General features: G+C 47.7%; 3 protein-coding genes across 5 annotated transcripts; 1 reads left to right on the top strand and 2 right to left on the bottom strand.

Moving 5' to 3' along the window:
- The first annotated feature begins 54,073 nt into the window (after positions 1–54,073).
- On the top strand, positions 54,074–75,902 carry LOC541971 (DNA methyl transferase 106). Its single transcript, NM_001111624.1, is given in 11 exon segments — positions 54,074–54,255; positions 54,392–54,429; positions 54,522–54,635; positions 55,511–55,607; positions 55,735–55,781; positions 56,380–56,496; positions 56,584–56,677; positions 59,975–60,072; positions 73,934–74,033; positions 74,116–74,192; positions 74,670–75,902. Coding segments are annotated over 10 exon segments (1,980 nt in total). The 5' UTR covers positions 54,074–54,255; positions 54,392–54,426.
- A 17,325-nt stretch (positions 75,903–93,227) lies between these two features.
- On the bottom strand, positions 93,228–97,447 carry LOC100217208 (uncharacterized). 3 transcript variants are annotated; one of them, XR_004851748.1, is made up of 6 exons: positions 96,720–97,447; positions 94,622–95,455; positions 94,323–94,525; positions 93,971–94,234; positions 93,677–93,906; positions 93,228–93,576 (listed from the first exon to the last, which is right to left on the bottom strand). XR_004851748.1 is itself a non-coding variant. In NM_001360086.1 (6 exons), the coding sequence occupies exons 1-6, from the start codon at positions 97,339–97,341 to the stop codon at positions 93,478–93,480; spliced, it is 2,178 nt and encodes a 725-aa protein (NP_001347015.1). In that variant the 5' UTR covers positions 97,342–97,427; the 3' UTR covers positions 93,236–93,477. The 3 variants fall into 3 exon arrangements, 1 of the variants encoding a protein (NP_001347015.1); XR_004851747.1 differs by having other exon boundaries at positions 93,677–93,879; NM_001360086.1 differs by having other exon boundaries at positions 93,236–93,576; positions 93,677–93,832; positions 96,720–97,427.
- A 6,198-nt stretch (positions 97,448–103,645) lies between these two features.
- On the bottom strand, positions 103,646–104,188 carry LOC103635915 (uncharacterized). The gene is made up of 2 exons (XM_020543359.1): positions 104,078–104,188; positions 103,646–103,979 (listed from the first exon to the last, which is right to left on the bottom strand). Exons 1-2 carry the CDS (start codon positions 104,145–104,147, stop codon positions 103,669–103,671), a joined length of 381 nt encoding a protein of 126 aa, XP_020398948.1. The 5' UTR covers positions 104,148–104,188; the 3' UTR covers positions 103,646–103,668.
- Positions 104,189–144,179: the final 39,991 nt, after the last annotated feature.

The following is a 144,179-nucleotide window of genomic DNA, read 5'->3' as shown; positions in this document are numbered from 1 at the left end:
ATTTCCAGAGGCACTCACGCTATAATTCAGCGGACTGTCCGGTGCTCCCACGAAGACGCTGCTCCGGAACTCGCCAGCCTCGGGATTTCACGAAGGCTGCTCCGCTATAATTCACCGGACATGTCCGGTGTGCACCGGACTGTCCGGTGTGCACCGGACTGTCCGGTGCATCCTCGGAGCAACGACTACTTCGCGCCAACGGCTACCTGCAACGCATTAAATGCGCGTGCAGCGCGCGCAGAAGGCAGGCGCGCCCATACCAGCGCACCGGACACTGAACAGTTCATGTCCGGTGCGCCACCGGACATCGAGGCGGGCCCAGAAGTCAGAACTCCAACGGTCAGATTCCAACGGCACTGATGACGTGGCTGGGGCACCGGACATGTCCGGTGTGCACCGGACTGTCCGGTGCGCCATACGACAGACAGCCCACCAACGGTCAAGTTTGGTGGTTGGGGCTATAAATACCCCAACCACCCCACCATTCATTGCATCCAAGTTTTCCACTTCTCAACTACTTACAAGAGCTCTAGCATTCAATTCTAGACACACCAAAGAGATCAAATCCTCTCCAAACTCCACACAACGCCCTAGTGATTAGAGAGAGAGATTTGCTTGTGTTCTTTCGAGCTCTTGCGCTTGGATTGCTTTCTTCTTTCTTGATTCTTTCATTGCGATCAAACTCACTTGTAATTGAGACAAGAGACACCAATCTTGTGGTGGTCCTTGTGGGAACTTTGTGTTCCAAGTGATTGAGAAGAGAAAGCTCACTCGATCCGCGGGATCGTTTGAGAGAGGGTAAGGGTTGAAAGAGACCAGGCCTTTGTGGCCTCCTTAACGGGGAGTAGGTTTGAGAGAACCGAACCTCGGAAAAACAAATCCGCGTGTCTCACTTCATTATTCGCTTGCGATTTGTTTTGCACCCTCTCTCGCGGACTCTATTATATTTCTAACGCTAACCCGGCTTCTAGTTGTGATTATTTTTGAGAATTTCAGTTTCGCCCTATTCACCCCCCCCCCTCTAGGCGACTTTCAGTGCTCGCCTCTAGCTTGCCCGGCGGCACGCGGCCTGGAGCTCAGCCAGCGCGCGCGGCTCACGGCAGCCCCGCCTTGGTCCCTGGCACGCGGCCGTGGTGCACCGCGGTGTGCCCACCCTAGCTCGACCCCCTCCCCTCCCCGAGCCCCCTGCGCAGCCCCCCTCGGCGCGTGGCCATGGCCCCGCCGCGGCGTGCGCGCAACTCGGCACCCCGGCGGCCTGCTCTGCTCGCCACGGCCCCGGCGTGCTCGCTCGCGGTTGTGGCTCCCGTGGCGCGACCCACGGCCAGGCGCGTGGCCTGGCGCACGGCCCCCTGCCCCTGCACGCGCGCCTTTGCGCAGCACGGCCCCAGCACGGCGCGGCTTCGGTTCGCGCGGCCGCGGTGCCCCTACGTGGCGCGGCCCCTGCCCGCGGCTTGTTCGCAACGCGTTATGCGGCCTTGCGCGCGCTAGTGCTCTCGTGGTGCGCGCGGCGTCTTGGCGCGGTTCGCCGTGCCCCGGCGCGACGTGTAGCGCTCCGCCACGCTTGTGACGTGCCTGTCTACCCCTAGACGAGCCCGTCTACCCCCCTAGACCACCTCGTCTACCCCCTAGACCACCCCGTCTACCCCCCCCCCCCCCCCCGTGTATTTTATGCGCGTCGATCATGTTGTTTACTTTATGTAGTCAAACTCCACTTAAAAATTGATCACGTTAATCATCTCACTTAGTTAATCAACGACTCGGTTTAATGTCGACCAATTGGAAATAGTTGTAACTTTATTAGTGCATGTGATTAATACCTGTTAGTATGGCTAGGTAGAGTTAGACGATGTAATAATTAATTACACCCCTACATGCAATACGTTTCGACTATAGTTTTAGCCACTGCGAGACCTTTCTTTTTCCCTTTCTAGCAACTACGAATGCAAATCGTATGTCGTATCTTATGCGTATTCAATTGATCTGCTCTCTTGTATGGTATACTGTTCATTTCCTAATTCAAAGAGATGGATGTATGTTTGCACTCGCATAGATAACGGTCTGGTCATGAAGTCCAAAGAACTCGCAGGAGAAGACCCTGAGCAGCAGCTGGTTGGTGGAGGCAAGTGTCCCTTGACCCACTTATGTCCTATACATTCCTTAATTCACTTTCCGCATTTACACAGTTTATACGTAAGGATTGACTAGCTTTTGTTATCCATGTCCTTGCTTACCTATTTGGGTTGGATTATTCTGGTTTAGCTTCATGCTAGTGCTTCACATTAATCAATGAGATATACTTGTGGCATTTAAGGGGACTCGAGCGGTATCTCGAGTGCCTCTCCGTAAGGACCTGTTCGTTGGATGACCGCCTGGGAAAACAGTGCAACCATGAGGGTGGAATGGGACGCACTTAGCTTAATAATTAGAGGAACCAGGGTGTAGTTCGCTTCGTCGTCGTGCTGTTAATGGGGCTCGGTGTAAGCGGCTCGCTCTGCCAAGGTTGGTTCGCCCCTTAGGGAGGAGTGCGGTGCATTTAGGAAACCTAACGGGCGGCTATAGCCCCGGGGAATCTTTGTAAAGGCTACGTAGTGATACCCTGCTGGGTCACCTTGGTAGTGACCAATGGAGAGTCATGATCTCCAGGCAGAAAGGGAATCACGACTTGTGGGTAAAGTGCACAACCTCTGCAGAGTGTTATGAAAACTGATATATCAGCCGTGCTCGCAGTTATGAGCGGCCAAGGGAGCTCCATTGATTAGAGATACTTGATCAGAGATGTTTGGATTATAGGTGGTGATGAGAATGATGGTTTTGGTATTGACTATGGTAATGGTAAGTGGTATTCTTTCCGTTTGGAAAGGGTACATTTGGGTTAATAATTGGGGTTAATGCTAAAACCTGGCTCTCTACTAGTAATAATAATCTGACGAACTAAAAGCAACTGCTTGACTTACCCCCACATAAAGCTAGTCCACTACAGCCAAACAGGACATTTGTTGAGTATGTTGATGTGTACTTACCCTTGCTCTACACACCAAACCGCCCCTTCCCCAGGTTGTCCACGTTGCAACCACTGCTCAGGAGAAGGTGAAGCCGTGGAGGAAGACTTCCAGGAGTTCCAAGATTACGATGAGTTTTAGGCGTGGGTTAGCGGCAACCCCTAGTCGGCTGCCTGTGAAGGCCGCATGTATCTACGTTTCGTTCTCACACTTTGATTATTGTTAAAGACTATGTGGATGTCTCAGACATATGATGTAATCGACTAATATTACCCTTTTATGTTATTATTTGAGCACTGTGATGATGTCCAGTTATGTAACTGTTGTGTACGTGAATTGCTGATCCTGGCACGTACATGGTTCGCATTTGGTTTGCCTTCTCAAACCGGGTGTGACATAGGTGGTATCAAAGCCGTCCTGACTGTAGGATCACTAACCTAGAGTAGATTGGTCGTTCTAAGGATTTTAGACCCCTATTCTCACCTTGACTTTGGTACCCCTTCAAAAGTTGGTCATATTGACCAAGTCTATGTTCTACTATATATATACTATACCTTGCTGAAAAATCTGGTTTTATTCTAATCCCTTATTTATTTATGGTTTACTTGTTGGTCATATTAGTTATGTTCTCATTCTTATGCTTACGGTGTCTTTTGTAGATGGCTCGTCTTAGACATACTGCACGGAAGTCTGCCATCCCCTTCTTGCCCTCTCGTCTCGCTGAGCGCCCGCTTCGTCGTCCAGTCACTGGTCAGTCTAGCCACTTGGAGAGGCTGCACCACCGCCTGCACGAGGAGCAGGAGCGTCGACTACAGGAGTTGGAGCAGTAGGGCTCTTCTTTCTCGCTTCAGTAGGAGATAGAGTTTGTGAGGAGCTGCTCCCCTGTGCTCTCGCTGGAAGCGCCCCCTGCACCACCACTGAGCGCCCCAGCCGCTGGAGTAGCTACTGGAGGAGACCCTGACGACAGAGGCAGCGACCGCAGCTCGAGCTTCAGCACCGATCTTTCAGCCGACCAGGAGCCGGAAGGATGGGTTGCTCGACCCATCACTCGCGACGCTGCTCGCGGGTGTCACTTCCACGACGCGCTCGACACCCTGCTGCGCCAGGCACTCGACCGGTGTACTTGGTTCATCGAGTATCGCTGTGTGGTCTTTCAGCACAGTCACAAGGTTTACCTAGACCACTAGGAGGCGACTTGTTTGGTGCGCCGTCCGGAGAACAGTCTCCGAGGTGCGGAGGTCTGCTCAGAGCACTATTCTATCTCTGAGCGGGACTCAGCTGAGGTGGTCATGCAAGATGTCGCACGGCGTGCGCTTTCGCACTACTGCTCAGTGTTTGGTGGGGTAGCTGATGGTCTTAACCTGAAGTATAACCCCCGCTGTCCATCTGGCAGCACAGGAGGTGTGGTTGTCTCACCTGTTGGTGAGGACAATCCTAGGTTGAGCAGCACAGTCAACCTAGCCACCGTGCTAAACACAGAACTGGACCATGCATTAGATGAGCTGAGTAGGGCTCGTGCTGAGATCGCCCAGTTGCGGGTTGAGCGCGTGGAGCGTCGTCACCTGGAGGATGGCTCCCCCGCTCCCGTCGGGACTTAGCACCCGTACCGCTCACCTCGGCGTGGACACCAGGCTTATGGCAACCCCGACTGCAGGACCAAGATAAATTTAGAACCATAGATCGTTAGTGTTGGGTCCTGTAATGAAAGTTTAAAATAGAAGTCTTAGTCCTAGTCTTGGTCTTACTTTTAGTTAGTCTTAGTTAGACAGGGTAGTTTGCTTATCCTGTGCTTTTATGTTTGTCATGATGAACTATGTTGGATTTGGATCTTTGTAATGACTGTCACCAGAGTGTGGGCATCCCCTGCACTTTGGTTTACCTGTTAAATGTTAATGAAATTAGTTATCTAGTTGGGAAGCCTTTTTATTTCACTTTCCTCTTTATCTGAGAAGTTGTATTTGCCTGTGTTGGAAATCGGTGAAGATGTTCATCTGTTTAGTGCTGTGGAAGAATTCTATACTCTTTTCTTATGATGCAAGTTGTAAGATCAGTTCTGATGTGTGATTGCATTCTGCAGATGTCAGAAAACAAGCGTAGGGGAGGAAGGCATGCTCCGCAGGAGCAGGCAGCCCCGCAGGATGAGGCACCCCAATAGCAGCTGCCACCACCACCCCCTATGACCATCGAGCAGATGTTCCTAATGCAGACTCAGGCAGTTTAAGCCATTGGTCAGACTCTGGTCGCCATTTAGCAGCAGCAGCAGCATCAGCCCCCACCTCAGCCTCATATGCCTCAGATGCCCAAGGACAAGCGTGCTGAATTCATGAGAGGACATCCCCTAGTGTTCGCTCACTCTTCTGACCCCATGGATGCTGAAGATTGGCTGCATACCGTGGAGCGGGAGTTGCACACTGCTCAGTGCAACGACAGGAAGAAAGTTCTGTATGGTCCCCGTCTGTTGAGAGGAGCAGCCTAGTCTTGGTGGGAGTCCTATCTCGCCACCCATGCAAACCCCGACGCCATCACCTGGGAAGAATTCAGAGATAGCTTCCGTTAGTACCATGTTCCAGCAGGCCTGATGACAGTGAAGAAGGAGGAGTTCCTAGCACTCAAGCAAGGGCTTATGTCAGTCAGTGAGTACCGAGACAAGTTTCTGTAGCTGTCTCGCTATGCTCCTGAAGATGTCAACACCGACGCCAAGAGGCAGTATCATTTTCTGAGAGGCTTGGTCGACCCTCTGCATTATCAACTGATGAACCACACCTTCCCCACATTTCAGCACCTAATTGACAGGGCGATCATGATGGAGAGAAAGCGCAAAGAGATGGAGGATCGCAAGCGCAAGAACAGTGGGCCCCAGCCTAGGAGCAGCAATCGCCCTCGTTTCTCAGGCAATCCACCTCAGCAGTTCAGACAAAACCAGCACCCACCCTTAGCACCAGCAGCAGAATCGCCAGAACAATCAGTCAGGAGGAGGTCAGTTCCAGAGGCAAAATCAGCAGGCACCTCGTCTTCCTGCCCCCGCAACCCAACAGAACAGTCAAGCAGCACCAGTTCAAGGCAGAAGCAGAGCATGTTTCCACTATGGAGAGCAAGGCCATTGGGTGATGCAATGTCTGAAGAAGGCAGCCCAGCAGCAGTCAGGCTCTAGTGCCCCAGTAAAGCAGAATGTGTCTCAGCCTAGAGAAGGCAACCGCTCTCAGCCACGCTACAACCATGGGAGACTGAACCACTTGGAGGCTGAAGCAGTTCAGGAAACACTCGGCATGATAGTAGGTATGTTTCCAGTCGACTCCCATATTGCAGAAGTGTTATTTGATACTGGAGCAACGCATTCAATCATTACTGCATCATGGGTAGAAACACATAATCTTCCAATAACTACCATGTCAACACCCATTCAAATTGATTCAGCCGGTGGTAGAATTCGAGCTGATAGTGTTTGCCTGAATGTAAGTGTGAAAATAAGGGGGATAGCGTTTCCCGCTAACCTCACAGTAATGGGTTCTCAGGGAATAGATGTTATCCTAGGGATAAACTGGCTAAATAAGTATCGGGCAGTTATCAGTTGTGATAAGAGAACGATTAAGTTGATGTCCTCAATAGGAGAGGAAGTGGTGACCGAGTTAGTCCCACTCGAGCCAAGGAAAGGGAGTTGTTATCAGATGACTATCGATAGTAGTGAAGCAGATCCACTTGAGATTATCAAGGTTGTGTCCGAGTTCCCAGATGTGTTCCCAAAGGACTTACCAGGCATGCCCCCTGAGCGAAAAGTTGAGTTTGCCATAGAGCTTCTTCCTGGAACCGCCCCCATCTTTAAGAGAGCTTACAGGGTATCTGGACCAGAGTTGGTTGAACTTAAGAAACAGATTGATGAGCTGTCAGAGAAAGGTTACATCCGGCCAAGCACCTCGCCTTAGGCCGCCCCTGTCCTATTCGTGGAGAAGGATGGTACTAGAAGGATGTGTATCGACTATCAAGCTCTGAATGAGGTCACAATCAAGAACAAGTACCCCTTGCCCAGAATAGAAGATCTGTTCGACCAGTTGAGAGGAGCCAGCGTGTTTTCAAAGATAGATCTGAGGTCAGGTTATCACCAGCTTAGGATTCGACCTTCAGACATTTCGAAGACGACAACCAAGTACGGGTTGTACGAGTTCACTGTGATGTCTTTTGGCCTAATGAATGCACCAGCCTTCTTCATGAATCTGATGAACAGTGTATTCATGGATTATCTTGACAAGTTTGTGGTGGTATTTATTGATGACATTCTTATATATTCTCAAAGCGAAGAAGAGCACGTGGATCATTTGAGGATGGTATTGCAGAGATTGCGAGAGCGCCAGCTTTATGCAAAGTTGAGCAAGTGCGAGTTCTGGATTGACGAAGTCCTGTTCTTGGGCCACATAATCAACAAAGAAGGATTGGCTGTGGATCCGAAGAAAGTGGCAGATATTTTGAACTGGAAAGCGCCAACGGATGCTCGAGGAATCAAGAGCTTCATTGGAATGACTGGATATTATCGGTGATTCATTGAAGAGTTTTTGAAGATTGCGAAACCGATGACAGCTTTGCTAGGCAACAAAGTTGAGTTCAAGTGGACCCAGAAATGCCAAGAGGCCTTTAAAGCACTGAAAGAGAAGTTGACTACAGCACCTATCTTAGTCTTGCCTGATGTGCACAAGCCCTTCTCGGTGTATTGTGATGCTTGTTACACTGGTTTGGGATGTGTGTTGATGCAAGAGGGAAGAGTTGTGGCTTACTCGTCCCGATAGCTGAAGGTTCATGAGAAGAATTACCCAATACATGACTTAGAGTTGGCAGCAGTGGTTCACGCACTGAAGACATGGAGGCACTATCTGTATGGGCAGAAATGTGGTGTTTACACAGACCACAAGAGTCTGAAGTACATATTCACTCAGTCAGAGTTGAATATGAGGCAAAGAAGATGGCTAGAGTTGATCAAAGACTATGAATTGGAGATTCATTACCATCCAGGCAAAGCGAACGTGGTAGCAGATGCCTTGAGCAGGAAAAGTCAAGTCAATATGATGGTCGCTCATCCGATGCCTTATGAGTTGGCCAAAGAATTTGACAGGTTGAGCCTCGGATTTTTAAACAATATGCGAGGAGTGACAGTTGAGTTAGAGCCTACCCTAGAGCGGGAAATCAAAGAAGCACAGAAGAATGATGAGAAGATCAGGTGAAATCCGGCAACTGATTCTAGAAGGCAGAGGTAAAGACTTTCGGGAAGATGCAGGAGGTGTTATATGGTTCAAAGATCGTTTGTGTGTTCCCAATGTCCAGTCTATTCGGGAATTGATTCTCAAGGAAGCTCATGAGACAGCTTATTCTATACACCCTAGAAGTGAGAAAATGTATCAGGATCTGAAGAAGAAATTCTGGTGGTACGAAATGAAGAGGGAAATCGCAGAGCACGTGGCTATGTGTGATAGTTGTCGATGGATCAAGGCGAAATACCAGAGACCAGCTGGGTTGTTGCAACCGTTGCGAATTCCTCAGTGGAAATGGGATGAAATCGGGATGGATTTCATAGTTGGATTGCCTCACACTCGAGCTGGCTACGACTCCATTTGGGTAGTAGTGGACGGCTTAACCAAGTCAGCCCACTTCATACCTGTCAAGACCAACTACAGCAGTGCAATATTGGCAGAGTTGTACATGTCCCGGATCGTTTGTCTTCATGGTGTACCAAAGAAGATAGTGTCAGACAGAGGAACGCAGTTCACCTCTCATTTCTGTCAGCAGTTGCATGAAGCCTTGGGTACACATCTAAATTTTAGTTCAACCTATCATCCACAGACAGATGGTCAGACCGAAAGAACTAATCAAATCCTCAAAGACACGTTGAGAGCTTGTGCGTTGCAAGATCAGTCCGGATGGGACAAGAGGTTACCTTACGCGGAATTCTCCTATAACAACAGTTACCATGCCAGCTTGAAGATGTCACCATTTTAGGCGCTTTATGGAAGGAGTTGTAGAACTCCGTTGCAATGGGATCAGCCTGGAGAAAAGCAAGTGTTTGGGCAAGACATTTTGCTTGAAGCTGAAGAAACATCAAGATGGTTTGGGAGAATTTGAAGACAGCACAATCAAGGCAGCGAAGTTACGCATACACAAGAAGAAGAGAGTTGAGTTTTGAAGTTGAAGATTTTGTCTATTTGAAAGTTTTGCCTATCAGAGGAGTCAGAAGATTCGGAGTCAAAGGCAAGCTAGCACCCCGCTACATTTGTCCCTATCAGATTCTCGCAAGGCATGGAGAAGTGGCCTATCAGCTCAGCCTGCCAGAAAATTTGTCTGTCGTGCATGATGTCTTTCATGTGTCTCAGTTAAAGAAATGTATGCGTGTGCTAGAAGAGCAGTTGCCAATGGAGGGTCTCGAAGTCCAAGAAGACTTGACCTACATTGAGAAGCCAACGCAAATTATTGAGACTGCAGACAGAGTCACCCGAAGGAAGACTATCAGAATGTGCAAAGTCAGATGGGGTCATCACTCCGAAGAAGAGGCAACTTGGGAGCGTGAAGATGATCTGATGGCTAAATATCCTAAACTCTTTGCTAGCCAACCTTGAATCTCGAGGGTGAGATTCTTTTAAGGGGGATAGGTTTGTAACACCCCGAATTGGAGAGTTAAAATTTTCTTTCTCTATCACTCGCCAAATTCGGGCGCTACCTTGCCTATTTTCTTTTCTCCCCGCTATGCCCTATTCTCTTTCAAAGTCCTAGCGAGAATTAGCTCGACATCTCATGTAAGTAAAACCCTAGAGTTAAATCTTTTGGTTGTTGCACCATGCTGGTCCATGCATCTATTTTGTTCGTTGAGTGAATTTGTGAAAGCATGCATTTGAAAATAGATTAAAATCGGAAAGAAACTTTTTTCTTCTTTTCTCTTCATTTCCCCCCTCTCCTTGCGGCCCATTCCCCCCGCATGGCCCACCCCCGCCTTGGGCCGACCTTGCGCCGCGTCGACCAATCGCCCCAACGCCCCCCCCCCCCCCCCCCCCCCCCCGCGTCCTCCGCGCGCCGCGCGCGTGGGCGGAACCACCGTCGCCGCCACTGCCCGGTGGGCCCACACGCACCCACTCCCTCCGCTTAGCCCGGTGTCCCCGGCTTCCTTCTCCCTCCCACGTCGCCCAGCGCCCCTCCCTTTATCCCCAACGCCCGCAGCCGCCCGGAGCCGTCCCTGCCCCTCGGAACTGCCGCCGTCGCGCCCATCCACTCGGCCTCGTTCCGCGATGAGTCTCGCCCCTCCCTCCTCCCTCGCCCCCTTTTCTTGGTTCCCCTTGCGGCTCGGCGCACGGCCTAGAGCACGGTCCAGCGCCCATGGCGCGCGGCCGGAGCTCAGCCGGCGCTCGGCCCGCAGCCCGGCGCGCGGCGCAGCCCTCCCCTGCAACCCACCCTGGCTCAGTTTCCCCCACGCTCGCGTGGCCCCTGCCCCGGCATGCTCGCCTCCAGCTCGCCCGACGGCGCGCGGCCTGGAGCTCGGCCAGCGCGCGCGGCTCGCGGCGGCCCCGCCTTGGCCCCTAGCGCGCGGCCGTGGCGCACCACGGCGTGCCCACCCCACCCCAGCTCGGCTCCCTCCCCTCCCCAAGCCCCCTGCACAGCCCCCCCTCGGTGCGGCCATGGCCCCGCCGTGGCGTGCGCGCGGCTCAGCACCCCGGCACGGCCTGCTCTGCTCGCCGCGGCCCCGGCGTGCCCACTCGCGGATGTGGCTCCCCCCGTGTATTTTATGTGCGTCGATCATGTTGTTTACTTTATGTAGTCAAACTCCACTTAAACATTGATCACGTCAATCATCTCACGTAGTTAATCAACGACTCGGTTTAATATCGACCAATTGGAAATAGTTGTAACTCCATTAGTGCATGTGATTAATACCTGTTAGTATGCTAGGTAGAGTTAGACGATGTAATAATTAATTACACCACTACACGCAATACGTTTCGACTATAGCTTTAGCCACTGCGAGACCTTTCTTTTTCCCTTTCTAGCAACTGCGAATGCAAATCGTATGTCATATCTTATGCGTATTAAATTGATCTGCTCTCTTGTATGGTGTACTGTTCATTTTCTAATTCAAAGAGATGGATGTATGTTTGCACTCGCATAGATAACGGTCTGGTCACGGAGTCCGAAGAACTCGTAGGAGAAGACCCTGAGCAGCAGCTGGTTGGTGGAGGCAAGTGTCCCTTGACCCACTTATGTCCTATACATTCCTTAATTCACTTTCCGCATTTACACAGTTTATACCTAATTGAAAGGGAAATGTGCCTTTGGGCCATTTCTAAGTATTTTAGTGATTTAGTGTCCAACACAAGTGCCTAAGTGTAAAACGGTGGACAAAGTGCAAATCAAGGATAAAGGTATGTTTCTCAGACTTAGTACATTGTTTTATGGACTAATGTATTGTGTCTAAGTGCTGGAAACAGGAAAAATCCAATTGGAAATGTCTTGGCTCGAGCAGCCAAGACTCTACTGAGTCTGGGAGCACCGGACTGTCCGGTGGTGCACCGGACAGTGTCCGGTGCGCCAGGCTGTATCGAGCGAAGTGGCTGCTCTCGGGAATTCACCGACGACGTACGGCTATAATTCACCGGACTGTCCGGTGTGCACCGGACTGTCCGGTGAGCCTACGGTCGGCCGCGCAATCCGCGCGGGACACGTGGCCGAGCCAACGGCTAGAAGGGGGCACCGGACTGTCCGGTGTGCACCGAACTGTCCGGTGTGCACCGGACATGTCCGGTGCGCCAACGGCTCCCAAATCTGCAACGGTCGGCTTCGTCATTTAAGGAAGGAAATCGGGCACCGGACAGTGTCCGGTGTGCACCGGACTGTCCGGTGCGCCAGTCGACAGAAGGCAAGATCAGCCTTCCCAGATTGCTCTCAACGGCTCCTAGCTGCCTTGGGGCTATAAAAGGGACCCCTAGGCGCATGGAGGAGAACACCAAGCATTCCTACAACATTCCTAAGCACCAAGACATCGATTTCGCGCATTCGTTTCATTGTGATAGCATATAGAGCTCTAGTGGAGTTGTGAACTCATTGAGTTGTGTTGCGAGCTCTTGTTGCGACTTGTGTGCGTATTGACACTCTGATTTTTGTGTCTTGTGTGCGTTGCTAATCCCTCCCTTGCTCCGTGTTCTTTGTGAATTTCAAGTGTAAGGGCGAGAGGCTCCAAGTAGTGGAGATTCCTCGCAAACAGGATTGAGAAAAAGCAAGCAAAACACCGTGGTATTCAAGTGGGTCTTTGGACCGCTTGAGAGGGGTTGATTGCAACCCTCGTCCGTTGGGACGCCACAACGTGGAGTAGGCAAGCGTTGGTCTTGGCCGAACCACGGGATAACCACCGTGCCATCTCTGTGATTGATCCTTGTTGGTTATTGTGTTTTGTTGAGACTTCTCTCTAGCCACTTGGCATTTACTGTGCTAACGCTTAACCAAGTCTTTGTGGCTTAAGTTTTTCAAAGTTTTACAGGATCACCTATTCACCCCCCCCCCCCTCTAGGTGCTCTCAATTGGTATCGGAGCCGTTCTCTTCACAAAGGGACTAACCGCCCGAAGAGATGGATCCTAAGGGGAAGGGAATCGTGATCAACGACAAAGAGAAGGAATCCTTCGTCAACGAGCCGAAGGACGACAAGCCTACCGACTCCGGCTCGGGCCATAGACGGAAGGAAGGGAAGAAGAAGAAGACGAGGCGCATCAAGGAGATCGTCTACTACGACGACAGTGATGAGTCCACTTCTTCCCACAAGGACAACGACGACAATGACTACGACAAACGAAAGACGGTTAACTCAAACTTTTCTTTCGATTATTCACGTATTCCTCAAAGTTCAAATTCACATTTGCTCTCCATTCCTCTCGGCAAGCCTCCACACTTTGATGGGGAGGACTACGGATTTTGGAGCCACAAAATGCGTAGTCACCTATTCTCTCTCCATCCAAGCATATGGGAGATTGTTGAGAATGGAATGAAGTTTGATAGCTCGGATAGTCCTATTTTTATTAATGAACAGATTCATAGAAATGCACAAGCCACTACTGTGTTGTTAGCATCCTTGTGCAGGGACGAATACCATAAAGTGAGCGGCTTGGACAATGCCAAGCAGATCTGGGACACCCTCAAGATTTCTCATGAGGGGAACGACGTCACCTTGCTCACCAAGATGGAATTGGTGGAGGGAGAGCTTGGACGATTCGCGATGATAAGGGGCGAGGAGCCAACCCAAACATACAACCGGCTCAAGACCCTTATCAACAAAATAAGGAGCTACGGAAGCACGCGATGGACGGACCACGACGTCGTCCGATTGATTCTAAGGTCTTTTACCGTTCTTGATCCTCATTTGGTGAATAATATTCGTGAGAATCCCAGGTACACCAAAATGTCGCCCGAAGAAGTCCTTGGAAAATTCGTTAGCGGGCGAATGATGATCAAGGAGGCAAGATACGTGGACGACGCATTGAATGGTCCAATCAACGAGCCTCAACCCCTTGCTCTCAAGGCAACAAGAAGCAAGGAGGCGCTACCTAGCAAGGTGGCACAAATTGAGGTGGCTGGACTTAATGATGAAGAGATGGCCCTCATCATCAAAAGATTCAAGACTGCGCTAAAGGGTCGCAAGGGGCAGCCAAGCAAGACCAAGACAAAGGGGAAGCGCTCATGCTTCAAATGTGGTAAGCTTGGTCATTTTATTGCTAACTGTCCCGACAATGATAGTGATCAGGATCAAGGGAACAAGAGGGAGAAGAAGAAGAACTATAAGAAGGCAAAGGGCGAGGCACATCTTGGCAAGGAGTGGGATTCGGATTGCTCCTCCTCCGACTCTGACAATGAAGGACTCGCCGCCACTGCCTTCAACAGGACATCCCTCTTCCCCAACGAGCATCACACATGCCTCATGGCGAAGGAGAAGAAGGTATGTACTCGAGACAGTACTACTTATGATTCTTCAAGTGATGATGATTCTAGCGATGAGAAAATAGATTACTCTAGCTTGTTCAAGGGATTAGATAGAAATAAAATTGATAAAATCAATGAATTGATTGATGCCTTGAATGAAAAGGATAGGCTTTTAGAAAAGCAAGAGGATTTGTTGTATGATGAACATGATAAATTTGTAGAGGCACAAAAATCCTATGCTTTAGAAGTTAAAAGAAATGAAATGCTTTCTTATGAACTATCTACTTGTCATGAAACCATTTCTACTTTACAAGGTGTTAACAATGATTTAAATACTAAATTAGAAGTAGCAAATAAATCTAATTCTTGTGTAGAACATGTTATGATTTGCACTAGGTGTAAGGATTTTGATATTGATGCTTATAGTGAACACCTAGTTTCAATTTCTAGATTAAAAAATGAAGTAGCTAGTCTTAATGACCAACTTAAGACTAGCAAAAGAGATTTCGATAAACTAAAATTTGCAAGGGATGCCTACACGATTGGTAGACACCCCTCAATTAAGGATGGACTTGGCTTCAAGAGGGAAGCCAAGGACTTAACAAGCCATAAGGCTCCCATCTCCATCAAGGAGAAAGGGAAGGCCCCTATGGCTAGTAGTGCCAAAAAGAACCATGCGTTTATGTATCATGACAAGAGAAAATATAGAAATACTTATAGGAGTTATGATGCATATGATGCTTTTGATTCTCATGCCATGTTAGCTTCTAGTTCTTCCTATGTGCATGATAGAAATGTTGGTAGGAAAAATGTTGTTCATAATATGCCTAGGAGAAATGTTGCTAATATTCCTAGGAAAGTTAATGAACCATCTACAATATATCATGCTTGCAATGCTTCATTTGCCATTTGTAGAAAGGGTAAGAAGGTATTGGCTAGGAAGTTAGGGGCCAAATGCAAAGGTGACAAAACTTGCATTTGGGTCCCTAAGACAATTGTGACTAACCTTGTAGGACCCAACAAGAGTTGGGTACCTAAGACCCAAGCCTAAATTTGCCTTGCAGGTTTATGCATCCGGGGGTTCAAGCTGGATTATCGACAGCGGATGCACGAACCACATGACGGGGGAAAAGAGGATGTTCTCTTCCTACGTCAAAAACAAGGATTCCCAAGATTCAATCATATTCGGTGATGGGAACCAAGGCAAGGTGAAAGGTTTAGGCAAGATTGCAATATCTAATGAGCACTCTATCTCTAATGTATTTTTAGTTGAGTCTCTTGGTTATAACTTACTATCTGTTAGTCAATTATGTAATATGGGATATAATTGTCTATTTACAAATATAGATGTGTCTGTCTTTAGAAGAAGTGATGGTTCACTAGCTTTTAAGGGTGTACTAGACGGCAAACTTTACTTAGTTGATTTTGCAAAAGAAGAGGTCGGTCTAGATGCATGCTTAATGGCTAAGACTTGCATGGGCTGGTTGTGGCATCGCCGCTTAGCACATGTGGGGATGAAGAACCTCCACAAGCTTCTAAAGGGAGAACACGTGATAGGTTTGACTAACGTGCAATTCGAAAAAGATAGACCTTGTGCAGCTTGTCAAGCAGGGAAACAGGTGGGAGGCTCTCATCATACAAAAAATGTGATGACAACATCAAGACCCTTGGAGATGCTGCATATGGACCTCTTCGGACCCGTCGCCTATCTGAGCATAGGAGGAAGTAAGTATGGTCTAGTTATTGTTGATGACTTTTCCCGCTTCACTTGGGTGTTCTTTTTGCAGGATAAGTCTGAAACCCAAGGGACCCTCAAGCGCTTCCTAAGGAGAGCTCAAAATGAGTTTGAGCTCAAGGTGAAGAAAATAAGGAGCGACAACGGGTCCGAGTTCAAGAACCTTCAAGTGGAGGAGTTCCTTGAGGAGGAAGGGATCAAGCACGAGTTCTCCGCTCCCTACACACCACAACAAAATGGTGTGGTAGAGAGGAAGAACAGGACGCTCATCGATATGGCGAGGACAATGCTTGGAGAGTTCAAGACCCCCGAGTGCTTTTGGTCGGAAGCCGTGAACACGGCTTGCCACGCCATCAACAGGGTCTACCTTCATCGCCTCCTCAAGAAGACGTCGTATGAGCTGCTAACCGGTAACAAACCCAATGTATCGTACTTTCGTGTATTTGGGAGTAAATGCTACATTCTAGTGAAGAAGGGTAGGAATTCCAAATTTGCTCCCAAAGCCGTAGAAGGGTTTTTGTTAGGTTATGACTCAAATACAAAAGCGTATAGAGTCTTCAACAAATCATCGGGTTTGGTTGAAGTCTCTAGCGACGTTGTATTTGATGAGACTAATGGCTCTCCAAGAGAGCAAGGTGTTGATCTTGATGATGTAGATGAAGAAGATGTTCCAACGGCCGCAATACGCACCATGGCGATTGGAGAGGTGCGGCCACAGGAACAAAATGAGCAAGATCAACCTTCTTCCTCAACTATGGTGCATCCCCCAACTCAAGACGATGAACAGGTTCATCAACAGGAGGCGTGTGATCAAGGGGGAGCACAAGATGATCATGTAATGGAGGAAGAAGCGCAACCGGCACCTCTAACCCAAGTTTGTGCGATGATTCAAAGGGATCATCCCGTCGACCAAATTCTAGGTGATTTTAGCAAGGGAGTAACTACTCGATCTCGATTAGTTAATTTTTGTGAGCATTACTCCTTTGTCTCTTCTATTGAGCCTTTCAGGGTAGAAGAGGCCTTGCTAGATTCGGACTAGGTGTTGGCCATGCAAGAGGAGCTCAACAACTTCAAGAGGAATGAAGTTTGGACGCTGGTGCCTCGTCCTAAGCAAAATGTTGTGGGAACCAAATGGGTGTTCCGCAACAAACAAGACGAGCACGGGGTGGTGACAAGGAACAAGGCTCGACTTGTGGCAAAAGGTTATGCCCAAGTCGCAGGTTTGGACTTTGAGGAGACGTTTGCTCCTGTGGCTAGGCTAGAATCAATTCGTATTTTGCTAGCATATGCCGCTCACCATTCTTTCAGGTTGTACCAAATGGATGTGAAGAGCGCTTTCCTCAACGGGCCGATCAAGGAGGAGGTGTACGTGGAGCAACCCCCTGGCTTCGAGGATGAACGGTACCCCGACCACGTGTGTAAGCTCTCTAAGGCGCTCTATGGACTTAAGCAAGCCCCAAGAGCATGGTATGAATGCCTTAGGGATTTCTTAATTGCTAATGCTTTCAAGGTTGGGAAAGCCGATCCAACTCTTTTCACTAAGACTTGTGATGGTGATCTTTTTGTGTGCCAAATTTATGTCGATGACATAATATTTGGTTCTACTAACCAAAAGTCTTGTGAAGAGTTTAGCAGGGTGATGACGTAGAAATTCGAAATGTCGATGATAGGCGAGTTGAACTGCTTCCTTGGGTTCCAAGTGAAGCAACTCAAGGACGGCACCTTCATCTCCCAAACGAAGTATACGCAAGATTTGCTAAAGCGGTTTGGGATGAAGGACGCCAAGCCCGCAAAGACGCCAATGGGAACCGACGGACACACCGACCTCAACAAAGGTGGTAAGTCTGTTGATCAAAAAGCATACCGGTCCATGATAGGTTCTTTGCTTTATTTATGTGCTAGTAGACCGGATATTATGCTAAGCGTATGCATGTGTGCTAGATTTCAATCCGATCCTAAGGAGTGTCACTTAGTGGCTGTGAAGCGAATTCTTCGATATTTAGTCGCTACGCCTTGCTTCGGGATCTGGTATCCAAAGGGGTCTAACTTTGACTTGATTGGATATTCAGATTCCGACTATGCTGGATGTAAGGTCGATAGGAAGAGTACATCGGGGACGTGTCAATTCTTAGGAAGGTCCCTGGTGTCATGGAATTCTAAGAAACAAACTTCTGTTGCCCTATCCACCGTTGAGGCCGAGTATGTTGCCGCAGGACAGTGTTGCGCGCAACCATCTTTATACTCTTATTGCCTTAGTGTTCTTATTTGAAGATTTTGGTGAGGCAATGGGGTTAGAAGGCCAAGATTGATCCCGTTTTGGTGCTTGATGCCAAAGGGGGAGAAAATAAAGGCCAAAGCAATAGGTGGATCAGCTACCACTTGAGAAATTTTGAAAACAGTAGATTAGAGCTTTTGGTTTGTCAAAACTCTTTTATTGTCTCTTATGTCAAAAGTTGGTCTCTAGTGGGGAGAAGTGTTGATTATGGGAAAAAGGGGGATTTTTTGAAATCCTTGATTAAATTTCTTTGGAAAACCTCTCTTTATGTCTCTACAAGTGGATTTGACTTAGAAATAGGAATTTGAGTTTGATTTGCAAAAACAAACCAAGTGGTGGCATAGAGTGATCCATATATGTCAAATTTGATTCAAAACAACTTTGAGTTCTCATTTGAATTGATTTTGTACTTGTTCTACTTGCTTTATGTTGTGTTGGCATAAATCACCAAAAAGGGGGAGATTGAAAGGGAAATGTGCCTTTGGGCCATTTCTAAGTATTTTAGTGATTTAGTGTCCAACACAAGTGCCTAAGTGTAAAACGGTGGACAAAGTGCAAATCAAGGATAAAGGTATGTTTCTCAGACTTAGTACATTGTTTTATGGACTAATGTATTGTGTCTAAGTGCTGGAAACAGGAAAAATCCAATTGGAAATGTCTTGGCTTGAGTAGCCAAGACTCTGCTGAGTCTGGGAGCACCGGACTGTCCAGTGGTGCACCGGACAATGTCCGGTGCGCCAGGCTGTATCGAGCGAAGTGGCTGCTCTCGGGAATTCACCGACGACGTACGGCTATAATTCACCGGACTGTCCGGTGTGCACCGGACTGTCCGGTGAGCCTACGGTCGGCCGGGCCAACGGTCGGCCGCGCAATCCGCGCGGGACACGTGGCCGAGCCAACGGCTAGAAGGGGGCACCGGACTGTCCGGTGTGCACCGGACATGTCCGGTGCGCCAACGGCTCCCAAATCTGCAACGGTCGGCTTCGTCATTTAAGGAAGGAAATCGGGCACCGGACAGTGTCCGGTGTGCACCGGACTGTCCGGTGCGCCAGTCGACAGAAGGCAAGATCAGCCTTCCCAGATTGCTCTCAACGGCTCCTAGCTGCCTTGGGGCTATAAAAGGGACCCCTAGGCGCATGGAGGAGAACACCAAGCATTCCTACAACATTCCTAAGCACCAAGACATCGATTTCGCGCATTCGTTTCATTGTGATAGCATATAGAGCTCTAGTGGAGTTGTGAACTCATTGAGTTGTGTTGCGAGCTCTTGTTGCGACTTGTGTGCGTATTGACACTCTGATTTTTGTGTCTTGTGTGCGTTGCTAATCCCTCCCTTGCTCCGTGTTCTTTGTGAATTTCAAGTGTAAGGGCGAGAGGCTCCAAGTTGTGGAGATTCCTCGCAAACGGGATTGAGAAAAAGCAAGCAAAACACCGTGGTATTCAAGTGGGTCTTTGGACCGCTTGAGAGGGGTTGATTGCAACCCTCGTCCGTTGGGACGCCACAACCTGGAGTAGGCAAGCGTTGGTCTTGGCCGAACCACGGGATAACCACCGTGCCATCTCTGTGATTGATCCTTGTTGGTTATTGTGTTTTGTTGAGACTTCTCTCTAGCCACTTGGCATTTACTATGCTAATGCTTAACCAAGTCTTTGTGGCTTAAGTTTTTCAAAGTTTTACAGGATCACCTATTCACCCCCCCCCCTCTAGGTGCTCTCACTAATGATTGACTAGCTTTTGTTATCCATGTCCTTGCTTACCTATTTGGGTTGGATTATTCTGGTTTAGCTTCATGCTAGTGCTTCACATTAATCAATGAACATGATGAGATTTATCAATGATACGTTGTTTCCCTTCTTTATTATGATGATATACTTGTGACATTTAAGGGGACTCGAGCGGTTTCTCGAGTGCCTCTCCGTAAGGACCTGTTCGTTGGATGACCGCCTGAGAAAACAGTGCAAACATGAGGGTGGAATGGGATGCCCTTAGCTTAATAATTAGAGGAACCGGGGTGTAGTTCGCTTCACCGTCGTGTCGTTAATGGGGCTCGATGTATGTGGCTCACTCTGCCAAGGTTGGTTCACCCCTTAGGGAGGAGTGCGGTGCATTTAGGAAACCTAACGAGTGACTACAGCCCCGGGGAATCTTTGTAAAGGCTACGTAGTGATACCCTGCTGGGTCACCTTGGTAGTGACCAATGGAGAGTCGTGATCTCCGGGCAGAAAGGGAATCATGACTTGTGGGTAAAGTGCGCAACCTCTGCAGAGTGTTATGAAAACTGATATATCAGTCGTGCTCACGGTTATGAGCGGCCAAGGGAGCTCCATTGATTAGAGATACTTGATCAGAGATGTTTGGATTACATGTGGTGATGAGAATGATGGTTTTGGTATTGACTATGGTAATGGTAAGTGGTATTCTTTCCGTTTGAAAAGGGTACATTTGGGTTAATAATTGGGGTTAATGCTAAAACCTGGCTCTCTACTAGTAATAATAACCTGACCAACTAAAAGCAACTGCTTGACTTACCCCCACATAAAGCTAGTCCACTACAGCCAAACAGGATATTTGCTGAGTATGTTGATGTGTACCCACCCTTGGTCTACACACCAACCCCCTTCCCCAGGTTGTCCACGTTGCAACCACTGCTCAGGAGAAGGTGAAGCCGTGGAGGAAGACTTCTAGGAGTTCCAAGATTACGACGAGTTTTAGGCGTGGGTTAGCGGCAACCCCCAGTCGGCTGCCTGTGAAGGCCGCATGTATCTACGTTTCGTTCTCGCACTTTAATTATAATTAAAGACTATGTGGATGTCTCAGACATATGATGTAATCGACTATTATTACCCTTTTATGTTATTATTTGAGCACTGTGTGATGATGTCTAGTTATGTAACTGCTGTGTACGTGAATTGCTGATCCTGGCACGTACATGGTTCGCATTCGGTTTGCCTTCTAAAACCGGGTGTGACATGTGCCCTCATTAGTTTTGTCATCATTGGTGATCTAACCAAAACATGGTTGTGCTCCAGAATGTCCCTTGTAAAAAATGTGACCTCCATCTTTTGTGATCATTGCACACACCATTGCTTTGTAGTCTTTTTTATTTCTTGTCTTAGCATGGTCACGGTTTGCCGCTATACTATTAGTGACCTTACCAGCAATTGAGCATTCAAAGTGTTGTGCTCGACCATCGTTTCTTTTCCTATTTTTTCTCACGTTAAAATCTGCTATCATAGCGTATGTTTCATAGAAATCATAGGCTTCACCCATGAAGTCGAAGTGCATATCAAGAGTTGGCATAAACATTGTTGGAGATCATTGGATCCTGCAGTTTTGTAGTTCAGTATTCAAACGTTAGTAATTGTGCAACATAGAAGAAAAACCTTAGATATCCACACAAAAAACAATTTACTTTTGTGGATGTACATTTGTTCTACTTTTGGTGTTATTACTGGGTGTCACACCCGGTTTTAGAAGGCAAACCGAATGCGAACTATGTACGTGCCAGGATCAGAACTCACATACACAGCGATTACATAAATGAACATCATCACACAATGCTCGAATAATAACATAAAAGGGTACTTATTACATCATAGAGTCATAGACATCCACATAGTCATTGTCTTAACAGGTAAATCAAAGTGCTAAACGAAACGCAGTAAAGATAAAGCCTCCACAGGCAGCTGACTGGGGGTTGCCGCCAACCCACTCCTAGAATTCATCGTAGTCCTGAAACTCCTGGAAGTCTCCTTCCACGGCTTCGCCTTCTCCTGAGCAGTGGTTACAATGCGGACAACCTGGTGTTTTGTGGTAAAGCAAGGATGAGTACACATCAACGTACTCAGCAAATGTCCCGTTTGGCTGAGGTGGACTAGCTTTATGTGGGGTTAGGCTCCAGCAGTTGCTTTTAGTTGGTCAAGTATTTATCATTAGTAGAAGCCAGATTTTAGCATTAACCAATCCGTAAACCATTTCCTCATCGAGGGACATCATCATCATAGTCGAACCAAAACCATATCATAACCATTGTATCTCGAACCATCTGTATCCCTAATCAAAGAGGATCCCAAGGCTGCTCTTAACCGTGAGCACGGCTGATATACCAGTTTCACTACCCTCTGCAGAGGTCGCACACTTTACCCATGAGTCATGATTCCCTTTCTACCCGGGGAGAGCTAATCCCCATTGACCACTACCTAGGTGGTCCGGCAGGGCCTCACTACGTAGCTTTTACAAAGATTCCCCAGAGATCGTAGCTGCCCGTTAGGTTTCTCCAGTTTGATAAACACAGTACCCCTCCCCGCAGGAGAGTGACTAACAAAGAGCAAAACGAAAGAACCTCGGCACTCAGCCTCGGCAGAGCAAGCACTGTGCCTGGACCCCATTGACGGCACGACGGCTAAGCAGCTACACCCCTAGTTCATCTAATTAATCAGCTAAGGGCATCCCATTTCACCCTCATGGTTGCACTGTTATCCCGGGTGGTCTCTCAACGAACCAGTCCTTACGGAGAGGTACTCAGGAAACAGCCTGAGCCCCCTAGAGTATCACAAGATCATCAATATCAACAGGATAACAGTATCATAAATAGCCACATCATGTTCATTGATTATGTTAAAGCAATAGCAAAGTGCTAACCATAATAGCCCATAAGGTCATCAAGGATAAAGTAAAGTGCAAAGCTAGTCAATCCTTAGGTTTCAAGTAAGTAATGCGGGATAGTAAGTTATAAATGAATAGGACATAATGGGACAGAGGACACTTGCCTTCACCAAACTGCTGATCAGGGACTTCCTCTGCAACTGCCTCGGGAAACACAGACTGCTCGTTGTCTATGCAAAGCAATCATTCACACTATGCACTTGGGAAAATAACAAACAAAAACAATATACCAAACATATGCAGCAGAGAGGGGTCACAAGTTCATAACAGAAAAGGGATAGGCACTCTAAAGTTCCCTAGGTCTGGGGGTAGAGGACTACACAAAGTGATTCACTATCCACTAATCAGGTCTAAGTTAGTGGTGGGATTAAATAATTATCTGGTTTAAGTTCCTAAACTTAAGTGTTTAAGTCCATAAACTTAAGTAATCCAACTTTTATTAAAGTCTACTCATTTCCAATTATCTTAAAAAAGGTTTCAATAGTCTTAATCCTATCCTAGTGATTAGCTACTAATTAATACATGGAAACAACAGGGAAACATTGCATAAACAGATAGATAATAATATTATGAACATTTTGCAATTTGAAGCACCTAATTTGGAGTTCATATGACAAAGTTATGAATTTTACAAGTTTAGGGGTTAAAATTATACCCTAAGGACTTATTTTTAATTAAATAAAAGGGCCAGGGACTTAACTGCGAGAAACCAGGGACGGCGGGCGCAATTTCCCGAAAACAGGGGGGCTCTTTAAGAAAATGCGCGGGCAAAGGGGTATCGGGCGCCTACAGCCGTTGGATCTCAGATCGACGGCTAGGATTAGATCCCGCGGCGGGCGCGCGGGCGCGCGGCGGCGTGAGCGGCTGACAGGCGGGGCCGGGCGGACAGCGCGGGCGCGGGCGACTGGCAGGCGGGGCCGGGCGGACAGCGCGCGCGGGCGGACTGACAAGCGGGGCCGGGCGGACAGAGAGACGGGGTGAGGGGGTAGTGGGCCTGGGCCGCTGGATCGCTGGCGGACGGCCAGGATTAGGTCCGGGCGAGTTGAATCAGGACCGCCCGATCTGGGTTGAACGGCGGAGATCGGATGGGCGGCCTGGGTCTTCCCTACGGCTAGCTGGGGCGGCGGCGCTCGTCCCCGCGGCGGAGGGCTCGCCGGAGACGAGGGGCACGGGCGACTGGCGGGGCTCTGGGGCAATCCGAGTGGTCGGGGAGGTCGGGGAGGGCACGGGGACTCCATTGGTGGGGTCTGGGTCGGGGCAGAGGCACCGGAGGGGGGCGGTTCACGGTGGGGCGGCTCGGCGGCGGGGTTATTCTACTCCGGCGAGCAATCAAATGCAACAGAGAGCCAAACAAGGGGCGATAGGGGCGGGAGAGGTCCCTTACCTCAAGGCGGGCTCCGGGGACTCCTCGGCGGCGACAGAGACGCGACGGGGACCCGGGTCGACGGTGGCGGCTGCACGGCGGACGACGGGTGAGCGCGGGCAGAGAGAAATAGGGAGGGGGAGAGGGAATTGGGGCGCGTTCCGGGTTGCGGACGTCGGGGCGGAGCTCACCGGGGCTAAGGGCGCGGCGGAGCTCCAACGGCGACGAGAAACCGAGCTCGGGACGGCGGGGTTATGGCGGCGGCGCTCTGCGTGCGCGCAGCGAGGGGGAAAGAGGGTCTACTGGGCGCAAATGGGGGGAGAGGGTGAGGGCGAGTGGGGCTCGGGGCACAAGTGGCCGAGGGCGAGGTGGGGCGAGTCCCACGCGCGACGTGGGCGCGGGGAAGGCGGGCGCGAGCAGCTCGGCGGCGGTTACGTGGGGACGACGGGGCTGACAAGCCGGGCCCGCAACGCAGAGAGAGAGAGAAGAAAGCGGGTGCGGGCGCGAGAGAAGCGGGGCTGACGGGTTGGGCCCACGGGCAGAGAGAGAGCGAGGGAGCGGGCGCGCGGGGGAAAGCGGCAGCGCCGACAGGTGGGGCCGGGCGAGCAGTGAGAGAGGGAGGCGGGTACGCGGAAGGCGACCGCGCCGACAGGCCGGGCCCGCTGCGCAGAGAGAGGAGGGGAGAGAGGCGCGCGCGCGGGAATGGGCCGGCTGGGCCGAAAGGCCGAGGGGGCGGCTGGGTTGGGCCTCTTTGCCTTTTTCTTTTATTCTGAATTGTTTTTCCCTTTTCTTTTTACTTTCCCTATTTGATTCAAATTCAAACAAGCCACAAATTCAAACCAAACCTTCCAAGCATTATGCACCAAGCAAAAGTGAAATCTAGGGTTCAACATGATGCAACAATTCATACTCCCTTAGGGTTTAACATAATAAACTATAATTACAAATAAAATAAGCACTTAGCTCCTATGGAAATGAGAAAGAAAAGAATGAGGAAGGATGAGAAAAGGAAGTAACACCTGAATTTGTGAATATGAGCAAAGAAATTTTATACCCCCAAATTCAGGGTGTTACAAACCTATCCCCCTTAAAAGAATCTCGCCCCGAGATTCAAGGTTGGTCAGCAAAGAGTTCAGGGTATCTGGCCTTCAGGTCATCTTCTCGTTCCCAGGTTGCTTCTTCTTCGGAGTGGTGACCCCATCTGACTTTGCACATTCTGATGGTGTTCCTCCGGGTGACTCTGTCTGCAAACTCCAGAATCTGCGTTGGCTTCTCTATGTATGTCAGATCCTCCTGGACTTCCAAACCCTCCACTGGCAACTGCTCTTCTGGTACTCGCAGACACTTCTTCAATTGCGATACATGGAACACATTGTGCACTGCTGACAAACTCTCTGGTAGGTCGAGCTGGTAGGCCACTTCTCCACGCTTGGCTTGAATCTGATATGGTCCGACGTACCGGGGTGCTAACTTGCCTTTAACTCCGAACCTTCTGACTCCCCTGATAGGTGACACCTTCAGATAGACGTAATCTCCCACTTCGAAACTCAGTTCCCTTCTCCTTCTGTCAGCATAGCTTCGCTGTCTTGACTGGGCTGTCTTCAGGTTCTCCCGAACCATTTTGATATTCTCTTCGGCTTCAAGCAAGATGTCGGGGCCAAACACCTGTCTCTCTCCAGGCTGGTCCCAATGCAGCGGAGTCCTACAACTCCGTCCGTAGAGTGCCTGAAACGGTGACATCTTCAAGCTGGCCTGGTAACTATTGTTGTAGGAGAATTCTGCATAAGGTAACCTTTTGTCCCATCCTGACTTGTCTTGCAACACACAGGCTCTCAACATATCTTCTAGGATCTGATTAGTTCTTTCAGTCTGACCGTCTGTCTGCGGGTGATAAGCTGAGCTGAAGTTCAAATGTGTGCCCAAAGCTTCTTATAACTGCTGCCAAAAATGAGATGTGAACTGCGTTCCTCGATCTGACACTATCTTCTTCGGCACACCATGAAGGCAGACTATTCGTGACATGTATAACTCAGCTAACGTTGCTCCGGTGTATGTCGTCTTCACAGGTATGAAATGGGCCACCTTTGTTAAGCGGTCCACAACCACCCAGATGGAATCGTAGCCGGCCCGGGTACGAGGTAGGCCAACTATGAAATCCATCCCGATCTCATCCCACTTCCACTGAGGAATCCGCAATGGCTGCAACAATCCGGCAGGCCTCTGATGCTCTGCTTTGGTTCTCTGACAGCTATCACAGATGGCGACATATTCTGCGATCTCTCTTTTCATGCCATACCACCAAAACCTCCTTTTTAAATCCTGGTACATCTTCTCGCTTCCCGGGTGTATGGAGTAGGCTGTCTCATGAGCTTCCTTGAGGATCAATTCCCGAATAGGTTTGAGGTCGGGAACACACAATCGGTCCTTGAACCAGATTACTCCTTCTTCATCCTCTCGAAAGTCTTTGCCTCTTCCTTCTAGGATCAGCTGCCGGATCTTGTTGATGTTTTCATCATCCTTCTGCCCTTCTTTGATCTCCCGCTCTAGGGTGGGCTCTAATTCCACTGTCACTCCTTGCGTACTATTCAGGAAACCGAGGCTCAGTCTGTCAAACTCCTTGGCTAACTCATACGGCATTGGGTGCGAGGCCAACATATTGACTTGACTTTTCCTGCTCAGAGCATCTGCAACAACATTGGCTTTGCCCGGATGGTAATGTATCTCCAACTCATAGTCTTTGATCAATTCCAACCATCTTCGCTGCCTCATGTTTAACTCTGACTGGGTGAATATGTACTTCAGACTCTTATGATCTGTGTAGATGTCACACTTCTGCCCATACAGGTAATGTCTCCAGGTCTTTAAAGCATGAACCACTGCTGCCAATTCCAGGTCATGTGTGGGGTAATTCTTCTCATGGATCTTCAGCTGTCGAGATGAGTATGCTACAACTCTCCCTTCTTGCATCAGTACACATCCCAATCCGGTGTACGAAGCGTCGCAATACACTGAGAATGACTTGTGAACATCAGGCAGGACTAACACAGGAGCTGTAGTCAATCTATTCTTCAGTTCTTCAAATGCTTCCTGACACTTTTGGGTCCACTTAAACTCAACTTTCTTCGCTAGCAACGCTGTCATTGGTCTAGCAATCTTCGAAAAGCCTTCAATGAAACGCCTATAATATCCGGCCATTCCAATAAAGCTCTTGATCCCACGAACGTCCTTCGGTGCTTTCCAGTTCAGGATATCTGCTACTTTCTTTGGATCCACTGCTAACCCATCTTGGTTTATGATGTGACCCAGAAATAAGACTTCATGAATCCAGAACTCGCATTTGCCCAGCTTGGCATACAACTGATGCTCTCGAAGTCTTTGCAATACCATTTTCAAATGCTCTACATGATCTTCTTCACTTTGAGAGTATATGAGAATGTCATCGATGAACACTACCACAAACTTGTCTAGATAATCCATGAACACACTGTTCATCAGGTACATAAAGAAGGCTGGCGCATTTGTCAAACCAAAGGACATAACTGTGAACTCATATAACCCGTACTTGGTGATGAATGCCGTCTTCGGTATATCCGAGGGTCGGATTCTGAGTTGATGATAACCAGATCTCAGATCTATCTTCGAGAATACGCTGGCACCTCTGAGCTGGTCGAACAAATCTTCTATCCTTGGCAGGGGGTACTTGTTCTTGACAGTGACTTCATTCAAGGCTCTGTAATCTATGCACATCCTTTTGGTACCATCTTTCTTCTCTACAAACAACACTGGAGCGGCCCAAGGCGAGGTACTTGGCCTGATGTAACCCTTCTCTAGCATCTCATCTATCTGCTTCTTGAGTTCCACCAATTCTGGTCCAGACACTCGATAGGCTCTCTTTGAAATGGGGGCGGTACCAGGGATAAGCTCTATGGCAAATTCGACTTTCCTTTCGGGTGGCATGCCCGTTAGCTCCTCTGGAAACACATCCGGAAAGTCCGACACAACCTTGATAGCCTCGAGCGGGTTGGGCTCCTTACTATCAACTGAAATCTGGTGACAGACTCCTTCTTCTGACTTAGGCATCCTTAGCTCGGCCACTACCTCTTCTCCTGACGGGGATTTCAATGTTATGGTCCTCTTGTCACAACTAACATTTGCTTCATACTTCATCAACCAGTTCATCCCTAGTATGACATCTATCCCAGGGGTGCCTATTACTATTAAGTCACTGGGGAATCCTATCCCCCTTATTTCCACCATTATGTTTGAACATATTTTATCTGTTTGCACCCTGCCACCAACCGAATTAATCCTCATGGGTGGCATCATTGCCTCTACTGAGATGTTATGCAATTCTACCCATGTTGCAGTGACAAAAGAATGAGTTGCACCAGTATCAAATAGCACTTTCGCGGGATGAGATTCGACTGAGAACATACCTACTGCCACATCTGGTGCATCCTGGATCGCTTCGGCCTCCAAGTGGTTCACCTTTCCGCGGTTGTACGCTTGGTTACGATTGCCTGCTGCCGGCTGCAGTACACCTTGCCTTGCTGGAGCATTGGGGTTGGTCTGCTGCTGCGCCAATTTCTTCGGGCACTGCATCGCCCAGTGGCCTTGTTCTCCACAGTGGAAACATCCTCTGCCTCCTCCTTGTGCTGGGGCTGCTTGGTTGCTCTGATTCGCTGCTGGGGCAGGAAGGCGAGGTGCCTGGTTGTTCTGCTTCTGATACTGATTACCTCCCTGCTGGCTGTGCTGACGATACTGTTGCTGCTGCTGCGGGTACTGCCTCTGAAACTGCTGCTGATGCGGACGCTGATTCTGATTCTGATATCCCTGTGGGTGACCAGGTCTGCCTTGCTGAGATGAACTGCCTGAGAAACGTGGACGGCTGATGCCTCTGGACTGGGGTCCACTCATCTTGCGCTTCCGATCTTCCATATCTTTACGCTTCTTCTCAGTCATAACTGCCCTATCGATCAGGTGCTGGAAGGTGGGGAAGGTGTGATTCATCAGCTGGTAATGCAGGGGATCCACCAAACCTCTCATGAACCTGTACTGCCTTTTGGCATCAGTGTTGACATCCTCAGGTGCATAACGAGACAGCTGCAGAAACTTGTCTCTGTACTCACTAACAGACAGGGGTCCCTGCTTCAGAGCCAGAAACTCCTCCTTCTTCACGATCATCAGTCCCTCTGGCACATGGTACCGATGGAAACTCTCGCTGAATTCCTCCCAGGTGATGGCTTCGGGGTCAGCATGGGTGGCGAGGTAGGACTCCCACCAGGACTGGGCTGCTCCCCTCAGCTGGCGGGGACCATACAGAACCTTCTCCCTGTCGTCGCATTGGGCGGTGCGCAGTTCCCTCTCCACTGCACGCAACCAGTCTTCTGCATCCATGGGGTCAGCAGAATGGGCGAAGGTAGGAGGGTGCCCTCTCATGAACTCACCACGCTTATCTCGTGGCATCTGGGGCATTTGCACTTGCAACTGGGGTTGGGGCTGCTGTTGAGCCTGCTGCATGGCTGCTAGAGTCTGCCCAATGGCCTGCACTGCCTGGGTCTGCATCAAGAACATCTGCTCCACTGACATCGGGGGTGGCGGGGGAGGCTGCCTCTGATTTTCCTCCTGCTGGTCATGCTGCTCTAGCTGAGCACGCCTGTTGCATCGGCGCCTGTTGTCAGACATCTGTGGAAGACATTCACACATCAGCATCGATCTTACAACCCTTCAGCATAAGAAAAGAGAATACAGAATCCTTCATGACACTGAGTGAACAAAGAGCTTCACTGATCCTCATTCATGATTCAACACAGCTTCTCAGATAAGAAAGGAAAGTAAGAGTAAATGGCTTCCCAACTAAACAACTGACTTCGTTAATATTACTAGCTAAGCCAAACTGCAGGGGAAACCCACATGTTGGCTACAGTCATTACAAAGATTCAAATCCAGTACAAGTTCATCATAACAAGCATGAAAGCGACTGATAAGCAAACTAAACTAAATGGAAGCAACTGATAAGCAAACTAAACTGACTACCTAAGACTGAGACATCTGACTTAAGAATTATTACAAACTCCGACGCTAACGATCTAAGGATCCAGATCTATCCTGGTCTTACAGACAGGGGAACCATAAGTGTGGTGACCACGTGGCGGTGAGCGGTATGGGTGCTGAGTCCCAACAGGTGCGGGAGAACCACCCTCCTGGTGATGGCGCTCTGCCAGCTCAGCACGCAACTCCGCAATCTCCGTTCGAGCCCTGCTTAGCTCGTCCAGAGAGTGATCCAGCTCCGTGTTAAGCACTGCGACTAGGTTGACTGTGCTGCTCAACCTAGGGTTAGCCTCACCAACAGGTGAAACAACCACACTCTCTGTGCTGCCAGTAGGGCGGCGGGGGTAGTACCGAAGGTTAAGACCGTCGGCCACGCCACCGAACAAGGAACAGTACTGAGAGAGTGCACGTCGTGCTGCATCCTGCATAGCCGCCTCTGCAGTGTCCCTCTCGGAGATGGAATAGTGCTCCGAAACGGCCTCCGCACCCCGGAGGTCATCCTCCGGACGGCGAACTAGGCAGGTAGCCTCCCAGCGGTCCGGGTACCTCCCGCGACTGTGCTGGTAGACCACACAACGATACTCGATCGACCAGGTGTGCCGGTCGAAAGCCTGGCGCAGCAAGGTGTCGAGTGCGTCGTGGAAGTGACAACCGCGAGCGGCGTCACGGGTGATGGGTCGGGCGACCCATCCTTCCGCCTCCTGCGGCTCAGAGGACTCCGTGCTGTGGTCTGAGTCGTCGTCGTCGGGGTCTCCTCCAACAGCTCCTCCAACAGCTCCTCCAACAGCTCCTCCAACAGCCGGGACGTCCCGCGGTGGAACAAGGGGCGCCTCCAGCTGGGCAACAGAGGAACGGGGCCTCACGGTCTCCACCTCCTGCTGGGGTGAGGAGGAAGAGCCCTGCTGCTCTCCGTGCTGGCGCCGGCGTTCCTGCTCCTCACGCAGGCGGTGGTGCAGCCTCTCCAGGTGACTCGACTGTCCGGACACGGTGCGGTGCAGAGGACGCTCCGCAAGTCGAGACGGCAGGAAAGGAATCACCGACTTACGTGCAGTGTGTCTAAGACGAGCCATCTACAAAAGACACCGTAAGCATAAGAGTAAGAGCAGAACTAATATGACAAGTGAATAAACCAAGGACAGAATAAGATAAAAATTTTAACAAGGTATTGTATAGATAGATAGTAAAATATAGGGTTGGTCGAGGTGACCGACTTTTTGAAGTAACATCAGATGTCAAGGTGAGGGGAAGGGTCAATAGTCCTTAGTACGACCAGTGCTACTCTAGGTCAGCGGTCCTACAGTCAGCATGGGCTTTGATACCACTTATGTCACACCCGGTTTTAGAAGGCAAACCGAATGCGAACTATGTACGTGCCAGGATCAGAACTCACGTACACAGCGATTACATAAATGAACATCATCACACAATGCTCGAATAATAACATAAAAGGGTACTTATTACATCATAGAGTCATAGACATCCACATAGTCATTGTCTTAACAGGTAAATCAAAGTGCTAAACGAAACGCAGTAAAGATAAAGCCTCCACAGGCAGCTGACTGGGGGTTGCCGCCAACCCACTCCTAGAATTCATCGTAGTCCTGAAACTCCTGGAAGTCTCCTTCCACGGCTTCGCCTTCTCCTGAGCAGTGGTTACAATGCGGACAACCTGGTGTTTTGTGGTAAAGCAAGGATGAGTACACATCAACGTACTCAGCAAATGTCCCGTTTGGCTGAGGTGGACTAGCTTTATGTGGGGTTAGGCTCCAGCAGTTGCTTTTAGTTGGTCAAGTATTTATCATTAGTAGAAGCCAGATTTTAGCATTAACCAATCCGTAAACCATTTCCTCATCGAGGGACATCATCATCATAGTCGAACCAAAACCATATCATAACCATTGTATCTCGAACCATCTGTATCCCTAATCAAAGAGGATCCCAAGGCTGCTCTTAACCGTGAGCACGGCTGATATACCAGTTTCACTACCCTCTGCAGAGGTCGCACACTTTACCCATGAGTCATGATTCCCTTTCTACCCGGGGAGAGCTAATCCCCATTGACCACTACCTAGGTGGTCCGGCAGGGCCTCACTACGTAGCTTTTACAAAGATTCCCCAGAGATCGTAGCTGCCCGTTAGGTTTCTCCAGTTTGATAAACACAGTACCCCTCCCCGCAGGAGAGTGACTAACAAAGAGCAAAACGAAAGAACCTCGGCACTCAGCCTCGGCAGAGCAAGCACTGTGCCTGGACCCCATTGACGGCACGACGGCTAAGCAGCTACACCCCTAGTTCATCTAATTAATCAGCTAAGGGCATCCCATTTCACCCTCATGGTTGCACTGTTATCCCGGGTGGTCTCTCAACGAACCAGTCCTTACGGAGAGGTACTCAGGAAACAGCCTGAGCCCCCTAGAGTATCACAAGATCATCAATATCAACAGGATAACAGTATCATAAATAGCCACATCATGTTCATTGATTATGTTAAAGCAATAGCAAAGTGCTAACCATAATAGCCCATAAGGTCATCAAGGATAAAGTAAAGTGCAAAGCTAGTCAATCCTTAGGTTTCAAGTAAGTAATGCGGGATAGTAAGTTATAAATGAATAGGACATAATGGGACAGAGGACACTTGCCTTCACCAAACTGCTGATCAGGGACTTCCTCTGCAACTGCCTCGGGAAACACAGACTGCTCGTTGTCTACGCAAAGCAATCATTCACACTATGCACTTGGGAAAATAACAAACAAAAACAATATACCAAACATATGCAGCAGAGAGGGGTCACAAGTTCATAACAGAAAAGGGATAGGCACTCTAAAGTTCCCTAGGTCTGGGGGTAGAGGACTACACAAAGTGATTCACTATCCACTAATCAGGTCTAAGTTAGTGGTGGGATTAAATAATTATCTGGTTTAAGTTCCTAAACTTAAGTGTTTAAGTCCATAAACTTAAGTAATCCAACTTTTATTAAAGTCTACTCATTTCCAATTATCTTAAAAAAGGTTTCAATAGTCTTAATCCTATCCTAGTGATTAGCTACTAATTAATACATGGAAACAACAGGGAAACATTGCATAAACAGATAGATAATAATATTATGAACATTTTGCAATTTGAAGCACCTAATTTGGAGTTCATATGACAAAGTTATGAATTTTACAAGTTTAGGGGTTAAAATTATACCCTAAGGACTTATTTTTAATTAAATAAAAGGGCCAGGGACTTAACTGCGAGAAACCAGGGACGGCGGGCGCAATTTCCCGAAAACAGGGGGGCTCTTTAAGAAAATGCGCGGGCGAAGGGGTATCGGGCGCCTACAGCCGTTGGATCTCAGATCGACGGCTAGGATTAGATCCCGCGGCGGGCGCGCGGGCGCGCGGCGGCGTGAGCGGCTGACAGGCGGGGCCGGGCGGACAGCGCGGGCGCGGGCGACTAGCAGGCGGGGCCGGGCGGACAGCGCGCGCGGGTGGACTGACAAGCGGGGCCGGGCGGACAGAGAGACGGGGTGAGGGGGTAGTGGGCCTGGGCCGCTGGATCGCTGGCGGACGGCCAGGATTAGGTCCGGGCGAGTTGAATCAGGACCGCCCGATCTGGGTTGAACGGCGGAGATCGGATGGGCGGCCTGGGTCTTCCCTACGGCTAGCTGGGGCGGCGGCGCTCGTCCCCGCGGCGGAGGGCTCGCCGGAGACGAGGGGCACGGGCGACTGGCGGGGCTCTGGGGCAATCCGAGTGGTCGGGGAGGTCGGGGAGGGCACGGGGACTCCATTGGTGGGGTCTGGGTCGGGGCAGAGGCACCGGAGGGGGGCGGTTCACGGCGGGGCGGCTCGGCGGCGGGGTTATTCTACTCCGGCGAGCAATCAAACGCAACAGAGAGCCAAACAAGGGGCGATAGGGGCGGGAGAGGTCCCTTACCTCAAGGCGGGCTCCGGGGACTCCTCGGCGGCGACAGAGACGCGACGGGGACCCGGGTCGACGGTGGCGGCTGCACGGCGGACGACGGGTGAGCGCGGGCAGAGAGAAATAGGGAGGGGGAGAGGGAATTGGGGCGCGTTCCGGGTTGCGGACGTCGGGGCGGAGCTCACCGGGGCTAAGGGCGCGGCGGAGCTCCAACGGCGACGAGAAACCGAGCTCGGGACGGCGGGGTTATGGCGGCGGCGCTCTGCGTGCGCGCAGCGAGGGGGAAAGAGGGTCTACTGGGCGCAAATGGGGGGAGAGGGTGAGGGCGAGTGGGGCTCGGGGCACAAGTGGCCGAGGGCGAGGTGGGGCGAGTCCCACGCGCGACGTGGGCGCGGGGAAGGCGGGCGCGAGCAGCTCGGCGGCGGTTACGCGGGGACGACGGGGCTGACAAGCCGGGCCCGCAACGCAGAGAGAGAGAAGAAAGCGGGTGCGGGCGCGAGAGAAGCGGGGCTGACGGGTTGGGCCCACGGGCAGAGAGAGAGCGAGGGAGCGGGCGCGCGGGGGAAAGCGGCAGCGCCGACAGGTGGGGCCGGGCGAGCAGTGAGAGAGGGAGGCGGGTACGCGGAAGGCGACCGCGCCGACAGGCCGGGCCCGCTGCGCAGAGAGAGGAGGGGAGAGAGGCGCGCGCGCGGGAATGGGCCGGCTGGGCCGAAAGGCCGAGGGGGCGGCTGGGTTGGGCCTCTTTGCCTTTTTCTTTTATTCTGAATTGTTTTTCCCTTTTCTTTTTACTTTCCCTATTTGATTCAAATTCAAACAAGCCACAAATTCAAACCAAACCTTCCAAGCATTATGCACCAAGCAAAAGTGAAATCTAGGGTTCAACATGATGCAACAATTCATACTCCCTTAGGGTTTAACATAATAAACTATAATTACAAATAAAATAAGCACTTAGCTCCTATGGAAATGAGAAAGAAAAGAATGAGGAAGGATGAGAAAAGGAAGTAACACCTGAATTTGTGAATATGAGCAAAGAAATTTTATACCCCCAAATTCAGGGTGTTACACTGGGGGTAGCAGCATTCCTAGATGGAGTGTCATTGTTGCATGGTGCCTAATTGGATCTCCTGCTCAACACAACGAACTGACAACCAATAGATTACTAGGCCTGAGTAAGTGATGGGGGGTGTTGTGTCATGGATTGATGGGCTTAGAGGCCCTAGGTACCACTGGTTCGGTGGTAGGCATAAGAGATGATGAAACCATTTGTAAGAATAATGATCTTGCGCTCGTTGCATAACCTGGACTTGATCCAGCAATCAACATTGTCTACTCAGTAACTTCCAGGTTTTCTCTGTTTTATCCTATACACCAAGTACAAAGTATATCATCAATTTCTCAGCATTTATATCAGTAATAATTTAGTCATTAACATTAGATAAGTACTTATACAGTCCGTATAGGAATAATACAACACACGACTTAGTTATGTTCCATTTCATAGTAATAACACATCAGACTCAATCAGTGACTCAGTAATAACTTGGTAAAAAGAAACAATAATATCATTACTATCGTCCAATAACAATATTCTACTGGCTTAGTATTCAGCATCGATAACGTGTCAATAATACAAAACAGAGATATGTCAGTAATATTCATTTACCAATCAATAATAGCTAGTCAGGGCGCTGAAACATAAAGCACATGTGTTTTTTCTCCATTTACCTTTTTTCGCGCATTGCTTTTTTCCGGGGGTAGGCGGTGAGGGATGCGCGTTGGGCGGTTGGTCGAGTGTGGCGGGGTTCAATTCGGGTGAAACAGCGCGCGCGCACACACACACATATGTGTGTACACACACACACACACACTAACGCTACGATCTCTAGAGAGGGGAGGGTCAACGGTGACAATGCAAGTGAGGAGGAGAGGGCCGCGAGGTCGGGGGAGGCTAGGGTGGCAGGGTTAGGAGAGGGATGAGATATGATCCAAATAATATTGTCTATTTGATTTTGTCGATGTTTCGAAACCCAGGGGGTCCCTGGACCGACGAGTGAATTGTCGCCGCGTGCCCCAGCCCAGATGGGTCGACGCGAGGCGGAACGCAAAGGGGGGAAAGGAGGCAGCCGGAGGGAGGCAGGCGTGAGAGAGTGGATCCCGCGGCCTTCGTGTTAGCCCCGCGCCTGAGTTGGGTGCGCTTGCAGTAGGGGAATACAAGCGTCCACGTGGGAGTGGGAGCGAGCGGCCTTGCGCGAGCGCCGTCTCGTCCTTCTCCGCGCGGGCCAACCCTCTGTAAGAGGGCCCTGGTCCTTCCTTTTATAGGCGTAAGGAGAGGATCCAGGTGTACAATGGGGGTGTAGCAGAGTGCTACGTGTCTAGCGGAGGAGAGCTAGCGCCCTAAGTACATGCCGTCGTGGCAGCCGGAGAGGTTTTGGCACCCGGTTTGTGTGGTGTCGTGGCCGTCGGAGGAGCGCTGGAGCCTGGCGGAAGGACAGCTATCGGGGCTGTCGAGTCCTTGCTGACGTCCTCTTGCTTCCGTAAGGGGGCCGAGAGCCGCCGTCGTCACAGAGCGTGTGGGGCGCCATCATTGCCTATCTAGCGGAGCGAGCCAAATGGGACGCCGGTCTTGTTCCCCGTAGCTTGAGTCAGCTTGGGGTAGGGTAATGATGGTGCCTCCTGTCGACGTGGTCGGTCCGCGCCCTAGGTTGGGCGATGTGGAGGCTCCTCCGAGGTCGAGGTCGAGTCTGTCTTCCGTGGTCGTGGTCGAGTCCGAGCCCCTAGGTCGGGTGAGGCGGAGACCGTCGGCTGAGGCCAGGGCTGAGCCCGAGCCCTGGGGTCGGGCGAGGCGGAGTTCGTCGTCTTCCGGGGCTGAGCCCGAGTCCGAGCCCTGGGTCGGGCGGAGCGGAGTTCGCCGTCTTCCGGGGCTGAGCCCGAGTCCGAGCCCTGGGTCGGGCGGAGCGGAGTTCGCCGTCTTCTGGGGCTGAGCCCGAGTCCGAGCCCTGGGTCGGGCGGAGCGGAGTTCGCTGTCTTCCGGGGCTGAGCCCGAGTCCGAGCCCTGGGTCGGGCGGAGCGGAGTTCGCCGTCTTCCGGGGCTGAGCCCGAGTCCGAGCCCTAGGTCGGGCGAAGCAGAGTTCGCCGTCTTCCGGGGCTGAGCCCGAGTCCAAGCCCTAGGGTCGGGCGAGGCGGAGTTTCCTATGACGCCCGAGGCCGGCCTTGGCTGCTGTCAGCCTCACTCTGTCGGGTGGCTCAGCAGTCGGAGCGGCGCAGGCGGCGCTGTCCTCTTGTCAGACCGGTCAGTAGAGCGGCGAAGTGACTGCGGTCACTTCGGCTCTGTCGACTGGAGGGCGTGCGTCAGGATAAAGGTGTCAGGCCACCTTTGCATTAAATGCCCCTGCGATTTGGTCGGTCGACATGGCGATGTGGCCAAGGTTGCTTCTCGGTGAAGACTGGGCCTCGGGCGAGCTGACATTGTGCCCGTTGTTGGAGGGGGGGCCCTCGGGCGAGACGTAGGTTCTCCGGGGTCGGCTTCCCTTGCTCGAGGCTAGGCTCGGGCGAGGCACGATCGTGTCCCTTGAATGGACCGATCCTTGATTTAATCGCACCCATCAGGCCTTTGCAGCTTTGTGCTGATGGGGGTTACCAGCTGAGATTTAGGGGCCTTGAGGGTACCCCTAATTATGGTCCCCGACAGTAGCCCCCGAGCCTCCAAGGGAGTACTAATACTCGCTTGGAGGCTTTTGCCGCACTTTTTTGCAAGGGGACCAGCCTTTTTCGGTTGCATTCTGTTCCGGTGGGTGCGCGCGAGCGCACCCGCCGGGTGTAGCCCCCGAGGCCTCGGAGGAGTAGTTTTACTCCTTCGAGGTCTTAGTGCGTTTCGCAACACTTCGGCTAGTCTAGTTGTTCCCTCATGCGAGCTGGTCGTAGCCCGGGTGCACGGTCGGGTCCCAAGTTCTCGGGCTGGTATGTTGACGCTGTCAACGGTTTGGCCGAAACCGGGTTTGCGAGAGCAGCCCCCGAGCCTCTGCACAGGGCGAGAGGATGATCAAGGACAGACTCGTCTTTTTTACATACGCCCCTGCGTCGCCTTTCCGCAAGGAGGAGGGGGGGAAAGCGCCATGTTGTCCTCGGTGGGCGCCGAACATGGTGTATCCGGTGAGCTGCTGGCGGGTAATCCGAGTGGACGTCCGTGCCCCATTTGTTAGGGGTCGGCTAGAGGCCCAGAGGCGCGCCCAAAAGTACCTGCGGGTGATCTGCCGGACCCGGTCCCCTGTCGATGGGGTCCGGGGGCTCGATGCCTCCCTCTGATGGGATTCCGTTACAAGATCATTCCCGCTGGTCTCGAAAATGTCCTAGGGTACCTTGGGAGCGTAGCCCGAGCCTTGGTTATGTATCGAACGTACCCATGGTCATCCCTCGCTCAGTGTCTGAGGCGGATGTGAACCCTTCGAGGGCCAGCCTACGAACCCCTGATCAGTAGTGGGCGCGGAACCCGAGTGGCCTGAGGCGACCGTTGAACCCTTCGAGGGGCCGGCCATCGAACCTCTGACCAGTAGTGGGAGCAGAACCCAATCGATCTGAGGCAGCCGTTGAACCCCTCCGAGGGGCCGGCCTTCGAACCTCTGATCAGTAAGGAGGCTCGGAGCCTGTTTCCTTCACGGAGAAGGGTCCTTTTCGGGGTGTCCCCTTTCCCGGTCCCTGTTGTAAGAGAGAGAAAGAGGAAAAGGAAAAAGGCACGAAATCGAATGACGCGGCATACCTTTTTTGGCGCGGTCATTATGGCGAAGGCGAAGCGTTGCTTGCTTCTCCCGCCTGAGGCGCCGTCTGTCCTGCCGCGGAGTTAATGCGACGGGGCGAGTGGTTCGCGAGGCGGTCGTTGCGCGTGCGTGAGCCGTTCGAGGAACGGATCACGGGCGCACCGTGTTCACGCCGTGGGAGAGGGCTCCCTCGCTGCCCCTAGATGGGACATAAGCTTGGCTGACGACGTGACCGCTGCTCCTGCCTGCTTGTCACCGCCATTACTGCCGGCTCATTTTTGACCGCATTTGACCGTCGCGCTTGGCTGGCACTGCAGGGTTGCCTCGAGTCGCGGTATTGACTCCGCAGTCGAGGAGCCGCAGTAGTGGCGTGAGTGGCAGTGCAGTTGCTCACACGTAGCAACCGGCGCACCGGTTGCATGACGCGTGGGCCTGGACCTCCATGCTGGGCTTGTTGGAGTCGAAGGGGCGCGCCCACTTGGCATGGTTGCATGCCGCCTGCATGGCTGTCCGCCCTTTCACCCGCTGGTCTGGGCGAAAGTGGAGGAGTGCTTGTAACCGCCGGGTGGTTGCATGCACCGCGCGCGCGGGGCGGTTTGGCTTCTTCTCCCCTGGACCGGCTTGCATGACGTGTGGGACCCAGCCCCCGCGCCGTGGGGGGAGAATCTTGGATCGTGTTGGAGAAGACTCAACCCGCAACGGTTGAGGGCGCAAGTGGGGAGAGTCGCCTTTAAAAGGGGGGGGCGACCCCCTTGGAGGGCAACCATGTCTTCGCGCTTCCCTCGTGCATCGTGTCTTCCCACCTTCCGACCCCCGGATGGGGGACGCCTGCAATCCTTCCGTCTTGTCGTCGGAGGAACGCAACTTCGTGGAAGTTGGTACCTTTCGGCCATCGTTTGGCTTCAAGGATTTTCATCAGGCAGCCCGGCTGCATCCCCTCGCCGGTGGTCACCCAAGACGGTGCCCCCAGCTTCTGGACGGGGAGAAGCAAGCCGGGCTGCGATCTTGGTTCCGCCCTCAGCTTCAAGGATGTTCATCATCCTTGCTGGGGCGGAGGCCGGGCTGAGCCAGAGCTCTACCTCCCGCGCGGGTTCGTGGGTCAGCCTCCCCTTCAGCATCCAAGGGAGAGGGCGCTCACTAGCCCTGCGAGCGGGGCAGACTTCGACAATGCGGGGCCGGTCGACGGCGGGTGTCGCCAGCTCCAGCACGTTGGGCTCGCCGGCTTGGCTCCCGGTACCCCCTCCTGCCACGAGGGCGGTTGTCGCGCCGCGCGCACGGGTGGACCGCCCAAGACATCGCGCGCCGCTAGAGCGGCGCTCGTGTTCTAGGGCTGTCCTGCCTTTGCAACGGTACGGGGCCTCCGTGTGGAGGTCGGCGCTCTGCTCGTCCGGGAGGATCCGAGTGGGGATCTGCCGATGGGCTGATGCTCCACTCGAAGGTGCCGAGGTGGATGCGGCCTGGGAAGTCCCCGTCGCCGATGGGATCACCGCCACCATCCGTGCTCCGGGCCTCCGGCTCTTTGTACTTGTCCTCGCCCCTCGAGCGTCGGCGCGGGCGAGGGCAAGGTTGCAGCGGCTTCCGCCCTGAGGCCATCGCTGCTGCCGCGGGGACGGAACCGGAGTTCCTTGTGTATTGGCACCTTGAATGCCGGTGTCTTGTTCAATGCGGCTGTCGAGGCCTGAATGTGTATGTATTTTTGGCACGGAGCCGTGTTTTTTCTTCATTTCGAGCACTGAGACTCGCCTTGTCGATTATCTGGACCGCTTCACCGAGCGTGAGTTGCTTCGTGCAAAGGTGACGAGTGAGGTATCCGTATCCCGAAGGCGTAGGAGTCCCTCGGCTCGATCGGCCTTGCTGTCCGAGGCCCCTCTTGCTTAGTTAAAGGAACCCCTCGGCCGCCCTTCGATGAGCCGAAGCCGGAGGTAGCGGTGTGAGCACGGACGGAGGCAGAGTTGGCTTCGAAAAGGAGGTGTAGTTGGCCAGAGCCTGGCCCGGTCGTCCACCGATGGAACCGACGCCGGAGTTGAGCTGCCGAGGCCACAAGCCGAGCTGATGTCTTTGGGAGACAGCTGGCCGAGGCCTCGGGGTGGCCGGCCGAGCCGCTTGCTCGGGCCAGATTCTTAAAGAAGACCCTGGCGGCGATGGCCCGGGTGTGGTGCTGATGTCGTCCTTCAGAGTGGGGGCCCTCCGACCGCGTCGTCGTCCGAGGCTGGGTCAGACCCCGCCGAAGGTGTAGTTGATGCCGAGGGTGCTGTTGCTAGGGATGGGCAAAAAACTCGTAACCCGTAACCCGAACCCGGAATACCCGAACCCGAACCCGAACCCGAAATACCCGAATTTTGTTTGGGAATTTCGGGTAGCAACTTGCAAAACCCGAATTTAGTTCGGGTAATTCGGGTATCACAATCGGGTACCCGAATTACCCGAACTTTCATGTGTCATGTACTCATGTCATGCTTAATTATTAATTTGTATATTTATAATTATGTGTATGTGTGCATAACTTGTGATTGTAGATTGCTTGTGTTTTATATGTCCACGTATATCATTATTCAAACTATATTTTATACTAATTTAATAGGGTGTATATATTTTTATGAAGTCGACACAATAGTTCGGGTAGTTCGGGAATACCCGAACCCGAACCCGAAATTTCGGGTACCCGAATTTTCGGGTATTGTAAAACTCGTTGTAATTTCGGGTATCGATTCTCAAAACCCGAAATTTTGAAAACCCGAATTACCCGACCCGAAATTTTCGGGTAACCCGAACGCCCACCCCTAGCTGTTGCCCCCTTCGGTTGTCGACGTCCGAGCCTGCAGGATCAGGTTGTCTTGTAGTGTGTGTATGTTTTCTGCGGCCGCCGAGGCCTAAACACACCGTCGTCGTGTTGTAAAGCTGTGTTTCTTTTCCTCTTGTTTCGAGTATCCGGACTCATTTGTCGGTAACAGAATTGTTTGTGCGGGCAAGAGTTGCTTTTCACGGAAGGCGATGAGTGAGGTATCTGTATCCTGGAGGCGTAGGAATCCCTCGGCTCGGTCGGCCTTGCCGCTTACGCGCGCTCTTACTCGTCCATAGGGTTCTGTTACCGACGCAGTCGAGAAGGTCCGAAAAATCATTTCGGCAGAGGAGCTCTCGAGCATGAAGACTTGTTCGGTCCGCGGAGTCACTTATCCGAGCGCGAGTTACTTATCGCAGAAGGTGATGAGTGAGGTATCCGTATCCCGGAGGTGTAGGAGTCCCTCGGCTCGGTCAGCCTTGGCTGCTTACGTGTACTCCGTCGTTTTCAGGATCCACTTTTGAAGTAGTCGAATAGCACGAAAGGCATTCTGGCAGAAAAGATTTTTTTCTTTTTTCGAGGAAAATTTTGACGCAGAGGGGGTTGCCCCCTTCTAGCCCCCGAGGGAGGGTCGGGCTTTGCCGAGGCAAGGCTGACCCTTCCTTGACGACCAGACTTGGTGTGTGAACGAGGTATATGAGCAACTTGAAAGCATCTTAAGGGTAGAAGCGATGTAGCTGTTGGATGTTCCAAGCGTTGTTGTAGACCTCGCCTTGGCTGTTGGCCAGCTTGTATGTCCCGGGCTTCAGGACCTTGGCGATGACGAACGGCCCTTCCCAGGGAGGCGTGAGCTTGTGCCGCCCTCAGGCGTCTTGTCGCAGCCGAAGCACCAGGTCGCCCACCTGGAGGTCTCGGGACCTAACCCCTCGGGCGTGGTAGCATCGCAGGGACTGCTGGTACCGCGCCGAGTGTAGTAAGGCCATGCCCCGAGCCTCCTCCAGCTGGTCCAGTGAGTCTTCTCGGTTGGCTCGGTTGCTTTGGTCGGTGTAGGCCCTCGCCCTCGGGGAACCGTATTCTAGGTCTGTGGGCAAGACGGCCTCGGCCCCATAGACTAGAAAGAACGGTGTGAAGCCTGTGGCTCGGCTCGGCGTCGTCCTCAGACTCCAGACCACCGAGGGGAGTTCCTTCATCCACCGCTTGCCGAACTTGTTGAGGTCGTTGTAGATCCGAGGCTTGAGTCCTTGCAGGATCATGTCGTTGGCCCACTCCACTTGCCCATTCGTCATGGGGTGTGCCACGGCAGCCCAGTCCACCCGGATGTGGTGATCCTCGCAGAAGTCCAGGAACTTTCTGCCGGTGAACTGGGTGCCGTTGTCGGTGATGATGGAGTTCGGGACCCCAAAGCGATGGATGATGTTGGTGAAGAACGCCACCGCCTGTTCGGACCTAATGTTGTTTAGGGGTCGGACCTCGATCCACTTGGAGAACTTGTCGATGGCGACCAACAGGTGCGTGTTGCCCTCGGGTGCCTTCTGCAAGGGGCCAACGAGGTCCAGACCCCACATAGCAAACGACCAGGTGATGGGTATGGTCTGCAGAGCCTGAGCGGGCAGATGGGTCTGCCTCGCGTAGAACTGACACCCTTCGCAGGTGCGGACAATTCTAGTAGCGTCGGCCACCGCCGTCGGCCAGTAGAATCCTTGTCGGAAGGCGTTTCCAACGAGGGTTCGAGGTGCTGCGTGATGGCCGCAAGCCCCCGAGTGTATCTCTTGCAAGAGCTCCTGGCCTTTGGCGATGGAAATGCATCGCTGGAGGATGCCTGAGGGGCTGCGGTGGTAGAGCTCATTCCCATCTCCCAGCAAGACGAAAGACTTGGCGCGCCAACCGCCGAGCTTCGGCTTGGTCGAGGGGTAGCTCCCCTCTGTGGAGATATTGCAGGTACGGGGTCTGCCAGCTTTGATTAGGCGTGACCTCGCTCGGTCCCCCCTCGACGCGCAGTGCCTCACCCTCGGGGGCCGAGGGTACCTCGGACCATGCCGAGGGTACCTCGGACTAGGCCCAGGGTACCTCGGACTGAGCCGAGGGTGCCTCGGGCGGAGCCGAAGGTGCCTCGGGCGGAGCCGAAGGTGCCTCGAGCTCAGGTGTGTCCTCGGTCTTGACGGAGGGTTGATGCAGGTCTCGGGAGAATACGTCCGGGGGAACTGTTGTTCGTCCCGAGGCTATTTTAGCAAGCTCGTCCGCAGTCTCGTTGTAGCGTCGGGCGATGTGGTTGAGCTCGAGCCCATAGAACTTGTCTTCCAGGCGTCGAACCTCATCGCAGTAGGCTTCCATCTTTGGGTCACGGCAGTGGGAGTTCTTCATGACTTGGTCGATGACGAGCTGCGAGTCACCGCGAGCGTCGAGGCGCCGAACCCCTAGCTCGATGGCGATTCGCAACCCGTTTACCAGAGCCTCATACTCTGCCACATTGTTGGACGCCGGGAAGTGGAGGCGTAGCACGTAGCGTAGGTGCTTTCCGAGGGGCGAGACAAAGAGGAGGCCTGCGCCGGCCCCCGTCTTCATCTGCGACCCGTCGAAAAACATGGTCCAGAGCTCCGGTTGGATCGGAGCCGTCGGGAGCTGGGTGTCGGCCCATTTAGCCACGAAGTCCGCCAAGACCTGGGACTTGATGGCCTTCCGAGGGGCGAACGAGATCGTCTCGCCCATGATCTCCACCGCCCACTTCGCAATCCTACCCGAGGCCTCTTGGGACTGGATGATCTCTCCGAGGGGGAAGGATGACACCACAGTCACCGGATGAGACTCGAAGTAGTGTCGCAACTTCCACCGTGTCAGGATCACCGTGTACAGCAGCTTCTGGATTTGTGGGTAGCGGATCTTGGTCTCGGACAGTACCTCACTGATGAAGTAGACTGGCCTCTAGACGGGCAATGCATGCCCTTCTTCTCGTCTCTCAACCACGATCGCGGCGCTAACCACCTGGGTGGTTGCGGCGACGTAGATCAAGAGGGCTTCTCCGGCAGCGGGGGGCACCAAGATGGGCGCGTTCGTGAGGAGCGCCTTCAGGTTCCCGAGGGCTTCCTCGGCCTCGGGAGTCCAAGCGAAGCACTCGGCCTTCCTTAAGAGGCGGTACAGAGGCAGACCTCTTTCGCCGAGGCGGGAGATGAAGCGGCTCAGAGCCGCGAGACATCCCATGACCCTCTGTACGCCTTTCAAGTCCTTGATTGGCCCCATGCTGGTGATGGCTGCAATCTTCTCCAAGTTGGCTTCGATGCCTCGCTCGGAGACGATGAACCCCAAGAGCATGCCTCGGGGGACCTCGAAGACACACTTTTCGGGATTAAGCTTCACGCCTTTCGCCTTGAGGCATCGGAACGTCGCTTCAAGGTCGGAAAGGAGGTCGGAGGCCTTCCTCGTCTTGACTATGATGTCATCGACGTAGGCCTCGACCGTTCGGCTGATGTGTTCGCCAAACACATGGTTCATGCATCGCTGGTACGTCGCCCCCGCATTCCTCAAACCAAACGACATTGTAACATAGCAGTACATGCCGAAGGGTGTGATGAATGAAGTCGCGAGCTGGTCGGACTCTTTCATCCTGATCTGGTGATACCCTGAGTAGGCATCGAGGAAAGACAGGGTTTCGCACCCAGCAGTGGAATCCACGATCTGATCGATGCGAGGCAGAGGGTAGGGAACCTTCGGACATGCTTTGTTTAGACCAGTGTAGTCTACACACACCCGCCATTTCCCCCCTTTCTTTCTCACAAGCACAGGGTTGGCAAGCCATTCAGGATGGAATACCTCTTTGATGAACCCTGCCGCCAGTAGCTTGTGGATCTCCTCGCCTATGGCTCTACGCTTTTCTTCGTCGAATCGGCGCATAGGTTGCTTCACGGGTCGGGCCCCAGCTCGAATATCCAGAGAGTGCTCGGCGACTTCCCTCGGTATGCCGGGCATGTCCGAGGGACTCCACGCGAAAACGTCGGCGTTCACGCGGAGAAAGTCGACGAGCATTGCTTCCTATTCGGGGTCGAGCTCGGAACCGATTCGGATCTGCTTGGAGGCGTCGTTGCAGGGGTCGAGAGGGACGGACTTGACCGTCTCCGCTGGTTCGAAGTTGCCGGTGTGGCGCTTCACGTCGGGCGCCTCCCTAGAGAGGCTCTCCAGGTCAGCGATGAGGGCCTCGGATTCGGCGAGGGCCTCGGCGTACTCCACGCACTCCACATCGCATTCGTATGCATGTCGGTACGTGGGCCCGACGGTGATGACCCCGTTGGGGCCCGACATCTTGAGCTTGAGGTAGGTGTAGTTGGGGACGACCATGAACTTGGTGTAGCATGGCCTCCCTAGCACTATGTGGTAGGTTCCTCGAAACCTGACCACTTCGAACGTGAGGGTCTCCTTTCGAAAGTTGGAGGGCGTCCCGAAGCAGACGGGTAGGTCGAGTTGTCCGAGGGGATGAACGCGCTTCCCGGGGACGATCCCGTGGAAAGGCGCAGCGCCCGTCCGGACCGAGGACAGATCGATCCGCAGGAGCCCGAGGGTCTCGGCGTAGATGATGTTGAGGCTGCTGCCTCCGTCCATGAGGACCTTGGTGAGCCCGACATTGCCGATGATGGGGTCGACAACGAGTGGGTATCTCCCCGGGCTCGGCACGTAGTCTGGATGGTCGGCCTGGTCGAAGGTGATGGGCTTGTCGGACCAGTCTAGGTAGACTGGCGCCACCACCTTTACCGAGCAGACCTCCCGACGCTCTTGCTTGCAGTGCCGAGCCGAGGAGTTCGCCACTTGCCCGCCATAGATCATGAAGCAGTCGTGGACCTCGGGGAACCCTCCTGCCTTGCGATCTTCCTCCTTTGCGTCGTCGAGGGCCTTGCCACCCTCCGCGGGTGGCCCGGCCTTGTGGAAGTGTCGTCGAAGCATGGCACACTCCTCAAGGGTGTGCTTGACGGGCCCTTGATGATAGGGGCATGGCTCCTTGAGCATCTTGTCGAAGAGGTTGGCACCTCCGGGAGGTTTCCGAGGGTTCTTGTACTCGGCGGCGGCGATAAGGTCCGCGTCGGCGGCGTCGCGTTTCGCTTGCGACTTCTTCTTGCCCTTCTTCTTGGCGCCGCGCTGAGTTGACGCCTCGGGAGCATCTTCCGGTGGGCGGCCCTGGGGCTGCTTGTCCTTCCGAAAAATGGCCTCAACCGCCTCCTGGCCAGAGGCGAACTTGGTGGCGATGTCCATCAGCTCGCTCGCCCTGGTGGGGGTCTTGCGACCCAGCTTGCTCACCAGGTCGCGGCAGGTGGTGCCGGCGAGGAACGCGCCGATGACATCCGAATCGGTGACATTGGGCAGCTCTGTGCGCTGCTTCGAGAATCGCCGGATGTAGTCCCGGAGAGGCTCTCCCGGCTGCTGGCGGCAGCTTCAGAGATCCCAGGAGTTTCCAGGGCGCACGTATGTGCCCTGGAAATTGCCGGCGAAGGCTTGGACCAGGTCGTCCCAGTTGGAGATCTGCCCCGGGGGCAGGTGCTCCAGCCAGGCTCGAGCGGTGTCGGAGAGGAACAGGGGGAGGTTGCGGATGATGAGGTTGTCATCGTCCGTTCCACCCAGTTGGCAGGCCAGCCGATAGTCCGCGAGCCACAGTTCCGGTCTCGTCTCCCCCGAGTACTTTGTGATAGTAGTCGGGGTTCGGAACCGGGTCGGGAACGGTGCCCGTCGTATGGCGCGGCTGAAAGCCTGCGGACCGGGTGGTTCGGGCGAAGGACTCCGATCCTCCCCGCTGTCGTAGCGTCCCCCACGCCTGGGGTGGTAGCCTCGGCGCGCCCTGTCGTCGAGGTGGGCCCGACGGCCGTGATGATGGCGCTCGTTGCCGAGGCAACCCAGGACTGCAGGCGTTGTGTTGCGCGTGCGCCCGGAGTGGACCGAGGCTTCCCGCATGAATCGGGAAGTCGCGGCGCGATGTTCCGAGGGGAACCCCTGCCTTCGGGAGGCAGAGCTTTCGGCCCGTCGGACCGCGGCGTCCTCCAGGAGATTCTTGAGCTCTCCCTGGATGCGCCGCCCATCGGTGGTTGATGGCTCCGGCATCGCGTGGAGAAGCATTGCTGCTGCAGCCAGGTTCTGGTCGACTCCGCTGGAATCCGGCGGCGGCCTCACCCTGACGTCGTCGGCGATGCGGTGCTGGATGTCCTGGGGGAGATGACGCGCTTCTCCGGCCGGGGGTTGGACCGCCCATTCCTGCCCGATGTCCCGGCGGATCGGCACAAGCGTTCCTGCTCCCTCGTCGAGCCTGGCCTGCCTCTCGCGGATTTGCTCGAGCTGTGGGTCAGGACCCCCCGCCGGGACGGGGACCACAGCTAGCTCCCGAAGGAGGTCAACGCGAGGCACAGACCTAGGGGGATCACCGTTTCCCGGCATACCAAGGTGGTTGCCTTCGCCGGGACCCCCTAGATCGACGTGGAAACATTCACGACTTGGGCCACGGTCCTCGTTGTCGAGGCCGCGGCTGCCGTCGGAACAGTCGGAAAGGCAGTAGTCACATGCAGTCATGAAGTCCCGCACGGCACTGGGGTTACCAAGTCCGGAGAAATCCCAACAGAGATCGGGCTCACCATCTTCCTCGGACCCCGAGGGCGCGTAGGTCGAGACGTCCGTCAGCCGGTCCCAGGGTGACCGCACACTATACCCCAGAGGGTTTGGACTCGCCTCTATGAAAGTGCTCACCGAAGCGGAGTCGCTTGGTGGGTCGAGGCCGAACCCAAAAGACGCGAGATGGGAATCGGTCGGTACCTTTCGGTCGATGGTCGGTGACGAGGTCGCGTCTGGGACTGACTGCACCGTTGTCTCAGGTACGAGGGTGACGCCCAGCAAGTCCTTCGCGAGCATGCTGGCGTCGTGCGTTTGCTTGAGATCGGCGCGTTGCGGGGAGGCGGCGCTCGTCTTCGTCTCAGACGCGAGATCGATGCCCGACGCGCCCTCCGTTGGGGCGCCGGCGCCGTCGACTCGCTCGACAGCCAACGAGGTGCCGCTTCCTGCTTGGCCTTGGTTGCCCCGCCTCCTCCTCCGTCGGTGGGGGAGGGGACGAGACAAGCCCGAATGTCGTTCTTCCACCACGTGGGGAAGGCGTCGTCGATTTCCCCGCCGGCGAGCGGGTTGTCGACCGCCATTGTCGCTGTCGCACGACGGGGGAAGGAGTATCATGTCGTAGCTGCCGTCGAGGGACACGAACTCAAGATTCCTGAAACGGAGCACCGTCCCGGGCTGGAAAGGTTGCTGGAGACTGCCCATCTGGAGCTTGACGGGAAGCTGTTCGTCAACACGCAGCAGGCCCCTACCTGGCGCGCCAACTGTCAGTGTTTCGAAACCTGGGGGGTCCCTGGACCGACGAGTGAATTGTCGCCGCGTGCCCCAGCCCAGATGGGTCGACGCGAGGCGGAACGCAAAGGGGGGAAAGGAGGCAGCCAGAGGGAGGCAGGCGTGAGAGAGTGGATCCCGCGGCCTTCGTGTTAGCCCCGCGCCTGAGTCGGGTGCGCTTGCAGTAGGGGAATACAAGCGTCCACGCGGGAGTGGGAGCGAGCGGCCTTGCGCGAGCGCCGTCTCGTCCTTCTCCGCGCGGGCCAACCCTCTATAAGAGGGCCCTGGTCCTTCCTTTTATAGGCGTAAGGAGAGGATCCAGGTGTACAATGGGGGGTGTAGCAGAGTGCTACGTGTCTAGCGGAGGAGAGCTAGCGCCCTAAGTACATGCCGTCGTGGCAACCGGAGAGGTTTTGGCACCCGGTTCGTGTGGTGTCGTGGCCGTCGGAGGAGCGCTGGAGCCTGGCGGAAGGACAGCTGTCGGGGCTGTCGAGTCCTTGCTGACGTCCTCTTGCTTCCGTAAGGGGGCCGAGAGCCGCCGTCGTCACAGAGCGTGCGGGGCGCCATCATTGCCTATCTGGCGGAGCGAGCCAGATGGGACGTCGGTCTTGTTCCCCGTAGCTTGAGTCAGCTTGGGGTAGGGTAATGATGGCGCCTCCTGTCGACGTGGTCGGTCCGCGCCCTAGGTTGGGCGATGTGGAGGCTCCTCCGAGGTCGAGGTCGAGTCTGTCTTCCGTGGCCGTGGTCGAGTCCGAGCCCTTGGGTCGGGCGAGGCGGAGACCGTCGGCTGAGGCCAGGGCTAAGTCCGAGCCCTGGGGTCGGGCGAGGCGGAGTTTGTCGTCTTCCGGGGTTGAGCCCGAGTCCGAGCCCTGGGTCGGGCGGAGCGGAGTTCGCCATCTTCCGGGGCTGAGCCCGAGTCCGAGCCCTGGGTCGGGCGGAGCGGAGTTCGCCGTCTTCCGGGGCTGAGCCCGAGTCCGAGCCCTGGGTCGGGCGGAGCGGAGTTCGCCGTCTTCCGGGGCTGAGCCCGAGTCCGAGCCCTGGGTCGGGCGGAGCGGAGTTCGCCGTCTTCCGGGGCTAAGCCCGAGTCCGAGCCCTAGGTCGGGCGGAGCGGAGTTCGCCGTCTTCCGGGGCTGAGTCCGAGTCCGAGCCCTGGGTCGGGCGGAGCGGAGTTCGCCGTCTTCCGGGGCTGAGCCCGAGTCCGAGCCCTAGGGTCGGGCGAGGCGGAGTTTCCTATGACGCCCGAGGCCGGCCTTGGCTGCTGTCAGCCTCACTCTGTCGGGTGGCTCAGCAGTCGGAGCGGCGCAGGCGGCGCTGTCCTCTTGTCAGACCGGTCAGTAGAGCGGCGATGTGACTGCGGTCACTTCGGCTCTGTCGACTGGAGGGCGTGCGTCAGGATAAAGGTGTCAGGCCACCTTTGCATTAAATGCCCCTGCGATTTGGTCGGTCGGCGTGGCGATGTGGCCAAGGTTGCTTCTCGGTGAAGACTGGGCCTCGGGCGAGCTGACATTGTGCCCGTTGTTGGAGGGGGGGCCCTCGGACGAGACGTAGGTTCTCCGGGGTCGGCTTCCCTTGCCCGAGGCTAGGCTCGGGCGAGGCACGATCGTGTCCCTTGAATGGACCGATCCTTAATTTAATCGCACCCATCAGGCCTTTGCAGCTTTGTGCTGATGGGGGTTACCAGCTGAGATTTAGGGGCCTTGAGGGTACCCCTAATTATGGTCCCCGACAGATTTAAATAAGTAAGAGAGAGAGAGAGAGTTATCTAGTGATCTGAACCGTTGGTTTTGATGTTTGTTAAGTCTGGGTGTAATTTGTTTGGTGAATTCAATGTAGATTATAAGTGTAGGAGTGATTTGGTTAGGTAAGTTTTGCAAAATTTAAACACAGATTATATAGTGGTATATATATATATATATTGTTACATATCTATGTCTACTCTATATCTAGATACGTAGCGAAAGTTACATATCTAAAAAAATATAAAACAACTTATAATTTTGAATGCAAAGAGTATATACTAAACTTTGCAAAAAAAATAATTGACACATTTGCCGATATAGTATAATATTACAAAATCGAACGAATAATTTTTACGCATTGAGATGACATTTAGTTGTTTATGACCAAATATATAAAGTAAGGATATTAATCCCTACTACTTATTAAGGCTGCAAGGTAGTCTGTCATTCTTTATTCCGCCTTTCTCATTCACTCCTCCCCACACAAAACCCACCATTTCCTGTTCTACCACCATACTTGATCGGCTATTCACATTCCCCCCTCTCCGCAAAGCTCGTTCTTATTCCTCATACAACCTACATATAGCTAAAATTTAAAAACAAACAAGGCCTCAAGGGGATTTGAACCCACGACCCCTCAAAAAATATATAAAGTAAGGATATTAATCCCTACTACTTATTAAGGCTGCAAGGTAGTCTGCCATTCTTTGTTCCGTCTTTCCCATTCACTCCTCCTCGCACAAAACCCACCATTCCCTGTTTACCATACCTGATCGGCTATTCACATTTCCCTCTCTCCGCAAAGCTCGTTCTTATTCCCCGTACAACCTATATATAGCTAAAATTTAAAAACAAACAAGGCCTCAAGGGGATTTGAACCCGCAATCCCTCAAAAAATACGAGCAATAGCACCGCTACACCACATGTGTGTTTATGTCTATATTTATGACAGGAAAAACATCTATTACATCTCTCCTTAAGCCCAACTGCTACCCTTGCATAATGCGTAATAGTATATAAGTATCACCGAGATTCTTGAATTATATTTTTTGATGGAAGGAGTATTATTTAAAGAAGAGTCTTACATGCAATTTTTTTTGTTTGATTAATGTTTTCAACTTAAATTCCTTTTTTGCATGCGTGACATTTATTCCACGTAATATTTTTTCCATGGATCTGACTTATGAGTCATTTTTATAAACCAACGCCAAGGATGAATCCATGTTTCTTACTTGAAAACCCCGAACAAACACCACTAGCAGAAGGCGCTCGCATTGGCATCGCTTATCGATGATGAAAAGATGCTTGGCGACTGCGAGTTCGACCTCTGGAAGCAGTCCTACGTGGCCGCATGCGCCGCAGTGTATGATAAGCTCCGGCGCAGCCGCCGCTTGGACGCGGTCCAGAGCGGCTGCACCGCACTGTCCATCATCAAGCAGGGGGACCTCATGGTCGTCGCCAACGTCGGCGACTCTTGGGTTGTTCTTAGCACTGCATCCGACAACAGCACCATCACGCCGTCCAGCTCATCGTCCACCTAAAGCCCAACCTGCCACGTAAGTTGCTACTGACCGGTCATGAATTCTTGTGCGCTGGGACGACGACGTTTGCTGACGTTGTGAGTGTTCTCGAACATAATGTATGTAGAGGAGTAGCGCATCCGGTGGTACAACAGATAGGTGTACTATCTCGCTGATGAGCCCAGGGTGCACTTCGTCTGACAACCCAGCCAAGAGTCATCGGTACTCGCCATGTCGCGCGCGTTCAACGACTACTATATCAAGAACTGTGGCGTCATCTCGGCGCCAGAGGTGACGCAGAGGAGAACCGACAGCAATGACCAGCTCAACATCCTCGCCACCGTCGGGGTAGCTTTTGTGCCGGCCTGCCTTTAATTCTCTTCGCAAACACACACTTGCCTTTTTGTTTAAGCAAGCACGTATGTGAGTGCGTGCTTGATGACTGACGATGTACGAGGAAACTTCTTCCGGTAGGTGTGGGACGTGCTGTCCAATGATGAAACCGTGGCATATATCGAAGTCTGCATGATACTGATGGTTGCAATGTAGTGGTAAAATAGCTAGATTAAAATAACAAAATTTATGTATAGCCAGATCACAAATGGATTATGAAACATTTTCTCATAACACTATAACACATATTTTATATATAAGTTATCATAGTATTATATGTTCCCGTTGTAACGCACGGGCATTCACCTAGTAATACATAAGATTAGGTGTATCATCAGCTTGAGATAAAAAAATATAAATTTATAATAAATATATTTTGTCATATAAATAATAATATTATTTTTATAAAAAATCTTAAACTCCTGAGAAAAGTGACATATATGTTTTTGGACGGATGCTATACTGTTTTTATTCTATACGTATTTTGAAGTTTGACCGCAACAATAAGAAGGAAAAATAAAAAAAAAATGGCTTCACCAGAAATCGATCTAGAGACCCTGCGCATGTGAATGTTGGACGACTGTACGGATGACAACGAGGATTTCTCCATCGGGAATGGCTTTCCATCCTCGTCCCCGCGGGAAGGAAAATTTCCTGTCCCCGTCCTTACGAACGTTTACGGGGGGAGCTTTTTCTTCTATCTCCGTCTTCGGGGAATTTATCCCCGTGAGGAACCCCGCGGGAAATCTGTTTATGTTAGAAGTACAATATTTGAAGATAAATTTAAATTGATTATAACAAATTAATACAAATTTAACAAACAAGATTGAAAATTACAATAGACATCTACTTTAGAGTTTCGTTTGCTATTTTATAACATGTCATTGCATTGAGTTTTTATTATAATTTTAACAAATGAATTGACTAACTTGAATAAAAAAAAGTTTCGTGGGGGCGGGTACACGGGGACGGTTCCCCATCCCCGTCTCCGCGAACCCGATGAGAATTAAATTTCTCCTATTTAGATCTCCGCGGGATTAAATTAGTCCCATATCCGTTCCATAATAAGGGAATTCCCCACGGGAATCAGGGATCGGGTCCCCATTGCCATCTCTAGACGACGGTGGTGGCAGTTTCCTGTGCTTGGGCGTTTGAGGGGTGGGCATTGTTGGCCATGTGAGTGATTGAGAGAAAAAAAAATAGAAAAAGGGATCTAGAAGGTTCAATGTGATAGATATGGAATTTTTTTATGTATAAGAGCTAGTTTGGTAAACCCAATTTTTTAAGGGATTTCTATTTTCCTAAGAGAAATTAGTTCATTTTGCTATAGAAAAATAGAAATTCTTTGGGAAATTGAGGTTCACAAACTAGCCCTAAAAATAACACATCTCACCAGGTTATTTGTTAGGTAGATTTGCATTAATTTTAACTGGCATTTTGTTAGGGCCTTAGGGGTATATATATATATTATATTTGATGATATGATAAATACCTATGTATATAAATTTAAAGCAAAAATGTGTTTTAATATAGTTTTTTGAAATATAAAAAAGGGAATCTCGGTAAAACAAAAACAAATACAAAGGAGTGGAGTGATACTCTACGTGCAGCCGAACAAAGCCGCGGGCGCTGCTGTTGCGTTTTGTTCCCACTACCGTCCGCCACAGCCTACGCACCTTGCCGGCTCGCGGGGGTTTTGCCGTGCGCCTTCTCCCTCCTCCTCGCTCGCGGCGACGACCGGGGGACCGCAGCCACCGTACGCCAGGTGCGCAGGTCTTCTTTGGGCCCGTCGCCGGCGACGAGCACCCACCAGGTAAGCCCAACAACTTCGCCTCTCCTGCCTCAAACCAGCCGTATTCGAATCCGATCTGATTACATGCGTAGTGTACATGTCCTAGCATTTTTGCCTACTAGCTTCTGCCTGATTTTTGATTTTCCGTGTCTCGAAGGGGCGTCCGAGTCTGGAATCCTATCTGATCGGAAAATGGTGATGGCAACAGTCTGCTCCGCACCGTCTGCATGCCTGTGTTTCTTAACTGTGTACGGCAAGCTTACTCGTCGCGTCCTTGGTGAATGCAGGTTAAGGTCGAAGATCAGGCCGAGGACGGCGGCGCAGATGCTGATGCCAGGGGTCTCAGGGAGTCTGCTCTGGATCCGCTGCCTGTCTCGGTGCATGCCAGCTTGAAGGAGGAGGTGATGTGCCCCTCCACAGCTAGTTCCTGTAGGATGTGGTTTTTGTTGCAGATGCAGAAACTTATCGAGACGTGCTCCTAGTCAGGGAATGATGTAAAAATTTCTGCAGTTGGGTGCCAGTTGCTAGGTGCTAGCTGTGCTCAAGTTATGCATTGATGTTTCAAGTAAATGAAGTTTAGTCGTTACCATGTCTGGGCATCATCAAATCTATTTTTTATCTGGAAATTTTCTTTTATTTGTCAAACACCCCCTTAGAATTAAAATAGGATTTTTTGGGGACTAAAGTTTAGGAGGATGACATAGGGTGTTTGGTTTGAGGAATGAGTTGTCCATCATCTTCTCACTCATTTTTTTTTGTTTGGTTTGTGGAATAGAATGAGTTGATCCATCACCACCTCATTCCTCACCACCTCATTCCTCATAGCTAGTTAGTTAGTACTAATATGAGTAATTGGTCATCCCACCAAATTTGAGGAATGAACCCGTGATGCACCACCTCATTTTGGATGGAGTGATTCCTCAAAGCAAACACACCATAAAGGAACCAAACACCCCCCCTTAGACAATGTGGTGCTTAAGGGTTCGTTTCCAATTTCGGAAAATCAATGTAATGCGATGTCCTAGTGCTAAGCCAGAGTCACCAAAATGGATTATTTTGTTCCAAATGTGGTACTTAAAAGATTTCGGATTGCTATTTAACACCACTGAAGCATAGTTAGTTTTTGTTTATCTGGTTAGTGAATGTTAGGAAGTAACTAGAATGCTAGCCATTAAATTGCATACGGATAGACATTATAGTTTCACCAAATATGGTTATCTTGGTGCATCAATTCTGTTTTGGTAAAGTCAGGATACTGATATTTTGCGCACCACAGGAAGGTCAACCAAGTTCTTCATCTGGTAAACTAAGATCACAGTTTATTGGAATGGGGTTTTCATCCAAGCTGGTAGACAAGGTTCTCCAGAGACATGGTATTCTACGACACGTTGATAATTTTTTTGCAATGTGTATAGTGATGTGAAATAATCTCCAAAGTCAAAGTCCTATGAACATTGCCTTGTACTCCATGAATAAATAATTACGTATAAATCCATGCAGGTGATGATGATTCTAACACAATTTTGGAATCTCTTCTGTCCTATTCTGTAAGTGCTTTGCCAATTTCATTGTCTAGTCGATGTTGCTGGCGATGATCAGCGTCTAACTTTAAACTTAACTCTTGCATCTTGGAAATGTTTTGTTCATTACGTAGCTATGGTCCACCTAATTATATTTTGTTAATTATACCCTGCATTATTGATTCCTTGTTACTTCATCCATATTAAATTCTTGATAGTTGCTGGCTTCATATCAGAAGATACCATGGCACTTGTGTTTTAGATAGCGGAGGTGAACCAATTGTTCTGCATAAGTAATTACCTTGTTACATCTCATCCGTTACACAACTCTGCCATATGAAAGAACAGATATAAGTCCAGTTAGATCTCATTATCCACTGTGACCCTTTATACTTTTTTTTTGAAGTTTCCATAGCTATTCCATCATTTCCTACACTTTTGCTAATTACTACTTAACTTTAAGAACCTTGAAATAATTGGAATGCTGTTTTACTTAGATGGAGTTGGCACCCTATGAAGGAACTGATCTGTAGATTTTATTTGCATCCCCATGATAACCCGTTATTGTGTCATGTGCATTGAGAAAGAGAAATAGGGTATAGTAAGAATCTCCTTTATGTTATAGGACCTTCAGCAGTCTGGATCAGAGTCATCAGATTCTTTCGGAAGTTTTTTTGATAATGATAATGAAGAGAACAATTCTCCTTCAGAGTCTAGGAAAGGAATCTACCAAGACATCAAGGTGATCTCTTAGCAGAAGATGTTAATAGTTATCTTACCTATTTAAAATCTTTTGAACCAATCTTAATAAACATCTCACTATCTTCAGCCAGAGCTTGATTCTTTCTCAGAGAAGTGGTCATTTTTACTCAGAACAATGAACTTTTCACAACAAGAAGTTGATTTAGCCTTCAAGCAACTAGGTACATACACTTCTGCGCAGTTGACAAATTTGTTATTGAGTGTTCAGATTGCGCACTGTTAGTTTGTTTTATGTAATTTTTTCCAACAACTATACTGCACTATTGCCCTTGTAGACCCAAACAGTACTGATTGAAAAACAACAACAATAATAACAAAGTCTTTCAGTCCCAAGCAAATTGGGGTAGGGGTAGGCTAGAGTTGAAATCCAACATGAGCCCCTAGTCACTGTCAATAGTTGCTTTCCAAATTCCAAGCACTCCTGTCCAAACATAAATCTCTAGGTACCGTATATCCCAACCTTTCAAATATCTTTTTTATTGCCCTCCATGTCAACTTTGGTCTTCCTCTACCTCTCCTCACATTATTATATTGACTTAGGACTCCACAATGCACTGGTGCCATTGAAGGTATCCTTTGGTCATAGCCAAACCACCTCAACCAATGTTGGACAAGCTTTTTTTCAATTGGTGCTACCACTAGATGGTCATGAATATCATTGTTCCAAACTTGGTCCATCTTGTGTGACCACAAATCCAGTGCAACATATACATTTCTACAACACTCAGTTGTTGAATATGTCGTCTTTTAGTTGGCCAACATAACATTCTACTCCATACAACATAGCGGGTCTAATCGCCGTTCTATAAAACTTGTCTTTTAGCTTTTGTGGCACCCCTTGTCATAGAGAATGTTAGATGCTTGGCGCTACTTCATCCATCCAACTTTGGTTCTATGGCTAACATTTGCACCAATATCTCCAATGTTTAACTAAGATGATCCTATCTGCTTGCCTTCGCACCTCCACCACACCATCCTTGCCTTGAGGCTCTTATCAATCAAAGCTTCTACTCCATTTCTATTTGGAATAATCCCTGTATACTAAAGCTTGAAGCTAGTATTTTCCACCTTCGCCTTCTGTCCCTTTCATTTAGCCTCTTGGACGCACAAGATATTTACATGTCTCCTAACCACTGTATCAACTCTCTTAACTTAACCGTAAGGCACCCTACATTACAACCACCTAAACGGATCCTAGTTGGCTAGACTAGCTTCCTTACCGTTCACACCCACTGAGCCAGGTGTGAAGACCCTTGCTCATTTTTCACCACACCGGGCGCTGGTGTGGCGTGCTACTGAGTGTGCGACGATTCGATCCTTGCTCACTTGACAGCGTGCCCAGTACTGATTGAAACCTTAAAAAATATGTACTCCTTCCATTCCAAATTATAAGTCACTTTGACTTTTATATATATATATAGATTTTGCTAGATACATAGCAAAATTGATGTACCAAACAAAAGGCCAAAGCGACTTTAGTTTGGAACGGAGGGAGTATTTGATATGTCTGTTGATTGGATGCAGGCAACGACAACAGCAGGATAGATTGGCTTCTTTGATCTATTTTCTCCGTACTATATTTTAACCTAGACTCAACTGCATTTATAGACTAGGCTCCTAGCAAAACCTACTAACAAATCTTATCCAAGTAACTAATCAATCCTATCTGCTAACAAACCTGAGCATCATCAACATAGCCTTTTAGTTCCAAGCAAGTTGGGGTAGGCTAGAGTTGAAACCCAACAAGATGTCACCAAAAGGAGAAAGAGAGAGAAAGGGGAGGGGAAAAGCTTTTGAGAGCACTAAAAGAAAAAAGGCCTAATCACGGTTCAGGCACGTGGATAGCTTCTTTCCAAGCACTTCTATCCAAACACAACTCCATTGGGATATTCCATTCCTTCAAGCCCCTTTTGATTGCCTCCTCCCATGTCAAGTTTGGTCGACCTCTACCTCTCTTCACATTATTGTCCCGTCTTATGATGCCTCTATGCACCAGTGCCTCTGGGGGTCTCCGGTGGACATGCCCAAACCATCTCAATCGGTGTTGAATAAGCTTTTCTTCAATTGACGCTACTCCTAGCCGATCATGTATGTCATCATTTGTCACTCGGTCCAATCTTGTGTGCCCACATATCCAACGCAACATACGCATCTTTGTGACACTTAGTTGTTGGATATGTCGTCTCTTAGTAGGCCAACACTCAGCCCCATATAACATAGCAGGCCTAATAGCTGTCCTGTAGAACTTGCCTTTCAACTTCTGTGGCACTCTCTTGTCGCATAGGACTCCCGATGTTTGACGCCATTTCATCCACCCCGCTTTGATTCTATGGCTAACATCTTCATCAATATCACCATCTCTCTGTAGCATCGATCCCAAATAACGGAAGGTGTCCTTCTTTGGTACTACCTGGCCTCCCAAACATACATCTCCATCCTCACTAATTGTAGTACCAAAGTCACATCTCATATAATCGGTTTTGGTTCTGCTAATTCTAAATCCTTTTGGCTCTAGGGTCTGACGCCATAACTCTAGCTTTCTATTTACTCCTTCCCGGCTTTCATCTACTAGAACTACATCGTCAGCGAAAAGCATACACCAAGGGATATCTCCTTGTATATCCCTCGTGACCTCATTTATCACTAAGGCAAATAGATAAGGGCTCAAAGTTGAACCTTGATGTAGTCCTATATTAATCGGAAAAACATTTGTATCACCATCAGTTGTTCGGATGCTAGTCACAACCTTGTCATACATGTCCTTGATGAGCGTAACATACTTTCTTGGGACTTTATGCTTATCCAATGGCCACCACATGCGATTCCTAGGTATTTTATCATAGGCCTTTTCCAAGTTGATAAAAACCATGTGCAAGTCCTTCTGCTCCTTATATCCATGACCTGCCTTATTAAGAAAATTGCTTCCATGGTTGATCTTCGAAGGAGTCATTCAATTGGATGTCCATAGTCTCATTCTCACCATTGAAAAGATTGTCAAAATACCTCTTCAACCTCTGTTTGATGTCTTGTCCTTTCACCAAGAGTTGATCCATCTCATCCTTAATGCATTTAACTTGGTTGAAGTCCCTCGTTTTGCTTTCTCGAATCCTAGCTATCTTATAGACATCTTTCTCCCCTTCCTTTGAACTTAGTCTTCAGTAAAGATCATCAATTCATCATAGGCTCGACCCTTTACCTCGCTCACAGCTCGCTTTGCAGTCTTCTTTGCCACCTTATACCTCTCTATGTTGACCGCGCTCCTATGTTAAGGATGAGATCATATGTAGCTGAATTACCCCACAACCTGAGCAAACTAAGAAAATAATCTCTTGTTCCCTAAGCTGCTGCTGCAGAACTGGTGGCCCTGTGTCTTTGTCCAGAGCCCCCACTGCCATTACAGAAAATGGACATGTTCCAGTATGCAATACAATAATGCTTCATAATATGCTTAATTTCAGGTGATGAAGCGCCATTAGAACAGCTCGTTGACTTCATTGTCAGTGCTCAATCAGGAGTACCCTCTGGAGGACTGCAAACTGGTGACGCTACAAATGAGGTTTATCCTGTTGCCTGTTTGTTTAATTCTATGTAGTTTATGTAGCTGAATTACCCCACAACAAGTGAGGTAGTTATTACAAAAGTCTTCTACTTATGGCTTTGCAATCTAAAGCAATATTATTTGTAACATGTATCACTCTGCAACATCTTTGTGGTGCAAATTGTGGTTACTTATTAGTTTGAGGGTAGAACATTGCTTTGTCAATTCTGAATTGGTTGTTCCATTTTGTACTCTGCCAGTCTGCCATGATGTTTCTTGAAGGACTATATTTCATACATCCCCCTTTTGAACATCTTGTCCCCTGTTTCACAGTTTTCTTTCTTGTTCTCCCAGCATTTTTTAGACTTACCGTGCCCGAACCGTGATTAGGCCTTTTTCCTTTTAGTGCTCTCAAAAGCTTTTCCCTCCCCTTTCTTTCTCTTTCCCCTTTTGGCGATATCTTGTTGGGTTTCAACTCTAGCCTACCCCAACTTGCTTGGGACTAAAAGGCTATGTTGATGTTGACCGTGTTCATCTCAACACTTGGTAGACCTAGCTCATTGTTGTTAAGGTATAATAGTCGAGGGGATTAATGTAATCTCCTAGTCTAGGGTTTATGTCATGTGCGGTCGCACATATACGCGCTGCAGGCGTGTGCGCGATGTTTGCCGCGCCACGGAACGCACCGCGCGCGAGCTGGAACAGCAAGGCAATGGATAAGTAGAAAGTTGGGATTAGTTGCCTTGGTTACCTAGAATTTAGGAGTGATTAGCTCCAGATTAGTTACCTTGTTGGTTACCTAGAATTTAGGAGTGATTAGCTCCTTGCGGTTCAGATTTGGGCCTATATATTGTATTCGGTTGGATGAGGAAAGTAAGCAGAAATTACTACCAATCTAATCTCTCCTCTCTCTCAAGTCGGCGCCTAGGGGGAATAACCCAGGCATCAACCCGGGCGACGGCGTGGGGGAATAACCTTGCCGGCGACCACGGAACGCGACTACGATCTCTGTAGCCGCGGTCCAGTTACCCTCGGACCGGAGGTCCTTGACAACTTGGTATCACGAGTTCGGCGATCCTTGTCATCTGTGTCAACCAGCAACACCACCACCCCATCCTCACCGCCCTCTTCCACAGCCTCGACGGCCATGGGAGACCAACCCACTATCGCGGATGTTATGAAAAAGCTCCTGGACATGTCCGCCGAGATGATGGCCTTGAAGGTAGACATGGAGGGCATGAAGGAGAGGACCGCCTCGTCCTCAGCAAATGGCGGCGACCGCACTGAGGGCCATCGTGATTTCGATCGCCCGCCCAAGTTCCACAAGATCGACTTCCCCCGCTACGACGGCAAGACCGGGCCATGCTCTTCATCAACAAGTGTGAGTCGTATTTCCAGCAGCAGCGTACCATGGCGGAGGAACGCGTGTGGATGGCGTCGTACAACATGGAAGATGTCGCATAGCTGTGGTACATCCAGCTCCAAGAAGACGAGGGCACGCCTCCATGGGGGCGCTTTAGGGAGCTCCTCAATCTGAGGTTTGGCCCACCCCTGCGAGCAGCACCCTTGTTCGAATTGACGGAATGCCGGCGCACCGGGACTGTGGAAGAATACGACAATCGCTTCCAGACCCTGCTGCCCCGCGTGGGTCGTTTAGACGAGGCGCAGCGCGTCCAACTCTTCACAGGCGGGCTCTTGCCGCCACTAAGCCACGCCGTGCGCATCCACAACCCGGCAACGCTCGCGACAACAATGAGTTTGGCGCGCCAGGTCGAGCTGATGGAACTCGACAAGATGGCCCACGCGTCGGCACGGGTCGGACCGCGCGCTCCACCAACTGCCCCGGGCCCCAGACCGGCCCCGGCGCTCCTGGCGGCCCCAGCGCTGCCCGCGCTCCCTGCGCCGCTGGGGCAATAGCTGCTGGCCCTGCCCGTTCCCCCCGTACGCGGGGCACTGGCACCGGCGAAATGCCTCACTCCCGACGAACAGGCGGAGTGCCGCCGCCTTGGCCTATGCTACAACGGCAACGAGCCGTACTCACGGGGCCACAACCGAGTGTGTCAGCACATCTTCTACATCGGCGGCATGGAGATCGCTGACGACGTGCCTGCAGTCGGAGACGCGGCCACGACCAATCAGGACGCACCGGTGTTCTCCCTCCGTGCGGTAGCCGGTATGCCCATCTGCAACACAATGCAGGTCCGCGTCATCGTGGGCGCTGCTGCTTTCATCGCCCTCCTCGACACCGACTCAACTCACAATTTCATCGCGCCGAGGATGCTGCGCGCCGCACGGGTCTCGCCGTCCACGCCGACCCACGCCTCACCGCCACGGTCACCAATGACGAGCAGATTTCTTGCCCCGGCGTGCTTCGTCAGGCCCCCATCTCCATCGCCGGGGAGGAGTTCCGCGTTGACCTCTACATCATGCCACTGGCGGGATACGATCTAGTTCTGGGTACCCAGTGGATGGTCACCCTGGGACCAATCGTGTGGGACTTCACTGCCCGCACCATGGCGTTCACGCGCCGCGACCGCGTGGTCTGCTGGACGGAAGTGGGTGCGCCAGGCCCCTCTACTCGTCGTCTGCTCGTCGCCTGCAAGCCTCCTGGAGGAGCTCCTGTCTGCATTCGCGGGCACCTTCGCCGAGCCGTCGGGCCTTCCACCGCAGCGCGCTCGCGACCACAACATCGTCCTCAAGCTGGGCGCGCTGCCGGTGGTCGTTCATCCCTATCGTTACCCAGCGGCGCACAAATACGAGCTAGAGAGGCAGTGCACCGCCATGATCTAGCAGGGAATCGTCCGTCGCAGCAACTCCGCGTTCTCATCGCCGGTCCTCCTCGTTAAGAAACCGGATGGGTCGTGGCGCTTCTGCGTCCATTACCGGGCACTCAACGCGCTAACGGTCAAGGACGCCTTTCCGATCCCGGTGGTCGATGAGTTGTTGGACGAGCTGAATGGGGCATGCTTCTCCACCAAGCTCGACCTCCGCTCCGGCTACCACCAGGTCCGCATGCGGCAGGCTGACATCCACAAGACCGCATTCCGAACGCATGACGGCCTCTACGAGTTCTTCGTCATGGCGTTCGGGTTGTGTAATGCGTCGGCCACGTTCCAGGCCCTAATGAATGACGTCCTGCGGCCGTTTCTCCGTCGTTTCATGCTGGTATTTTTCGACGACATTTTGATCTACAGCAAGTCATGGGCAGACCACCTGCGACACCTTCGTGCGGTATTCAGCGAGCTCCAGCAGCACCAGCTCTTCCTCAAGCGCACTAAGTGTGCGTTCGCGGCTCCGGCGGTCGCCTACCTCGGCCACGTTGTCTCCGCAGCCGGAGTGGCCATGGACCCGGCCAAGGTGCAGGTCGTGCGGGACTGGCCACGTCCTCGGACCGCGCGGGCTGTTCGCGGTTTCCTCGGCTTGGCAGGCTACTACTGCAAGTTCGTGCAGAACTACAGCGTCATCGCCGCGCTACTCACCGCCCTTTCTTAGGGATGAAAACGGGACGGGTACTCGGAACGGGTATCGGATACGGGTACCAAAACGGGACGTAATTTCGGATACGGATACGGGTATTTTGTTTGTCGGGACGGATACGGGTATTACCCGGATATTGAACCTCGGATACGGGTAGGATACATAATCACTAATAGCCGGTCAGTACCCGAAAATCCCGGGTTGGATACGGGTACCCGGAATTCGGGTACCCGTTTTTTCTTTTTCTGCATAATATAGTTATAAAATCATAACTTTTACATATGAAATCGGATGAAGATAAAGTTTATATGAAAATTGTAGAGCTTGAAGAGATCTATGACTTTGAAATACATCAATTTTTTGTTTAAACAATATTTTAATGATTTAATTGTATTTTGATGATTTTCTATGACAAGAAATTAATAATACATAAATAGCCTCAGAAAATCGTGAAATTTTACGGAGATACAACATATATCCATATGTAACCATAAAAAATGTTTGGATCATAAGATCTATAAGATGCCCACGTTTCTTTCCTTTCACTTTCACTTATTTGTATGAGTTACATGTGAAATTAGTGTAGTATCCAAGTTTCAACATAATCAGTACTTCACTTTATCATTTTCATACGAGGACTTGAGTTATCTTCATATAAAATGTTTATTAGTTTTTGTAACTTATTTGCAATTTTTAGTGAAACTAGAATATTTATGAATTTTAAATATTGCGGTGTTGGTTCTACAATGTCCTTGTGATAAGCAACTTTGAACTGCATGATGTCAATTTTACCAGTTTCCTTTCTTACATCTGATCTATCATATACATGATTATGTATTGCTTAACTTATGGATGGTTGGACAATTAATATCATCGGATGAACTACCCGACAATTATTCGGTACCTACCCGAATAGTATCCGTTATCCGTTTCTTACCCGTCCGGATTATTACCCGGTCCCGTCCTGTATCCGTCCCGAATCTTAACTACCCGTATCCGGTCCCGTATCCGAGAGAAATACATTAGGGTAGGATACGGGATGACCCTGTATCCGGCTGTATCCGTCCCGTTTTCATCCCTAGCCCTTCTCAAGAAAGAGGGGTTCTCCTGGTCGGAAGCGGTTGAGGCCGCGTTTGTCGCACTCAAAGATGCGGTGACTTCGGCACCCGTCCTCGCAATGCCGGACTTCGCCAAGGTGTTCACCGTCGAGTGCGACACCTCCACTTACGGCTTCGGCGCCGTCCTGGTTCAGGAGGGGCACCCGATTGCCTTCTTCAGCCGCCCTGTCGCGCCTCGTCACCATGCCCTCGCTGCATATGAGCGCGAGCTCATAGGGCTCGTTTAGGCCGTTCGACATTGGCGGCCATACTTGTGGGGTCGGCGCTTCATCGTCAAAACCGACCACTACAGCCTGAAGTATCTTCTCGATCAGCGCCTCGCGACCATCCCTCAGCACCATTGGGTTGGTAAGCTGCTCGGATTTGATTTCACGGTGGAGTATAGGTCTGGCGCCACCAACATCGTGGCTGATGCCCTGTCCAGATGGGACACGGCCACGGCTGGGCTGCTGGCCATCTCAGCCCCCCGGTTTGACTTCATCGACCGACTCCGGCAAACCCAGGCGACGGACCCCAGCTTGCTCGCCATCCTCGACGAAATCCGCGCCGGTACCCGCACCGCGCCTTGGGCTGTGCGTGAACGTGATGGCATGGTGGTCTTCGAGGGGCGTCTATTCATCTCGCCGTTCTCGCCGCTTCTACAAGAAATCATCACCACGATCCACGAAGACGGCCACGAGGGTGTCCACCGCACGCTGCACCGTATCCGACACGACTTCCACTTGCCTAGCATGTGTCGCCTGGTCTAGGACTTCGTCCGCTCGTGCGCGACATGCCAGCGGTACAAGTCCGAACACTTGCACCTCGCCGGACTACTACAACCGCTGCCAGTGCCCTCCATCGTCTAGGCCGACATCGCCATGGACTTTGTCGAAGCGCTTCCCCGCGTGCACGGGAAGACGACCATCCTCTCCATCGTCGACCGCTTCAGCAAGTCTGCCTCCACGGGATTCCACAGTCCATCGTCTCCGACCGGGACCCCGTCTTCACGTCGACATTTTGGAGCGAGCTCATGCGCCTCTCAGGCACCAAGCTCCTCATGTCATCGGCGTTCCACCCGCAGACGGATGGCCAGACGGAGGCGGCAAACAGGGTCATCATCATGTACCTCAGGTGTTTCACCGGCGATCGCCATTGGCAATGGTTGCGTTGGCTCCCCTGGGCAGAGTATACATATAACACCGCCTACCAGTCGTCCCTGCAGGAGACGCCATTCCGGGTGGTCTACGACCGCAAACCCCCTACCATCCGATCCTATGAGCCCGGGACACGCGCGTCGCCGCGGTCGCACAAGACATGGAGGCCCGGGAGTCCTTCCTCGCCGACATCCGTTATCGCCTCCATCAGGCTCAAGAGGTGCAGAAGCGCCACTACGATCGGCTTCATCGGCTGGTCGCCTACCAGGTGGGCGAGTGGGTGCTGCTGCGCCTACGCCAACGCCAGGCCGCCTCTCTGCCGCGCACCACTACAGGAAAGCTCAAGCCATGCTACGTCGGTCCCTACCGCATCGTCGAGCTCGTCAACGACGTCGCCGTTCGATTGGAATTGCCACCAGGAGCACAGCTTCATGATGTGTTTCATGTTGGAGTGGTCAAGAGGTTTATTGGCACGCCACCGGCTACGCCTCCCGCCCTGCCCACCATCCTCCATGGCGCGGTGCTGCCCGAACCTGACCGGGTGGTGAACTCATGTCTGGCGCGCGACGTTCGCCAGCTGCTCGTCCATTGGCGCGATGAACCAGCTACCTCGACTACAATGGAAGACCTCAACGATTTCCGAAACCGCTACCCGGACATTCAGCTCGAGGACGAGCTGAATCTTGAGGGGGGGGAGATGTCATGTGCGGTCGCACATATACGCGCCGCAGGCGTGCGCGCGATGTTTGCCGCGCCACGGAACGTGCCGCGCGTGAGCTGGAACAGCAAGGCAATGGATAAGTAGAAAGTTGGGATTAGTTGCCTTGTTGGTTACCTAGAATTTAGGAGTGATTAGCTCCATATTAGTTACCTTGTTGGTTACCTAGAATTTAGGAGTGATTAGCTCCTTGCGGTTCAGATTTGGACCTATATATTGTATTCGGTTGGATGAGGAAAGTAAGCAGAAATTACTACCAATCTAATCTCTCCTCTCTCTCTCTCTCATGTCAGCGCCTAGGGGGAATAACCTAGGCATCAACCTGAGCGACGACGTGGGGGAATAACCCCGCCGGCGACCACAGAACACGACTACGATCTCCGTAGCCGCGGTTCAGTTACCCTCGGACCGGAGGTCCTTGACAGTTTCCCCCTTGAGCGTCTCATGTAATCTCTATAGTTCTCATTGGCCTCAATACAATAATCCAATTTAGCCTGTATTATTTGTAACATGTATCACACCTCTAGGTTTTGTGATCTAGCCACCACCTCATCTTTGCTGCACTCCCCATGAGAAGATCGCCTCTGCTTCTGTTGTAGCTTTGTATATCAACATTTTTTGGTCTTAATGTTATGTGGTGGGCTTTGGACAAACATAAAGTTTCAATGAAGTGTGTTGGACTCATTAAGAACATGTACAACAATGTTGTGACTAATGTTCGAACAAGTCATGGGGACACAAATGACTTCCCAATTAGAATAAGACTACATCAAGGGTCAACTTTGAGCCCTTACTTTTTTTGCCTTGGTGACGGATGAGGTCACAAGGGGTATATAAGGGGATATCCTTTGGTGTATGCCTTTTAAGGAAGATATAGTGCTAATAGATGAAAGTCGGGCAGGAGTAAATAGTAAGGGCTTGTTTGTTTCCATAGTGCTAAAGTTTAGCACATGCTAAAGTTTAGCACCTACTAAACTTTTGCTAAATTTTAGCACTTGAGGGCTGTTTGAATACAAGTGCTAAACTTTAGCACAATACCCTAATCAATGCCTAAACAAGCGACCAACCGGTGGGGGAAGGAGAGAGAAGGGACATTTTGGTGGGGGAGAGAGAGGAGAGAGAAATGGGTCAGGGGACCATTTTTAGCATAGTTTAGCACCTTTGGTGGAGCTAAAGTGCTAAAGGGTGCTAAACTTTAGTGCAACACTTTTAGCCACAAAGAGACAAGAATATTGATGTTAGTTCAAGTAGTGCCTAGGAAGGACGTCTTTAGGTATTTAGAGTCAATGCTACATAGAGACGAGAATATTGATGATGTTAGCCATATAATCAAAGCAGGGTGGATGAAGTGCCATCAAGCATGTGGCGTTCTATATGACAAGAGGGTATCACAGGAGCTAAGAGACAAGTTTTATAGGACGGCGATTCGACCAACTATATTGTATGGCACAGAATCTTGGCCTAAAAAAGACAACATATTTAGTAGATAACTGTTGCGAAAATGTGTATGTTGCGGTTGATTTGTGGCCTTACAAGAAGGGATTGAGTCTAGATTGATTATATACGTGATAGGCTGGGGGAGCACCAATTGAAGAAAAGATTGTTCAACATCGGTTGAGATGGTTTGGACATGTCCATCGGAGACCTCTAGAGGCACCCATGCATAGTGGGATCCTATGGCGCGATAGCAATAGGAAAAGAGGAAGAGGAAGACTGAAGTTAATAAGGAAAGAGGCAATAAATTAAGATTTGAAAGGATGAAATATGCCCAATGTCCTTGAATAGAAGTGCATGGAAAACAACTATCCATGTGCTCGAACATTGACTGATGGGTTTTGTTAGGTTTTAACTCTAGTCTATCCCAACTTGCTTGGGACCAAAATGCTTTATTGTCGTCGTTGTTGTCATCATACTCTTCATCCAGTATGTCATGTGGCAGCATCAAGCCCAGTCTTTCCTCTTCTTCAGCAGTGAGTCATCCTGAGGGCTGAGGTAGATCCCAATCCGGCAGTTGTGCCCTGCTCGTTGTGACTCCTCCCTTGCGGAATCATCTCCACCCACTACGGTCTGTGCACTGCAGATCGATCTTCAGGCAACCATCATGTCCATCGTCGATTCCACCTGGATTTGTCGTGTGCTCTCACCCGTCTGTCTGTGTGGGGCCTCTTCATGCATCGACGGCGGCCTAAATATTGCTCTTCATGCATCGACGATGGCCTGAAGATTGGTCAACGACGCACAGACCGTAGTGGGTGGATATGATTTTGCAGGGGAGGAGTCGCAACAAGCGAGGAATGGCTGTCAGATTTGGATTTACCTCTGGATGACTTGTACTGCTGAAGAAGAGGAAGGACAATGACTTGCTGCTGCTGCATTACGTGCTGGATGAAGAATGCGATGAAGACTAAAAACATTCTAGATCTAGAAAACTGCCTCGAGCAGAGACGATCCTCCTTGGGGAGCACAGTGAAGATGAAGGTGGTGAGTGGTGAATGGATGCCTGTATCACAAAACCTAGAGTTGTGGTACTATGTTACAAATGGGGATTGAATTCGATGATGCATTGAGGCGCAATGGGGATTATATAGAGTACATAAGAGACACATGAGAGAAACCCCTAGACTAGGAGATTACACCAAATACCCTTAAGTATTATACCTTCACAAGTGTCACTCATGTTACTCCTGTTTTGGGTTAGGTTAGGGCTCTCTTATATTTACCTGATTACCCCTATTGTAATGAGCTTGGCCCACCTAACTCTATATAATATACTCCCAACCCTGGATTAAGGTTAGGGTTTCCCACATGCTAACTTGGTGCCAGAGCTAGGTCTTATTTTGCTCCTCTCTCTCCCTCACTCCTAGCCGTCAGCCACCTTCCCTGGACGCCAAGACCTCTCCTCCCAGGCCACAACCCCTCCTCCCGATCACCTTCCCTGGCCTGGCCTCTTAGACCGCCGCCCCTCCTCCCCTCTCGGTCCGCGCCCCATCGTCGTCGTCCGGGCGAGCACTCGACCTCTAGCGTGTCGATTGAGCTACGGATCCCGACCGCCCGCACTCGTCTCTGCTCGCACTCCATGATGCCGGCCTCCTGTGGCCCTATCGTGGATCATCTCTCTACAGCCGTCGGGACGCTCCAACCGATGGCGTGGTTTGTCCATCTTCCCCGCTGCCGGGCGGCTCGCGACCCTGCCACCACCAGCCATCTTCCCCGTTGCCGGCTCAGGCTTCTCCATGGGTGACCGTGGCCCCTTCTCCAGCCTCCCACTTGGTACCAGCAGGCTCTACACGACCACCATCGGCCCCGCTGTTGCCCTACACAGCACCACCACCAGCGGCTACATCTTCTCAGGCTCCGACAACATGGCCTCCCTCGCCGTGGCCGCTGATGAGGGCCTGATCCTCGGTGCGCTCCCTGCTGCCCCCCTTTCTGCTGCCTCGACGGCCCTCTACACCGCCCTCGCAAGCGCGGGCGTGGCGCCTCCCTTTCACTTCCCCAGTATCACCACCGACATCGCCTGGCCACCTCCCCTGCCGCGCCAGCCCCCGAGCCGTTGCGCTGACCCTAACTCCGTCACGGTCCCCGTGCCTCCCTTGGCTCTCTTCTCGCATCCCTTGTCTTCGGCGTCCCCTCCTCCCACCGACTGGGTCGCCGACTCTAGCGCCTCGTTCCACACCACTCCCGACCCAGAGCTGTCGCTTTCCCCCACCCCCATAACCCCACCTTCCCTTCCTTCGTCATTGTCGGCAAATGGGTCGACTCTGCCTGTCACCTCAGTAGGTGACACGGTCCTTCCTGGCACGTTGTACCTCAACAACATCCTTGTTGCCCCCAACATCATCCAGAACCCCCTCTCGGTCCGTCGCTTCACCACTGACAAACGTCGCTCTATGGAGTTTGATCCCTAGGGGCTCACCATACGGGATCTTACCACTCGTGCTGTTGTTGCTCGCTACGACAGTTCCAGCCCCCTATACCCCATTCGCTTCCCCACCCAACCTTCTTTCGCCCATGTTGTCCAACCCTACGTTGTTGCCTCCACTTCCCCAACTTCCACTTGGCACTGTTGTCTTGGCCACCCAGGCCATGACGTCCTCTCTTGACTCTCGACCATTCCTTGCCCTCGCGGCGACACCACCTCGCTTTGCCATACCTATCGGCTTGGGCATCATACTCGCTTACTCTTCTATTCTTCCATATCCCGAGCTACTCACCCCTTCGACCTCATCCACTGTGACCTTTGGACATCCCATGTTCCCATCTACTCCACCTCTCGCTCCTTTCTCTCCCACAGCGTTCAGTTCGACTCTCGTGCCCCTACACTTCCCCTCTGAACGGCCAGGCCAAACGGATTATTTGCACCACCACTAACATGATCTGTTGCATCATATTTTAGGTGTCTCTTCCTGCCAACTATTGGGCAGAGGCCCTGAACACTGCTACCCATCTCCTCAACCGCCTTCCCTCCAAGCCGGTGAGTCACCCCACCCCCACTTCACCCTGTATGGCACAACCCCCTTCTATGCCCACCTTCGTGTTTTTGGTCGTGCATGCTATCCCAACAATTTCGCCACTGCTCCTCACAAATTCTCCCCTCGCTCCACTCGTCTTTTCCTCGGTTACTGCCATGACCACAAGGGGTACTGATGCCTTGATCTCCTCACCCACTGCATCATCTCATTATTCTCTCCTCGACACCGATTGCGTCGATGTTTCTCTTCCGCTGCCCTCTTTCATTCCGCCCATGGCCACGTCGCCTTTGACTGTGCTCCGCATGTCCCCGCTGCCTCTGCCTCTTCCTGTGCCGCCTGCACCACACGCGGCCCCGTTGACCCCTCCCGCGCCCCCGTCGACTCCGCCCGCGCCTAGGGGTGGTAATGGACCGCGATCCAAATGTTTCTTCACAGATTGTTAGGGCCCTAAATTAATTTTAGTTAAAAAATGAACAAGAATAGAGCCTGATCCTAATCCAATCCGATTCTTTAAATTTTATTGTGTAAAATTTAGAGCCCATTGTCATCCCTACCCGCGCCACGACCCCGTCGACCTCGCCTGCGCTACGCGGGACCAGGGGCGACGGCAAGGGGGGCAATGTCCCCCCTAATGCTCTAATTCTATAGGAGCTATTAGTTTTTTAGCTAATTCTCATGTAAATGATGCAAAAAATCCTTCTAACACCCCTAGTCTAATTTGCCCCCCTAATATCATATCCTAGCTTCGCCCCCGGCGCTACCTCGTCGCCCTCACATGCGCCATGTGTGGCCCCGTCACCTGCGTCCCAACCGACACGTTTCGCCGACCACACTCGCGTTTACCACCGCCGCGGGTGGACTGATCCACCGGTCCTACCCACCCCACCGGTTCGTTCCTGTGCTGAGCCGCCGGTGTACCACTCGGTCGCCATTCACCGCGACCCCGGCCACTTCCACCCGATGGTGACGTGTCGCTCGGCCGACATCCTTCTCGTCGGTCGGCTGGTTCTGACGACTGATGCCGCTTCGGCTACCTCCCTGGTTCCCTCCTCCGTTCACGCCGGTCTCGCCGATACCCACTAGCGCCGCGCCATGGAAGAGGAGTAGGCGACCCTAATGGCCAACCACACTTGGGACCTAGTGCCACGTCCATCCGGCACCAACGTGGTCACCGTCAAGTGGATCTTCTGCCATAAGCTCACCTCCGATGGCTCGCTCGACCGCTACAAGGCTCGTTGGGTCCTTTTAGGGCTTCACTCAATGCCTTGGAGTGGACTACGACAAGACCTTTAGCCCCATCGTCAAGTTTCCTACCATTCGAGCTATTCTCTCCCTCACCCTCTCTCGGAATTAGGTGGTCCATCAACTCGACGTCAAGAATGCCTTCCTCCACGACACTCTAACAAAGACGATCTACTGTAGCCAGCTCATCGGCTTTGTCGACTCCGCTCGCCCGGATCTGGTCTACCGGTTGAACCGCTCCCTGTACGGCCTCAAGCAGGTGCCAATGTCTTGGGACAGTCGTTTCACCTCCTACTTGGTCTCACTTGGCTTCGTCGAGACCAAATCTGACACGTCCCTATTCATCCATTGGCACGGGACGACACCGTCTACCTAACGACTTCGTGCTCACGGTGTCTAGGGCTGCCCTTCCTCAGCGCACGATCGTCACCCTTCAGTGTGAGTTTGCGATGAAAAACCTAGGGCCTCTCCACCACTTTTTCGAGATCATCGCAGAGCGGTGGCCTCAGGATCTCTTCCTCCACCAGTGCTAGTACGCCCTCGACATCCTGGAGCGGGCTGTCATGTCCAACTGAAGCCCTGCTCCACGCCTGTCGACACTCAGGCGAAGCTCTTCGTGGACGACGGACCCCCGGTCGCCGACGCGACGGCCTACTGGAGCCTCATCGATGCTCTCCAGTATCTGACATTCTCCCGACTTGACATCACCTACGCCGTTCAGCAGGTGTGCCTTCACATGCACACCTCACAGGAGCCCCACCTCACCGTTCTTAAGCGGATTCTTCGCTACCTCCGAGGCTCCATCGACTATATCCTTCTCCTTCGACCCTCACCGACTTCGGAGCTCGTGGTCTACACCGACGCTGACTAGGCTGGGTGCCTCGACACGTGACGATCCACATCCGGTTATGTCGTGTTCTTGGGCGCTAACCTCGTCTCCTGGGCCTCAAAGCGGCAACCTGTCGTCTCCTGCTCTAGCGTTGAGGACGAGTACTGCTATGGCCAACGACGTGGTCGAGGCCTCCTGGCTCCACCAGCTTCTCCAGGAGCTCCACAACCCCCTCGAGCGCTCCACCCTCGTCTACTGCGACAACGTCAGCGCAGTCTACCTCTCCACCAGTCATGTACTACATCAGCGCACAAAGCATGTGGAGATTGATCTTTACTTCACCCGTGAGTGTGTCGCCACCGGTGATGTTCGCGTTCTCAGCGTCTCGACCACGTCGCAGTTCGATGACATCTTCACTAAGGGGCTATCGTCGAGTGTATTCATTGAGTTTCGCTGCAGTCTCAACATCGGTACATGATAGAGTTGAGACTGCGGGGAGGGGGTGTTAGACTCCTTGTTAGACATCTGTACATGATACCTGATGACCCATATTGTAATGGGCTTGGCTCATCTAACTTCTCTATATAATAATACTCCCAACCCTGGATTAGGGTTAGGGTTTCCCACATTCTAACTACGCAAACTGACATATTTGTTATTTTTCTGCTGTTTCTCCTTCAGTTGGCTGACATCACCATTCCCCCAATTGACTACTCTCGAAACATTTCCAGTTACTATAGCTGATCAATGAATGTTACGTGCTTCCCTTGATTTTCGGTACTCAGGGACAAATGACTGGTGTGGATTTTTGATATAGTAAATATGTGTATTATGGTTGCTATTTCTAAAACTACGTCAATAATTATAAATTAAATGAGAATTTTCAGGGAAAGACTGAATTACTTTATGGTGTGATGGAGAAAACACTTAGCTTGCTTCAGATGGGCTTTACCGAGGAAGAGGTATCATCAGCTATTGACAATTTTGGTAAGCCAACGGTTAAAAGACTCCTGCTCAGTTTTTGATGAGATCCTAGAATGTTTATATTGGTACATGTATACTCTTCCAGACCAGAGAGCAACTGTTCAGGAGCTGGCTGACTCAATTTTGGCAAGGCGAATAGCCAATAGCATTGAGCAGAAAGAGGTAACTGACCAGCATTTTATTCTTACTGCTGTAGGCTTGTAATGGGCATGATAAAGATCATCTCATGCGTGGAATCTTGTCCAAAAATCACATTTTATGGGTCTGTTTGGTTTCCTACCTAAGACGCCACAGATTGCCTAACCTTAGTCACTCGATTTGAAGAACTAAGTTTAGGCAGAAAAGTTAGGCACGTTGTTATGCCTTAGGCACCAAACCAAACAACCCCTATATCATAGCATGGCGCAGAATCTACAGTTGTCTTCCATATTCAAATGATATGGTAACCCATTTGATATTCCTGATATTTCCCTAGATTGTGGCTTGATTTGTTAGAACATGTATCTCTGTAATAATTCATTTCCATGGTCCATGAAACATTGTTCTTTAAAGCAGTTCTTTATAGTGCTATTGAAATTTTGTAACATTCTCTCCGACAAATGCTGTGTTCTAATGTTGGCATCTCATGCTACTATGCAGATAAAAGTTGAATCTGACTTCCTAGACGAGGCAGAAACTGATTATTCTTCATACCAGCCCTCATACTCTGATGTAAGCTATTATGACGATGACAACAACAATACACGGGTTAAAAGGGCTAAGCATATATTTATAGATGACATAGGGGCCTCCAGTAGTCACCTTGGCGATCCATGGTCTATGGGGCAGCGTGCAGGGACAAATGATATGTCTGTTAAGGTAGAACTGGAGGCAATGACACCAGGTCGCCGTGCAAATGTACAAGGTGACCTTGCTAAACCCCCATTTTTCCTATATGGAAATGTGGTTGAGGTTCCAAAAGACACATGGCATCAACTCAAACAATTCTTATATAATGTGGAGCCTGAGTTTGTGAACAGTCAGTCCTTCTCCGCTCTAACTCGAAGGGAAGGTTACATTCACAACCTTCCAGTGGAGAAAAGAAGTGTCGTGGTTCCAAAGTCTCCAATGACTATTGAAGAAGCACTTCCATTCACTCGACAGTGGTGGCCATCATGGGATACAAGAAAACATATCAGTGTTATTACTACAGAGGCTGCAGGGATTGAGCAGACATGTGAAAGATTGGGGGGCATGGTTAGAGAGTCAAGAGGAGTGCTTTCACAAGCAAGACAAATGCAGATTATACACCAGTGCAGGGTTTCAAACCTTATTTGGGTCGGTCGGGACAGGTTAGGCCCTTTGGAGCCTCGTCAAGTGGAAAAGATACTAGGTTACCCTTATAACCACACAAATTTGTTTGAATTAAACCAACCTGATCGACTTGCTGCCATGAAATATGCATTCCAGACTGATACATTGTCATATCTTTTATCAGTCCTGAAAGGTAAGTATCAAGATGGAATAAGAGTGTTATCCATCTACAGTGGCATTGGAGGTGCAGAAGTAGCACTTCATCGTCTAGGCATCCCTTTGAAATGTGTGATATCTGTTGAGGAATCTGAGGTGAATAGAAAAATTCTAAGAAGGTGGTGGTTGAAAACTGAACAAACTGGAGTACTAAGGCAACATGCAGGAATTTGGAAGCTCAAAACACATGTGATTGAAGACTTGGTGAAAGAGTTTGGTGGTTTTGATCTGATTATCGGTGGGAATTATACTTCTTGCAAAGGTGGTACTACAGTAAATACGACAATGGGCATGGATTCGAACCGCTTCTATGAGTATAACCGTGTTGTCAAAAGGGTAAGGACTGCAGTTGGACTCAGTTGAAGAGTCCATCTTTAATGAAGATCGCACGTCTTCATAAAACTAGCCTGTAGGAGGATATAGAATCATCTGATCCGTAAATGTAGGATGCTACAAGTAAACTTTACAAGTCTTGGGACTTGATTATTGCAAGCAATTGACTTATCCTTTATTTTGGTTTGTGTTTGTTGGTCACTTCTAATGTTTGATAATCATTCTGCGTTACTCCTTTCAAAGTTGTGGGTTAAAATCTTTCATTGCTGCCTGTTTGCTTCTACCCAAAATTTTAGTTGATTTCTGTGGATCATTGCAACTCGAACCATCTCAGTTGATGTCACACCTAGATTTAAAGGTAAATCTAGGTGCGAATGAAATGTGTGCTAAGATCAAGTCTCACACATATGATGACTTATGGTATAAAAATGAATATCACATCTTTACTATATAATAAAAGTTTTGTATAAAATAGTTAAATAATTACATCATATGAAGACAACGATACAACAACAATAGTTAACTGGGAGACGACAGTCTAGACCTCTCACAAACTCATGCGGCATCCTTCATACTCCATCTTGTGGTACTTGTTTTTACCTGGAGGAGGTGAGTACAGCAAGAGTGAGCTCACGTATGTTCATTGCTCAACAATTTGTGGTGAATAATGTGCACAAGCTTACTTACGGTATGGCTCATGTGAAATATGTCTTATAAAAGAAGATGGTTAAAGCTGAGCATTGCTTTTAAATTTAGTTAAAATTTTATTAGCAGTTATTAGGTATAAGTAGATACCAACCCAAATAAATAAGAGATCAATATTAATAATAAAACCCGTAATGCAATGCATATGACAAATTAAGTTTAGTTCCATAAATTACTGATGTGAGGGTCCGAGCCACTCATGACTGTGAGAACAGTTGATATACCAGTTTGCCACTCTGTAGAGGTTGCACATCTTTACCCACAAGTCGTGTTATTCATTGCCACGGTCATGAATCCCATACATCTCTACTGAGGAGACGAGGCAAAGTAGCACTACGAGGCCTTTACAAAGTTCTAATAGCTTCAGAAAACCCACTACGGTTTCTGAGAAGGGCGATATAAGAATCCATCGTCCAAAAAGCCATCGCAGAATGATCGACCCGAGAACTTCCCTATATCGGCAGCTCCTCTACCGTCCTTGCCCCTTTCGAGTAAGGTAGTCCTCCACTAGCTTTCCTAATTAGTCAGCCAAGGGCGTCTCATATCACTCTTGTGGTAGCACTGTTTTCTCGGGTGGTTCTCCATGTTCCAATTAACACAATAATCATATCATAAACAATAATTAAATTAACAACAAAATTGGAACATGATCATAATTCAGTATAACATTAATCCCAAAACCAGGTAGAGCAATAGCAAGTCTACCTAATAGTTCATGTGTCTGCAAGGTGTGGCGTAAATAAAACTAGTGAAACCTATTGGGTCCCATCAAATTAACATGAGCATGTCACAGTGATTAACAGGAACATTATTAGGTAAAGAAGAGTGATCAAGCGTACAACTTGTCTTTGACTTGTGATCCCAAGTACTTCACTAAATTGGTCTTCGGGTTCCTCGTGGCCTCGCTGCTACTCGAAGCAATACATACAAATAAACAAGGAATGCATAAAAATAATAGTACACCAAACATGAGAACAACCAGCGTAAGGATATTCTACGTGTTGCTACGAGATCGTGGGTTCGAGAACCACAAAAATCGGAGCTACATTTAGAAAGATATGATTTTCCAAAGATTTAGGTGATTAAATAATAAAAAATATATTATAAATCATGTGGTAAAGATATTACCAAAAAATAACTTAATTGAACCTTATTCTAAGTTACAACTTGATTTGAGATCATATTCTAGTTAAATTATAATTATGGACATATTAACCTTAATAAGAAGAGGTAGTAAAATAAACATAGGTTAAATATAAAAGTACATGATGTGTTATGAATAATGTTTTACTGCATAGACAATTTTATTACGAATCTAACGCAACTTGAACAGATCAAATCAGAGTTAAAATGAGCAAGATATGCAATAAATAAGATTTAGGATCACTTTATACTAATTTTACTAGATCCAGGGATCAATTTGTAAATTCTAGGGGCCTATACTCAGTTATTTAACACGACAAAGGATGGGGGGTTGAAATCTACAAACTCTTAGGGCTCTTTTACAAAACAGCCGCGCCGAAGGGGGTACAGGTTAATATGAGCCGCTCAGATTTAGATCAATGGCTCAGATTAGACCGTTCATCCAAGTAAACCGGTATGTGCTCGGGATGCTCGGATCTTAAATGAACGACACGGATTTTATGAAGCCTGATCTTTTCCGAGTCCCGCGATCATGATCCAAGGGCTCCGATCAATCCCACCCCATCGAGACCTAACACCTAATCATGGTCGTCTATCTAGGAACCAACGACACATACCCCGTCTTCACTCCCAGACAACCCAAGGCGGCGCCGCCCACCCATCACGGCCATGGTTCGCCGGTGAAGGCATAATGGGCGACCCCCTGTGCAATCTCCCACGTGGTTTAGCGCTCTGCAAGGAGTAGAAAACATCGAAGCTAGTAGTGGCGCCATACGGAGGAATTAGGCTGTGAAAAATACCCGCCCACGGTGGGGGCGGATCTGCGGCGGAGCCTTGTCTCCAGCGAGCAATTGAGTCGGCGATGGTAGCCCTATCCACCCGATGACACCGCAGAAGGTTTGCACATGAACTAGCGTTCATCCCCGACCACGCCACGTGCATAGGACAGCCATGGAATTGTGGGACCATGACGGCGGCACAAAAATCTCCCTTGGCATGCACTTCACGCCCGGGTGATGATGGTGGCTTCGAGTTGTCGACGCAGCCTGATATGGGGTCACGGATCGTAAGTTTTATAAGGTATGGGGAGAGTCTGATACGGGTGGAATCGGATCGAGCGAGTGACCAATCCCGGCGGCTACGGTCTCTCTGTTTGGTTACGACTTCTGCCTTATCGCTAGGTAGGTGACATCTGAGTAGGGGTCCCACCAGCCAGTGCCCGAGACAGAGCATGCGCGCGGGCGAGTCTCTGGCGAGCGTGGCCCACCCGACGGTGGGAGAGGCACTCAGTACCGATGTATGCGCTATGTGAGGTCAGACTGACCGGTGGGGCCCACACATCATTCTTGTGGGGAAAAGAAACGGGGCAGAGAAGTGGCCCGACAAATGTCTGGATGTGAAGCTGGACTGCGCAAGATGGGATGGGGTGAGGTAGCCGGTTGCACGGGTGAGATGGGCCGTGGGGTGGAGAGATGGCCCAGAACAGGCATAAATTCTTTTCTTTTGTCTTAATTTCTTTTTAAGTTCAAATCTAGTTTTGAGATTCACATATTTGAATGCACAACCAAAGATATAGCATGATGCAAAGTATATATATTTTATTTTACTATCATTATTCAACTCTTTTAAGTAAATGCCCCAAATCGTATAAACTTGATAAAAATGCAACACACAATTTAATAATTAGGGTTCCTTTTATTAAATAAAATAAGTATTAACTTCATTGCAAATTAGATGTCTATTACCTTTTTATAAATGACCATGAAGTCCCTATTAGGCCACACTTTTGTATACCTCTTCAAAAAGTATTTCAATGTATAGGTTTCCATGAAAGGAATAATTTAACTCCCTAGAGGCTCTTTTCATTTAATCCCTTGATTCACAACATAAGTATTTTAATCTTGTGGTAAACATCCTAAATTACCTAAAATATGACTTTAGGGTATTATAGTTGATTTCTACTTGGCATTTCTCAAAACAAATTTATGATTAAGTTTTCTGTTCCTTTTTTGTTTTGGACAAATAGATCTCATTCAACCCAAACGCATTTCATGCAAGATATGAAGGTAATCCTAGGTTACCGTCTTGGTTGCCTCATGTTTGTTTACCTTCGATTGCTTTCCAAATTATAACCTGAATTTGTTTCGTGTGTTGAGAGCTGTGAAGGTCTGCTAGCATGTTGTTTGATAGTGTTAGAATTGTATTAGGGTTTGGGAATCTTCCCTATGTATTTTACCCTCTCGCCCCTCTGTAATGGGCCAGGCCTAACACCAAGTCTATTAATACATATCCCCACCCTATTCTAGGGTTAGGGGTTTCAATATGGTACCAGAACCAAACTCATTTTTCTCTCCCTCCCTCCCAGTCGGCGACTGCCTCTTTCTCTCCCTCCCTCCGAGCCGCCAACCTACCCAGCCGCCGGCTTCTCCCCGGCGCCGGCCACCCTGCTCCCATGGCGCACCTCCCCCACACCGGTGCTAACGCTGCCACCAGTCCGGGTGCGAGCGCCGCCACGGCTCTGCCCGCGGACGCCGCCTCCCTGCCCGCGACCCCCTTCCTGGCCACCGCCCACGTCGTCATTCCCCTGAGCGCGGCCCCCTCTATGCCCGCCTCACTAGGCGCGGCCGACCCTCTAGCCGCCGTGCAGACAGCTGGCCTCACCACTGTGATGGCCGCCCTGGGCGCGACCCTATAGGACCTAGGACACCGGCTAGAGGGCATGGTGAATAGACGATTTTAACTAAAAACAAAGACACTAGAGAAATTTAATCAAAACAACAAGAGATATAAATTTCCTAGCTTTGATAGGCTAACAAAATATGATGAGCAATTTATATCAATACTACAAATGATAGGCAATACACAAATCACTAACTACTTGCAAGTAATGAATAAAGAGTGAGAGAATGACACTGAAATTTATCCCGTAGTATCGGTGATTTGCCGATCACCCCTAATCCATGTTGAGGTGGAATTCAAGCTCTCATTTGCTCCTCTATCAAGACACGACTTGATATTTGAGCCAAGTGGACAAGAACTCACTCAATACCTCGATTCCACTAGCGTGGCCTTTGTCGCTCCAGCGAGTTGGGCACGAACCCCTCACAATCAACACTACGAATCCTCCACAATCTTCACGGAGAGCTCAACACCCGAGCCGTCTAGGAGGCGACAACCTCCAAGAGTAACAAGTCGATGATGCTTGCTCGGTGTACCACCTAGTGCCTCAAAAGATCACAATGGATGCAAATGCACTAGAACCTCTCAACCACTCACTAGAATGCAATCTCAAGCAAAGAGTGTGAGAGTTTGAGTTAGAGGTGTAGGAAACGGGTGACGCCTAAGAGGGGGGGTGAATTAGGACTTCTAAAACTTTTACTAAACTAGGCCACAATTAAATCCCTAGAGCAAAACCTATGCAAATAATCAAAACTAGAATGTGCAAACTCGGTTTTGTCTAAGTGTTGCTATCTCTACCGCAAAGGCTAAGTTTCAATCTACACTAAATAAGTATGACAATAAGATTGAAACTTAAATGCTTAATATAAATGCGGAATGTAAAGAGCTAAGTAGAGAAGCAAACTCTCGTGGAAGACGCCGGTATTTTTACCGAGGTATCCGAAACCACGCAAGGTCCCGACTAATCCTCGTTGGTGCCCCTACGCAAAGGGAAGCCCACGCGAGGGCCAAGCACCACGGTCGAGTAACTCCGTAGAGAGCCGCGGGCCTTCTCCACGCGCGAGTGGTGCTCCGCTTTCGGCTCCTCTCGGACGCTCCCCGCCGTCTCCACTATCGAGCTTCCGGCCGAAACGCCGCGGGCCTCGTTCCCTCCGGTACACGGTGGCGGCCGTGACACAAACGCGGTTGTCACGGTCTCGCAAGACTCTCGCCCCACTCGGTACAAATACAACGACTCACGCAAGAGCCGAGGGGTTGTGTGGTTTTACAAAACTCACTCAACTAACTAGGGTTCACCTAGAGCAAGCGCTAAAGCGGTCTAACTAACCTAAGCACTTCGCAAAGCACCTACGCTAATCACCGAGTGATTCTATTAAGCACTTGGGTGTTTGAGCTCTTGGAAATATGCACTATGTGTCTTGGTATGTTGCTTGGGCTCTCACACTTGAGAATGGCCGGTTGGGGTGGTATTTATAGCCTCCACACCCCAAACTAGCCGTTGGACAGAAAGCAGCAGCTTTCTGTCGTCGGGTGCACCGGACAGTCCGGTGCACCACCGGACATCTACTGTGCATTGTCCGGTGCACGCCACGTCAGCCGACCGTTGGCGCCTGTAGCAGTCGACCGTTGGATCCGACCGTTGCCGTCTGCCCGTTGGCACACCGGACAGTCCAGTGCACACCGGACAGTCCGGTGCACACCGGACAGTCCGGTGCTACAGCCAGAGAGCGCCTGTCTGCGGCCTCTCTACGCAGACTGTCCGGTGCCTCACCGGACACCAATGTCCGGTGCGCCACCAGGCGTTGGCTGACAGCCCTCATCTTGGATTTCTTCGCTGATTTCTTCGGGCTTCTTTGTTCTTGAGTATTGGACTCCTATGTATCTTTTTATGTCTTCTTTTGAGGTGTTGCATCCTCATTGCCTTGGTCCAATTCTCTTCGCATCCTGTGAACTACAAACACAAACACTAGAAAACTTATTAGTTCACGGATTGTGTTGTTCATCAAACACCAAAACTCAATTAGCCAAATGGCCCGGGGTCCATTTTCCTTACAATCTCCCCCTTTTTGGTGATTGATGACAACACAACCAAAGCAAGCAAATAATACAAGTATTTGAATGAAAATATGCATTTTACTTGCTAAGATGCATGATTGTCCCCACAATGTGATATTATGGACTTAAGCCTCCCCCTAACTCCATAATTCACTTACTTCCTAATTTTTTTTTGGACCAAATAACCAAAACCACTTGAAAACTTGGAGATATAAAATTTCAAATTTGTGGTGTTTGGTGTTTGATATAGTTTTCATTGCTTTGGTCCCTAAACTTCTCCCCCTTTGGCATCAACCACCGAAAAGGAAGACATTAAAAGCAAGTGAAAATTAGAGGTGCAAGACATGATTTGAAAAGACTAACTTCCCTTATGCATAGGTAACAGAATATGAGTTAACCACTTATGCATTTTTAGCAACATGGAAGCATATGATATGAAATATAGTCTAATCAAATATTGGAGAAGACATGTAAATGATACTGAATATAGTCTCAAAAGATACCAATTGAAGATCAATGACGAGCTTGAGAGACATGAGAGTTCTTGGAGATTTTGCAGTGGAAGATTGTTGTCTTTCTCCGGGGACTTCATTTTCCTTACAATGAGACTATCACATGAAATAGACTTGAAAAGGTGTTAGTCTCAAAGTGTTAGATTATAGAGTAACCTCCCCCTAACGGTGTGCATACAAGTTTTGAATACTTGTAGGAGACATGCACTTTGATTTGATATTAAGAGGGGCAAATTATCCATAATCCAAACTTTGGCACATATAAGTTAAATGATACACTTTGTAGAAATCAAAATTTTCAATTGATGCATCATTTACTATGGAGTAATATAGAAGCTATGTGTCGTGCTTAAATAAACATTTTAAGCCATGTAGGTTTGCTTAGGTATATGAATTAAAAGCAAGCAATCCTACCATATGATTTACCTAGTATGCATGATTTTAAGCAAAAGTATATAACAAATGTAATACTAGGCAAGAAAGGTAAACTAGATATAAGGTAAATAGATACGCATATCTAAAAACGAGAAATACAATAAAACTAGTTACCTTAGTCATGGGTGGGAAATTTGGGTCCAAAATTTTCACTAACCCACTTGGCAATAAACTTGATCTAGTATGATGTATCCCATGATATACATCCCGAATTTGCCAAGTCTCCAAATTTCCCGACGACCTTCGGTCCACTCACTTTCCTTTCGGGATCCAAACCTTCTTGGTGCTTTTCATGGTTGAAATTATTTCCTTTGGCACCCAGATGCGTTTGACCCCCTTTCCTTTGTTGGCTTGCTTGATGGCCTTGATTGCTATCACCTTTCCATTCTTCTTCTTTTTGATTAAGTATGGTGTAGCAGTCTTTTTATCCACCTTTTTGATGTAGGTGTTGGAGATTTTGCTTGATGGCTTTTGCTTGAGCTTTTGCCTTTGTTTATCCCCGGTCATCGCCTTGCATTGGAAAGACTTGTGGCCTTCCCTGTGGCACAGCCTACAAATCACAGTTTCTCCCTCCATAGGCTTGTTCACTCCCGCAGTGGTGTTATCCTGTGGAGGTTGGATTTGTTTGACTTTGCCTTTCTTGTTATACAAGGCCTTGCCAAGGCGAGCCACTTCTTGCTTTAATTGTTCATTTTCCTTTGCAACCTCATCCGAACATGTCTCTACAACAATATTCTCAACAACGACTTGGTTGCAGGGGTTAGAATCATCAATTAAATCAAAGCAGGAAGTAGAAGCATCTTTCTTAATTATTTCAGGTATTTCAACTAAAGATGCTGCTGGGGTGCTACCAATGTTTTCTAGCTTAGTAGTTAGCTCATTATTGTGTATGCTAAGAATTTCCATTTTCTCTAGCAAATTTTCAATAGCTTCTTGGGAGCTAGCTAACTTAGCCTTAAGTTTTTCATTCTTTTTAATAAGGTTGTCATCGGTAGCAGTGGATGGAGCACTAGATTCTAATAGCTCAATTTTAGTTGATAGCTCACTATTTAAGTTTGCAAAAGTTTCAAATTTTTCTAGCAAACCTTTGTAATCATTTTGAGAGCTAACCAACTTATTTTTCAAAGTTTTAAGTTGAGCTTTTTGCTTAGTGCAAACATCCTGAAAAAATTCTACGGCTTCCGCAAGCTCATCTAGAGAGGGCTTTCCCTCACCTTCATCATCACTACTACTTTCATCACTAGAGGATGGAATGCTTTTGTTACCTCTTTCCATAAGGCATTTGTGTGATGACCGTGATGAGCGTGATGAGGACCGGTGGCTGCGCGTCCTTGGAGGTTCATCTTCACTTGAAGAATCATCCCAAGTTCTAACACTTGTTAGCGCCTTGCCTTTGCTCCTCTCCTTTTTGGGTTTGGCCATATTTGGACAGTTGTCCCTGAAGTGGCCCTTCTCCCCACATGCGAAGCATCCTCTCTTCCTTTGCTTTTTCCTGTCAATATTAAAGAGAAGATCCTCGACCTGCAGGGGCACACCCATTAGATTAATCTTGCGAATCATCCTCATTACCTTTCCGACGCGTCGGATTGTTTCTTCGTCCTCGGAGGATGATGTGCATGGTTGATTATCTTCATCATCATCACTTTCTTCTTCTTCCTCTTCTTCACTTGAGGAACTTGGAGTGGGAGCCTTCTTTTTTTCCTTCCTTTCATCACATGCAAAAGCATATGGTCTTGAGGAAGTTGGCTCCTCTCCCCGACTCATTTTTCGCGACATCTCAAAAGCCGCGATTTTCCCAATCACGATGGTCGGGGTCATGTTGCTCAAGTCCTCCATGTTGTGAAGGATGGTGATGATGCTCCCATATCTTTGTTGAGGTAGCAGGGAGATAATCTTCCTCACAATGTCTGCATCACCTAGCTTATTAATGCCAATAGAATTGAGCTCATTGATAATTAGATTCAATCGAGAATACATGTCTCTAACAAGCTCATCATCTTTCATAGCAAAAGAATTATACTCATTTAAGACTAGGCAATGTTTTTGCTCACGGACATTGGATGTGCCGTCATGGAGCTCATGCAATTTTAGCCAAATCTCATTAGCAGTTCTCAAGGTAAATACTTGATTAAAAATATCCATGCTAAGAGATTCATACAAGCAATTTTTGGCTCTAGCATTTAAATGAATTTCTTTTTCCTCACTCGTGGTGGGTTTCTCGGGATTCTTGAGAGGTTTCATCCCGTCACGAGTGACTCTCCAAACACCTAGATCAACGGCCTCTAGGTAACAAGCCATTCTAGCACTATAATATGGGAAATTAGTGCCGTCGAAGTGTGGTGGCCTATGGGTATCCATCCCTTCCTCTAAAAAGCGTCGACTCTTTTTAGCGGTGAAGCTAAAGCGTTTCAAATGAGCCAAACCGGCCTTTGATACCACTTGTAGTAAACGGGTGACGCCTAAGAGGGGGGTGAATTAGGACTTCTAAAACTTTTACTAAACTAGGCCACAATTAAATCCCTAGAGCAAAACCTATGCAAATAATCAAAACTAGAATGTGCAAACTCGGTTTTGTCTAAGTGTTGCTATCTCTACCGCAAAGGCTAAGTTTCAATCTACACTAAATAAGTATGACAATAAGATTGAAACTTAAATGCTTAATATAAATGCGGAATGTAAAGAGCTAAGTAGAGAAGCAAACTCTCGTGGAAGACGCCGGTATTTTTACCGAGGTATCCGGAACCACGCAAGGTCCCGACTAATCCTCGTTGGTGCCCCTACGCAAAGGGAAGCCCACGCGAGGGCCAAGCACCACGGTCGAGTAACTCCGTAGAGAGCCGCAGGCCTTCTCCACGCGCGAGTGGTGCTCCGCTTTCGGCTCCTCCCGGACGCTCCCCGCCGTCTCCACTATCGAGCTTCCGGCCGAAACGCCGCGGGCCTCGTTCCCTCCGGTACACGGTGGTGGCCGTGACACAAACGCGGTTGTCACGGTCTCGCAAGACTCTCGCCCCACTCGGTACAATTACAACGACTCACGCAAGAGCCGAGGGGTTGTGTGGTTTTACAAAACTCACTCAACTAACTAGGGTTCACCTAGAGCAAGCGCTAAAGCGGTCTAACTAACCTAAGCACTTCGCAAAGCACCTACGCTAATCACCGAGTGATTCTATTAAGCACTTGGGTGTTTGAGCTCTTGGAAATATGCACTATGTGTCTTGGTATGTTGCTTGGGCTCTCACACTTGAGAATGGCCGGTTGGGGTGGTATTTATAGCCTCCACACCCCAAACTAGCCGTTGGACAGAAAGGAGCAGCTTTCTGTCGTCGGGTGCACCGGACAGTCCGGTGCACCACCGGACATCTACTGTGCATTGTCCGGTGCACGCCACGTCAGCCGACCGTTGGCGCCTGTAGCAGTCGACCGTTGGATCCGACCGTTGCCGTCTGCCCGTTGGCACACCGGACAGTCCGGTGCACACCGGACAGTCCGGTGCTACAGCCAGAGAGCGCCTGTCTGCGGCCTCTCTGCGCAGACTATCCGGTGCCTCACCGGACAGTCCGGTGCACACCGGACACCAATGTCCGGTGCGCCACCAGGCGCTGGCTGACAGCCCTCATCTTGGATTTCTTCGCTGATTTCTTCGGGCTTCTTTGTTCTTGAGTATTGGACTCCTATGTATCTTTTTATGTCTTCTTTTGAGGTGTTGCATCCTCATTGCCTTGGTCCAGTTCTCTTCGCATCCTGTGAACTACAAACACAAACACTAGAAAACTTATTAGTTCACGGATTGTGTTGTTCATCAAACACCAAAACTCAATTAGCCAAATGGCCCGGGGTCCATTTTCCTTACAAGAGGATCATAAATGAGCTCAATGTGTGCTAAGAATGGCCAAGAGAGCCCTCACACACGAGCTCCACTTCTATTTATAGCCCCCAACACAAACCTAGTCGTTATGTGCAACTAGCACATGTTTTGCGCACACGCGGACGGTCCGCGCCCCATGCCCCCATGGCCGAACGGTCCACTGTACTAGTAACGGCTATAAAGACCGTTTGAAACCTGTCAGCGTTGTCAGAAAAAAGTCAAACCTAGACGGTCCGGGACCTGTCAATATGAAATGCCAGAGCACTGACCAATTTGAACAACACGGGTGGATTGTTCGCCAACCACGGTCGGACGGTCCGCACCAGGACCACATACTGTCCGGCTAAAAACCCCGGACAGTCCGTAGTACAATGACTCAAAAACACAATGTCCCTGCCCAAACTCATCTTGGCTCATGCGGACGGTCTGGCCTCCTCGCCCGGACGGTCCGCGCAGGAACACAGAGACAGGTGCGCCAGGAGACACCTCTGGCAGAATCACGGACGGTCCGGCCTCCTGGCCCGAACGGTCCGCCGACCACAGAATTAGATAATTTTAGTTTGAGCTTTAACAGAAGACTTTGAATTTTGAAAACCGAAGCACTTAGTGATGCTGCTCCCATATTTTTATTATGGTAGTAGGGAGAATCTTCCTCACAATGTCCACATCTCCTAGCTTATTAATGCCAATAGAATTGAGCTCATTGATGATTAGATTTAAACGAGAATACATGTCTCTAACAAGATCATTTTCTTTCATGACAAAATAATTGTACTCATTTAAAACTAGGCAATGTTTTTGCTCACAGACATTAGATGTGCCGTCATGGAGCTTATGCAATTTTAGCCAAATCTCATTAGCGGTTTTTAATGTAAAAACTTGATTAAAAATTTCCATGCTAAGAGATTTATACAAGCAATTTTTTGCTCTAGCATTCAAATGAATTTATTTTTCTTCACTCGTGGTGAGCTTCTTGGGATTTTTAGGTGGTTTCATCCCGTCACGAGTGACTCTCCAAACACCTAGATCAACGACGTCTAGGTAATAGGCCATTCTAGCACTATAATATGGGAAGTTAGTGCCGTCGAAGTGTGGTGACCTATGGGTATCCATCCCCTTCCTCTAAAAAGTGTCGACTCGATTAGCGGTGAAGCTAAAACGTTTCAAATGAGCCAAACCAGACTTTGATACCAATTGAAGAAAACAGTGATGCCTAAGAGGGGGTGAATTAGTACTTTTAAAAATTCTCTCTAAACTAGGCCATAAATAAATCCCTAGAGCAAAATCTATGCAAATAAATAATCTAAAATGTGCAAATTAGGTTTTGTCTAAGTGTTGCTATCTCTACCGCATAGGCTAAGTTTCAATCTAAATAATCTAACCAAAAAGACAAGATTGAAACTTAAATACTTAATGGTAAATGTGAAAGGTAAAGAGCAAGGTAGAGATGCAAACTCTCGTGGATGACGCCGGTATTTTTACCGAGGTATCTGGAACTACGCAAGGTTGCGACTAATCCTCGTTGGTGCCCCTACGTAAAGGGTAGCCCACACGAGGGCCAAGCACCTCGGTCGAGTAACTCTGTAGAGAGCCGCGTGCTTTCTCGAACGCTCCCCGCCGTCTCCACTACCGAGCTTCCGGTCGAAACATCGCGGGCCTCGTTCCCTTCGGTACACGGTGGCAGCCATGACAAAACTCGGTTGCCACGGTCTCGCAAGACTCTCGCCCCACTTGGTACAATTACAACGGCTCACGCCAGAGCTGATGAGTTGTGTGGTTTTTCTAAACTCACTCAACTAACTAGGATTCACCTAGAGCAAGCACTTATGCGGTCTAACTAACCTAAGCACTTCGCAAAGCACCTATGCTAATCACCAAGTGATTCTATTATGCACTTGGGTGTTTGAGCACTTAAAAATGTCTACAATATGCCTTGGTATGTTGCTTGGGCTCCCACACCTTCAAATGGCCGGTTGGCAGGGTATTTATAGCCTTCTCTCACAATTATAGTCGTTGGACAGAAAGCTGTTGTTTCTGTCGACGGGCGCATCGGACAGTCCGGTGCACGCCGGACATGCACTGTTCACTGTTCGGTGCCCTGGCCACGTCAGCTGACCGTTGGGGTCTGTAGCAGTCGACCGTTGGATCCGACTGTTACCAAACTGTCCGGTGCACACCGGACAATCTAGTGCCACAACCCAAGAGTGCCTAGTTGCAGGCCTCTCTGTGCAGACTACCCGGTGTCCCACCGAACAGGTACTATTCATTGTTCGGTGTGCCACCAGTGTGCTGGCTGACTGCCCACTTCATGCATTTCTTCGCTGTTTCTTTTGAGCTTCTTTTCTTCTTGAGTTTTGGACTTCATATCTTTTATGTCTTCTTTTGAGGTGTTGCATCTTCAGTGTCTTAGTTCAATCCTCTTCGCATCCTATGAACTATAAAAATAAACACTAGCAAACACATTAGTCCACAAGGTTGTGTTAATCATCAAACACCAAAATCAATTAGCCAAATGGCCCAGGGTCCATTTTCCTCACAGGGCCCTGAAGGCCCATGTGGCCCATCTAGTCAAAACCCTAATTTTGCACTATATATAGAGGAGAACACCACCATATGTTGTAATCCTAAGAGATGAATACATACATGAATGAGAATATCAGTTCCTCCTATCTTTGTGTCTCCTGTGTTTGTGATTCTACTTCTAGTTAAGGAGCCTTTAGACTAGACCTAGTAGCAAAGGGTTCTTAACGGTCCTAGACGCAATCTATGCCAAACACACACGCCTGCGAACAATGGTCGTAGGAGACGCCATAGCCACGTAGAGGAAACAAGAGGTGCAACCCTAGCCCTACTGACGCACTACCCTACCATCGCACACCTAGGAGCAGATCGCTCGCTCGCAGGGTAGCTGTCAACATAGTGCATGACCAATACACATCCCAGCTAGATGATCTTCGTAAAATTTATTCAAAAGCGAGGTTACGAGTAACCTGAAGCCCAGCTTTTAGAGAAGCACCTGAGCAGTTGGATTCACAAGTAAAAGTCAAATTATGCCCTTGATCACTTTTCTTTACATAATAATGTTCTCGATAATCACCATAACATGCTCAGGTTAAGAGTTCTGTTTACCCTACGCCTTGCATACAAATGAACTATTGGGTAGTTTTGCTATGTTCTTCCTAGTTTTGGGATTAATGCTATATATGAATTACGATCATGTTCTATTATTATTGTCAATGGATTCTCTATTGTTTATGATAAGATCATTTTGTTAATTGGAATGTGGAGCGTAACCTGGGAAAACAGTGCTACCACAAGGGTGAAATGGGACGCCCTTGGCCAAATGATTAGGAAAGCTAAGGAGAGATTACCTTACTCGAAAGGGCAAGCGGGGAGTGCGTCGCTGCAGAGTATAGGGAGGTTCTCGGGTTGAACTGTCTGTGATAGCTTTTCGGACGAGGGAATCCTATGCTCCCTTCTTCCTGACACCGTAGCGGGTTTTCTCAAATTAGTGGAACTTTGAAAAGGATTCATAGTGCTACACTGTCTCGTCTCCTCAGTAGAGATGAATGGGATTCGAGGCCCCTTGGCAAATAGGTAACATGGTTTGTGGGTAAAGATGTGTAACCTCTGTAGAGTGTAAAACTGGGATATCGGTCGTGCTCACGGTCAAGAGCAGCTCAGAACTCTCGCATGATTAATTATGGAATTAAATTTAATCTATCATTTGTATTGCGTTGTGGGATTTATTACTAATTGTGACCAATTATTTAATTGGGATGATATCTACTTATATTTAGTAATTGCTAATAAAATTTTGACTAACTCTAAAAGCAAGGTTCAACCTTAACCATTTTTTCTTAGTAAGCCTTACACTTCACATGAGCCCACACCTTAAGTGAGCTCATGCACATTATTCCTCACAACTTGGTGAGCGATGAACGTATGTGAGCTCACTGTTGCCAAACTCACACCAGGTTAAGAACAAGTATTGCCAAGATAAGGAACATGAAGGATGCTACGATGAGTTTGGAGAGGTCTAGATCGTCGTCTTTCAGTCAACTATGGTTGCGGAGGATCGTTGTTGTCATATGATGATTATTTAGCTATTATGTACAGAACCCCTACTATGTAATAAATATATGACATTGATTTCTATATCATAAGTCATCATATTTGTGAGACTTGATTCTAACACACATTTGATTCGTGCCCGGGTTTACCCTTAAATCCGGACGGGACATCGAGAAACCATGAAAACCGGCTGAGAATCCGTGTTGTTTCGACGAAATTTGTTGTGTTTTACCGAAAAATGTTAATTAATTTTTAATAAAAAAAATTAAATATATGACATATCATATTACTAAGAAAAATATAGCTTTTATTATAATTATTTGTTTTCGTTTTTTTGTAATGTTGAACGAATTTTAAAAATAACCATCATGAAAACCGTTCTCGCCTAGTAACTGTAACAGTAAATTTTAACGGAAATTGCCGCTTCCCAGCCGAGAAATTTTACCTTGGTTGTACCCTAAAAAATACTACCCATGTGTGCATAGGTACTAAACTTTGTACGTGGTTAATTATGGGCACATGTGAACATTTGAGTAGAAATATGTCAGGCGCAACTATGCAGACATAAACATGAATGTGAGAAAATCTTTTTAAAAATATTTAGAGGGTAGGAGGTCTGTTTTAAAACAGATTATTTTTAAGTACAATAATATTTTTTATTATATATCTAGATATAGTGTGTATCTAAACATATAGTAAAAGCTAAGGCCACGTTTCGAACCATTAAAGCTAATATTTAGCTAAAATTAGTTGTAGGAGTTTCAAACACGGCTAACCTTTTAGCCATCAATTAGTTTATTGTTGACCTAGCCCAGCTAAAACTTTGTAAAAGACCTCTCTACCACTTTTAGGCCCACCAATTCATCCACTCCCTCATATGTGTCCATGCCCCTGTCTCGTGAATGGGCGCCGCTGAACCATGGGGGCACGCCGCCGAACCACACCGCATTACGTAACTACTCTATTGTCTCTGTCACACTACGCTGCTGCCTCCCGTCGCGCCACCTCACCCACCTCTCGTGGCCGCCTTGTCGCCCTCCATGCCTCTCATCTCGCAACGCTGCCCCACTGGCATCCCGTCCCGTCATATTGACTCCTTAATCTGTATCACTACTCAAGAATTTTATATGTTTTTTAATAGACTGGTGTTGTTTGTGTTATGTTTGGAGTGTGAAATCCATTTACTTTTAGCAAGGTACTATAAAAAATTAGTAGATCCTAGCTAACAGTTAATTAGGTTATTCAAGCTAACAAATTATTAGCTAGCTAACTATGGTGTGTTTAGTTTGGGTTGTGGCTATGAAAAAAGTTGTTGTGTGCTGTGAGCTATAAAAAACTAATGTGGGCTATGAAATGTAAAAAAAGCAACAAAAAAATCGGTTTGGTGGAAGCCAATAAAAGATGCTAAAATTTCTTCCATATATATTTTCACAGTTTCATCCAAAAGCCGTTAAAAATAGGTGAAGAGATGCTTTCAGTCTGTCTTGTGCTATGAGAAAGTCGATTTTTAGAGAAAAAAAATGTTTACTGGATCGAACCCTCTGGTTTAGCTTTTGAATTTTAATTGTCAAAAGCTAAAACCAAACCAAACCAAACACACTCTATTAGCGTTAGCTTTATGAGTTCTACACAATGCCAAAAATGTCATGTAATTACGTGAAACTGCCCATGTAATTACGTGAAACTGCCCGTTGTATATAAGTAAAAACGCAGGGATAAACAGGAGCAGAGGGGGAAAAGTTCAGATCCAAGGCTAATAGTCCAGTTAATTGTTAGCTAACTCACAACTAATAATTAGTTTATTAGTTAGCTTAGTTAGTTTATTAGCTAGCTCGGCTGTTTAGCTGGCTAACTATTAGCTCTAGGAGTTCAAAGAGGGCATAAAGCTAACAATAGCTGAGAACGACAGCAAATCAATTTCTCACAACCTGAAAGAATATCGCAAACTGACAGGCAGGCGTCATGGTCGCAAGTATTTCAGCTTCCACAAATTGCCAGAGCGCATCTTGCTCAATAGATAACCAATCAATCATACATACATGGCTCGTTCTAGACAGCGACTTGTGTAAAACTAAATATCAGATCAGACCCTACGATTCACGCAGCTTCCGGAATGCAGATTCACACGGCTTCTCGTTTACATGGGCGTGATCGCCTGGACGGATCTTCCAAACGGTAGAAACAGGTCCACCATGGAGTCATACTCCTCTCTGCTAACCTGAGCAGCGTTCAACATCTGCATCGCACATTGATGGGGAAACAAATTCAGATGTCACCAAAGCAAAATAAGATATACATATATTATTCAACTAACCACAAAAAAACTGGTCACTCGCCTTTTGCACAAGCTTCGAATTCGAAAAGACTGGAGCAAGGGCGGGAAGCTGGTGCACAGAGAGCGCGTCAAGCATTACCAGAACCACAGCCTGCCACTGCCTCGATCGCAGAGAAGGCAGGGCGTCAACAAACGACATTGTGTCAATCAAGTAGCCCTGGTACAGACACGGTGTAGTTTCATCATGTGTTACCGCCGATATAACTGTCAGCCACCAGCATCAAGCTAAACCTATAGCAGCCTTATTTTAAAAAAGGTACGATATTATTATCTGCTTGGTAAAGTTGACACGTACCAGAGTAATCTCCAGTTTTGAAACCGGTATCTGCAACCTCAAGTTTGATATGAGTACTGGCACGGCGTTACAAACGCAAGAATCTAGAGCTCTTCTAATCTCCAATGAGAGCCCATCCTTCAGAACTGTCTTCTCAGGACATTCCCTCCCATTGGCAATCAACAACTCCTCCACTGAACCCCTTTCAAGCCCATACACATAGGCCAAAGACGAACTGGATATCCATCCGAATAGCGCGGCCCACATCGTCCCGAAAGCAGACAGCTGAAAAGAAATGTACATCGTGCTGAGACCGAATTAAAAGCAAAACTGGAATTTCTCCTCTCTTTTTTCCCTTCTTAATAATACTTACAGTTAGACTAAAACCTTCTGGAGGCATGTCATGCCAAGAATCATCAACTTCAAACAAGTCTGTATCCAGAAGTACAGGTTTCTTAGGCCACTTGATAACATCCCTATCTATCTCAGGGTCATCATCTCCGCCACTGTTTTTGCCATTGTCATGTTCTTGCTGGTTAAGCATGTCAGGCAGAATGATGATTCCAGCATTTGAAACTGACGTTAGAGAGGCTTACGTCAGTATCATTTAATAACAAAAGTTGTTAGCCTCAAAGAATAGCAGCCGTGGGAACATAATGAATACATGCTCACCTGCATCTTCTGCTTCTGCTGTGCCTGAAGAAATAGCTTCTGCTGCCTCAACAAGTGCTGCAGCACACGCTTCAGCAGATGCACGCCTTAGTGAATTGTCTATGCCTTCCTCAGGTCGTTTTATACTACTTGAAGGGCTTTCATATGCTTTGCTTGTTTCTAGGACACTTCCATTCTCATCTGCCCATGTAACAGACTGCCTACTGCTCTTAGACCCGGCAACTTTCAACGAAGACTTCCATGCAGGTCTCATCTTTTCATCACTTGTCTCATCATTTCCAATGTTCACTGCTTCACTGAATTCTTCACACAGTTGTTCAGAGTAAGCCTGTGTTGAATCTTTTTCTGAAGATTGAGATGATGAGGGGTGATTGTCTACCAATACAGAACTTGACAAGTAGTTATACTGATTCATAGCATTTTCCTCCATGTTTGTCGAAGCAGGCCTTTTTGTAGACTTACCCTTCTGTGCTCTTGATGATGCTTTACTCATTTTATTTTTCTGACTGCCTTTTCTCTCTTCCAAAACTACATCCTCAAGCTGCTTGGCAATGGAATCAGATATGCAAGATGACAGCATACTGTTATCTTCCTCTTGCTCTAACATCTTTGATGGAGTTTTAGTTTTCTTCTTTCTAGGCGTCCTTGTATTCTCACCAAGAACCAGGCTGCCCATTCTCTCAACTATTACTTCGGAGCTCACGTGTGTTTTAACCAATGAAGGTGAACTTGTCATGCCATCTTCACCAGGAGCAGCAGCACCATAATCCACATTCTCAGTTCTGGACAGTTCAGGTCCAGCACCTTCGTTCTGCTGAACCTGTGGCTTTTGTCCTGACAACAGAACATAAGCTCACTGTATCTTCAATTGTTCAAAATTTAAGACAAGTCGAACAAAGGGCAAGAATGGAGATAAGGATCCTTTCATGTACAGAAATGTGCATGCAAGAAAAACTACCGTTACTCTGGTAAACATTCTTACTTACACCAGTGACTAAAAAATTGGTGTGTTAAATCAATATCAACCCCAAGATGCTTGCAGGCAGGACCCTATAAATTGTCAGTGTGCTGCAAAGTGCAGGCTGAACTGCATCAGTAGCAAAGTTATGATGTGCAAAATGCAGCAGTAGAGATACTAAGGGTGTGTTTGGTTTGGCTTTTGGCTTTGGCTTTTGCCCCCTAAAAGCCAAAAGCCAACCAAAGGGCTGGATCCACGAAGCAGCTTTTTCTAAAAGCCGACTTTCTCGTAGTGCAAAACTGAAAGCACCCCTGGACCTGCTTTTAGTGGCTTTTGGATGGAACTGTGAAAACATATATCAAAGAACTTTTAACGACTTTTAGTGGTTTCCACCAAACGATTTTTAGCTTTTTAACAGCACACAGCCTATAGCAGCTTTTTCCACAGCTCACAGCCCACAGCAACTTTTTCCACAGCCACAGCCCAACCAAACAGACCCTAAATCAAGGGTACTGACTAAAACTCCAAGGGTGAATGACCTCAACACATCATGGTGCAAAGGAGTAATAGTCAGAAAACCATTGAGCAACAACCTCTATTGTTCTATTTTTCTTTAATTTCTACTAGCATACACACTTAAACAATAACACAAACATCTGCAGGCTGCACACGTCAACCGCCATAGACACGATCATCACATGGAAAATATGCAAGTAGGTGTCAAGTTTGGCTCCTTTCACCCAAATAGTCTTCATGTATACAAAAAGGTTGCTAACTAGATGCACTAGCAGGATGCAAATAAACTACTAATTGCGACACAACCACAGGTAAAGATTACTTATATTTACATGTTAAAAACTTAAAAGTAACAATATCAACATAGAATCATATCTTATTCCGGAAACCAATTCAACCTACCCAAGTTATTCATGAGCAAACACCTATGGAAATATATAAGACCAAATACATAAACTGCAACACTGAAGTCTAAAGCAACATATCTCCATGCAATATTTCAGCATTACGACAAGACACTAACACCACCATTGGGCTCTGTTCTCGCCTTTCCGTCATTCAATCAATTGATATTTACAAAATAATAAAATGCAATCATGGGCAAACAAAGTATGGGATACTCACCATGAGCACTGCGGTCATGGCGCGGCACATAACCCTCAATGGCATCGGAGGGCCCAACCCAGTCCTGCAGCAAGACCTCGCCAGCCCCGGCGACCTGCTTCTCCTTGATCTCCACCTTCCTTCCCCCGTCCTCCACCTTCCCATTCCCATCCAGTCCCTGGAACCCTAACCCGCTCCCGTCCCCTGCGGCGGCGCCCTCAACGAGCGCGACGACCGCGGCGAGGCGGTCGAGCGGGACCCCGTAGGGCCGGTCGTGCGGGAGCGAGGCGGCCAAGGCCTTGGAGGCGACGAGGCAGCGCTCGGAGCAGAACTTGCGCGCCTCCTCGAGGTCGTAGACGCGGTGCTCGCTGAGGGCGATGTGGAAGCGGGGCCCCGTGGCGGCGGCGGAGGAGGAGGAGAGAGGGTTGGGGCACGCGGGGTTGCCGCAGACGTCCGAGATGGTGCGCTCGGTGACGACGTCGTCGTAGTCGGCGCGGGAGAGGAGCGCGGAGGCGGCCGCGTGGATGAGGGCCTCGCTGGACACCGCGGCGCCGTCGAGGAGCGCCATCTGGACGCGGAGCACCGCCGAGGCGACCGTTCGCGGCGCCGCCGCCGCCGCGGCGGCCGGGGCCGGGGGGCTCATCTTCGGAAGGTTCGAGAAGGCGGCGACGGGGTTGGGCGTGCTGGGACTGGGAGAAGAAGCGTTCGCAATTGCAAATGAGTTCAAGCGAAGTGGCAGCAGCGAGCGACACGGGCTCGTGCTGGTAAAGGCGGTTCTAGCGTGCTTGGGTGGGTTTGTTTGTCAGACGGAAAAAAATCCATTTTACAATTAGTTTGACAACTCTATTTTTCAATGAAAAATAAAATAATTTTCTGGAAAATGAAAATCTCTTGAAAAACTAGAATTTCCAAACTAGCCCTTATTTTCTTCAATTATCTATAGTAAAAATTGTTTTTTTCTCTCTAATAACTACAAAACTTATATAGATTCTCTCCCACCTGTTCCCTCGGCGTTTTTCCCTTGTTATTGTATGTTTATTTTGGTCGAATCTTTGAAAAAATGTAAGAAATCACTCAAAAAATCTAATTTTATTGAACTCCACATGAGTAGATTTATATAGTAAACATATGATGTAGTATGCTTTAGTATAAATTTTTTGGTACTCCCTCCATTCTGATTTATAATTTATTTGATATTTTTGTGTTAAGTTTGACTGGCTCATTTTTCATTTTTTGATGAAAAAATAAAATAAATCAAAGCCTTAGATGATATCACGTAAAAATTAACGATAACTATAAATTTTCTTAATAATATGAGTCGGTTAAACTTGGGTAAAAAGCCCATGATACTCAGAGCCTGATTCTCTTCATAGCCAGAAAAGTAAGTAAAAAAAACTGAACCAAATATGTCCTGTGTCTTAGAAGATGAGTAAGGAGTTATGTCTTGATTTTATTTTTTTGTGATGGTAGAAAGAGGTACAACTGTTTTTTTCCCTTGTCTGCCCTGATGAGGCCCAAAATTTCATGGCTATGCTAACGGACTCAGGCCCATGTGCTTAAGTTGCACAATGATGGATTTTGCAAGGCCGAATCAAATTCAGAGCGCAGGACCATGTGGGCTGCCCCCACCCTGCAGGATCGCGGAATGAGTGGGTTTGATTTTGTCTCGGGCTGATTGTCTGTTCGTGGCTGCACGCTCGCTCGAGCCTGGCTGGTCGGATACGGACGTTTTGACAGTACGAGTGGATGCAGGCAATTAGTCTTCAAATGGCTTATTTTGCATCGTCTCATGCAGCCCACGCCTTCGACGTGCAGACTACCAAACATGCGCTCAAATAAAGTCAATGTATGCAGTGGTCCAAGACAAAACGATGCGGCCAACCAATCATATGGGTGACATCTCTTTGTATATCTAACAAAGACGATACGTCATTGTCATTCACTGATATTGAAAGGGAAATGTGCCCTTGGGCCATTTCTAAGTATTTTGGTGATTTAGTGTCCAACACAAGTGCCTAAGTGTTAAATGGTGGACAAAGTACAAATCATGTATAAAGGTATGTTTCTCAGACTTAGTACATTGTTTTATAGACTAATGTATTGTGTCTAAGTGCTGGAAACAGGAAAAATCAAAGTGAAATTAAAGATAGCTTTGTTCAGCCAAAGTCAGCTCTGTCTGGGTGCACCGGACAGTGTCCGGTGCGCCAGGCTGGCTCAGGCGAACTTGCTGCTCTCGGGAAGTGATTAACGGCGTAAGGCTATAATTCACCGGACTGTCTGGTGTGCACCGGACTGTCCGGTGAGCCAACAGTCGGCCGCGGAATCCGCGCGTGACACGTGCAAGAGCCAACGGTCAGATGGTGCACCGGACAGTGTCCGGTGCGCCAACGGCTCCAAAGCGCCAAACGGTCGGCTTCGCCAAATAAGGAAGGAGATCCGCACCGGACAGTGTCCGGTGGTGCACCGGACAGTGCCCGGTGGTGCACCGGACTGTCCGGTGCGCCAGGCGACAGAAGGCAAGAATTGTCTTCCTAGAATGCACTCAACGGCCCTTAGCTGACTTGGGGCTATAAAAGGGACCCCTAGGCGCATGGAGGAGAACACCAAGCATTCTCTAAGCATTCCTAAGCACCAAGACTTCGATTCCACGCATTTGTTTCTTTGTGATAGCAACTAGAGCTCCATTTGAGTTGTGAACTCGCTGAGTTGTGTTGTGAGCTCTTGTTGTGACTTGTGTGCGTGTTGGTACTCTGATTTCGTGTCTTGTGTGTGTTGCTCATCCCTCCCTTACTATGTGCTTCTTTGTGAACTTCAAAGTGTAAGGGCGAGAGGCTCCAATTTGTGGAGATTCCTCGCAAGCGGGATATAGTAAAGTGAAAGCAAAACACCGTGGTATTCAAGTGGGTCTTTGGACCACTTGAAAGGGGTTGATTGCAACCCTCGTCCATTGGGACGCCACAACGTGGAGCAGGCAAGTGTTGGACTTGGCCGAACCACGGGATAAACCACCGTGCCATCTCTGTGTTGATATCTTTGTGGTTATCGTGTTGTGCAAGTTCTCCTCTCTAGCCACTTGGCTTATTCGTGCTAACTCCTAATCAAGTTTTGCGGATTAAGTTTCAAGTTTTTACAGGATCACCTATTCACCCCCCCTCTAGGTGCTCTCAATTGGTATCGGAGCCGTTCTCTTCAAGAAAGGGACTAACCGCCCGAAGAGATGGATCCTAGGGGCAAGGGGATGGTGGTCAACGATAAGGAGAAGGAGTCCTTCGTCAACGAGCCTAAAGATGACAAGCCTACCGACTCGGGCTCGGGCCACAAACGAAGAGATGGGAAGAAGAAGAAGACGAGGCGCATCAAGGAGATCGTCTACTACGACGACAGCGACGAGTCCTCTTCTTCCCAAAAGGACGACGACAACGTCTACGAGAATAAGAAGACGATTAATTCAAACTTCTCTTTTGATTATTCTCGTGTTCCTCAAAGTACCAATGCTCATTTACTCTCCATTCCACTTGCTAAAACTCCTCATTTTGATGGAGAGGACTACGGATTTTGGAGTCACAAAATGCGTAGTCACTTGTTCTCTCTCCATCCTAGTATATGGGAGATAGTAGAGAGTGGAATGAAATTTGATAGCTCGGATAGTCCTTTGTTTATCAATGAACAGATTCATAAAAATGCACAAGCTACTACTGTGTTGTTAGCCTCATTGTGCAGGGACGAGTATCATAAGGTGAGCGGCTTGGACAATGCCAAGCAGATCTGGGACACCCTCAAGATCTCATATGAGGGGAACGACGTCACCATGCTCACCAAGATGGAGTTGGTGGAAGGCGAACTCGGGAGATTCGCGATGATAAGAGGGGAGGAGCCAACCCAGACGTACAACAGGCTCAAAACCCTCGTCAACAAGATAAGGAGCTATGGAAGCACGCGATGGACGGACCACGACGTTGTCCGCCTAATGCTAAGGTCCTTTACCATCCTTGATCCACATCTTGTGAACAATATTCGTGAGAATCCTAGGTACACGAAGATGACGCCCGAGGAGATCCTTGGAAAGTTCGTAAGCGGGTGGATGATGATCAAGGAGGCTAGATACGTCGACGATGCATTAAATGGTCCAATCCAAGAGCCTCAAACTATTGCTCTCAAGGCAACAAGGAGCAAGGAGGCACTACCTAGCAAGGTGGCGCAAGTTGAGGCGGCCAGGCTTAATGATGAAGAGATGGCCCTTATCATCAAGCGGTTCAAGACAACGCTAAAGGGTCGCAAGGAGCACCCCAACAAGAACAAGACGAAGGGGAAGCGCTCCTGCTTCAAATGTGGTAAGATTGGTCATTTTATCGCAAATTGTCCCGATAATGATAGTGACCAGGAAAAGAAGAGTGGAAAGTGGGAAAAGAAGAAGAACTACAAGAAGGCGAAGGGTGAGGCACATCTTGGAAAGGAGTGGGATTCGGATTGCTCCTCGTCTGACTCCGACAACGAAGGACTCGCCGCCACCGCCTTCCACTAGTAGAGATCTTATCATCGATGACGTTCGTATTGCGTCACTGCATGTGTATATATCGTCACAGATAAAGGTTTGTGACGAATTTGTGACGAGTTCGATTTGGTCATAGGGGTCGCGTCACATGTGTTGTGTTGTGACGGACTACCCAGTTTCGTCATCGATGTGTATACATTCTGTGACGAAAGCTGCGTTGTCATGGAAGTGAATTCATTCTATGACGATCAGTTGTGGTCATAGAGGAAGGCACTTTTCCGTCATAATTCGTCGTCTGCCCGAGCAAACTGACGGCGTTGTTAACGCCGTTTGGTTTCTGTGACGGTACGGTATCGTCACAGATAGAGCCGTTGTTTGGTCATTAACAGCCGTTTAGAAGGTGCTGATGCGTATGACGTCAGCACTGACATGGCTAGTGACGTGGCAGCTGACGTCAACGCTGACGTGGCTAGTACAGTGGCAGCTGACGTGGCATATGTTTTATTATATGCCACCAGTTTGGTCACAGATGTGCAGAGAATAATGTAATTGGAAATTGCAAAATATACTAGAACAGAGGAATGAGCACACAATTCCATATTCCATAGATGAATACAACTAGTATTCCAGTGCGCATACAAACTAAGTGGACAACACTAAACTCAGTTCACAGCATCACCACTTGACTTCACATTTCAGTTGAGTTTGCACAAACATAACAGCATATAATCAAAAGTTGACACCCACGAGCAACTAGAGTTTTTGGGTACCCTCATGTCAAAGAACAGGCCAAAAACAGCAGCTCTGACTAGCAGCCCTCATGTCGAAGAAGAGTTACCATGCAAGGACAAGAGCTTCTTGATGAGCACATTGGTCTCCTCCATCTCCTTGCTGTTCTTCTCTGTTATCTTCTTGTACTCCTCCAACTCCCTTTGTGTCCTCGCCTGCTGTTCCTCAGCTTCTTCACATTTCTTCCTGAGCTGGTCGAGTTCACCTTGAACAGCAGCCGTCGCTTCAGCTGCAAGTTGTTCCCGAAGCTCACTATGATTTGATGATGATGCCTTGGAGGTTGCCGATGTTTTGATGCCGACGCTTTTCAGGAATTGGTATGAGCTGCTCTGGGACATCACCTTCGACACAAGGTGCACACTGGATGCTGGCATCTCACCTTCAACAACAGGTTCAGCCCTCAAAGCCTCCATATGAGACTGAAATATCATGGACAGAAACAGTAACATATTAATGCTAATGAGCAACAGCAAGATGCTGACAGTAATGTGAAAACAGTGACTTTCATTTCTAGTGCACATTATAGCAGATTATAGCAGTTACAAATTATAGCCTACAAGGCATTAACAAAGACTATGAAAAATAGACTGACAGACTCTAAAAGCTATACATTTGATGGCAAATTATAGCAGATTATAGCAGTTACAAATTATAGCAGATTTGCTTAAAAGCTATACATTTGATGGCAAATTAAAAGCTATACATTTGAAAGACTCTATAAATAGACTATGAAAAATAATGTGAAACAGTTACAAATTATAGCAGATTTGCTTAACAAAGACTCTAAAACCTATACGTTTCTAGTGCACGGGTCCTACAAAAAATAGACTATGATATTTACTTTCATTTCAGAAATTTGATGGCAGACAAATGGCAGACAAAATAGACTATGATCTGAACTCCCCTGGGATGGGACAGGCGATCTCACTCATCGATCTCACTCCCCTTCGTTCCATCGACCCACAGCCAGCCTCCCTCATATGATCTCATAACAATTACACTAAATAAAGCAAACAAATGAACTTACAAGTGCTTCTCTTGCCGGTTCACTCAGGCCACGTTTGGAGCTGGTATGACAGGTCTTGAAGGCGTCCACCGCATCTAGTTCTTCAGTCTGATCTAAGCTGGGTTCTTCTCGGTTTCTCTTCTGCTTCTGTTTCGTGGATAAACAATCACAGCGAAGTTTGCTCAGATCAAATGCAATAGAAGTTGAGTGCAAAAGTGCGGGTAGTAGTACAAGGTAATAGTTACTTACATATGCGTGTAAGTGTGCCACATAGCAGCGAGAACCCGTAGCCTGATGAAACTTGACTTGACTGCGGTTCTGCTTGTTCTTTTCACTTATTTCCTACAAGAGAATGAACATGTCAGATTAGATCATAGGTTCAATATGCGAAGATCCTTTGCAAACGTATAGTGAAAGAACAATATATGACAAGATACCCATACCATGTTCTTTGGATCAGACCACTTTGCAACTAATGCCCTCCACTGTTCATCAGTCATGTAAGATACAGGAGAAGTTGTGCTAATCTCATTTGCAGGTACACCATTGAAGTATTTCTGCTTGAGCCGATAACGCTAGTTTTTTATCGCAGAGCGTAGCATATCGGTGCAAGCTTCCTTTGTTGCCTTGTCCTCAGTGTTAACGAACAAGCGCCCCTATGCATATGACAATTCCATAGTTAGTCAATTCAGGTTAAGCAGTATACAAGTGAACCATAGAATCAGTAATGCACTTACATTTAGCTGTGACACAAAGCTGTTGTAGTATTTCTGGTCGTCCTTGTAATCTTTCCAACGAGTTAGGATATGCATGGTTTCCCGAATAATGATGCCAGCCTCTGATGCAAACTTGGCAGCTTGAACAGGTTCATGTGGCCTTTTTTTGCCTTCCTCAACAGCTATGGGCAGTCTCCTTTGCATAACTTTAGTCATCCTGTCCAGTTGTTTTCCCTTGGTTGCTGCCCTGGGTCTCCTTGGTGCTCGCTGTGTAGGAGCTACAAAATATAATTCGCTTTTATTGAATAATGAAATTGTTTTGTTTCATGCAAATCAGCAAAAGAGATGCCTTATTTGACTGAAAAATAGAACTTGCCTTCAGTTTCTTCATCTCTAGCTACATTGGCTTGAGCATCACCTGTACTGTCATGAGCAGCAGATGCCATGTCTTCCTCTTCAGCTCTGCTGAAATGATCAGCAAGTCCAGGTGTAGTACTACTGTTGCCTTCAGCATCACCTGTACTGTCATGAGCAGCAGATGCCATGGCTTCCTCTGCAGCTCTGCTGAAATGGTCAGCAAGTCCAGGTGTAGTAGGGCTGTTTGGTATGTGATCATTTCCATCTGTTGGTACCTGTACATTGTAGCCATCTGTCTCTGTAGAGTGAAGCCTTTTTGAAGATTGCTCCTCTGGTTGTGCACCTGCCCTCACTCTCTTGTTGAACCTAATGCCTGGAGCCATGTTGGGGTCTATCTTCTTCTTTGAAGCAAGGGTTGTGTTTCTACCTCTTCTAGGATACTGTCCACAAAAAAATAGTCATGTGCATTTAAAAGCAAGACCATATATTAATTAAGAGGTATGAAATAAAGAAGATGAATCTAAAAGCATGAGGATATATTAAACACCAGATTAAAAACATTGAAATGCAATGCAACTATTTGGCATCCACTACTTTGAAGATAGAAGGAGCACCTTCATTGCCAGGGGTTTTGGCTGCTCATAATATTCACTGTCATCATCAGTATCTCCTTGATCATCATCGTCAAGGAGATAGAAAGAGACATATGAATCCGAATCTGAACTATTATTTATCTTGTTTGCTGCATGTTTCCCCTTTGTTGATGCAGATGGTGAGACAGAATTATTTAGAACAGAAGTATATTTGTTCAGACCCAAATCTTGCATCTTCTTTATATTCTCCTCCACTTGTTTATCCCGTCTTCTCTCATAAGCAGTTCGCTCATGTTGAACTACTTGCAAGATAGATAAGAACAAGCATACTGTGTGTATTAGATAATGTAAAGGATTTTACTAAAAGCTAAGAGGTACTACTATTTGCAGGGAAGGATTTGACTAAAAGCAAATAGATAAGATGTGTAGATTCAGTCATTATGAAGCTTGGTTATGATTGTGCAAGTTCATAATTGTGGTTGCACTATAACTGTAGTGTTTCCCCTGTTTGGTTGTGGAAATCTTTATGCAGGCTTAAACAATGTTCAAAGTACTAGCTAGTACATTGATTAGGCGATGTAGATTTACACAAGCTGATGAACAAACAAAGTGAAGATATTCTCATCTCTTTCTACCAGCAAGGTTCAAGAAAGCACTAAGCGCTGAGTGAGCGGTATGGTGGTGAAAATGCTTAAGCGTGATTAATCGTGCTTAATCATTTTTGTTAAAAAGAGAAAAAAAATACATGATATTGGGCCACCCTGCAGCAGCCCTTAACCCTCACCTCCTCTCTTCATGAGTCTGCAGCCCACTAGGCCCACCTGCCAGGAGGCTCAACGCAAAACCCCTCTCCTGTGATGACCTAGTACTCTGCTGCCTCCTTCCACGGCCCGCGCCGCCGCCCTGTGCTCTCCGCCTCCCTCTCCCGAAGCCTATCCTCCTCCGTGTCGTACGCTCTCCGGCTCCCTCTCCCGAAGCCTCTCCTCCCTCGTGCGATCTTCACCTCTACCGCGAAGCCGCTCCGCCTCTCTCTCACCAATCTGCTGCTTGCAGCCATCGTAGGTCCGTCCGCTCTCTCTCTCTCGTCGATCCGTCGATTCGCTGCCTGCTGGATTGACCCCGGAGGTGTTCCTCCTCTTCCTCTCCCTCCTCTTCTCCCTTAAACATGCCGAATGGGCACGATTAAGCAGGGCCAGCGCTTAATTGCCCGCTTAGTAGGTAAGCGATGCGTTGACCCTCTGCTCAGTGCTTAACCGCGCCTAATCGCACGCCTAATCGCGCTTTCTTGAACCTTGTCTACCAGTACTAGAAACATAAGTTCTCTACTAAAACATGGATGTGACTGCATATAACACAATGTAAGGAACCAAACACAACTGTATGAGTGCACAATGATTACATAAATCAATTTACAATATCTCTGATAACAACGAATGAATAATTAAACTAAATCTAGCGATGGTTAGGGTTTAGGGGTTGGACCTTTCTGACTTCTGTGCCTCCTTTTGTTCACCATCAAGGTCGTCTGTGATGACCCAAATCCAGCGATGTTAGGGTTTAGGGGTTAGCGAGAGCAATGTGGATGGGGCGTGTTAGGTGGAAGGGGCGAGAGAAATGCAGATGGCAATGAGATAGAGCGGGATGCGGCGAGTGAAGTCGGTGACGACGCAGCTCATCGACGCGATGAGAGGTAAGGGGGCGACGGTGAGGTACCTGGTCGAGGGGGCAGGTCGTCGACGGCGGATGTGTCCCAGCGGCGGCGGTGAGGTACCTGGTCGAGGGGGCAGGTCGTCGACAGCCGTCGTGTCCCGGCGGCGGCGATTAGGTTTGGAGAAGTGGGGGAGAAAGAAGAGTGGGGGAGAAATAAGAGGAGTGCGGGAGATAGAGGATGAGAGCGGAGTCTGTTTTAGTGACGACGACGAAAATGTTTTTGGCGCCCAATGTGTTTGGCAATGCGGAGTCTAATGCGTTTAAGTATACTAGCGCTGGGTATATATCAAAAACACGTGCATAGCTCAATGGTTTGACCTGCTAACTATAAGACCGAGCTCCTAGGTTCAAGCGCCTGCAAGGAGACTTTTTTTGTGTTTTGCCTACCATTTTATATTAATTCTTTGTTTTTTATTTATCTCTATGTTTTTTTGCAATTATCTATTCATGGACACATTAGTTTGGTTTATGATCATGTTATAATATTTTGAAATATTTTTGACATAGTGGTACTATACATCTCTCACTTGCAATAGCATCTCTCACTTAGTAATTAGCCTTATATGAGAGATGTATGCCTTTCTTAGGACGTGTGTCACCACTTTGTCCGAATGAGTTGAAACTATTTTGTCAACATTGTACACCAAAATGAATGGTCCATGCAAGTTTTTAGATTTTTCTAGCTAGGTTATGGTATTGTAACAAATATCTTTATGAAATACAACAAATAATTACAGTAATTAGTAAACTATGTCTGAAAAATGCATAACTGCACACAACATCATAGGTTGGTTCAATAAACATGCCATTAAAGTTTAAAATGGTTTGGAGAAAGTGGTAGTATAGATCCATCACAAGCATGAACATCTCTCACTTAGTAATTAGCCTTATATGAGAGATGTATGCCTTTCTTAGGATGTGTGTCACCACTTTGTCCGAATGAGTTGAAACTATTTTGTCAACATCGTACACCAAAATGAATGGTCCATGCAAGTTTTTAGATTTTTCTAGCTAGGTTATGGTATTGTAACAAATATCTTTACGAAATACAACAAATAATTACAGTAATTAGTAAACTAGGTCTGAAAAATGCATAACTGCACACAACATCATAGGTTGGTTCAATAAACATGCCATTAAAGTTTAAAATGGTTTGGAGAAAGTGGTAGTATAGATCCATCACAAGCATGAACATCTCTCACTTAGTAATTAGCCTTATATGAGAGATCTATGCCTTTCTTAGGATGTGTGTCACCACTTTGTCCGAATGAGTTGAAACTATTTTGTCAACATCGTACACCAAAATGAATGGTCCATGCAAGTTTTTAGATTTTTCTAGCTAGGTTATGGTATTGTAACAAATATCTTTACGAAATACAACAAATAATTACAGTAATTAGTAAACTAGGTCTGAAAAATGCATAACTGCACACAACATCATAGGTTGGTTCAATAAACATGCCATTAAAGTTTAAAATGATTTGGAGAAAGTGGTAGTATAGATCCATCACAAGCATGAACATGTCTCACTTAGTAATTAGCCTTATATGAGGGCTGTATGCATTTTTGTAGGATGTATGTCACCACTTTGTCAGAACAAATTGCATTTTTTTGTCAACATTGTACACCAAAATGAAGTGTACATGCAAGTTTATAGATTTTTCTAGCTACCTAAGGTTTTTTAGCACTTATTCTTTAGTAAAATAACAAATACTTACATTAATAGTTAAACTAGTTCTAAAAATTGCACCGGCACAAAACATCATGGTACACCTCCATCAACACCCCAAAAAAGGTTGAAATGATTTGGAGAAACTGGTGCTATACATGTAAATAAATAAAAGAAAAATTCAAAAATGATTGAAAAATGTAAACAAAACCAAAAAAACCTACCTAAACCAAAGCTCAAACACAAGACGCCAGGGTTCACAGCAGCAAGGAGTTACCATTGGACTAGTCACGTTTGTTCGTTAGTAACAGAGCGCAGTTATATTTAAGCATAAACTGTTCTCTGTCCAGAATGTAACCGAGCGCCCAGTTCAGAGTTCTGAATGCCCAGTTCAGAGTCTGCATTTTCAGATTGTTCAGTTCAGAGTAAACTCTGCTGCCCAGTTCAGATTGCTGCCCAGTTCAGATTGTAAACTCTGCCCAGTCCAAAGTTCAAAGTTGCCCAGTCCAAAGTTCAAAGTTTAGATTCAAAACTAGCTCAGTTCTCTGAGATATAACCAGCTCAGATTTGTTGGTTATCTATCTGTTCAAAGTTCAGATTCAAATCCACAAAACCAGCTCAGATTTGTTGGTTATCTATTTGTTCAAAGTTCAGATTCAAATCCACAAAACCAGCTCAGATTTGTTGGTTATCTATTTGTTCAAAGTTCAGTTCTCCGAGATATATAGCTCAGTCCAAAGTTCAAAGTTCAGATTAAAATCCACAAAACCAGCTCTGCCAAAACCATTTTTATTTGTTGGTTATCTATTTTAATGAATATGTAACTACAACCAGTCGATGTTGCTAACATGTAATGAGATATAACTCAAGCCTTCTGCAGGATGTCATAAATTCTCAAGCCCAGTTCAGATTGCTGGGTGTTCTGAGAACTCTGCCCAGTCCTCACAAGCAATCTGAGAACTCTGCCCAGCCAAAGTTCAGAGTTCTGCCCAGTCCAAAGTTCAAAGTTCAGAGTACACCTCCATCAACACCCCAAAAATCAGATTCTAAACTGCCCAGTTTAGAGTACACCTCCATCAACACCCCAAAAATCAGATTCTAAACTGCCCAGTCCAAAGTTCAAAGTTCAGATTCTAAACTGCCCAGATGGTCATTTCATTTTCAGAGATCAGTTCAGAGTTCTGCATTTTCAGTTTTCTGTTTTTATTTCTAGCAGATGGTCATTTCATTTTTCAGATTTTCAGATGGTCATTTTTCAGATTTTCAGATGGTCCGTTTTGACAATAAACCCAGCTTAGATTAAAACCCAGCTTAAATTTTGACAATAAATTAAAACTTGCTTAGATCACATGAACTGAAAATTGTTTCCCATAAACCCAGCTTAGATCACATGAACTGAAAATTTTCAGATGTTCAGTTCTAAAAATACAGAAAATACAGAATACACATTCAGTTCACCACAAGTTCAGTTCACCCCAAATTCAGTATTTCAGACACACATTCAGTTCTGAAAATACAGAAAATACATTGTATCATCTAAACATGAACTGAATTTCAGACACACATTCAGTATGCTGTACTAATCTGAACTGAACAGTTCATAAATCAACTATCAATACTAGAAATCCTCATCTTCATCTTCTATGGACATGTCATCATTGTTGTCGTCGCCACCATCATTAAAATATTGAAACATTGTATCATCTTCCTCCTCATCCTCACTATCTTCAAGAATAATAGCAGCTTCCTTCTTTTTTCTTATTAGTTCCTCTAAATTGCCTTCAATTAGACTGGCTTCTCCACCTTCAACATTGTGCAGAACTTGATTATCATCACCTTCTTGCACTATATGGTCTGTATCAGAACAATAATCATCCTGATGCACATCATTATTGCCCTCATATTTTTCAGCCACATCATAAATATTCCTATGTTCAAATTTCTGCACAACTCGGAAATCTTTACATTGTGGAGTTGTGTCTTGCAGGTAAAATATCTTTTTCACTTGGTCTGCCAAGATAAAAGGATCGGACTTGTACCAAAATGACTGCACATTGATGGATTTGAAATGGCTGTCATCTCGAATGCCCACAGTCTTTCCTACTTGGTTGTACCAATCGCATCGAAATACAACCACCGACCGACGAACTTGATAATTCGAGTTATATTGTAACTCAATTACCTCTTTAAGGACACCATAAAAATCTATGTTCTCCCCATTATGTTCACCTTCAGTCATTACACCACTATTTTGTGTCTGCATGAACTTCTCACGATCCACTGTGCTAAACCGCACTCCATTAATCTTGCAAGCTGTACTAGTCTTAACTCGCCGAGCTGGGCCACATGACAGTGCCCACAGTCCTTCGCTAACCAATTCTGGATTCTCATTACGCTTCTTCTCAACCTGTTGCAACAAAATTACTCAGCTGAGCAATTACATATGCATACCCAAAACTTTAGTAAACCTATAACATAAAAGTTTAGTGACTTACATGGGACATAAACCACTTTGCAAATCCTTGTTGAACCATTCGATCAACATCATTTGGACGTGCACCTTGCTGCGATAGCTCCTCCCTGTACAGACTGCATGGCATACTTTATTCATAAGCATATTTTCAAATTTAATAAACATAACATAAATTATGTAGCACATACCAAACTAACTTACGTCAAATATTCCTGTACTTCATCAGCATTATGTAGCACATACCAAACTAACTTATTCATGGTAGCATCATCAATGTACTCAGTCTTAGTAGCTCCAACAAGAGTAGCACCATGCTTAAAAACAGACATGTCATTAGGCAATGGCATCTCTGTACCACTATCATCATCCTGGTTAAATCTAGTGTCAACATCCTTCATGTACCTAGAACAAAATGTTAAGGTATCACTTGCCATATATGCCTCAGCAATTGATCCTTCCGGCCTAGCCCTGTTCCTTACAAAATTTTTCAAAGTGCCTAGTCGCCTTTCTATTGGGTACATCCATCCATACTGAACAGGTCCTCTAAGCATTGCCTCATCGGGAAGATGGACACTCAAGTGCACCATGACATCAAAGAAGGCAGGTGGAAAGATTTTCTCAAGCTTGCATAGGATCAATGGAATATCTCCTTTTAGCCGTTGCACAACATCTATCCGTAGATTTCTACTACATAGTTCCCTGAAGAAGGTCCCCAGCTCTGCAATTGCTTCATATACATCCTTCCTCACCAGTCCTCTAAGGCCAGCGGCTATGATTCTCTGTAGGAGTATGTGGCAAGAATGTGTTTTCAGTTTTCCAACCACCTTTGAACCATCTTCACTTATGTATCTTGCTAGGTTATCCGCAAATCCATCAGGAAACTTGATACCTTTGAGGAACTTGCAAAACTCGACTTTCTGATCCTTCCCCAACACATATGGAGCAGGTGGAGCCCTGCAGGCCGAGTTGCCATCTTGTTGCAAGTGCAGTTCAGGTCTTATGCCCATATCATACAAATCTAGCCTTGCATTATGTGTGTCCTTGGACTTGCCTGGTATACTAAGTAGTGTGCAAAGAATATTTTCACATACATTTTTCTCTATGTGCATCACATCGAGATTATGTGGAAGCATCAAATCTTTCCAATATGGCAATTGCCACAACCCAGATTTCCGGCTATAAATCTTTGGACCGTCACTACTACGCTTCCTTTTATTTCTAGTAATGTCAGCCTGCTTCCCTGGCCTGACATCTTTCACCTTCTCTAGCTCTTGTAGGACCTCATCCACAGTGAACCTGCCAGGCACAACTTTGTTTTCACGCTTACCATTGAAATCCAAGCTATTCCGCCATGAATGTGTCCTTTTAAGGTAACGACGATGTCCAATGTAGCATAACTTGTTCCTTATTGCCATAGACAACGGATTCTTGTCGCAATAAATACATGCATAATACCCTTTTGTTGTTCGCCCAGATAACGTGGCCAGCGCTGGATAATCATGTATACACCATAGTACAGCAGCACGAAGGTCGAACTTCCTACCAGTACATGCATCATATGTCTTGACACCCTTCCATAGCTTCAGCAGTTCTTCAATTAGGGGCTCAAGGAACAAATCAAAATCCTTTCCTGGACATCTTGGACCTGGGATGAGTAAAGACAGAAAGCAGTTTGTTGGATTCACGCATTCCCATGGTGGGAGATTAAGCGGTGTCACAAGCACTGGCCACATACTGTACTGGGTACTCATGTTGCCAAATGGATTGAATCCATCGGTAGCTAAGGCTAGCCTCAGGTTCCTCAGATCATTTGCAAAACCTGGGTACTTTCGGTCAAAGTCCTTCCACGCTTCCCCATCAGCTGGATGGCTCATCACATTGGCGACTGGCTTCCTCACTTTCTTGTGCCATTCTGTTTCCTCTGAAGTTTGTTTTGAAGCAAAAATTCTTTTCAACCTTGGCAACAGTGGAAAATGCCTCAAAACCTTATGTGGAACCCGCTTCGAACCAGTTTCATCTTTCCATCTAGACTCCGTGCATACTGGGCACTCATTCAATTTAGCATTAACATTCCGAAACAACACACAATTGTTCTTGCACACATGGATGTTTTCGTATCCAAGGCCCAATTCTTTAAGATATTTCATGGCCTCATTATATGATTTTGGCAACTCACTGTTAGGGTATCCATCGGACATCAGCTTCATCATTGCTGAAAATGCTGTATTGCTGATTTGATAATGAGACTTCATATACAATATCCTCACCATAAAAGAAAATTTTGAATGGCTAGAACCCGGACTAAGTGCCTTCTTTGAATCTCCAAGAACTCCTGCAAATCTTGGCTCTTCTCCATCAGCCTCTGCCGCTGCAAACAGTTCACCGATCATCTCAGGTACTCCATGATCATCATCGTAAACATCATCGTCCACATCCATATGTATCCCAAAGTCATTATCATATCCTTCGACATCCTCCTCTATACCCTCAACTTCTGTATCTGCCGACTCCCCATGATGAATCCACCTCGTGTATGTAGCTGACATTCCATAAATGTGTATATGAGTTTCTACTTCACTCTGAGGTCGCAACATTTGATTAAGACAATTCACGCACGGACAACGAATGTCTGTGTCTTCTGGGTATCTTTCAGTAACAAAATTCATGAACTCTTCAACTCCTTTCACATATGCAGGTGTGAATTGTTTCCCATAAACCCATCTTCTATCCATCTATTTTGACAATAAATTAAAACTTGCATTAACCCCATAACTATGATTACACTGAACAAAATTGAAAACCACATCAAACACATGCATATATGAAATAAAATTCAAACGCACATAGAACCTTATTGTCAAAAACACAACACATCAAACCTTGTCTTTTCTCCTCGCCCTGTCGCTGTTCTGTCCACGCCCGCCGTAGCTATGCGCAAGACGCCGCTGCTTTGCCGCGCCCGAAGCTTCTCTGCCTCGCTGTTTGCAGACGACGCCGTTCTTCCAACACAGTTGGATCAATGGATCAGGCGACAAGATCGCTCGTTCGCTGCGACGCTACCCAGTTGCCGATCAAGCGGACGACGACAGACGCTGGCGTCGTTGTGTGCCGTAACCTGACGACCGATCGCAGAAGCGCAGATCGCAGCAGGAAAAAATCAGAACAGGCGAACCATGCAGATCGCAGAATGGCGGCTGGGAAAACCTGTTAACATAACGACAGATGGGAACACATGTTAACAGACGAATAGTTTCTTTATATACACGAACAAGTGCGTAGTCTGGTGGTAGCAACGATTTAACGCAAGTCGCAGGTCCTTGGTTCGAAGCTCCGCGGGCGCACCTTTTTTTTGCCAAATAACTAACTGCCGCTTCATACTGGGCCGGGTCCGCGTCGCCAGGTGGGGCCTGTGTCCCAAAAAACTGCGGCCCATGTAGGCCAAGGATCCCACGCCGTCAAGTGGTGTGTACACGTGGGCCGTTTTTTACTACACCTCATCTGTGACCAATTTATATCATCATTACGTCAGTCGATCAAGCCAAAATTAATCTGTGACGTTCCTTTCATTTTCGTCTATGACGTTCCTTTCATTTTCGTCTTTAATATTCAAGTCTAATCTTCGTCCCTTGTAATTGTTGACGAAGATGTCAATTTGGTCATAGAAATGTATCAGTCTGTGACTGAAGTCACCAGCGTCACTAGAAAATCGTCACTGATGATCACATTCTTACTAGTGTTCAACAAGTCATCCCTCTTCCCCAATGAGCATCACACTTGCCTCATGGCAAGGGAAAAGAAGGTAAGCACTCGTAATACTAGTACTTATGCTTATTCAAGTGAGGATGAGTCTAGTGATGATGATGAAATAGATTATTCATGTTTGTTCAAAGGCCTAGATAGAACCAAGGTTAATAAAATTAATGAATTAATTGATGCCTTGAATGATAAGAATATGTTATTAGAAAAGCAAGAGGATCTTTTGTATGAAGAGCATGATAAATTTGTTAGTGCACAAAATTCTCTTGCTCTAGAAGTTAAAAGGAATGAAATGCTTTCTTGTGAACTATCTACTTGTCATGAAACCATTTCTACTCTAAAAGGTGTTAATGATGATTTAAATGCTAAACTAGAAGTAGCAAATAAATCTAACTCTTGTGTAGAACATGCTATAATTTGCAATAGGTGCAAAGATTTTAATGTTGATGCTTGTAGTGAACACCTAGCTTGCATTTCTAAATTAAATGATGAAGTGGCTAGTCTTAATGCTCAACTTAAGACTAGCAAGAGTGAATTTGACAAGCTAAAATTTGCAAGGGATACCTACACGATTGGTAAACACCCCTCAATTAAGGATGGTCTTGGTTTCAAGAGGGAAGTCAAGAACTTAACAAGCCAAAAGGATTCCATCTCCGCCAAGGAGAAAGGGAAGGCCCCTATGGCTAGTAGTGCTCAAAAGAACCATGCCTTCATGTATCATGATAGGAGACATTCTAGAAATGGCTATAGAAGTTATAATGATTTTGATTCTCATGCCATGGTTGCTTCTAGCTCCTTTATTATGCATGATAGAAACTTAGCTAGGAGAAATGTTATTAATAACATGCCTAGAAGAAATGTTGTTCATGTGCCTAGGAAAACAAATAGTGAACCTTCTACAATTTATCATGCTTTAAATGCTTCCTTTGCTATTTGTAGAAAGGATAGGAAGATAATTGCTAGAAAATTAGGGGCAAAATGCAAGGGAGATAAAACTTGCATTTGGGTCCTTAAGGCTATTTGTACTAACCTTGTAGGACCCAACATGAGTTGGGTACCTAAGACCCAAGACTAAATTTGCCTTGCAGGTTTATGCATCCGAGGGCTCAAGCTGGATTATCGACAGCGGATGCACAAACCACATGACGGGGGAGAAGAGAATGTTCTCTTCCTATGTCAAGAACAAGGATCCCCAAGATTCAATCATATTCGGTGATGGGAACCAAGGCAAGGTGAAAGGGTTAGGAAAATTGCTATTTCATCTGAGCACTCTATTTCTAATATGTTCTTAGTTGAGTCGCTTGGATATAACTTGTTGTCTGTGAGTCAACTTTGTAATATGGGATATAATTGTCTATTCACTAATGTAGATGTGTCTGTCTTTAGAAGAAGTGATGGTTCATTAGCTTTTAAGGGTGTATTAGACGACAAACTTTATTTAGTTGATTTTGCAAAAGAGGAGGCCGGTCTAGATGCATGCTTAATTGCTAAGACTAGCATGGGCTGGCTGTGGCATCGCCGCTTAGCACATGTGGGGATGAAGAACCTTCATAAGCTTCTAAAGGGAGAACACGTGATAGGACTAACTAATGTTACTTTCGAAAAAGATAGACCTTGTGCAGCTTATCAATCAGGGAAACAAGTGGGAAGCTTTCATCATGCCAAAAATGTGATGACAACATCAAGACCCCTGGAGTTACTTCATATGGACCTCTTCGGACCCGTTGCCTATCTTAGCATAGGAGGAAGTAAGTATGGTCTTGTTGTAGTTGATGATTTTTCCCGCTTCACTTGGGTATTCTTTTTGCAGGATAAATCTGAAACCCAAGGGACCCTCAAGCGCTTCCTAAGGAGAGCTCAAAACGAGTTTGAGCTCAAGGTGAAGAAGATAAGGAGCGACAATGGGTCCGAGTTCAAGAACCTTCAAGTGGAGGAGTATCTTGAGGAGGAAGGAATCAAGCACGAGTTCTCCGCTCCCTACACACCACAGCAAAATGGTGTGGTAGAGAGGAAGAACATGACACTTATAGACATGGCAAGGACGATGCTTGGAGAGTTCAAGACCCCCGAGCGCTTTTGGTCGGAAGCCGTCAACACGGCTTGCCACGCCATCAACCGGGTCTACCTTCATCGTCTCCTCAAGAAGACTTCGTATGAGCTACTAACTGGTAACAAACCCAATGTTTCGTATTTCCAAGTTTTTGGGAGTAAATGCTACATTCTAGTAAAGAAGGGTAGGAATTCCAAATTTTCTCCCAAAGCCGTAGAAGGGTTTTTGTTAGGTTATGACTCAAATACAAAGGCGTATAGGGTCTTCAACAAATCATCGGGCTTGGTTGAAGTCTCTAGCGACGTTGTATTTGATGAGACTAATGGCTCTCCAAGAGAGCAAGTTGTTGATCTTGATGATGTAGATGAAGAAGATATTCCAACGGCCGCAATACGCACCATGGCGATTGGAGATGTGCGGCCACATGAACAAAATGAGCGAGATCAACCTTCTTCCTCAACAACGGTGCATCCCCCAACTCAAGACGATGAACAGGTTCATCAAGAGGAGGCGTGTGATCAAGGGGGAGCACAAGATGATCATGTAATGGATGAAGAAGCGCAACCGACACCTCTAACCCAAGTTCGAGCGATGATTCAAAGGGATCATCCCGTCGACCAGATTTTGGGTGACATTAGCAAGGGAGTAACTACTCGGTCTCGATTAGTTAATTTTTGTGAGCATTACTCTTTTGTCTCTTCTATTGAGCCTTTCAGGGTAGAGGAGACCTTCCTAGATCCAGACTCGGTGTTGGCTATGCAGGAGGAGCTCAACAACTTCAAGAGAAATGAAGTTTGGACACTGGTGCCTCGTCCCAAGCAAAATGTTGTGGGAACCAAGAGGGTGTTCCGGAACAAACAAGACGAGCACGGGGTGGTGACAAGGAACAAGGCACGACTTGTGGCAAAAGGTTATGCCCAAGTCGCAGGTTTGGACTTTGAGGAGACTTTTGCTCCTGTGGCTAGGCTAGAGTCCATTCGCATTTTGCTAGCATATGCCGCTCACCATTCTTTCAGGTTGTTCCAAATGGATGTGAAGAGCGCTTTCCTCAACGGGCCAATCAAGGAGGAGGTGTACGTGGAGCAACCCCTGGCTTCGAGGATGAACGGTACCCCGACCACGTGTGTAAGCTCTCTAAGGCGCTCTATGGACTTAAGCAAGCCCCAAGAGCATGGTATGAATGCCTTAGAGACTTTTTAATTGCTAATGCTTTCAAGGTTGGGAAAGCCGATCCCACTCTTTTTACTAAGACGTGTGATGGTGATCTTTTTGTGTGCCAAATTTATGTCGATGACATAATATTTGGTTCTACTAACCAAAAGTCTTGTGAAGAGTTTAGCAGGGTGATGACTCAAAAGTTTGAGATGTCGATGATGGGCGAGTTAAGCTATTTCCTTGGGTTCCAAGTGAGGCAACTCAAGGATGGGACCTTCATCTCCCAAACGAAGTACACGCAAGACTTGATCAAGCGGTTTGGGATGAAGGACGCCAAGCCCGCAAAGACTCCAATGGGAATCGACGGACACACCGACCTCAACAAAGGAGGTAAGTCCGTTGATCAAAAGGCATACCGGTCTATGATAGGGTCTTTACTTTATTTATGTTCTAGTAGACCGGATATTATGCTTAGCGTATGCATGTGTGCTAGATTTCAATCCGATCCAAGGGAATGTCACTTAGTGGCGGTGAAGCGAATTCTTAGATATTTAGTTGCTACGCCTTGCTTCGGGATCTGGTATCCGAAGGGGTCTACCTTTGACTTGATTGGATATTCAGACTCCGACTATGCTGGATGTAAGGTCGATAGGAAGAGTACATCGGGGACGTGCCAATTCTTAGGAAGGTCCCTGGTGTCTTGGAGTTCTAAGAAACAAACTTCTGTTGCCCTATCCACCGCTGAGGCCGAGTACGTTGCCGCAGGACAGTGTTGCGCGCAACTACTTTGGATGAGGCAAACCCTCCGGGACTTTGGCTACAATCTGAGCAAAGTCCCACTCCTATGTGATAATGAGAGTGCTATCCGCATGGCGGATAATCCTGTTGAACACAGCCGCACAAAGCACATAGACATCCGGCATCACTTTTTGAGGGACCACCAGCAAAAGGGAGATATCAAAGTGTTTCATGTTAGCTCCGAGAACCAGCTAGCCGATATATTTACCAAGCCTTTAGATGAGCAGACCTTTTGCAAGTTGCGTAGTGAGCTAAATGTCTTAGATTTGCGAAACTTGGATTGATTTATAGCATACATATGTTTTATGCCTTGATCATGTTCCTTAATGCATTTTGTTGTTCATTTATGGTGCTCAAGTTGTACAAACACTCCCCGGACCTCACAAGTCCTTTTGCAAGTGATGCACACATTAAGGGGGAGATGTGCTACAACTTGACCCTTTGAGACTAACTGTGTGCTTGAGTTTGCTTAATTTAGTCTCCAAGATGGATTGAAAGGAAAAGGTGGACTTGGACCATGCAAGACTTCCACTGCACTCCGATAAAAGAGTAACTTATTCCAAGTTCATCTCTATGCTCTTATTGCCTTTTTACTCTTAGTTGAAGATTTTGGTGAGGCAATGGGGTTAAAGGGCCAAAATTGATCCCGTTTTGGTGCTTGATGCCAAAGGGGGAGAAAATAAGGCCAAAGCAAGAAATGGATCAGCTACCACTTGAGAATTTTGAAAAAGTAGAGTTAGAGTTTTTGTGTGTCAAAATACTCTTGGTTGTCTCTTATTGTCCAAAGTTGGTCTCTTGTGGGGAGAAGGCTTAATTATGGAAAAAAGGGGGAGTTTTTGAATCTTTGATCAATTTCTCTTGAAATATCTCTCTTTATGATTCAACAAGTGTGTTTGACTTAGAGATAGGAAATTGAGTTTGATTTGCAAAAACAAACCAAGTGGCGACAAAGAATGATCCATATATGTCAAATTTGAATCAAAACAATCTTGAGTTCTTATTTGAAGTGATTTTGCACTTGTTCTACTTGTTTTATGTTGTGTTGGCATAAATCACCAAAAAGGGGGAGATTGAAAGGGAAATGTGCCCTTGGGCCATTTCTAAGTATTTTGGTGATTTAGTGTCCAACACAAGTGCCTAAGTGTTAAATGGTGGACAAAGTACAAATCATGTATAAAGGTATGTTTCTCAGACTTAGTACATTGTTTTAGAGACTAATGTATTGTGTCTAAGTGCTAGAAACAGGAAAAATCAAAGTGAAATTAAAGATGGCTTTGTTCAGCCAAAGTCAGCTTTGTCTGGGTGCACTGGACTGTCCGGTGGTGCACCGGACAGTGTCCGGTGCGCCAGGCTGGCTCAGGCGAACTTGCTGCTCTCGGGAAGTGATTAACGGCGTAAGGCTATAATTCACCGGACTGTCCGGTGAGCCAACGGTCGGCCGGGCCAACGGTCGGCCGCGGAATCCGCGCGTGACGCGTGGCAAGAGCCAACGATCAGATGATGCACCGGACTGTCCGGTGTGCACCGGACAGTGTCCGGTGCACCAACAGCTCCAAAGCGCCAAACGGTCGGCTTCGCCAAATAAGGAAGGAGATCCGCACCGGACAGTGTCCGGTGGTGCACCGGACTGTCCGGTGCGCCAGGCGACAGAATACAAAGGCAAGAATTGCCTTCCTGGAATGCACTCAACGGCTCTTAGCTGCCTTGGGGCTATAAAAGGGACCCCTAGGCGCATGGAGGAGAACACCAAGCATTCTCTAAGCATTCCTAAGCACCAAGACTTCGATTCCGCGCATTTGTTTCTTTGTGATAGCAACTAGAGCTCCATTTGAGTTGTGAACTCGCTGAGTTGTGTTGTGAGCTCTTGTTGCGACTTGTGTGCGTGTTGGTACTCTGATTTTGTGTCTTGTGTGTGTTGCTCATCCCTCCCTTACTCCGTGCTTCTTTGTGAACTTCAAAGTGTAAGGGCGAGAGGCTCCAATTTGTGGAGATCCCTCGCAAGCGGGATATAGTAAAGTGAAAGCAAAACACCGTGGTATTCAAGTGGGTCTTTGGACCGCTTGAAAGGGGTTGATTGCAACCCTCGTCCATTGGGACGCCACAACGTGGAGTAGGCAAGTGTTGGACTTGGCCGAACCACGGGATAAACCACCGTGCCATCTCTGTGTTGATATCTTTGTGGTTATCGTGTTGTGCAAGTTCTCCTCTCTAGCCACTTGGCTTATTCATGCTAACTCCTAATCAAGTTTTGCAGATTAAGTTTCTGAGAGTACCTAGAGGGGGGGTGAATAGGTGATCCTGTAAAACTTGAACTTAATGCCACAAAAACTTGGTTAAGCGTTAGCACAGTATTGCCAAGTGGCTAGAGAAGAGTCTCAGCTAAACACAATAACCACAAGAGAATCAACACAGGTAGACACAGTGGTTTATCCCGTGGTTCGACCAAGTACAACACTTGCCTACTTCCACGTTGTGGCGTCCCAACGGACGAGGGTTGCAATCAACCCCTCTCAAGCGGTCCAAAGACCCACTTGAATACCACGGTGTTTGCTTTTCTTTTCTATATCCCGTTCGCGAGGAATCTCCACAACTTGGAGTCTCTCGCCCTTACAAAGATGTTCACAAAGAAGCACGGAGTAAGGGAGGGATTAGCAACTCACACAAGACACAAAGATCACAGCAATTACGCACACACAAGACCCAGACTTAAGCTCAAAAGACTAGCACACTAGAACGGAGCTCAAATCACTAGAATGTCGAACAAGTGCGCAAGAATGGAGTGTGAGTGATCAAGAGTGCTTAAGGAATGCTTGGTATCCTCCTCCATGCGCCTAGGGGTCCCTTTTATAGCCCCAAGGCATCTAGGAGCCGTTGAGAGCAATCTGGGAAGCTAATTTTGCCTTCTGTCGCCTGGCACACCGGACAGTCCGGTGCACCACCGGACACTGTCCGGTGCGGATTTCTTTCCTTATTTGGCGAAGCCGACCGTTGGCAGCCTTGGAGCCGTTGGCGCACCGGACACTGTCCGGTGCACACCGGACAGTCCGGTGCCCCCTCCCGACCGTTGGCTCGGCCACGTGTCCCGCGCGGATCGCGCAGCCGACCGTTGGCCCGGCCGACTGTTGGCTCACCGGACAGTCCGGTGAATTATAGCCGTACGCCGTTAATTTATTCCCGAGAGCGGCAAGTTCGCTTGAGCCAGCCTGGCACACCGGACACTGTCCGGTGCGCCACCGGACAGTCCGGTGCACCCAGACAGAGCTGGCTTTGGCTGAACAAGGCCATCTCTTCTCCAATTCGATTTCTCCTGTTTCAACACTTAGACACAATACATTAGTCTCTAAAACAATGTACTAAGTATGAGAAACATACCTTTATACTTGATTTGTACTTTGTCCACCATTTGACACTTAGGCACTTGTGTTGGACACTAAATCAACACAAAAGCACTTGTGTTGGCACTCAATCACCAAAATACTTAGAAATGGCCCAAGGGCACATTTCCCTTTCAATCTCCCCCTTTTTGGTGATTTATGCCAACACAACTTAAAGCAACTAGAACAAGTGCAATATCAATGCAAATGAAAACTCAATATAGTTTTGATTCATATTTGGCATATATGGATCACTCTTTGCCACCACTTGGTTTGTTTTTGCAAATCAAACTTAATTTCCTATCTCTAAGTCAAATGCACTTGTAGAGACATAAAGAGAGGTATTCCAAAAGAAATTGATTAAGGATTTCAAAAACTCCCCCTTTTTCCCTTAATCAACACTTCTCCCCACAAGAGGCCAACTTTTGACAAAAGAGACAATACAAGAGTTTTGACAAACCAAAAGCTCTATTCTACTATTTTCAAAATTTCTCAAGTGGTAGCTGATCCATTTATTGCTTTGGCCTTTATTTTCTCCCCCTTTGGCATCAAGCACCAAAACGGGATCAATCTTGGCCCAAGAACCCCATTGCCTCACCAAAATCTTCAATAAGAATACAAAGGTAATAAGAGTACGTGAGATGAACTTGGAATAAGTTACCCTCTCATCGGAGTGCAGTGGAAGTCTTTCATGGTCCAAGTCCACCTTTTCCCTTTCAAACCTCCTTTGAGACTAAAACAAGCAAACTCAAGCACACGGTTAGTCTCAAAGGGTCAAGTTGTAGCACAGCTCCCCCTAAATATGTGCATCACTTGCAAAAAGGACTTGTGAGGTCCGGGGAGTGTTTGTACAACTTGAGCACCACAAGTAAACAACAAAATGCATAAGGAACATGATCAAAGGCATAAACACAAGTATGCTATAAATCAATCCAAGTTCCACGAATCTAAGACATTTAGCTCACTACGCAACTTGCAAAAGGTCTGCTCATCTAAAGGCTTGGTAAAGATATCGGCTAGCTGATTCTCGGAGCTAACATGAAACACTTTGATATCTCCCTTTTGCTGGTGGTCTCTCAAAAAGTGATGCCGGATGTCTATGTGCTTTGTGCGGCTGTGTTCAATAGGATTATCCGCCATGCGGATAGCACTCTCATTATCACATAGGAGTGGGACTTTGCTCAGATTGTAGCCAAAGTCCCTGAGGGTTTGCCTCATCCAAAGTAGTTGCGCGCAACACTGGCCTGCGGCAACGTACTCGGCCTCAGCGGTGGATAGGGCAACGGAGGTTTGTTTCTTAGAATTCCATGACACCAGGGACCTTCCTAAGAATTGGCACGTCCCCGATGTACTCTTCCTATCGACCTTACACCCAGCATAGTCGGAGTCTGAATATCCAATCAAGTCAAAGGTAGACCCCTTTGGATACCAGATCCCGAAACAAGGCGTAGCGACTAAATATCTAAGAATTCGCTTCACAGCCACTAAGTGTCACTCCTTAGGATCGGATTGAAATCTAGCGCACATGCATACGCTAAGCATAATATCCGGTCTACTAGCACATAAATAAAGTAAAGACCCTATCATAGACCGGTATGCTTTTTGATCAACAGACTTACCTCCTTTGTTGAGGTCGGTGTGTCCGTCGGTTCCCATCGGAGTCTTTGCGGGCTTGGCGTCCTTCATCCCAAACCTCTTGATCAAATCTTGTGTGTACTTCGTTTGGGAGATGAAGGTTCCATCCTTGAGTTGCCTCACTTGGAATCCAAGGAAGTAGCTTAACTCGCCCATCATCGACATCTTGAATTTCTGAGTCATCACCCTGCTAAACTCTTCACAAGACTTTTGGTTAGTAGAACCAAATATTATGTCATCAACATAAATTTGGCACACAAAAAGATCACCATCACAAGTCTTAGTAAAAAGAGTTGGATCGGCTTTCCCAACCTTGAAAGCATTAGCAATTAAAAAGTCTCTAAGGCATTCATACCATGCTCTTGGGGCTTGCTTAAGTCCATAGAGCGCCTTAGAGAGCTTACACACGTGGTCGGGGTACCGTTCATCCTCGAAGCCAGGGGGTTGCTCCACATACACCTCCTCCTTGATTGGCCCGTTGAGGAAAGCGCTCTTCACATCCATTTGGAACAACCTAAAAGAATGGTGAGCGGCATATGCTAACAAAATACGAATGGACTCTAGCCTAGCCACAGGAGCAAAAGTCTCCTCAAAGTCCAAACCTGCGACTTGGGCATAACCTTTTGCCACAAGTCGAGCCTTGTTCCTCGTCACCACTCCGTGCTCGTCTTGTTTGTTGCGGAACACCCACTTGGTTCCCACAACATTTTGCTTGGGACGAGGCACCAGTGTCCAAACTTCATTTCTTTTGAAGTTGTTGAGCTCCTCCTGCATGGCCAACACCCAGTCCAGATCTAGCAAGGCCTCTTCTACCCTGAAAGGCTCAATAGAAGAGACAAAGGAGTAATGCTCACAAAAATTAACTAATCGAGATCGAGTAGTTACTCCCTTGCTAATATCACCCAAAATTTGGTCGACGGGATGATCCCTTTGAATCATCGCTCGAACTTGGGTTGGAGGTGCCGGTTGCGCTTCTTCCTCTATTGCAAGATCATCTTGTGCTCCCCCTTGATCACACGCCTCCTGCTCATCATCTTGAGTTGGGGGATGCACCATTGTTGAGGAAGAAGGTTGATCTCGTTCATCTTGTTCCTGTGGTCGCACATCTCCAATCGCCATGGTGCGTATTGCGGCCGTTGGAACTTCTTCTTCATCTACATCATCAAAATCAACAACTTGCTCTCTTGGAGAGCCATTAGTCTCATCAAATACAACGTCGCTAGAGTCTTCAACCAAACCCGATGATTTGTTGAAGACTCTATACGCCTTTGTATTTGAGTCATAACCTAACAAAAACCCTTCTACGGCTTTGGGAGCAAATTTGGAAGTCCTACCCTTCTTCATTAGAATGTAGCATTTACTCCCAAAAACTCGAAAATACGAAACATTGGGTTTGTTACCGGTTAGTAGCTCATACGACGTCTTCTTGAGGAGGCGATGAAGGTAGACCCTGTTGATGGCGTGGCAAGCCGTGTTCACGGCTTCCGACCAAAAGCGCTCGGGGGTCTTGAACTCTCCAAGCATCGTCCTCGCCATGTTTATAAGCGTCCTGTTCTTCCTCTCTACCACACCATTTTGCTGTGGTGTGTAGGGAGCGGAGAACTCGTGCTTGATCCCTTCCTCCTCAAGGTACTCCTCCACTTGAAGGTTCTTGAATTCGGACCCATTGTCGCTCCTTATCTTCTTTACCTTGAGCTCAAACTCGTTTTGAGCTCTCCTTAGGAAGCGCTTGAGGGTCCCTTGGGTTTCAGACTTATCCTGCAAAAAGAACACCCAAGTGAAGCGGGAAAAGTCATCAACAATAACTAAACCATACTTACTTCCTCCTATGCTTAGATAGGCGACGGGTCCGAAGAGGTCCATATGAAGCAGCTCCAGGGGTCTTGATGTGGTCATCACATTCTTGCTGTGATGCGCTCTTCCCACTTGTTTACCTGCTTGACAAGCTGCACAAGGTCTATCTTTTTCGAAGGTAACATTAGTTAAACCTATCACGTGTTCTCCCTTTAGAAGCTTGTGAAGGTTCTTCATCCCCACATGTGCTAAGCGGCGATGCCACAGCCAGCCCATGCTAGTCTTAGCAATTAAGCATGCATCTAGACCGGCCTCCTCTTTTCCAAAATCAACTAAATAAAGTTTGTCGTCTAATACACCCTTAAAAGCTAGTGAACCATCACTTCTTCTAAAGACAGACACATCTACATTAGTGAATAAATAGTTATATCCCATATTGCACAATTGACTAATTTATAGCAAATTATATCCAAGAGACTCAACTAAAAACACATTAGAAATAGAGTGCTCGGATGAAATAGCAATTTCACCTAACCCTTTTACCTTGCCTTGATTCCCATCACCGAATATTATTGAATCTTCGGAATCCTTGTTTTTGACGTAGGAGGTGAACATCTTCTTCTCCCCCGTCATATGGTTTGTGCATCCGCTGTCGATAATCCAGCTTGAACCCCGGATGCATAAACCTGCAAGGCAAATTTAGGCTTGGGTTTTAGGTACCCAACTCTTGTTGGGTCCTACAAGGTTAGTCACAATGGTTTTAGGGACCCAAATGCAAGTTTTATCTCCCTTGCATCTTGCCCCTAATTTCCTAGCAATTACCTTCCTATCCTTTCTACAAATGGCAAATGAAGCATTGCTAGCATGATATATTGTAGAAGGTTCATTAATTTTCCTAGGAACATTAACACCATTTCTCCTAGGCATGTGATTAATAGCATTTTCCTAGCTACATTTCTACCATGCATATAGGAAGAACTAGAAGCAAACATAGCATATGAATCATACACATGTGAATCAAAAGCATCATAACTTCTATTTGCATTTCTAGCATGTCTCCTATCATGATACATAAAAGCATGGTTCTTTTTAGCACTACTAGCCATAGGGGCCTTCCCTTTCTCCTTGGCGGGGATGGGAGCCTTATGGCTTGTTAAGTTCTTGGCTTCCTTCTTGAAACCAAGTCCATCCTTAATTGAGGGGTGTCTACCAATCGTGTAGGCATCCCTTGCAAATTTTAACTTATCAAATTTGCTTTTGCTAGTCTTAAGTTGGGCATTAAGACTGTCCACTTCATCATTCAATTTAGAAATTGACACTAGGTGTTCACTACAAGCATCAACATTAAAATCTTTACACCTAGTGCAAACCACAACATGTTCTACACAAGATGTTGATTTATTAGCTATTTCTAACTTAGCATTCAAGTCATCGTTTATGCTCTTTAAACTATAAATAGAGTCATGGCATGTAGACAATTCACAAGAAAGCATTTCATTCCTCTTTATTTCTAAAGCAAGGGATTTTTGAGCTTCTACAAACTTATCATGTTCATCATATAAGAGATCCTCTTGCTTTTCTAGCAATCTATTCTTATCATTCAAAGCATCAATCAATTCATTTATTTTATCCACCTTGGTTCTATCTAGACCCTTGAACAAACATGAATAATCTATTTCATCATCATCACTAGACTCATCCTCACTTGAAGAAGCATAAGTACTAGTGTTACGAGCGCTTACCTTCTTTTCCCTTGCCATGAGGCAAGTGTGATGCTCGTTGGGGAAGAGGGGTGACTTGTTGAAGGCAGTGGCGGCGAGTCCTTCGTTGTCGGAGTCGGACGACGAACAATTGAGAGCACCTAGAGGGGGGGTGAATAGGTGATCCTGTAAAACTTGAAGACTTAAGCCACAAAACTTGTTAAATGTTAGCACAATAATTGCCAAGTGGCTAGAGAGGAGTCTCAACAAAACACAATACCACAAGAGATCAAACACAGAGATGACACAGTGGTTTATCCCGTGGTTCGGCCAAGACCAACGCTTGCCTACTCCACGTTGTGGCGTCCCAACGGACGAGGGTTGCAATCAACCCCTCTCAAGCGGTCCAAAGACCAACTTGAATACCACGGTGTTTTGCTTTGCCTTTCAATATCCCGTTTGCGAGGAATCTCCACAACTTGGAGTCTCTCGCCCTTACACTTGAAGTTCACAAAGAAGCACGGAGTAAGGGAGGGAAGCAACACACACAAATCCACAGCAAAATGCGCACGCACACGGCCAAGAATCGAGCTCAAAAGACTATCTCAAAGTTCTCACTAGAACGGAGCTCGAATCACTGAGAATGACAAACGAATGCGCAAAGACTGAGTGTGGATGATCAAGAATGCTCTAAGGTTGCTTGGTGTTCTCCTCCATGCGCCTAGGGGTCCCTTTTATAGCCCCAAGGCAGCTAGCAGCCGTTGAGATCAAATCTGGAAGGCCATTCTTGCCTTCTGTCGTCTGGCGCACCGGACAGTCCGGTGCACACCGGACAGTGTCCGGTGCCCGATTTCCTTCCTTAAATGGCGAAGCCGACCGTTGGCGGCCTTGGAGCTGTTGGCGCACCGGACATGTCCGGTGCACACCGGACAGTCCGGTGCCCCCATCCGACCGTTGGCTCGGCCACGTGTCCCGCGCAGACCGCGCGGCCGACAGTTGGCCCGGCCGACCGTTGGCTCACCGGACAGTCCGGTGCACACCGGACAGTCCGGTGAATTTTAGCCGTACGCCGTCGGCGAATTCCCGAGAGCGGCCACTTCACGCCGAGTCAGCCTGGCGCACCAGACACTGTCCGGTGCACCACCGGACAGTCCGGTGTGCCAGACTGAGCTGAGTCTTGGCTGTACACAGCCAAACCTTTTTCACCTCTTTTCTTTTCTTCTTCTTTCTGTTTCTAACACTTAGACAAGTATATTAGTACACAAAACCAATGTACTAAGGGTTTGAAACATACCTTTACTCTTGATTTGCACTTTGTCCATCCATAAGCATAAATTCACATTTGAGCACTTGTGTTGGCACTCAATCACCAAAATACTTGGAAATGGCCCAAGGGCACATTTCCCTTTCAATCTCCCCCTTTTTGGTGATTTATGCCAACACAACATAAAGCAAGTAGAACAAGTACAAAATCAAATCAAATAGGAATTCAAAATTGTTTTGATTCAATTTTGACATATATGGATCATTCTGTGCCACCACTTGGTTGTTTTTGCAAATCAAACTTAAATCTCTATCTCTAAGTCAAACACACATGTTGAAGCATAAAGAGAGTCATTCCAAAAGAGATTGATCAAAGATTTCAAAAACTCCCCCTTTTTCCCATAATCATCATTTCTCCCCACAAGAAACCAACTTTTGACACGAGAGACAACAAGAGAGATTTGACAGACCAAAAGCTCTATTCTACTGTTTTCAAAGTCTCTCAAGTGGTAGCTGATCCATTTATCGCTTTTGGCCTTTATTTTCTCCCCCTTTGGCATCAAGCACCAAAACGGGATCAATCTTGGCCCGTTAACCCCATTGCTTCACCAAAATCTTCAATTAAGAGCAAATGGCAATAAGAGTTCATGAGATGAACTTGGAATAAGTTACCCTCTCATCGGAGTGCAGTGGAAGTCTTTCATGGTCCAAGTCCACCTTTTTTCCTTTCAATTCTCCTTGGAGACTAAAACAACCAAACTCAAGTATATGATTAGTCTCAAAGGGTCAAGTTGTAGCACAGCTCCCCCTAAATATGTGCATCACTTGCAAACAGGACTTGTGAGGTCCAGGGAGTGTTTGTACAACTTGAGCACCACAATAAGCAACAAAATGCAGAATGAACATGATCAAAAGCATAAACACATGTACGCTACATTTCAATCCAAGTTCCGCGAATCTAAGACATTTAGCTCACTACGCAACCTGCAAAAGGTCTTCTCATCTAGAGGCTTGGTAAAGATATCGGCTAGCTGGTTCTCGGTGCTAACATGAAACACTTCGATATCTCCCTTTTGCTGGTGGTCTCTCAAAAAGTGATGCCGGATGTCTATGTGCTTTGTGCGGCTGTGTTCAACAGGATTTTCCGCCATGCGGATAGCACTCTCATTATCACATAGGAGTGGGACTTTGCTCAGATTGTAGCCAAAGTCCCGGAGGGTTTGCCTCATCCAAAGTAGTTGCGCGCAACACTGTCCTGCGGCAACATACTCGGCCTCAGCGGTGGATAGGGCAACAGAGGTTTGTTTCTTAGAGTTCCACGACACCAGGGACCTTCCTAAGAATTGGCACGTCCCTGATGTACTCTTCCTATCGACCTTACATCCAGCATAGTCGGAATCTGAGTATCCAACCAAGTCAAAGGTAGACCCTTTTGGATACCAGAGCCCGAAGCAAGGTGTAGCAACCAAATATCTTAGAATTCGCTTCACCGCCACTAAGTGACACTCCTTAGGATCGGATTGAAATCTAGCACACATGCATACGCTAAGCATAATATCCGGTCTACTAGCACATAAATAAAGTAAAGACCCTATCATTGACCGGTATGCTTTTTGATCAACGGACTTACCTCCTTTGTTGAGGTCGGTGTGTCCGTCGGTTCCCATCGGAGTCTTTGCTGGCTTGGCGTCCTTCATCCCAAACCGCTTTAGCAGATCTTGCGTGTACTTCGTTTGGGAGATGAAGGTGTCGTCCTTGAGTTGCTTCACTTGGAACCCAAGGAAGTAGTTCAACTCGCCCATCATCGACATCTCGAATTTCTGCGTCATTGCCCTGCTAAACTCTTCACAAGACTTTTGGTTAGTAGAACCAAATATTATGTCATCGACATAAATTTGGCACACAAACAAATCACCATCACATGTCTTAGTAAAGAGAGTTGGATCGACTTTCCCAACCTTGAAAGCATTAACAATTAGAAAGTCTCTAAGGCATTCATACCATGCTCTTGGGGCTTGCTTAAGTCCATAGAGCGCCTTAGAGAGCTTACACACGTGGTCGGGGTACCGTTCATCCTCAAAGCCAGGGGGTTGCTCCACGTACACCTCCTCCTTGATCGGCCCGTTGAGGAAAGCGCTCTTCACATCCATTTGGAACAACTTGAAGGAATGGTGAGCGGCATATGCTAGCAAGATATGAATTGATTCTAGCCTAGCCACAGGAGCAAAAGTCTCCTCAAAGTCCAAACCTGCGACTTGGGCATAACCTTTTGCCACAAGTCTAGCCTTGTTCCTTGTCACCACCCCGTGCTCGTCTTGTTTGTTGCGGAACACCCACTTGGTTCCCATAACATTTTGCTTGGGACGAGGCACCAGTGTCCAAACTTCATTGCGCTTGAAGTTGTTGAGCTCCTCTTGCATGGCCAACACCCAGTCCGGATTTAGCAAGGCCTCTTCTACCCTGAAAGGCTCAATAGAAGAGACAAAGGAGTAATGCTCACAAAAATTAACTAATCGAGACCGAGTAGTTACTCCCTTGCTTATGTCACCCAAAATCTGATCGACGGGATGATCCCTTTGAATCATCGCTCGGACTTGAGTTGGTGGAGCCGGTTGTGCTTCTTCCTCCATTACTTGATCATCTTGTGCTCCCCCTTGATCACACGCCTCCTGTTGATGAACCTGTTCATCGTCCTGAGTTGGGGGATGCACCATAGTTGAGGAAGAAGGTTGATCTTTCTCCTTTTGTTCCTGTGGTCATACATCACCAATCGCCATGGTTCGTATAGCGGCCGTCGGAACATCTTCTTCATCTACATCATCAAGATCAACAACTTGCTCTCTTGGAGAGCCATTAGTCTCATCAAATACAACGTCGCTAGAGACTTCAACCAAACCCGATGATTTGTTGAAGACTCTATACGCCTTTGTATTTGAGTCATAACCTAACAAAAACCCTTCTACAGCTTTGGGAGCAAACTTAGAATTTCTACCCTTCTTCACTAGAATGTAGCACTTGCTCCCAAATACACGAAAGTAAGATACATTGGGTTTGTTACCGGTTAGTAGCTCATACGAAGTCTTCTTGAGGAGGCGATGAAGGTAGACCCTGTTGATGGCGTGGCAAGCTGTGTTCACAGCTTCCGACCAAAAGCACTCGGGGGTCTTGAACTCTCCAAGCATCGTCCTCGCCATATCGATTAGCGTCCTGTTCTTCCTCTCTACCACACCATTTTGCTGTGGTGTGTAGGGAGCGGAGAACTCGTGCTTGATCCCTTCCTCCTCAAGGAACTCCTCTACTTGAAGGTTCTTGAATTCGGACCCATTGTCGCTTCTAATCTTCTTCACCTTGAGCTCAAACTCATTTTGAGCTCTCCTTAGGAAGCGCTTGAGGGTCCCTTGGGTTTCAGACTTATCCTGCAAAAAGAATACCCAAGTGAAGTGGGGAAAGTCATCAACAATAACTAGACCATACTTACTTCCTCCTATGCTTAGATAGGCGACGGGTCCGAAGAGGTCCATATGTAGCAGCTCCAGGGGTCTTGATGTGGTCATCACATTCTTGTTGTGATGCGTTCCTCCCACCTGTTTACCTGCCTGACAAGCTGCACAAGGTCTATCTTTTTCGAATTGTACGTTAGTCAAACCTATCACGTGATCTCCTTTTAGAAGCTTGTGAAGGTTCTTCATCCCTACATGTGCTAAGCGGCGATGCCACAGCCAGCCCATGCTAGTCTTAGCAATTAAGCATGTATCTAGACCGGCCTCTTCTTTTGCAAAATCAACTAAGTAAAGCTTGCCGTCTAATACACCCTTAAAGGCTAGTGAACCATCACTTCTTCTAAAGACAGACACATCTACATTTGTAAAAAGACAATTATATCCCATATTGCATAGTTGACTAACAGATAGCAAATTGTAACCAAGAGACTCAACTAAAAACACATTGGAGATAGAGTGCTCATTGGAAATTGCAATTTTACCTAACCCTTTTACCTTGCCTTGATTCCCATCACCGAATATAATTGAATCTTGGGAATCCTTATTCTTGACGTAGGAGGTGAACATCTTCTTCTCCCCCGTCATATGGTTTGTGCATCCGCTGTCGATAATCCAGCTTGAACCCCCGGATGCATAAACCTGCAAGGCAAATTTAGGCTTGGGTCTTAGGTACCCAACTCATGTTGGGTCCTACAAGGTTAGTGCAAATATCCTTAGGGACCCAAATGCAAGTTTTGTCTCCCTTGCATTTTGCCCCTAATTTCCTAGCAACTATTTTCCTATCCTTTCTACAAATAGCAAAGGAAGCATTTAAAGCATGATAAATTGTAGAGGGTTCATTCATTACTTTCCTAGGAACATTAACAACATTTCTCCTAGGAACATTTCTATCATGCACATAAGAAGAACTAGAAGCAAACATGTCATGAGAATCAAAAACATCATATGCGTTACATCTCCTATAAGCATTTCTAGATTGTCTCCTATCATGGTACATAAAAGCATGGTTCTTTTGCACACTACTAGCCATAGGGGCCTTCCCTTTCTCCTTGGCGGAGATGGGAGCCTTATGGCTTGTCAAGTTCTTGGCTTCCTTCTTGTAGCCAAGTCCATCCTTAATTGAGGGGTGTCTACCAATTGTGTAGGCATCCCTTGCAAATTTTAGCTTATCAAAATTACTCTTGCTAGTCTTAAGTTGAGCATTAAGACTAGCCAATTCATCATTAAGTTTGGAAATTGAAACTAGGTGTTCACTACAAGCATCAATGTCAAAATCTTTACACCTATTGCAAGTTTCAACAATTTCTACACAAGATGTTGATTTACTAGCTATTTCTAACTTAGCATTCAAATCATCATTAACACTTTTTAATTTAGAGATGGATTCATGACAAGTAGATAATTCACTAGAGAGTATTTCATTTCTTTTAATTTCTAGAGCAAGAGAATTTTGTGCACTAACAAATTTATCATGCTCCTCATATAAAAGATCCTCTTGTTTTTCTAGTAATCTATTCTTGTCATTCAAAGCGTCAATCAACTCATTAATCTTATTAATTTTAGATCTATCTAATCCCTTGAATAAGCATGAGTAATCTATCTCATCATCATCGCTAGACTCATCCTCACTTGAGGAAGCATAAGTACTAGTATCATGAGTGCTTACTTTCTTCTCCCTTGCCATGAGGCAAGTGTGACGCTCGTTGGGGAAGAGGGATGACTTGTTGAAGGCGGTGGCGGCGAGTCCTTCATTGTCGGAGTCGGAGGAGGAGCAATCCGAATCCCACTCCTTTCCGATATGTGCCTCGCCCTTGGCCTTCTTGTAATGCTTCTTCTTCTCCCTTTTGTTCCCCTTTTCCTGGTCACTTTCATTATCGGGACAGTTAGCAATGAAATGACCAATCTTACCACATTTGAAGCACGAGCGCTTCTCCTTTGTCTTGGTCTTGCTTGGCTGTCCCTTGCGACCTTTAAGCGCCGTCTTGAAGCGCTTAATGATGAGGGCCATCTCCTCATTATTTAGCCCGGCCACCTCAACTTGCGCCACCTTGCTCGGTAGCGCCTCCTTGCTCCTTGTTGCCTTGAGAGCAATGAGTTGAGGCTCATGAATAGGACCGTTCAACGCGTCGTCCACATATCTTGCCTCCTTGATCATCATTCGCCCGCTTACGAACTTCCCCAGAACTTCTTCGGGCGACATCTTGGTGTACCTAGGATTTTCACGAATATTGTTCACCAAATGAGGATCAAGAACGGTAAAGGACCTTAGCATTAGGCGGACGACGTCGTGATCCGTCCATCGCGTGCTTCCGTAGCTCCTTATTTTGTTGATAAGGGTCTTGAGCCGGTTGTATGTTTGAGTTGGCTCCTCGCCCCTTATCATTGCGAACCGTCCAAGCTCGCCCTCCACCAACTCCATCTTGGTAAGCAAGGTGACATCATTCCCCTCATGAGAGATCTTGAGGGTGTCCCAGATCTGCTTGGCATTGTCCAAGCCGCTCACCTTATGGTACTCGTCCCTGCACAAAGAGGCTAGCAACACAGTAGTAGCTTGTGCATTTTTATGAATCTGTTCATTAATAAACATGGGACTATCCGTACTATCAAAGTGCATTCCACTTTCTACAATCTCCCATATGCTAGGATGGAGAGAGAACAAGTGACTACGCATTTTGTGACTCCAAAATCCGTAGTCCTCTCCATCAAAATGAGGAGGTTTACCAAGTGGAATAGATAATAAATGAGCATTAGTACTTTGAGGAATACGAGAGTAATCAAAAGAAAAGTTCGAATTGACCGGTTTCTTTCTCTCGTATTCGTTGTGGTCGTCGTCCTTTTGGGAGGAAGTAGACTCATCGCTGTCGTAGTAGACGATCTCCTTGATGCGTCTTGTCTTCTTCTTCTTCCCATCTTTGCGTCTGTGGCCCGAGCCCGAGTCGTTGGACTTGTCATCCCTTGGCTCGTTGACGAAGGACTCCTTCTCCTTGTCGTTGATCACGATTCCCTTCCCTTTAGGATCCATCTCTTCGGGCGGTTAGTCCCTTTGTGAAGAGAACGGCTCTGATACCAATTGAGAGCACCTAGAGGGGGGGTGAATAGGTGATTCTGTAAAACTTGAAGACTTAAGCCACAAAACTTGTTAAGTGTTAGCACAATAATTGCCAAGTGGCTAGAGAGGAGTCTCAACAAAACACAATACCACAAGAGATCAAAAACAGAGATGACACAGTGGTTTATCCCGTGGTTCGGCCAAGACCAACGCTTGCCTACTCCACGTTGTGGCGTCCCAACGGATGAGGGTTGCAATCAACCCCTCTCAAGCGGTCCAAAGACCAACTTGAATACCACGGTGTTTTGCTTTGCCTTTCAATATCCCGTTTGCGAGGAATCTCCACAACTTGGAGTCTCTCGCCCTTACACTTGAAGTTCACAAAGAAGCACGGAGTAAGGGAGGGAAGCAACACACACAAATCCACAGCAAAATGCGCACGCACACGGCCAAGAATCGAGCTCAAAAGACTATCTCAAAGTTCTCACTAGAACGGAGCTCGAATCACTGAGAATGACAAACGAATGCGCAAAGACTGAGTGTGGATGATCAAGAATGCTCTAAGGTTGCTTGGTGTTCTCCTCCATGCGCCTAGGGGTCCCTTTTATAGCCCCAAGGCAGCTAGGAGCCGTTGAGATCAAATCTGGAAGGCCATTCTTGCCTTCTGTCGTTTGGCGCACCGGACAGTCCGGTGCACACCGGACAGTGTCCGGTGCCCGATTTCCTTCCTTAAATGGCGAAGCCGACCGTTGGCGGCCTTGGAGCTGTTGGCGCACCGGACATGTCCGGTGCACACCGGACTGTCCGGTGCCCCCATCCGACCGTTGGCTCGGCCACGTGTCCCGCGCAGATCGCGCGGCCGACAGTTGGCCCGGCCGACCGTTGGCTCACCGGACAGTCCGGTGCACACCGGACAGTCCGATGAATTTTAGCCGTACGCCGTCGGCGAATTCCCGAGAGCGGCCACTTCACGCCGAGTCAGTCTGGCGCACCGGACACTGTCCGGTGCACCACCGGACAGTCCGGTGTGCCAGACTGAGCTGAGTCTTGGCTGTACACAGCCAAGCCTTTTTCACCTCTTTTCTTTTCTTCTTCTTTCTGTTTCTAACACTTAGACACGTATATTAGTACACAAAACTAATGTACTAAGGGTTAGAAACATACCTTTACTCTTGATTTGCACTTTGTCCATCCATAAGCATAAATTCACATTTGAGCACTTGTGTTGGCACTCAATCACCAAAATACTTGGAAATGGCCCAAGGGCACATTTCCCTTTCAACAATCCGAGTCCCACTCCTTGCCAAGATGTGCCTCGCCTTTTGCCTTCTTATAGTTCTTCTTCTTCTCCCTCTTGTTCCCTTGTTCCTGGTCACTATCATTGTCGGGACAGTTAGCAATAAAATGACCAACCTTACCACATTTGAAGCATGAGCGCTTCCCCTTTGTCTTGGTCTTGCTTGGCTGCCCCTTGCGACCCTTTAGTGCCGTCTTGAAGCGCTTGATGATGAGGGCCATCTCTTCATCATTGAGCCCGACCGCCTCAACTTGCGCCACCTTGCTAGGTAGCGCCTCCTTGCTCCTCGTTGCCTTGAGAGCAATGGGTTGAGGCTCATGGATTGGACCATTCAACGCGTCATCGACATATCTCGCCTCCTTGATCATCATTCGCCCGCTTACAAATTTCCCAAGAACTTCTTCGGGCGACATATTGGTGTACCTAGGATTTTCACGGATATTGTTCACCAAATGTGGATCAAGTACAGCAAAGGACCTTAGCATTAGACTGAGAGCACCTAGAGGGGGGGGGGGGTGAATAGGTGATCCTATGAAACTTGAAAACTTAAGCCACAAAAACTTGTTAAGTGTTAGCACAATAATCGCCAAGTGGCTAGAGAGGAGTCTCAACAAAACACAATACCACAAGAGATCAAACACAGAGATGACACAGTGGTTTATCCCGTGGTTCGGCCAAGACCAACGCTTGCCTACTCCACGTTGTGGCGTCCCAATGGACGAGGGTTGCAATCAACCCCTCTCAAGCGGTCCAAAGACCAACTTGAATACCACGGTGTTTTGCTTTGCCTTTCAATATCCCGTTTGCGAGGAATCTCCACAACTTGGAGCCTCTCGCCCTTACACTTGAGATTCACAAAGAAATACGGAGTAAGGGAGGGATTAGCAACACACACAAATCCATAGCAAAATGCGCACACACACGGCCAAGAATCGAGCTCAAAAGACTATCTCAAAGTTCTCACTAGAACGGAGCTCGAATCACTGAGAATGACAAACGAATGCGCAAAGACTGAGTGTGGATGATCAAGAATGCTCTAAGGTTGCTTGGTGTTCTCCTCCATGCGCCTAGGGGTCCCTTTTATAGCCCCAAGGCAGCTAGGAGCCGTTGAGAGCAATTCTGGAAGGCCAATCTTGCCTTCTGTCGTCGGGTGCACCGGACAGTCCGGTGCACACCGGACACTGTCCGGTGCCCGATTTCTTTCCTTAACTGGCGCAGCCGACCGTTGGCCGCCAGAGAGCCGTCGGCGCACCGGACATGTCCGGTGCACACCGGACAGTCCGGTGCCCCCTTCTAGCCGTTGGCTTGGCCACGTGTCGCGCGCAGATTTCGCGGCCGACCGTTGGCCCGGCCGACCGTTGGCTCACCGGACAGTCCGGTGCACACCGGACAGTCCGGTGAATTTTAGCCGTATGCCGTCGGCGAATTCCCGAGAGTGGCCAGTTCACTTCGAGTCAGCCTGGCGCACCGGACACTGTCCGGTGCACCACCGGACAGTCCGGTGTGCCAGACTGAGCTGAGTTTGGCTGTACACAGCCAAGCCTTTTGCACCTCTTTTCTTTTCTTCTTCTTTCTGTTTCTAACACTTAGACAAGTATATTAGTACACAAAACCAATGTACTAAGGCTTAGAAACATACCTTTACTTTTGATTTTCACTTTGTCCATCCATGGGCATAGATTCACATTTAAGCACTTGTGTTGGCACTCAATCACCAAAATACTTAGAAATGGCCCAAGGGCACATTTCCCTTTCATAGACGAACGACGTCGTGGTCCGTCCATCGTGTGCTTCCGTAGCTCCTTATCTTGTTGATGAGGGTCTTGAGCCTGTTGTATGTTTGAGTTGGCTCCTCTCCCCTGATCATTGCGAATCTTCCAAGCTCGCCCTCCACCAACTCCATTTTGGTGAGTAAGGTGACGTCGCTCCCGTCATGTGAGATCCTGAGGGTGTCCCAGATCTGCTTGGCATTGTCCAAGCCGCTCACCTTATGATACTCGTCCCTGCACAAAGAGGCTAACAACACAGTAGTAGCTTGTGCATTTCTATGAATCTGTTCATTGATAAACATAGGACTATTCGAGCTATCAAATTTCATTCCACTTTCCACAATCTCCCATATGCTCGGATGGAGAGAGAACAGGTGACTACGCATTTTGTGGCTCCAAAATCCGTAGTCCTCTCCATCAAAGTGAGGAGGTTTGACAAGTGGAATGGAGAGCAAATGAGCATTTGTACTTTGCGAAATACGAGAGTAGTCAAAAGAAAAGTTCGAATTAACCGGTTTCCTTCTCTCGTAGTCGTTGTCGTCGTTGTCCTTTTGGGAAGAAGTGGACTCGTCGTTGTCGTCGTAGTAGACGATCTCCTTGATACGCCTTGTCTTCTTCTTCTTCCCATCCTTTCGTTTGTGGCCCGAGCCCGAGTCGGTAGGCTTGTCATCCTTCGGCTCGTTGACGAAGGACTCCTTCTCCTTATCATTGATCACAATCCCCTTGCCCTTAGGATCCATCTCTTCGGGCGGTTAGTCCCTTTCTTGAAGAGAACGACTCTAATACCAATTGAGAGTACCTAGAGGGGGGGGTGAATAGGTGATCCTGTAAAACTTGAACTTAATGCCACAAAAACTTGGTTAAGCGTTAGCACAGTATTGCCAAGTGGCTAGAGAAGAGTCTCAGCGAAACACAATAACCACAAGAGAATCAACACAGGTAGACACAGTGGTTTATCCCGTGGTTCGGCCAAGTACAACACTTGCCTACTTCCACGTTGTGGCGTCCCAACGGACGAGGGTTGCAATCAACCCCTCTCAAGCGGTCCAAAGACCCACTTGAATACCACGGTGTTTGCTTTTCTTTTCTATATCCCGTTCGCGAGGAATCTCCACAACTTGGAGTCTCTCGCCCTTACAAAGATGTTCACAAAGAAGCACAGAGTAAGGGAGGGATTAGTGAAAGTGCATTCATCCCTTTTGTGAGTTTTGGTGATTTGGATAACAACACATTTAAAGGTCTAACGAGTTTGCTAAGTGTTGAACAGGAAATTCAGTATGATGAACATACTTGAATAGTGTATAATGATCAGTGAACAAAGGTTCAACACGAGGTTAAATAACCAATGAGACAATGCAAATGGATATAATATGATCTCTATATTGGTTTGAATATATGGACAAGACCTGAGAAATCACTACATACATATGACCAGAATAGAGGACAAAGTGATTTAGAGGATTGGTCAAGCCAAAGAGAATAAGATATGAGGAATCGTGAATTGGCTTGACCATATTACTATCAATCCATATATGCTTCTATGAGAATCAAACTAGAGCTTGATTAATCTTAACAGTTATATCTAGAAGACATTCAAGCAAGGTTCACAATATTGAAGAAATGATTCTCTCAATGGATGCTCAATATGATGTGACTCAAGAATGGCTTGATAGGGTGAAGATAGCAAGGAAAGGGCTTCGAGGAACTAGGCGGAGGTGAAGGCCAAGCGACGGCTTGTAGACCGAGGTACCATGGCTAAGGTGAAGAAGAGAGTACTTGCACTAAGTCGATGAACTAATCAGCTATGAAGAGTTATAACATGTTGATGCATCAGTAAGGTGACTTGGAGCCATGATTTGAACTCATATAAGGTGATATGGTACAAGTCACAGGGTTTGATTTGAGTTTGCTTCAAAAGGTGAGACAAAGATGTTTGTGATCCTTATGAAGCAATGCCATGGAGAAATCACACATGAGACACCAATGACTCAAGGAGTTTACTTCATTTTATTTTATTTAACTTGAGTATAGGAATCGTCGTACTATAAAGGGGGATCCAAAAAGAAGGTTGGTGTTTGCCAAAGCTCAAACCTCTCTATTCAAAAGCTATTTTTGAAAAGCAAAAATCTCTTTAACGTTCTATGGTTGACCGTGGTTAGGGTTGAGAAACCTAGAGTGTTCTTGCTGAAAAGCAGCTGAACTTCTTCAACTCCAGCTGAGCTTTCCAGCTGAACTTGACTTCAGCTGAGTTGAGCTTCTTCAGCTGCAGCTGAGCTTTTCAGCTGAGCTGAACTTCAGCTGAGTTGAGCTTTCTCAACTTCAGCTGAACTCAACTTCAGCTGTGAACCTCTTTGACCATACACCAGCTGAACTTGCCTCCGGGCAGTTGAGCTGGGGTTTTCTCTCCTAAACTCACTCGTCAAGACCGGTTGAACTGGTCCTGAGGGGCAGTTCAGCTGGTCTCTGACCCCTCTGACCTCTGATCTGCAGTCTGCTAGTCAGACTGGCAAACAGGTCGCCAGGAGCTGTCAGGGGCGGTTCAACCGCCCCCCTGGGCAATTCAATCGGTTTTGGTCAACTTTGACCAGTCTGCGGCCAGTCTGCGCGTCAGTCTGCCAGTCAGACTGCCAGACAGGCTGCGAGGCCTGCCAGGGGCGGTTCAACCGCCCTAGGGGGCGGTTCAACCGGTATCAGGCAGAAAAATCTGCCCAACGGCTAGTTTTGAGCTCCACCTATATATACTACCTCCTACCTCTCTCCCCACAGCAGGGAGCACGATTTGAACTCCATTTCTAACCCAAGAAACACCTCCCTCTCTCTCTCACACATCTCTTGCCTCTCCCATTTCAAATCTTTGGAGAGAAATCTTTGAGTGAGCTTGAGAGCTGCGGTTTTGTGCTTCATCTCTAAATCTCTCTTGCTCTTCTTCTTCATTCGAGCTTTGGTACTACATCGAGTTCTTTGTGGATTCATTACTCTTGGAGCTTATAGCTCCTAGACGACTAGGTGTCTCTTGTGAGTCTCCAAATCTTGTGGAAGACCACAAGAAAGTTTGTATTACCCGCTCGTTTGAGCAAAGATTATTGTGTGGGCTTGACCTTTGTGGTCGGCAAAGGGAGGATTAGGGTTGAAAGAGACCCGGCTCTTTGTGGGCGCCTCAACGAGGAAGTAGGACACCTTTTGTGGTGTGACCGAACCTCGGGATAAATCTTGTGTCTCTTGTGTTCTTGCTCATTGTGTTTGTTTGTGTTCTTCGTTCTCTCACCATTGCGTGGAAGATTTGTTTATATCTTTTTGGTGTGTGGATTTTGAGAAGTGCCCTTCTCAGATCTACTACTTTGAACCCTGTGGATCATTTAGAACATCTCATTTCCAAAGTTAACTGGGTGAATTTCGAGATCAATTCAGTTTTACCCAGTTTGCTTCTAGTTTTTGTTGAAAAAGTTTTAACTTGCCTATTCACCCCCCTCTAGGCAACTTTCAATTGGTATCAGAGCCTAATCCTCGTTCTAACGCTTAACCGCGTGAGGAAAAGATCATGTCGGGGGGACTAAGAAACGAAAGTGCTTCTAAGCTTGAAAAAGTTGAGATTGCCTCGACTTCATCTTTTGGTGCAGATGTTGATCCTAGGGCAATAGATCTTGCCATGAGAATCGCCGAAAGGATGTTCCTCAAAATGAAGGAAGATGAGGCAAAGAACAAAATTGAAGAAGAAAATGATCGATGGAGACCAAACGATGAATCCACCTCTTCACAAGGTTCGTATTTCAAATCCACTTCTCATATGTGCTTTGTCGCTAATGGGAGTGACAGTGAAAGCGAAAGTGAGGATGAGGAGGAGCAAGAAAGTGATAGTGAAGATGAGGATGATCTTCAACAATTCTTCGCTCAGCTAAGCAAGAAACATCGGATGAGCTTGCTCAAACTCATGAAAAGAGCGAAAGAACAAAAAGGAATGCTTCATAAGCAAGAAGACTTCCTCATCAGAAAAATCGAAGACTTAGAGAAGTTGACCAAAGAGCATGAGAAGCTAAAGTGCTCTCATGATGATTTGGTCCAAAGGTATGAAGACATTTCAATTGAGCAACTTAAAGCTGTTAATCATTCATCATATATTGCTCAATTAGAAAATAAAAATGCTATGTTCAAGAACACGATAGAAAGGCTAAATATTGAAAATCTAGCTTTGCAAGAAAAACATGATATGCTTGTGTGCTCTCATAATAAATTTAGGATTCACATATCATGTTAGAAATGGCTCATGAGGTTGTGTTAACTAATTTGAAATCATACCAACCTCACATATGCACATGTACTCAAGTAGAAACTATATTATCATGTGCTAACAAATGTTGCTCTCAAGAAAGCCAATCTTCCATTGAGCTAGAAATTTCAGGAATTAGTGATATTTCTATCACACAAGAAAATAAAGAGCTCAAAGAAGAAGTTGGAAGGCTAAGAAGGAGCTTAACTCTTTTGAAGGGAAAGTGTCATGCTCAACCTTCTCAAGATAACCGTGATAATATGGTGAAAAAGCTTGAGAAGGGGACAACCGTAGCATGCACAAAACCCCTTCAAAAGAATACCAAGCTTTCCAAGAAGAGCATGAGCAAAATTCATGGTAAGAAAATTAATGCTCATACTATTTGCTCTAACAATGTACCTATATGCTTCAACAAAGAAAGATCAAAGAGAAGCGATAGAAGGTGCTATGGATGCAAGGAGAAGGGTCATGAAATTGATTCATGCCCCCACATGAAGAACCAAAACCTTGCACGATCAAGAAAGATGACCATCAAAAAGGATGAAAGCAAAGGACAAGCACCACATTTGTTACAATTGCCGTGAAAAGGGTCATCTATTCAAGGTTTGTCCAAAGGGTAAAAATCCTAAGCCTAACTTAACAATACATTCAAATATGCTTAGGAGACCCAAATTTGCCTCTTGTGCTAGAAAGGTGATGAGTTCACCACATTCTAGGACTAAGGCTATTTGGGTGCCTAAGTCCTTATTGGCTAACCTTGGTGGACCCATCCAAAAATGGGTACCAAAGTGTAATTAACAAGTTTTGCAGGTACTCAGAGATGATATGAAGCTTTGGGGTGCTTGAGCAGTTTAACTTAATTCTTATCTCAAGCTATCAATCTTACATTGTCTATCCTTTAAGATTGACCCAAAGATGAATTGAGTTGTTATATCAGTAACTTCATATTCATCTCTAGCAAGAACTTGTGTTGTAGGGAATAAGGATTAACCTTTGTGGGAATCAAGCAAAAGGCCTACAACTAAGGGACATCCAAAGGATGGTAACAATTAATTCTTAAGTGCACATTGCTTTTAATTAGTATATTCCTTTGTGTCTTTTGTAGCCACATAGGAAAAATGAAGTACTTGAGAATGAACTTAAAAGATTTTACCTTGCCTTGGAAAAGATCTAATTATATGGTAGATTGCAAGTTCATATTTTTATATTATGACAATCTACATGCTTTAAATTGATTGTATGTATCTTGTGGCATATTTCAAGTTAATCATCATATTATTGCCATGACCTAGACATAAAGAGTATTATCCCATGTTCGTAAATGAATAGAGTGCTAAGTAAGAAATTCAAATTCTTAAAGCACTTAACAAAAGGGGAATTCTCTATATGACTAGAGTTGTGAGACTAATGTTTTTATCTAAGTGTTTATGTAGTCTCACAACATGAGAATGTGTTTCCCAAATGGAGTGTGCTATTCAACATTCAAAGAAGATCAAACCAATACTGTGTGATGTATTCATTCTTGTTTAAATTGGTTTTGAGTCTTCTCCATTAATCACTCACCATGTTATGAATTAGAGTTGCCCTATAAACTTAATTAAATAATCATGCTACTTTCATCTTTTTTCAATTGATGTTATGCATGATGCTTGTAAGGGTAATTTAGTTCATATCATGAGGTTTTCTTATTTTAGTAACCTTCTTGTCATTCATATACTAGAGGTTGCTAAATAAGAAACTTTTGCTTGTGTTACTAATACAATCTCTTTTAAGATATTTCATGGAAATTCATAAGTAGAGATTGTGCTCTTTCAATTGGTAAAATCACAAGCATTAAAGGTTAATCTTCACCTAAAAGAAAGATTAGGAATGATCAAGGCAAAGGTATGGAACTAGTTGTTTCATTTGGTATGAGACCAATAATAGTTCCTTTCAAGTGGCATTCTTTCAATTGGTAATAATCTATTCCATGGAAATAAATGTCAATATAAAGGTTAAAATTCCTTTTGGCTTAAATTTGTAAATTGGTGCATATTGTTAATTCACTCCTCCATGTGCATTAACATAAAAGGAATTTAACTTATGCCTTTATGCCTCATAAATGATGATTTGTTTGCAATTCATATCTAAAGATCACCATTCATTAAATACTTCCTTGTACTGCTAATATCTCTTTTCAAAGTTCTTTTTCAACTAGTATTAAAAGGAAAAGAGATAACAAGCTAAAGAAGGAAGTCTCCACAAATGATGAAAAGAAGAATACTACGATGAC

This window comes from Zea mays, chromosome 8, assembly GCF_902167145.1.
Source record: "Zea mays cultivar B73 chromosome 8, Zm-B73-REFERENCE-NAM-5.0, whole genome shotgun sequence".
NCBI classification, from domain to species: Eukaryota; Viridiplantae; Streptophyta; class Magnoliopsida; order Poales; family Poaceae; genus Zea; species Zea mays.
Note: the sequence above shows the minus strand (reverse complement) of the source record. Positions and strands in the feature narration are given on the sequence as shown.

Bases quoted from the DNA above. Each gene is read 5' to 3' on its own strand.
- LOC100217208 (NM_001360086.1), bottom strand. From the start codon at position 97,341: ATGAGCCCCCCGGCCCCGGCCGCCGCGGCGGCGGCGGCGCCGCGAACG. The intron at 94,526-94,621 runs GTGAGCATGTAT...CTCTAACGTCAG, and splicing joins AGCAGAAGCAGAAGATGCAG to TTTCAAATGCTGGAATCATC. The intron at 93,833-93,970 runs GTACGTGTCAAC...TGTCTGTACCAG, and splicing joins CAAAACTGGAGATTACTCTG to GGCTACTTGATTGACACAAT.
- LOC103635915 (XM_020543359.1), bottom strand. From the start codon at position 104,147: ATGGCATCTGCTGCTCATGACAGTACAGGTGATGCTCAAGCCAATGTA. The intron at 103,980-104,077 runs GCAAGTTCTATT...TATATTTTGTAG, and splicing joins TAGAGATGAAGAAACTGAAG to CTCCTACACAGCGAGCACCA.